The following is a 144179-nucleotide window of genomic DNA, read 5'->3' on the forward strand; positions in this document are numbered from 1 at the left end:
ACACACACAATAGGCAGTGTTGTCAGACATATAACCTATTTTACACCAAATACTATTAATGTTGCCAAAGTATGAAGGTAGTTTTGCAATTTAAAAAATTTCTTATGAATTGATCTTCGTGAAAGATACCCTTGTGGGCAAAGTGGGCATATTTTACGGTAGCGAACGATGCGGTGGTGGCGGAATGGGTAAATCAGTACGATAATGTCTAAACTTTACTTGTTTTTATTTCTAGTTATGAGTCGTTAAGATACTATAGCTGTAAAAGAGATTATTTGGTATTGGTGGTAATTTTAATTGATATTTCTGTTTCTATTGTTTACCCAAAAAAAACCTTTTATACATTTTTATAATACTTACTTTGTGTAGGGGATATGAATAAAGAGTCAATAGGTCAGGTGCGATCCAGACTAGACGCCAAAATAAAGGGTAGCTTTTGGTAACTTGGTAGGAAGTTGCCAAGTAAAGGTAAATTGTTTGCTTACAACATTGTGTAACATTATCAAGATTTGTCCACAATATTAGAGTTACCTACTTACATTTAACATTATATTATTAATTTATGTTCTATTTGATAGTTTTGATTTATTTATTAAGAAAACTCATAACTATAGCCTACTAGATTTCCGCCCATGGCTTCGCCCGCGTTTTCAAAGGAAAACCCGCATAGTTCCCGTTGCCGTGGGATTTCCGGGATAAAACCTATCCTATGTGTTAATCCAAGTTACCCTCTATATGTGTGCTAAATTTCATTGTAATCGGATCAGTAGTTTTTACTTGAAAGAGTAACAAACATCCATACATCCATACTTACAAACTTTCGCCTTAGATAGGTACTAGTAGCCTATAGACGTACCTACCTAGTTACATACAGGGTGTAATCGTTAAGTGTGCACAAGCGATTATTCCGTAACTATTGCAGATACCAAAAAACTTTAAACTGATATCGAAAGTACTTAACCTAATGAGTAAAATGGCCATAATAAATTTTTAAAAATAAAACGAGAAATATCCAAAAATGTTACATTAAACGCTCCCATACATTTTATTTCCCATACATTTTGTATTCATAGCAGATTTTCGAAGTGATGTCCTCATTGTGCAATACAATGAGGAGCTCTATTTACAGTTTCTAAATGAACTTCCCTTCAAATTTGCGAAGTAATTAAAGCAGAAAACCAAAAAAAGAAAGAAAAAGCTAAAATCTTTCATATTAAATGTACTAGGTTGATCCAAAAGTAATGATAATTGGGTATTTCCTGTGCACATAAAAATATAAAATTAATGTTTTTTGCTTGCTCATGTATTCACTTAGTAATCACAAAAAAATCATATCAACAGGCCACGTTTCCAATTATTTACATTAATTTGAATGTGAACCGTGCGTGCCAGAATGTTTCCCGACGAAAAGAAGAAACAACGATTCGACATGTAGAGGGTAAATTTCTAAATTTTTAATGATATCAGGATAATTTTTTGTCACGTTTTGTGATCATGGACGTTACCCGAGTTCACCATGTTTATGCTGAAACCAAAAAAACAATCAATGTCCTGGATGCGAGCTTCCAAAGTGACGATGAAGAAATTCAAAGTGAAAATCAGTAGGTAGGTTATTTATTTATTTATTTATTTATTTATTCATTCATTTATACATCTTTGACTTACAGTACAAAACGTTAGATTAAAGCGGTAGTTTTTTGGGACGCTGAAGGAATAATTATGGTGGAATATTTTAAAAAGGTAGCCACTTTATTGGGCTCTTACTAAACAGATCAAATTAAAAGATTGCGGTAGGTTAGTAAGGAAAAGAGACATGGCAAACTGCGGACCTGAACGCTGTTTCACCAAGACAACGCACCAGATCACAAAGCGTCAGTTGCGATGGCTGCCATTAAAAAATCGGCATTCCAAATGCTTGAACACCTACCCTATTTTTTAGATCTAGCTCCTATTTACTTTTATCTCTTTCCTCGGCACAAGAAACACTTTCTTAGCAATAAATTATTTTAAGACGACAGCGAAGTGAGGGCCGCGTGAAGGGGTTTTTGTGGATGAAGTCAAAGTTTTTTTTTTAAGTTTAGGAAAAAAAATATTGAAGTATATTTTCTAGTTAAAAGACTATCTAGAGAACTACATAATTATTATAACTGTAATGACCTTGTTTAATATTGATTATCATTACTTTTGGATCAACCCATGTACATGGGATATTCGTATCTCATACAAAAAGTATGGGAGGGTTTCAAGTTAATTTTTTAGATATTTCTCATTTTATTTTTAAAAATTTATTATGGCCATTTTACTCATTAGGTTAAATTCTTTCGATATCAGTTTAAAGTTTTTTGATATCTGTAATAGTTACGGAATAATCGCCTGTGCACACTTAACGATTACACCCTGTATATGCTGAATTTACTACCTTTAGTTTAAAAATTGGCTTATTTTCTTAGCTTCATAAAAACGATATAGGAGAGAGTTTCTAGTAGGACTTCGTAAAAAGCCATGATATGGATAGATAGACAGGAAGCATAATAGACGTTGCAAAAGCGAAATGTCGAGCAGGGATGTTGCTAACATTCGCATCCGCATCCGCAAATGCGGAACTTCCGCATAAATTTGGACATCTGCATCTGCATCCGCATCCGCTGCATGCTCCTATTTTTAATTTTACTTACTAATATAAGTACCAGTAGGCGTTTAACATAAAAATAAGTACTTCTGTTTGATTTGATTACAATAAAAAATATAAATAATTAAGTTACCATTGTTTTAATTCTTCATTAATAGACTTTATTTACATAATATCTTGAACATCCGCATCCGCATCCGCGGATGTCAGTCTTCAAAATTCCGCATCCGCATTCGCATCCGCGGATGTGAAAAAATCAGCATCCGCAACATCCCTGATGTCGAGTGTTTATCATACCTACTACCTATAGTACCTACTCCTACCTACCTAATTGGAAGGACAACATTACTGATTGCATAGCAGACCTCAACTACGTCAAGACGAAGTGCGTCATAAAAGCAATGCATCTGAAAATGACTCTGATCTCTGTGAAAAATGAAAAATGTTCCATAGAAATAAATGCCACTTTTACAGAAAATGCGCGATTTACGTTTCAATTAATTGAAAAAGTTTTGGACAGGGCTTTATTTCTATAATAAGGTAGATATTAGGTATTTTTAAGAATTCGTAAAAATTATGTTTCGTATTTTGGTGGTAGGTACCTACCTATTTCGTTGGTTTGTTTTTGCGTAGTTATACAATACAATTTTTCGTTTTCTTCAAACCTCCTGTGATTCCCTTTTCCCAATCACAGTGATTACGTCAAATTAGCCCTAGACTTCCCTTCCCCTTTAGCCCTAGTCCCTTTGCCCCTTAATGACTAATTATAATGCCGTATAGGTATGTAATTGCTTTATGTGTATATGATTGCAAATGTGTGTGACGGGCCTAGGGTACCTAAGTACGTAATGGCTGCACTTAGCGGGTAATACAATCATTTTATAGTAGGTAATTGTTAAGTCTGGGTTTTACTTTTTGGTTCTGGGTATGTCGGATTTTCTCAAAAGGGTTCAAGTCTGAGTGAGGATACTCAAAACGAATGTAATTGTATTCACATTTATTATACTAATGTCTAAGGACCTACCTATAGGTATACATAGTTAGCTACTATTAAGTATTCTGTGCTATAGGACTTACCTATAACTATTTAATAATCCCTGCTGTATGTAGGTACCTATACTGATGTCAAGTTTGGTAGGCTCTCTAGCGACAAAAGCTAAATGGATTTAAGTTGGGGATTTGTGGTTTATGTAATTGATTGTAGGTAAGTAATTGAATACTAAGTAAATAAAAAAAAGGAATGGTGGGCTCCAAGCTCATAACCCCATATTTTTTGTCTCCACTTTTTTTAGGCTAGGTATCAACGGAAAATTTTACTAATAATCATTGAGATAATAACACTACGTATGGAGGAGACACCACGAACAAAATCTGTGCGCCATTTTTTTGCACTAAGTTTTAAAAATTATTATCTAGTTAGGTAAGTAAGTACTTACCGATGAACGTTATTCCTTTGCACTTTTCCGTATTATTTGTATTATAATATGTGCAATATCGTAACACACACGAAGGCTTATTTGATGCGTTTCACTTTAAAACAAATAAAAAATGAGCGTGCAGTTACGCCATATGGCGTATGTTAAATACTTACATAAATAAATGATGTAGGCGGTGTCGTCTCCATATTATGTATATCTCAATGCTAATAATTAAATTTGTTTAAACTGTTAATACACCGTTTTAACATTTTTAAATTGACAGTTAAGTTATCTTTTAACACTTGGTCACAAATATACAGATACAAGCAATCCGACACCCACCCTCATAATATTAAATTTTATCGATCTTCTTGGGTAAGTCTTGGGTAGATGCGAACAAAGGTGCCCCTCAGGATAACAAGATAATTCCAATATAATATAATTTTTATAATTTATCACTAATCTCAAATAGGTATATGATTATTTAGGTATGACCTAGTTAGTTATTTAATTAAAAATACCTATGTATTCATGTTGTATGGTTAGTCACCTTTATATTGAAAAATATGAGATTTGAATTTGAAAAATGATATTTTTTGAATAAACAAACTTTGCTGCAATGCAGGTCTTAAAAAAATAATTTCTGTTGTGAACGTAATCGTATTCGTAAAAAAGTTTCGTATTAATAATTTAAAAAAGCGCCATCTACTGTCAAATTACTATCTGATACTTGGTTAATTCTGTCGAACGATGAAACAGTCGTGGGGTCAACCAATTTAGATAATATAGTATGAAGTTCTTAGTGTAAATTATAGGTGGCGCTGTAGCCAAAAATATTATAATTATAAGAAAATAATATATTTTCTTCTATCGAAATTTTGTATCAAAACTTATTACTGTATACTAGTTGTCCGCCCCGGCTTCGCCCGTGGTACATATTTCGCAATAAAAGGTAGCCTATGTCCTTTCTCGGGTACCTATCAAAACAGTTGTTTAGGCGTGATTGAGTAACAGACAGACAGACAGAGTTACTAAGTTACTTTCGCATTTATAATATTAGTAGATATGGATTATATTACATATATTTTGATAATATTCATAAAAAAAATCATAAAAAAACATAAATCATATTAAAACTATCTATAAATACCTATACTTTTTTAAACATATTCTAATAATAGATAGGGAGGCGAGGTAGCTAAATGGCGTAATTAAACGGCGCCGTCGAGACTTATCAAAATCGATAGATAAAATAATTTCGAAAAGAAAAGCTTCTATGGTAAAAACCATTTTAGCGGTGGATTTGGCGTGTACGGATTTTCAAAAATGTAAAAAAAAATAGTTACTTGGGCATTCTCGAGCGCGTCAGATATTGATACTACGTATGCCCCAAGTGCCTCTGATAACAACGGTATACTAATCTGCCGGTTTGCGTGGTGGGGCTAGGCATATTAATTCGTCAAAAATGCACAAAAAAAAATTTACTCGAGCGCGTCAGATTTTCGGAAGGGGTGTTAAGTAGGCCCCAAGGAAGCTCCCCTTAAAAAAACTGACGATTTCGGCGTGACGATAAGTTACGATGAATTTTTGAAAATGCAGAAAAAAAAAGTCCTTTTGAAATACTCGAGCGCGTCAGATTTTCATAGGGGAGGTTTATCTCGGTCTCCTGAAAGCATATTTTCTTAATCTGACAAAAATGTTGGTGGGTTCTCTTAATCTGACCGAAAAAGGTTTGAGAGTTTCTTTTTTTTAATCATCGTTATTTCATATCAATTTTTCTTAACACCCTCAGTTTTCGAGATATACTCAAAAAACCGGGAGTTTGAGTTTTTATGATGCTTCAAGTCAAAAAGTTTTAACTTTGGACAAAAATGTAAAGAGACCTTTTTTGTGTAAAATAAAATTACCTTTTTTGTTTATTCAAACTTTTTTTTTTGTAAAATGTATCGTTCGCTACTTATATACTGCAACGCGTTTTTCGGAAGACGAAATGGCTCCTCCAGACTTCCGGTCACGCGGAAACCGGCAGATTTTGTAATTTTAGTAAGTTTTAGATTATATTCTTCAAAATAAAAATAAAAACAATCGCGCTCGAGAATGCCGGATTAAAGTTTTTTTTTTACAAGTTCACGACCCTATAACTTGGCGGCGTCAAGGACTTATCGTCAGATTAGTTAAATTTAGTCTTAAAACACTAAAATCAACCCCCAATATCTTAATCTGACGCGCTCGAGTATTTCAGACTATCGATTTTTTTTTACTAATCTGATCGTCTATCGTGGGCGCGCGTCACTACTTAAAGAGCTAAATAGTTAACAAGGTTGTTCTATTAGGTCTAAGGTATCTCACATATCTTAAACTGCCACGCTTGAGTATTGCAGAAAATTCCCCTCTTCGCCTCCCTATCTATAATTATGGATGAGAAATAGATTTACACCCATTTATACATTTTTAATTTGTTTTTACCCCAACAGCGTTAGTCATTTTTAAAGGGTAGGTAGGTAGGTAGGTAACTATACTTTCTGCCGGAAGCAAAAAATTTAAAATGGCGTCTAACCACCGGGTCATTTGTACCCATTTTGTACCTCTCCCTCTTACACATGCGTTTTATTCTATACAAAAAATAGACGAAGGTAGTTTACTACATAATAATACATTAGCCTTTTACCTGGCAAGTTAGTCAATATACATATACATAGATAGTGTTAAATTTATTACCACTTTCTTTTGTCCCTTAAACAGGTAGCTGTGGTCAAATTTATATTGTTTGGCTGTGCATATTTTATTATTTATTAATCGATACATAGACTAGTATAATGGCTATAGGAACATAATATGTGTATTGTGTATCAAGAGTCAAGACTGTTGTACGTTTTGATTTTTGAATAATATAAAAATAACAAGATACTCTTTTGAATAAGCACCTAAGACCAAAACTGCAAAATTGAAAATACTTACTTTAAAGTATTGCAAATAAATTTGGCAATACGATAATAAAAATATAAGAATTTAAAATGAGACCACCTGACGTATATTCCTTACAAGTTACAAGGAGCTTGATTAGGGTACAGAGTACAGACATTGTCACATGTGGTCACATGGGGCAGACCACAGAACATAATATTATAATGTTCTGTGGGGCAGACTAACAAAAACTACCGTCATTCAATTTTCGTACTAATTGTTGCGTAATTTTGTTACTACTTTTACGAAAGTACTTACTTATCACAACATAAAATTACTTAGATAACTTTGTGTAGATAACTAAGTAAAGCAAGAAGTACATATTCAAGTTTTTTATAGTTAATGTAGAAAATGATCTAATCAAAGAAGTAAAGTGATAATCTTTCGCTCAATATTAGGTATCTAGAGTCTAGACCCTGGTGGGAGTGGTGGGTATGGGCAATTGGGCACTGAATTCCAATGAGGTGGTGGAATTAAGGGGCTCTCCTGCAATTGCCCTTTCTAATAAACTACCGTGTTTAGGAAAGGAATCCTAATCAAGTAAGTACTTATAATAATAATATATAGGTACTTACTATTTACCTACCTAGCTATACCCACAATTAAATCCACCATAGTCGACAACGATTTGTGTTTGTACATTTCACGTCATTGAGCAAAAAACACAAACGCTGGCGCCATATTTAAAAATATTTATAAAAACCACAGATAAAAACAGATCAATAAATGACGCTTCTGTACCTACATACCTGAGCTACATACAATAGAATACTGAATATCGAATCCCCGCGCAAAATTCCAGGTAAATGAGAGTTTACCTACTATCGTATTATCTATACCCAACTTCTTTTAAAAAAGCTTGTCGACCGCGAAATTTACAATTATTGTCTTTTTTATTATTAGCTTCAATATTGTAGAAATCTATAAATTGTACTTGTATGTTACATAGTTGCAGATTATAGTACCAATTATCAGATCGAAGAATTTTGAGTTACCCAGGTACTATACCTAAGACATGTATTTTCTGGAATTCAAGTCCACTTTTAAGAGGGTTCTCCATAGATGGCGCTTGTATAAACTATTTATACAATGAAATGTCTACGTTAGTTTTTGTATTAAAATCGAGATGGCATTATGCCTTTGAAGCTTTGACACGCGATTTCGTGATTTCGCCCAGAAAATATTTTTTCTGGGTTTAGTCCTGCTAGCTGTTATGGTATTTCTTTATCTAATAAGGACTTTCATATCATATACATTCGATAATGCCATTTGTAAAAATTACCTGTTTTACCAATTACCGGTTATTTCATTCGGTTATAATATTTCGGTACCGATAATTTTTATGATGTAATCTCATCACTATGTTTAAACCACGTTTAAACCTTAGTTTAGACTGTCACCGTCTCAGTCTAGTCGCTGTAGTGTCAATTAATGCGCTGTAACCTGTAACCACACCTGTAACTGTGCCTGTAACCAAGCTTTTTTTTTTTCTTTTTTTTTTAAGTGGGGAAATCTTGCATAGATACCCACGGCCTCCGGCCGCGGGTTATGTCGGATTCCTACCGACCAAAACCCCACCTGTAACCAAGCCTGTAACCATGCTGTAACTAAACTGCCAGAGAAAATAGTGACAAACAGCACTTAATTCAAATCGATTTCAATAACATTGAAATCGAATATAGTTATATAAACACAAAATATATTATTACTATATCTAGGGAAACATGTAGATATGCATTGCTTCTATAAACGAAAGGGCTGCGCTACGATACATTAGATGATTAGAAGACAACCAATCAGACGCCACTCAATGGTTATAACTTACTGATATATAATATCTATTCATATTACTCCAGGACAAAGTAAACTGGTTTATCCCCTAAATAATATTTAAATATACTTAGCTAAGGGGCGAACAGTGAGGGACATGATGATATAAAATATTTCGCTACAAAGTTTACAGTTACAAAGTAAAAACTTAATACCTAATAACGTTCAAAGTTAACGTTCGTTACTAACTTAAAGAAAGTTTGTCTAACATATTTCATTATTATATTTTGATGATCACAGTTTCAAAATATAAATAGAATAAAGGTGCCGAAAATTAATAATAAGGACCTAATTATTAAAAATAACGTTAATATATTATTACGTCATACCTAGTAGATTATTTCTGTGTGCGAATATATTATTATTTTTATTAATTGTGCATTTATACAGCTTTTTATTTACAATAATATTATGTGTAAACTAAATTTTTTATTACTTAATTACTATTACTACACAAACGGCTGGAGAAAAGTATAAAAAAGGTATGCTGCGGGGCGATGCGAAGCGCTAATATTTTATATCTTCTCTCTCGCTTTAAACATCAAGTGTAAGCAGGATAGAAGCAGAAGTAATAATAATAACGCAGAAACGCTAATTTTGTTCCTCGCGCCCTTTCGTGCCGTTCTTAGCAACCGGTTTTGTTTGTGGAACGGTCATAAAACGAGTCTACCAATGACAGGCGAGCATTGGCAGCGGGCGTACCATTGGCGATGGGTGAGCAGAGCGTTGGTTGCGCGGGGTGAAGAGATTGGGTGCGGGGAGACGGTGGTAGCGCGCGCAGTTACCTCAGTTGTGTTTCGCCATTCGAAAAGGAGGTTATTGTTGCAATGAGACGGGCACCGCACTGTCGATAAAGTGTGTTTGTATGTCGTTTTCGTCGATAATAAGTGTTGTGTTTACTTTCACCCGTGCGAATGTCTCAATCCTTACCTTTTTTGTTTGTTTTTTCTTTAATAACTGCCGCATGGGTCGGCGCTTACGTTTCAGTTAACCCTTTATTTTGAAACGATGGAACGTTGTTCTTATGGTTTTTACACCAAAAGGTATTTTATGTTACTTTTTACTTTATCGCTGCGAATGGATGTGGTTGAGTGCGTCGCGTGTGGCTTAGTGTGGTAAATTAAAAATAATTGTGGTTCTAAATTGTGTTTCTATCGGCATTTTGTCACTTCAAAAGAATATAAATTAAGTAAATGTGAGGTATTTTGTAAATAATTAATTCTACATACCTACCTACATATTTTTTATATTGCCTCTATACATGATAATAAAAGCATCATCTATTATTCGAGGGGAGTTGGTATTATTATTGCAACGCTTCGGGGAAATGCCGACAATGTGGGGCTCTCGTGCCTGAGGGTCGGTTAGTGAGGGGGGAGGGTTCCGTCTGTCTGCACACATGCAGAACCGGTTCGCTCTCCAACTCCCCTAGTGCGCTTTATATACCTCTCTTTTATGCCACACGTGTTCGCATAATGCTCTCTCTTTCGCACATTTCATTATTTTTTGCTTCCCCTTGTGAAATAATGCCAGACGAGCCGTTTTTATTTGGGTTTCTTCCCTAAATAGGTGTATAACCTTATTTTTATTATAGTCATGGTAAGTATGATGAACACTAAAAAAGTACCTATGCGACTTTAGTTTTACTATGTATGATAATTTAACAGAGGGTTAAATACCTTGTTACTAATATTTTAACTGCATGATGTCCATAATCCGCAAGATGGGTGGTTTTTTATTAAAATTTTAAATGTTTATCTGAGAATAAAGATAATAATATCAATTTAAATTAATTTTCAAAAACGAGATATGTTATAATATATTATGATGATTTAAAATTATTAGAACGTGGCTTATTAACACCTTTTGTTTTTGTACGAAACGATAAACGATTTAATTAGGCATCACTACTCGGTATCTACTCTGTAGATTACAAGCTACAAGTGACTTTGACATTGACATTGATGGACAATTTCGCACATAATTTCCTTGTTTCCTATCCGGAAAGTTGTTTGGTATATTTTTATTGATTTTTATTAGTATGTCCATTGTATCTAAAGCACAAGATTAAAGACAAATATTAGTTAATACTACCTATCGGTTTGCTGTTGTCATGTGTAAACATTTTGTTACTAACCTGGGAATGTAATGAAACTAAATGTAAATACATTGTTAAATGTAAGGTTTCCATTTCGTCTTAAAATTCAATGCCGATAAAGTATACTACAGTACAGTAAATTTATAGTGAAATCCGAGCCATGGCTGATACTCACAGGTATAATGGTAACAAATGCACTTGAATGCCTGGAACTTGTTATATAGTTTAATGAAACACTTGTTAATTTTTTACTTTATTCAAATGTATGTTTTTGTTTCTAGATCTGAAATATTAGATAATATCCAAAAAAAGAAAGATCAGGACAAGGAACAGCCACAGAGCCCAAGTTTTCAACAGCAACAATTAACAAAACCACCAGAAAAACAATTACATCCTCCCGAAGCTCCCAGTGCTAATTTGGTCACCCAGCATGTCCCCACACAGCTCCTGTCTCCTACTCATGGCTCGGGGGCCACTGTGCAACCTAAGGAAGACTCAAAAGACAAAACATTAAAAGTCACAAACTCAACAACAATAACATTGATAGAGAATAATAATTTAAACGGGGAAAAGGATAAAGACAACTATCCTAAGAATTATTTTACATTAGAGCCCAAGAATGACAAGAAGGATGACCTCACTAAGAATAGTATAACTATAACGCGGACGGTACCTAAACAGTCGCCTGGAACGCCGACCGACAAGAGTAAGGTTGCAGCGAAGCCGGCGAAACGTCCGCTACAGTACTTGGAGACATTAGCCCAGAAGGCAGGCATCACAACTGAGGATAAATACGAAGCTGCAAACACATTGCTGGCCTTGGACAAACAAAACAGCACATTTAGAAGGCCTGAGATTAAACAGCCCAAGTCTGAGCCTGAAACTCACTCGCAGGCAGAGGATTATAGATACCGAAATCAAAAGGAAGATGATGATAAACTGCAAGTAAGGAATATTTTTTGTCATCTATATATTCATCTAAATATACTTACACTCAATTATTGCTATTCATAATACACCATTATATACACATAGTTGGAAAACCTCTGCAAAAACATTTAAACATAACCTAAGAGCTTATTTTAAAGTAAATAACCTTAGCTATACTCATTCACAATATTTGGAATATGCAAATGTTCCAATTATTTTTCCAGTACTACAAAACATAATGTAGGTTACCTATCAAATAACATGTGAACTACAGTCAATTAATATCAATACTTAACGATAACCCCAGACAATTAAATTAATTACATTGTTCACTCACCATCACATCAAAATATGTTACGATTCCATGTAATGTTTTGTTTTTGTTGTTTACAACAAATATGTTCAGATAAAAGATGTTAACCCCTTACCGCATACAGAGCCATATATGGACGACGAAGTTTATGAATTTTTTATAGGCTAACTATAAACAATATCTAAAAAAACTACCTTACATCTTAAACAGCATTTCATCGAGAATTGGAATGTAATTAATTTATACAGTGTAAATATTATCCATCAGATATATTATAGATTTAGTCTAGCGCGTGCGACGGTTTGGGTGCGCGGAAAAAACCGTGATTTTTAAATTAAGATTTCAATATCAAAAAGGTGAGTAAAGCCATGAAAAAAAATATTTCTTCATTCTTTAGTCTTTCTAAAATAAGGTAAAACATTTGGTTAGGTTGTTTTTTTTGCTTTAATCATGTTTTTTTGTACTTTTCCAAATCTGTCATATTTGGCTTCGTATGCATTCCGTCCAAAATATATTATGTCATATGTGGCTGGGTATGCATTCAAGCACAGCATTCAAGGATACTTTCACTGATTGTTCCAGTATCGATCCTAGACACTTTTATCTCACTATGCTAAGCATGTAAATATTATATCATCATCAATAAATACAGACTCATGCTATATGCCACTGTATGATTTTTAATTAGCCGTTTCAGAGCAAATGCGAAAGTCAGGGAAAGCTCTTATTACCAAAAGACGTGGTCGTCTCTCAAAAACTTAGAAACATCGGCATCTCTGGAGTCTCCTCAGTATTTCTGACTCGCCAATTACCGCAAAAAAGCTACGAAAAACTCCTGCAGGACATCTAGATTTTCACTTTGATTCTGTACGGTCTGATGGGATTAGTCATTACCGAATTTGGAAGAAGAACGCCCGTCAGCTATGCCTATATTGTTCCAATTTCGTTCCTTCACGCTATGTGAAAAATATAACGTGTTTTTATGTTATAATGACAAACGTAATTGTTTTAAGCAATTTCACGAAGTATAAGTTGGCTGTGATTCTGGGTGTTATTTAGGTATCCATATAAAGTACTAACATTTCGCCCGCGGCCTCGCCCGCGTTTTCAAAGAAAACCCCGCATAGTTCCCGTTCCCGTGGGATTTTCGGGATAAAACCTATCCTATGTGTTAGTCCAAGTTACCCTCTATATTATGTGTGCTAAATTTCATAGAAGTCGGTTCAGTAGTATTTGCGTGAAACAGTAACAAACAAACACATACACATACATCCACCCTCACAAACTTTCGAATTTATAATATAAGTAGGATAGGATTTATGTAAAGTATATGTAGCATATCAGTTGAATAAGCATTCAGGATACAAGCTTAAGTTTAGTTTGGGGCTTAGCAACCGTGTGTGTGAAATTAATCCGGAATATGTTTTTATTTTATTAATTAGTTACTTTTTTCTAATTGCATACGAAGCCATATATGACAGAAAAAATACAACAAACACTGCATACGAGTCCATATATGGCGCCGTTATATATTTTCTATAATATAAGTAAATAATTTTTTTTCTCAATTTGATCTCATAATGTAAGGTCTAATAAACACTTTTTTACAAAAAAATAATTTTTATTTCATCTCCTTAATAATTCATGCAATAAGGGGTTAATTGAAAAACACTGCATGTATTGAAAACAAGTGTTTTATTTTATTGTTTTTGTTATTGTGAACAAATATGTTTCAAAGATAAAAGCTTGCTTGCATTAATGTGTGCAAAAAAGTTAATTTGCACAGATAATTTTTAATACTACAACTTCTGAAACCAATTGTTGTTTTATTGCTTTCTTTTATAGTTTCATTGGTTAACACAGTAAAATGTTGTAGATACAGCAACAAATAATCCAGCAACAGCAACAGCAGCAGCAGTTGCAACAGTTGCAGCAACAACAACTGCAGCAGTTGCAGCAACAGCAGATACAGCAGTTGCAGCAGCAGGCGTTGCAGCGGCAGCATCAGGCTATACAACAGCATTTGAAGAATCAACAGGATCAACAAGAATTGGTGAGTTTATTTAAATTTGTTTTTCAATCAATTTCAAAAAAAGAAAGAGATTCTAAATGCAACTGGGTTTTTTTGGTAAATTACCTCAGCACTAGGTGAATGGATTTTGATAATTCTTTTTTTATTTAAAACCTGCCTATCATGTCTTCCCTTTTTATTTTGTTAGGCTCTGTCAATTTAAATGCGGTTCATTTTTTTATAATTATGTGTGAAGATGGTCTGCACCTTTATGGGTACTTGTAGTCATGGTTGTACGTTATACATAGGTTACACGTTCAGTCTGGCGTCAGTTCAGTCCATCAGTCTGCTCAGAATTATCGTCTAACCGGTTGACAGACGGACTGATGGTTCAGAATATACCGTGTTTTTCATCCATCATTCTGGCATCAGTCTAAGCCGGATCAAACTGATGGACTGAACTGACGCCAGACTGAGCGTGTAACCTATGAATTAGAGGTACATAGTTAGTGACTATTATTCAATAATATATTATTTTATTTCAAATACATTATTTTAAGTATAAATTAGGTTTTGTACAATACAAATGGACTTGATAATGCAGAAATACAATTTTGTACTATCTGTATAGATAACATTGATACATAAGAAATAATTAGATACTCAAATACTAAGAAATGATTCATGTATTTAAGATAGTGTTATGTATATAATCTATGTACAAAGAAGAAATATTTACTAGAATTTACTAGTAGTAATGGGATTGACTTAATAAAAATGTCTTTATTAAAAGCCAAGGTATTCTGTTTTCCAAAAGTTGAAATTATTGTAGATATTTAGTACATCCAGTAATTCATGTAGTTAAATCTTGATAATTTATTCAATAAATTTTATTACATAATAACTTTCAGATTTTTCAAATTGTACAACTATAAACTCTTATTTTGATGCTAAAATATATGAATGTAACACCTTTCTTTGTGATCATTGTGTACTCTATACTTGAGTAACAGTTAAATTTTCAATATTATTTGACTTGTTCAATACTCTTAATTAATATAATAAGAGCAGTGGTGGCTCAGTGGTGAGACCTCGGACTTCGAATCGATAAGTCCGTGGTTCGAGACCAGGCGAACGCGCAGGAAATAAATTGATTTTTCAATTTATCTGCGCATGTTGTATTATCACCACTGCTCGAACGGTGAAGGAAAACATCGTGAGGAAACCGACATGTCGAAGAATTAAAAAGTTCGACGACATGTGTCATCCGCCAACCCGCACTTGGCCAGCGTGGTGGATTATGGCCTGTACCCTCATAGGAGGCCCGTGTCCCAGCAGTGGGAACGTATATGGGCTGATGATGATGATGATGATGAATTAATATAATAATAGATACTGTGTTGGTTCCAATTTGAGAGTTATATATCATTGTCATTGAACAAGAAACTGTATTGTTGATTATTAACGAACCTAACTAGTTCTCTCAGAGATAGAATAATATGCCAATGTGTGTAATGAATAATGTAGGATTTGAACGTAACAGCATAAAATTACGGCAAGTTAATGAGACCTACGTCGGAAGCACGCTTAGATTGAGTTCGATTTTATTCGGGTATGCCTGTGGGTTGTGCGTAGGGTGTGACTTGATGAGTGTGAAAAAATATCTATGAGACTTTGTTACCTATACAATGACGTAAACTAGTAATTGATGAGATTCGTCATTTATTTATTTAGCGGGTCGCTCCAGCTTCGCCAGTGGTACATACTACATAGATGCCAATAGCATGGGATGACGTATCTACCTACATAACGAACAGTGAAAGAATTTTTGAAATCTGTGTAGTAGTTCTATAGAAAATCGCGTTCAATTAAACTAACTGTTCAGCTTTTTATTAATCATTATAATAATAATGTAGATAATATGCTATATAGGAATTAAATAAAATTCAAAAATATACAGTTTAAAAATGTTTTGTTCAGATTGAAACGATAGTTAAATGATGGTTTGAGTATCAGTTATCTAATTTCCATAGTACAAACGCGGTTTAGTATTCGTTAACGGTGTGTGAATATGCCTGGGAACATTTTTTTTTATTTCATTATATTTAATTTTTTCATTTATGATTACCGGTTAACAGTTTTTACCAATCGTTCCTCTGTCCCTACTTAATCTTTGCTAGGCCAATAATTTAGAATCCGTGAATTTTATTTTTGTAAGGACATTTCAGAACATTCGAAAATTTTAGGGAAAAATACAATTGTAACTCAGAATTTATTCAATTTATGTTACTAATATAGGTTTATGAAAAGGAGTTTTATAGTACCTATTTTTAACCGACTTCAAAAAAAAGGAGGAGGTTATCAATTCGGCCGGTATATATATTTTTTTTTTGTTATGTATGTACACCGATTACTCCGAGGTTTCTGAACCGATTTACGTGATTCTTTTTTTGTTCGATGCGGGATGGTGTCGAATTGGTCCCATAAAAAATTTATTCGGATAGGCCCAGTAGTTTTTATTTTATGAGCATTTTTGTCTGTAGGTATTTGTAAATTTTGCAAGTGCAAGTTTGAAGTCGGTTGTTTTTAACGCAGTTATCACTTGTTGCAATTCACTTAAAAAATATTCTAAAATAAGGTACACTTTAAAAAATATACAAAAAATTTGCGGGTGAGTGGAGATTTGTTTGCAACAATTCCATCGTGCACGACAGTATGGCTGCGATCACTCGGAATCTTTAGACGGATAAAAAGTAATTAAATGTGATATGAATAAAAATAATTATAGTGAGTTTATAAAAAGAAATGGTCTAAAACGAAGTTATTTATTAGCTTGTTGCTATAGTTGAAGTTCCTTGGTAAATTAACATAGGTAGGTAAGTAATTTGTTTTTTATTTGTTTTTCGTTGGTATATTCTATGGGTTCATATTCTACATTTTGTTGTATATGAAGTTTAATTACTATTTTATAGCGCTAGTGATATTTTATATACTTCGTTTTTTAACACGGCGTTAAATCTTTGCAACGCTATCGTAGTACTTCATCAGTCGGATCGATTACTAGGATGTAAAATCCGCAAACAGTGATACACATAGGTAGGTACCTATATCGCATTGACGATACTGCGTAAGAATATCAGCCCTGACATATAAGCAATAAGTGTCAGAATATTATGGAGTATATAATGCGAATGCGCTTCGTTTATGGGCGGGTGTAATTTGACGAGCGCAACAATGCATGCAAAAGTTTACCTGTATAACGCCAATTTGACAATATAATGAGTTTGGGATAAAGAAGTAGATAAAAGCCAGTGTCTGCGGTAAAAAAATATCTATAGACAGTTATTTCTCATAACTATTAAATTATGATTGTTCTTAGATATTTCTGGGAAAACCATTGGTAGGAATTTCCTAATGTAACTCGTCAATACATCGTCCTAGAAGTGAAGTTAGATTGGTTTATTATATTATGTAAAACGACAACGATTCATTGAATACATTTATTGTAGCTACAATCAATAAAACGTAGGTTGTAAAACAATCTTTTCCACGTAGGTACCTACAATCTACCTACATTCAGTAAAATATTCCGTCAAGTCTTAAACACAACGTTCTATTTGTTCCATAATATGTTTTACAGGCCTAATTATTTTTCAATCGTTTAATCACAGATATACGAATATGAGACTATTTCGTCCCTACGAAATAGCTACGTAATTACAAGCTAATTAGCTACGTATAAGCAATAAAAGGGCTTGTTTAATTTTCAGAAATAACAATTTGTTGTGTGAAATGACGTCTGCGCCGACCGTCTGCCCATCAGGTAGATTCCGCTCGACGGATATTAGTTTTTAGCTTGGGTTCGTTTCCCCTTGCTCATTACGGTAGATTCAGGAGTCTCATTTAGGGTCCTACGTGTATAGTTAGTGGTTAAACGTGAATTTGTATTTTATACAATTCCTTACCTAAATATTAAAAATAAATTATTATATTTATATTTAATATTAATTATTCAATGTATTTTATGGTATGCAGTCTTTAGCGTGAATTGTGGATGTTTTCTATTTCAATGTATGTATCGACTTATTTTGTTGAATACTGATAGGTTTGAAAAATATTATTTTTATAGTAGGGGGGTATATTATTCAAATAGATACTGTTTAAATAATAAGTGGGCGAAAATCTACTTAAGGTTTTTTAAGCTTAATGACTTTCAACGATTATTATTTAATCCTAAATTATTTTTTTAAGTCAGTATTTCATCTTCCACTAACGCATAATATATTTATCTTTTTTTAAGAAATTTTAATAGAAGGTACAAGTTGTATAAATTCGTGAAATGAAATAAATTACACAGAATATATTACAAAAAAAAATCCACCAAAAGATTCATGCAAAATGTACAAGAATTCAAGAAAGATATTATGAAATATGCTGTTACGTGGGATAATAAATATAAATAATAAAAAATGATTTATGTATGCATTATACAGCGTTTGAAAGTACTGTGAGTTAGTACGCGGTGTTTATTATATGAATTCATAGCTTTCTTCACATGATCTCAGTATTCTGTTGAGTATTATTATATATATTTATATATTTTTATATAAAACTCTTCTATAAGTTTTCTAAAGTACTCTCTCGGGTACTGCAGAAAGTTGAATAATATGAAATACCTACGTATAGGTTGATCGACGTTGCCGTTAATGGCATGTTATTGTTGAAGCACTTAGCATCTTTCTTTACATTTCATATTTTGCTTTTGCTGCTGCACCCTAGCACGTTATGTAGGTCGAAGTTTTACAGCACTACAAAGGAGATATCGTATACCTCTTTCGTAACGTGACAAGGTGTTACGGGAAACGGGAGTGACATCGCTTTTAATGTGCTTTTGTAATAGAAGCTCGCAGCAATACCTTTTTACAATCTTAGTGTTGAATTACCAAGGCTAGTCTTTATAAATTATAAGACAAACAACACCTAGTATGTGATACGAGGTGCATTGTGATATTATAGTACCTATGTGATTGACACCATTGTATCCGAACCATTATCGAGTGTACTTGTTTTCCTACCAATCACGTATAAATTGAGTCCATTCCTTTATACTGGAATATATAGCGTGATAATATGCCATAGGAATCCCGTCGCGTGTAATGATCTGCCTTTATAAAGCTCTAAGTTATATTCCACAATCCACCGCGACGTACAATACAAAGTACCTACATGATGCAATACAACTTTCAACTAAACCGCTACTTGTTACTTGATTTATTTGTTGAAAAATAAAACGCCCACGAGCGGATCTAGATAGGTTTTAACCAGTTATGTTTCGATACGAGCGGCGTTTCCACACTTTTTGCTGCCACGTTATCCACTATTGGTTGCGAATAACAGATATTTCACATGTCTGTGTGAGGAATACTTTTTATTTGACTCCCAACAATTGGCGATTCTTAGAATTTTGAATTCTGATTAGCTATTCAAGTTTTGTATGATTTTGGTCTGGAACTAGTAATACTAGTAACTTGCAATGCGCATGATTCATGTTTTTGCAACTTACTAGTATAATTGGAAAGATAAAATATACTATTTGAAATATATTAAAATGCTAAATTCAAATCAGTACCTATTCATCCGCTTGATAAAAACCACGGCTAAAATTTTTTTAGAAGCTTACTTGCCTTCGCACTCGACTTAGCCGGCTTTTGCAATATCGATTTGCAAAAGCGACACCGAGAATTCTTGAAGCTTCTCGCTTGCTCTAAAGATAACGTTTCTTTTATTTTTCGTTGTATAATGAAATCATTCACGTTTGGCAAAATATAATATAATTAGAATTGTATTCCCATACGTTAACTTAAACCATTTCAAGTTGAAAACCTGAAATACAAATACTCTTTAATCAAGTATCGTGTTATCATCAAAGTCATTCCATTATTCATATGTGACGTAAACAAAGCTTTCTTAGGTTATTTGGTAGTCGAAATAACCGGACAATCAATCCCACTATCGTATATTAATATCCCGACGTAAAAGTATGCGTATAGAATTAACACGAAACCCAAAACTTGAGACATCTCTTTCCATCATCCTAAAACGCGAATAAGTAAGACAGAGAGAACACTATTCCGCGACAGAACTCGCCTCATGAGAGATATAAGCGTGACCTTGTCATCACGTTGATTTAAATGTCTAAAACGCTTCGAATGGGATTTGCCTCCATCATAGAAATTATACGTAGCGCTATTTGAGGATGATGATTTATCGAATGGATTTAGCGGTTAGGACGAGGAAACACTCCCCTAAAACGAAGCTGGGTAACCCTCGCCTCCGTTTATAATAAAAAAAGGCGCGACAGCCGACAGCCGTACAAATACTGTATATTAAATGGGGTAGACTTCGAAATAGTCGCACCTTTATATTAAGCTTTTTTCCTTTCCTATAAGGTTTTTTTTGAAATATGGCGTCCAAATTTTATATTTTATGCATTTAATATCCACACGAAGATTTTTTATACATTTTGGTAGTCGAAATGTTTACGTATTTTGTAAAATTGTTCTAGAGAAAGGGGATTTTTCTAAAGCTCTCACTATTATATCTACCAGAAAATTTAACTAAATGTTGATACAAACCTGTTTTCTCTGAAGGCCGTATCGGAAGGTTTTGAGGCGAAACACGAAACGGGATTATTTAACGATGGATTGTGGTTTTATTTTTATATTGTATGTGTTATGCCCAATTGTTTTCTATAATATTAAACTAAAGAACAAAGTTGATGGTACTTTGTTAAACTACCATCAATTTTGTTCTTCTAATGCAACATTGTACGTTAGTAGGTACAAGTTTTTATTTATTTTCATCCTATGGTAAGATATAGTTTCAAAAACATCCTCTGTGCGAAACGAGATCGCCGCTATCAAAAAAACTATATTTAAAACTATGTATGTACCCACAAAGTTGCAACTCAAATAACACATCTCAGCTTACAAATACTAGGAATCGTATTTGTTTTGTCGTCGGGTGTAATGTCGGTTAGTTCAACACCGACCACGGAACGTATTAAAATACGCAGGTTTTAAAATCCATAAAGCATAAAATGCATGTTTGGCGAAGACAGTTCGGTTAATAGTTGAAACAGTGCCTTCCCTTATAGAGCTGTTCTTTACAGCTACAAAAACAGTTTCAACAACAACAGCAGCAACAGCAGCAGCAACAACAGCAGCAACAACAGCAGCAACAGCAGCAGCAACAACAGCAGCAACAGCAGCAGCAACAACAACAGCAGCAACAACAGCAGCAACAACAGCAACAGCAACAACAGTTGCAGCAATCGCAGCCATCTAAGCCAGAAATACAGCAATTACCTCAGTCACAACAAGATTTACAGCAGCAGAAATTTGTTCAGGTATTTATAGAGGTGTTATATTGAAATTTATGAAGACTTACTATTAAACATGTCCATTTAACCACTTAAATTAACCACTTAAATGATAAATAAAATAAATAAATTAATTAATAGATTGAAAGAACTTGTTATATATTTTCATTCTAATTCAATTGAAAAAATACGAGATAATTCCATATGATTTGTAATAGACTTGCACTTAAATGGGTGTATTTTGATGAAATGACGGTTTTTATAGCTTTACAATTTTTTGCTACTTAAAGGAAAACTTCCTGAATACTTCCTGACTTGCAGATTTACTCTTCATAGAATATCATTCAATAAGTATTCGCATTAACGCTGTATTAAAAGCGCTAAAAGGTTTATTTAGTGAAAGAAATAATGAAAATACAACCGTACAGCGTATTCAGTTCAACAAACTTAAAATGTTGAGAATGTTCCATTTTTATTTTTTTATGGATACGATGACTATTTCAAAACATTGCTAATTTTATTTCTTAAAATCTGAACTGGACTGGTACTTATCATAAAAAAAATTGTAATTGATCATAGCAAAACTCGGTTTCAAAGTCGAAGTCGTAAATGTTCAATCATTTACAAAACTTCTTTTCACTTGAAGATCAATCACGAAATGTTTTACGATTAAATTGAAATTTATTATTGCATTTTCATTTTGAGGCTATTTTATAAGCTACTTATTAAAGGAATCAGTAGGTTTCCAATGAAGTTTATTTATAATGTAAAACATAATAATTGGTTTTTATTTTATTCATGAGAGAATTAATTGAATTAACGTTAAGAATGCTGCTTACAATTTAAGCTATAACAAATTTTCCGCCAATTAACTGGCCAATTTCCTATGCAGTTATTTAAAGTTGGTATAAAAACCATTTTCAAAGAAGACGTATAACGTACGTACTATTTTAAAGAGCTGTTCTCTAGTTATGACATGTCAGAGATGCATAATATATCCCTAACTTTTTATCACTCAGTCACCGCATCAACCCGAAGTATCCAATGTAAGTAATTGATGTACCCAAAAACAAAGGCCAAGTAAACATAATTTTCCTACAGGTTGTAAACAATCAATCGCTACACACGCAGCAGTTCAACGTGCCGGGCATAGGCGAGATCAACCTGAGCTTTCTCTCGTCACCACAGAACAACGTGAACCTACTGTTCGACAAGAACCAGAAGGGCGGCATGAGCGGCGAGATTAAGTCGCAAACGGTATGCGATTTTGTACCCTATCTTCATACTTGACAGTTCATTTTTGTATGACAGCCGGGAAGGCTTTGATCTAACATCTAGACTCTAGCATGTAGTTTGGTACTTGACTAGGTGCTCTTCAGCTGAATGCGGTATGAAGAAAGTTTTACGGTGTATCTCGTTTGGTACGGCGTACTTGCTTTGGTCGGTTGAAGTGTCAAGGAAGGAATTGCATTTTTCTTAATTATTGTGTGTGATGATATAACCTCTAAGGTAGCATTTAAGAAAGTTTAAAAAATTAAATAAGTTATTTATGATACATTTTAGAATTCTTATAAAATTGTCACGTTCACGCCTTTATCGCTCGATGAATTTCAATTTTACCTCCCACTTTTACTTGGGAATTTAACATACTAAAAATAAATTCTTTTTTTCTTTTCTTTCCTCAACAGCACCTTGACCTTCTCAAAATACTTCCATTACACGTGTATTATGTCATATACATGTTGCAGTAATTCGCGAATTACAATTGGACAATTTCTTTATATTGCTAGGCCCTTCTTAAATGGGTGAATAGGGATTTTAATTCTTGTGTCTTACTGTCTATTGTGTTTATGGTCCAGTAGTCAAGTGATGCTGGACTGTTATATTGTCAATCATTGTACCTAACTCAATATTATCTCAAATGATATTTCCAATCTTAGATTCCAATATACCGAAAAACAATTCAATTGTTCGTAGTATGTTAAAGATCAAAATTTTTTGATGCAACAATTTCGTGGGACAGATTATAATCTAACGGAGTTTACAATTCAACTGTAACATTTATTGGTCTTAGGATGTGGATATTAAGTAAATACTTAAGTAAGTAAGTACGTAAGTAAGTGAGTAAGTAAGTAAGTGATATATTGTTTGTACAGATATCGGAAGGCCAAAATCAGCAAAATATGAGTATGTCGCAGCACGAGCCGAATCAGCAGCACCACCAAACGGTGACCGTGGTATCTTCGATGCCTAGCTCTATGGGGACCCATCAGGTTAGTTACTGTTTTTGGGTTTTTGAAGGTTCAAATAAACTCACTTATTATATATTATATTTTACAATAAGACATCTTCCAGAGGCACTTTTGAATCATCATTACATATTTTTATCATTTACCACCGATTTGAAAAGCAATATCTATGGAGAAGAACCGGCAAGAAACTCCATAGTTGCCCTTTTAAATCATCTCAGGTTTCTAGTGTAGTTGGACTTGTGGAAATTTCGCGTTTTTGATAGAATTTTATATTTATTTTATAATCATTCAAAACTTGTTGGCTTGACAGAAGTTGACTGTCCTTAAACATATTTTCAAGACATTTCAATATAATACACCCAGCGGTGCAGACGTGGTAACATAACAAACTTAGATTTGAGAAAAATATTTAGAATTTGTTTGGCATTAATAATGGTAGGAAAGATTACTTCATGAAATATATTATCCCACTGTTATTTTCTTTAATATAATGTAGTTAATTTACCCTTTGTTTCTACAAATCAATCATGTGAGAAGTTTGAATACATTAAAATTTATTTTCTTCATATCATTATCCGTATAATTATCCATATAAAGTGCATCTTTTGATGCCGCTAACCTGTTACGTAACTTATTTAAATCGGTTCCAAATTAGGTTTTCATTGTAATAAAACTTGATTGATCAAGTATTTTTTACTAACATTATAATGCCTGCCTGCCCTGCCTTGCGTAATACGTCCAAAGAAGTCCTCATAATAATAATATTAAAAATATGATTTTGCATTAATTGTATTTGGTAGTTATTCGACAAATACAAAGGAAATTTTTATTCAGGAATAAGCCAGAACATTTTCCGTTTTTGTCTTATGATTGATAATGCTGGGCTTATGATTGATAATGCTCACAGTTTGTGCCGGCAGCAACAACACTAGACTATCTTGAGTTATTGTTTTGTGCTTTAATTTCCGCAACAGTAGGCCATATTTTAAGTAATATCGTGTCGTTGAAGTTCAGGAATATAACGGCAGTACAGTAAAGCCTTTAGTATATTTTGTCTTATTACTTTTTGATCAATATTGTTGATAATATAGGTAAATTGAAACTGCAATAAGTGTATTTTTAACCGACTTCAAAAAAAGGAGGAGGTTATCAATTCGGCCGGTATGTTTTTTTTATGTATGAACACCGATTTCTCCGAGGTTTCTGAACCGATTCACGTGATTCTTTTTTTGTTCGATGCGGGATGGTGTCGAATTGGTCCCATAAAAATTTTATTCGGATAGGCCCAGTAGTTTTTATTTTATGAGCATTTTTGTCTGTATTTGTAAATGTTGCAAGTGCAAGTTTGAAGTCGGTGGTTTTTAACGCAGTTATCACTTGTTAATAATATTACTGTAACAAACCAATCAGATACATTTTATTATTATGTTCATATCTTCTTATGATTTATGTTGCTACAGCAAACCAACACCAAATCAGCTGCTATTATATTGTTTTAATGTATAATAATTATTGGTTGATTACTCTATCAATATTGCTGGTCATTCAGGTGCAGCAGTAACATATCCTCATACCATTAATATAAAAGATGATACAGATGTATCTGTACTTTTGTTGCTTCTTTGATACAGAAGATGAAAGATGCAACAACAACATCAAATTACAAAGAAGAACATCAATTCAGCAACATTTTATTCATCATCATCATCAGCCCATATACGTTCCCACTGCTGGGACACGGGCCTCCTATGAGGGTACAGGCCATAATCCACCACGCTGGCCAAGTGCGGGTTGGCGGATGACACATGTCGTCGAACTTTTTAATTCTTCGACATGCCGGTTTCCTCACGATGTTTTCCTTCACCGTTCGAACAGTGGTAATGTTCGACGTGCGCAGATAAATTGAAAAATCAATTTATTTCCTGCGCGCTCGCCTGGTCTCGAACCCCGGACTTATCGATTCGAATTCCGAGGTATCACCACTGCTCTTTACAACATTTTATTAATGCCCCATAATTAACCATGCTGCTTTTCCAGGTGCAGCAACAGCAAGCAGCAGCTGGCGGCATTCAGCAGCAAGCCGGCGCGAGTATATCAACAATGGCGCCGCTTCAAAGCTTACCGCAAAATACACAACACCCACAGCAATTGAGGTTGGTATTTGATATTTTTGAAGTGAAACTAATTTAGTGTAACATTTTTTCGTTACGCGTGACATTTTTCCGTTACGAGCCATCTTTTTCTTGTCCCTACCACGCGTGATTCGACTTATTTCTGTAAAGTTGCATATTGTAATTATTTTTTTTTTAAATAAGGTCATAAAGAAGTTTCACTTCTTACGTGTGTACACGCACACATTTTTTTTGGTTTTTATTTTAAGCGGATATAATACATTTTTAAATTAAAGATTAACGGATTTTAAACGTGACTAAGCATGGTGGCAATGTATGAATTAGGAATGCCACTTTTTCGTAGGACTATTTAGAAAAGTTTTGTTCCAAAATCATTTAATTGGAATAGAAAAAAATGATAATTTCTCATTACAAATGATAAATAGGTTCCAGTTATTTCTCAGACTATTTTACAAGTGTTTATAAATATTACTGTTATTTATAATAATATAAAGTGCTTACTGGAATTTTATACGAGCAAGTTCACCTTAAAATTAAAGATAAAGTATAGAAACCTAAAAGGTTATAAACAAACCAACTCGCAAGTGCTATTTCCCTCTTGAATAAGTCATAGACTTGAGAATCGATTTTGTATGAAAAGTACAAAATTATTAGTAATTTCACTTAATTGGTTTGTTTCTTTTGCTTTGTTAGTCGTTACCGAGCATCCATTATTGGTTATTTGCCTAGCCATATGTTAGTTTCCTATTTGGAATGAACTAATTTTGACAAGTTTAGAAATAATTTTGTATAATTTGTTTACGCTCTAATTCGATTTCTAAAGGGTTGTTTGCAATTTTAATTCTACTTTATAATTACCTTTTTTTTAGTTAACCAAATTCTGTTTTATTATAGGCTTACAAATGAAATAACGATGGATAGGTAAGAAAATCGAATATCTAATAGTTTAGTATGTGTCGTGAATAGTACAATGAAATCCACGATAAAAGTAGACAATGTTGTTTAGATTTGCATTCGCCATGTATTTAAAGCTTTTCATGTATTGTTTTGCGATAGGGTTGTAAACTGACTCATTTATATAGGTGTATATCTATTTATTACAAAAAATTTAAAAATAGCATGTATTCTTTTGCATTTTTTGTTAAAAAGTAAATTTTTGCTAATGTCATGTCATATGAATTATTTAGTTTTATAGCATTCAAATGCTTTATAAATGAGAAATTTAGTTATGTACTTTTTTAAATTTTCTCAATGTTGCTGTTATATGTAATTAGTGTAGGATAAATACAAACAGAACACTATCTATAATAAAACTGTTTGTAAATTGTAATTGTATTTATGTATGTTTAATAATAAATTTGATTTGATTTGATTTGAAATGATTTGTTTTCTGTAGTGCGGACTGGGGCCACGGGCGCGTGCAGGTGATCCAGCAGCCGCTGCAGAACAACACGTACCTGCAGCAGCTGTACAACGCGCAGGGCCCGCTGCTGATGCCGGGCAACATCGCGCTGCACCCCGGCATCAACTCGCAGCAGATACAGGTGTGTGGATGCGGCTTTATATTACCTGGTGGGGAGGAAGTCGGTGTAGACACGGCTTTATGTCACTTGGGAGAAGATTGTGGTCGGTGTGGACGCACTTTTATCTAATGATGCCGGGCAAAATAGTGCTAAACTCCAGAATCAACTCGCAGCAGATACAGGTGTGTGGATGCGGCTTTATATTATCTGGTGGGGAGGAAGTCGGTGTAGACACGGCTTTATGTCACTTGGGAGAAGATTGTGGTCGGTGTGGACGCGCCTTTATCTAATGATGCCGGACAAAATAGTTGCTAAACTCCAGAATCAACTCGCAGCAGATAGAGGTGCGAGTGGTTGTGTAGACACGACTATATGTCATTTGGGAGTAGAATGTAGGGGTGTCGGATGAAATAGTGCTGCACCCCGTCATCAACTCGCAGCCTGCGAGTGAGTCGCAGCAGATACAGGTGCGTGTAGTTGTGTAGACTCGGCTTTATGCAGCTTGGGAGTGGGATGTAGGGGGAGGTCGGCGTGGACGCGCCCTTATCTCGTGTCAACTCGCAGCAGTTATAATTTAAGTGTGTTAAATTTAAGTTTGTTATTATTTATTACACTACTCCATATATTATATTTTCAATTATTTTTACATTTTTTATTATTAAGTCTTATTATGTTGACACACATTTATTTTATATTGTATACTGCATTTAGATCTACAATTCATCCAAAACAACATTCTTGCCTCTCTCATGCCGCATCAGGAAAATGTATTTTTTGTGTATTTTTATAGGTCATAGCTGCAGGGAAACCCTTCCAAGGAAACCAACTGGCTCCGCACATGCTGACAACTCAAGGCAAGCAAGTTTTACAAGGACAGACAAGTAAGAACACTGAACATGCAGGCACACTAAATCAAAAACCACTTTAACACCGTTCTAACACTTTATCACTAATAATTTCTTTAACACTTATAAATTAACACTATAACATTGATATTCTACACTAACTCACCAATGCTTATGAAGAACTGTTTTCGACAAAGTGTTTGATTCAAGTGGTTTATTTACTTGAGATTGTGATGATTTTATCAACTAATTGTTGAACTTGACTCGTTTTTTCATTATAGATACATACATAATATAGATCATTCTCATATACCATTTTCTATAAAATGCCTTTGAATCATTCACTTTCAGCTATACATTTCACAATCACATTACAACCAAATACGACTGGAATTAATACTAAGACTTCTATATAATATAATCATTGTATACCCAGGTAGAGAATTATGCCTGTAACCCTGTTGAAATATTCTTGAATTGATTGAAATATAAATTAAATACCCCTTACATAGATAGCAATAATGTTTAATTGAACCCCGTAAATACCTAGCTTCTCTTATAAACTGAATGCTAGTCTATCATGTATTACCCCATTATCCGATTATATTACTTATATCCATATCCAAAAGGGTCATAGTGGCATTTCTTTACCAAATGTAATAAACCAAACCCAATGGGACCAAAGAACGGCTGCACTATTTAGTTTTATAGTGAATTTTTCAGGTCTAACGACATACCCGGACCAAGGTTTATGAAATTTTCACAAATTGAATAATAATAATTGTATTTGTTGAAAGTCAAGTGATTTTATGTTATTATGTGAATGTCATTGTCTTGAATTTATGAGGGATGAAATTTATTTTTCTTTTCGTTACTACGCGAAGTGCATTCTTTTTCTTATAAAAGTGTCAAATTGTAATTTTTGTGAATAAATACACTTTTTTATTGATATTATACAAATAAAACGTGCTTTATATATTCTTGATATGACCGATATTATTTTCAAACTTTTCAATGAATGCTTTATCGGAAAACCAATGACATCTTTTCTAAGAATGTGAATGCGCTATTTATTATGAATTGGCAATTTTAATTAATTTGGAGCTGTTATTAAATAATTGATGTTTGATAGGCTTCGTCAAAGGCTTCTTTTTACTTTATTTTATTTATTACAACCGCTTCTTTTAAGTTCCACACAATGTATGCGATAATTTTATTTTATTATTACCTGTACTTGTATTTAATTTGGAGTAGATGTAGTTGTGAATCTTGTCGTCACTGTATGTGTAAAATCCTACATATTAGAATAAAAATTTCCTATTTTATTTCTTTAACGTTTAATATTCGATACGTCGTGTCTATTTTTATTCACGACGACACTCGTAGAATGTTCTAGTGCTCTCAAACTATACAGCAATAATTATCTCCACGAGAAATCTGAGTTATGTGCCTGCAAACAATTTATAAATGTATCTCGGCATGTTATTAATTACATACGTCACCGTTATTCTTACTTCACCTATAAAAAAGTTTTAATAAGAGCACTAACATTTCAAATTTAAATTTCGAATATGTCACAAGAAAAAGAAATAAAAATTCAAATTTGGAACACATTGTTAACTTTTTCTTTCCAACCAGCTTCGTTCCCGGGGTACACGACGATACCGACTATACCCACTACGCAGAACCAGACGTTCGTGTTCAGTCCGCTGGGCGTGATCAACTCGCAGCCGAGCATACTGCCTGCGCATTCACAAGCTGCGGCCTCGGGCATGAACCAGCAGCAGAAGGCTGGTGATATGCATAAGGTAATTTTGTTAAAATTTTCTTTTTTTTTTTAAACGTTTCATTATGTAGACATACCTAGCTAAAGTATAGCGAAAAAAAAACATTTAATTTTTAACAAAAAAATTAAAGTTCACGCCTTTTACAGAAACATACAGTTTTGGTGATTTAAGTGTAAAGTTCATGTTTTGAGACATTCATAAAAAATTTTCACCTTAAATTTAATACTTAAAGGAATATACGAAAACAATGCATAATAAAAAAAATCATTATGATACATAGTTATACATCCAAAATCCGCTGAATCCATATTTTAGTAGTTTATCTAAATACCTGCGGTCCGGCTTCGCCCGTGGTACATATTTCGCAATAAAAGGTAGCCTATGTTCTTTCTTAGGGTCTAAAGATTGTCTGTGCCAAATTTCATCAAAATCGGTCCAGTAGTTTATGCGTGAAAAAGATACATACATACAAACTTTTCCTCTTTATAAAATTAGTATAAATTAATACTTGCAACAATGAATCCACTTTGTTGCAATAGTTATGATTTGTAAGGAAGTGATAACGGAGAATCACTTCCTTACAAATCATAACATCCACTCAACCGTCGCGACGACATCCCTAATCATTTCTAAGAAGATGCGGTCTCCAGATCGTGGTACTGTTTAAACATAGAATAAATCAGTTACATACTAACCATCTTATTGTACAGACCTCAATGAAATTCATTTAAATTTAAGTATATTTTTTTTAAAGACATCCCGCGGTCGCTGGAACTTGACTACATTTCGAACGTAAACAACAATAACTTTGCCATTGACTATGCGTTGACACAATTTTTATCTATCATAAATCTTTATGCGGTTTTCTTCCCTAGCCTTAGTGCTCTAGTACTAAATCTAGGTTCCTCAAAATTCATATATTACTAAGCAATAAGCTGTTAAATATTTACAACTGTCGATTTAATACAGTGAATTTTTAGTTCTCCATATGTCATATGATTTAATTATGCATTATGTATTTATGTGATCCAGGTGTCAATTGATAACTGTGTTTTGAGATGTGTGTATATTTTTAAATAAATACAACTATAATACTCAGTTTGGTTGACATTAGAATAATTATATAGAGTGATTATATTCAGAACTTTTATAGTAGTTAAGAGATAATTATGTAAATCATCACATGCAAATCTAGTTTCTCTACCCCTCCTAGTTATGTGATGCAAATTGGAATTCTTATTATATTGAACAGGCTTTTATCTGAAAAAAAAAATGAGTCAAGGAGTGTAATTTATTCGATATTCAATGAATATAAAAAGAAATATCCGTTGGAAATGAGATGCTTCACCACGTTAAAACTTTAGTCAATAACATCACACTAAAAGAATCATACTAAAATCACTTTAATGTAACGGAAAAACAAAGAAATAAACGAACATATTTTCGTATTAAAAAAATTATTGTAAGGATAAGATAGTTGGGAAAATAATATTTAATAATACCTAAAATGCAGTTTTTCTATAACAAAAAAAAAAAAAAAAAATTCCAGGTGATGAGTGGCGGCAAAGTGACAACCGGCAAAGTGAATACAGGCAACGGCAACGTGCCCGTACAGACGCAGTGCGTGCAAGTCTCCCAGCCGGTGCTGGGGCAGCAGCCGCAGGCGCAGATCATCAGCCCGCTGCAGGTGATTGTCGTTCTTATGTGTATGGGAATAGAGTGCAAGTTGCTGTGTACATGTATTGCGGTAGTTAGTGAAATTAAGTAAATTTGGGTTTTGCTTGAAAAAATTTAAGTACATAATTGTCAGTGTGTTATAATGACGTTTCAAAAGTGCTTCTATATAAGAAGTCTAATTAAATAAATAAATGTTTGAGTTTGAGTTTAATAGTGATTACACTATTTAAGGTAAAAATTGGGATGATTCAATTTTTATTTTAGTGTCAGATTCTGATATTCAGATATGTCAGAATAGTTCTTTTAAATAAATTTTAATACATGTTTACAGTTGATTGTGCTTATAAATAATTTAGATAAGTTTTTATTAAGAATGCCGGGAGATCCTTATATTCATATGATGAAGTAATAACCCGCGTTACCTTAATTATAAACGTATTATATATCTATCCTCTACCTTAGGTGACCTGGAAGAAATCGCTTTTAAGCGATAAGGTCACCTTTTGTACTTACATCTTTACAATATATACTGAACATTGTAATGTTAAATGGTGTGGTACAATAAATGGTTAATCAAGGATGGAAGACAGTATTATTCCTAAAGGTTGTGTTGAAAAGGTTCCCAAAAACAGTTTGAAAGGGCACAGAGGACAAAACGCTTACTATATTATTACAGTATTGGGTAGGGAAACCCCATGTTATGTATATGAATATAGTACATTTTCTATTATATTTTTATATTGTTATTCGTTCATTGTGATTTGTTTACTGCATTGCGATTTTATACAAATATGTGTTTTGTATTGCAATTTTGATATTCTTTATTCTTTGGTCTGATCATATAATGCTGCAAATGTGTTTTTGTACAAACTGAAACTTTGCAGATGGTGCATTGCGAAATAATTTTATATTTGTTTATTATAAATTGTGCGAAATGGTTTATGAGTGTGTGAAATTATATAAAATGTCAAGGGCAAACCATATCTGTGGTTTAAAGTTTTTAGGGTTTTCTGTTTACAATAAAACCAAGAATGGAAGACAATATATTTCTCTTTCAGATCTGAGATGGTAAGAAAGCTGATAGATTATTTTAGTACAATACTGTATATGTACTATATTATATATTTGTATGTGTGTAGATTTGTATGTTTAGGAGTTCGATAATTATCGATTAATATGATTGTTTTTGGTACCTATAAATTGAGTGATGTCTTACATTACATGGTGGATATTGTATGAAATACTAAAAGTAAATACCATTTTTTTTAATTAATAAAAGTATTTTTAGAATAGCGTGCTTTCTGTGCCCATAATAGTGATGGGATTAGTTTACTGTACTAATGCTATGTTTAAGCATTACTATAAAATAAAATCTGTCAAGGTGTAATAATCGCACAGTGTTTTATGTAGTATAAGTATTGAATATGGTTAGGACCTCGTCCGCTCTCCTATACTAAAGGTACGCTGTCCTTCCTCCAAGCGACTGATTTTTTTCACATCTGTTTCACTGATTGATGGATTTTAATAACTATGTCCTACAAAATTGAGATTTATAAAGTCTCACTCATAAAACACCCACCAAAAAAATAGTCGGGCCTGCAGCAGCACCCTATAGCGAGTAGTCTATATCTATTGCGCGATTACATAGTGACACATTTGCATAACTTAGTGAAACCGCTGGGTGGTCACATATACACTAGAACTGTATATATGTGACCAGTTAGGATATTAATTAATTTATTTTGTTATTATGTACATAGCGGATAGTGTAGCCGTCCGCACGTACTGCGGTCGGATGGTGACGTATTCAGGCTAGTGTGTTGTGGGGCGCGTTAAAGAGGTTGGTGGTTGCAGGCGGGCGGGCAGATGCAGTTCGCGCCGTGGCAGATCTCGGGCGCGCTGCCGCAGGTGTGGGCCGGCGGGCTGCCGGCGGGCGCGCTGCCGGGCGTGCTCGCGCCGAACCCGATCTTCATCCGGCCCTCGCAGCCGGACGCGCCGCCCTCCATGTTCATACAGCACTCGCCGCAGAGCGTGCAGCACACCGGTTAGTGCCGCACTACCATGTATACACAGCTGGGTGGGGTGGTGTACACTATACATGCCACACGCCGCAGAGCGTGCTGGGCGGTCCAGTGTACATCGGAGCGTGCAACACGCGTGTTAGTGATGCGCTTCAATAATGTAGTGGGGGCTGGACCACAGAACATATAAAAGAGGTTAGAAAGGCATTGTAGGTGGGGCAGACGCGCCAAGGATATGAGCACTGCTCACATCATCATCATGCGTATGATTCGTTCTATTTTAAATCGCGTGATCACGCGGCGCTATGATTGGCTATTGGCTAGATTTGAAATTGCAAAAATGTGCGTAAGCGGACTTGAAAGGACTTGGCGACACCCACAAGCTATACCGGTTCTTATAGGAACGGCGAATTATTGCCATTCTAACATATTTTATATGTTCTGTGGACTGGACGCTCTAGTGTACATGCAACAAGCGCTGAATAGCGTGCAGTAACCAGGTTAGGTAGTCAAGTGCAACCAGGTAGTAGGTGAAGGAGTGGGGAGCTGGGTGAGGTGGTGTACGTACGTACAGCGCTCCCCGCAGAGCGAGCAATGAGCGGGTTAGTAAAGTAATTGCATGTAGTGGGAGCTGGGTGGGATGGTGTACATACTCCGTTCGCCGCACGCGGGTTAGTCACCTGCTTATGTATTCAAGTTAGTGCTACAGAGTGGTGCAGAGGATGGTGTAGTGTACATATAGAGCGTCTAATGATCTGCTACTATTACCTTATGATCAGGAAGTTGGATGGCCTGATGTAAATGAAGTACTGGCCGTGGTGCATATACACAGTGTACAATCCGCCCTTTGGTACTAAGGTCAACGAGCCTTCACATTGACATTTTAACAGCATGCTCAGGTAGTACTGATACGTTTTATATTAGTTAATCTTCATGCAGCAGAACATCCCTGTGTGGGTAAGTCCTGTACTTAGACTTGGAATCTTCATCCCTAAAAAAAACTTAGCTGGCATAAAGTACAAGATATAACTTAATTCATTGCGAAGTTGGAGTACATCAGGAAATTTAAAAATTGCTTAAGTTTGTCATAAACTGATGATGAAACCTATTCTTAGCATACAACAACGGCAATCACAAACAGCGTATGAGTTAGTGTTATAACAATTAATATTCATTTAGAGGGCATGATGGTGGTGGTGGCATCCACAATATGTCGACGCCATGTCTCGGGTAACTATAAAATTTAACATTATACAATATACATATTGTGACTGTATATAACCGTAATACGTGTATATTTCACGAGATATCAAAATAAGTTTATTATAAGGATCTTGAAGAAGATGCAAATGCTGCTACTTTGAAAGTTAACAATCCAACCTAACCTCGATTGACTAACTTCTGATAGAAATGAAATGTCTCTTTAAACAACCTAATGATTAATTTATGCAGAATTAAAACCTATCTGTTGATTTAACATGGCTTATGATATGTGTGTAATGATAAAAATCATAACTTTACCTCTCCATGTTACGTATAATTATTTCGTAAACTATTTCGATCAATACAAATCTTAATTTGCGTTTAATATTTTGTTAATAAACCAATGTAGCATAAATAATGCTTGTGTGTTTCATTAAAAAAAGCTTTGCGAATTAAATTGGCTCAAGCGAACAAGCTACGCTTTTATAACAACGCTCTATTCACCCAACCTCCCTTAAATTTCTTACCTTCTGTATTAGAAAGAGAGTTAACACATTGAATAATATATTTTAAGGCTGTGCGTTTACACTGAAATATGTTAATTAACCACTATCTAATAGTTAATTATTCCTTTTCTAGGTGTAAGTGTAGCCTCATCAACGGTGACCACTGCAAAGCCAAGGGCGTCCACAGACACGATATCAAAGGGCCCCAGACCGTTGTCGAACATTCTGCCCTCTGGCGGGATTCGACCGGCCTCCAGTGTTTCTACGCAGACTAGCGCCAATCAGGCGCAAAATGCGGTAAGGATATGTTATCTATATTAATATTGATCTAGTTATCTATATAACTTTGAATGTGAACACTTGTTAGATCACTATATTATTTAATCCAAACTACAAACTAGAAAACACACACACACACACACCCTTACACACACGCACACACACCATCACACACGCACACTCCCTCTCACACACACACACACACCCTCAATACGTATATCCTTTCTTTTGAATTCTTCTTTTAGATTTTTAGTTCAACTTCTCTTAATTTTTTTGTAAAGAGTTTATTTTTACAGGACATTCAAATATTGCAATTAATTGTACCTACAGCTACTAGTTTATGTTTTACTTATATGTAAGTTAATATTATGACGAGGATTTTTTTTGTTCCTTTGTGGTACATATTTCGCACTCAGGGTCTAAAGATTGTCTGTGCTAAAATTCATCAAAATCGGTACAGTAGTTTTTGAGCCTATTCATTACAATCAATCAAACAAACAAACAAAGTTTTCCTCTTTATAATATTAGTGTAGATAAAATAATAAAAAAACAACAGGCAAAGCAACGCGGCAAGCCAGGCGTGCGCTCACCGGCCCCCGCTTCAAAGCAAGATGCCGCCAACCAGACGAATAAGATGCAACATCAGATACAACAGCCGAAACAACAGTATGTATTCCGTAATTGTCATTGATAAATCAAAATTTTATGTACAATGAAGTATAAAATAATGTTATTAAGAGATGATTTTTTTTTTCATTTTATCTTAGTTTTTTTTTAATAAGAATAAAAGAGTTTTTTTTAATATCAATATAACAGCCTGAAGGACATTATCACATATTAGTACTATTTAACATCTATCCAAAATCAAGATATCTAAAGTGTTTAAGAAGTGCTACTCAACATCTGAAAATATCATACTACGTACTATACGACGTACTATAAACAACTAGACACACAACAACCTCTAAAAATGTCCGAGCGTCATTGTATAAAACATTTATTCCAATCAATACCTTTTGCCAGTAATGTTTAAATTATATTTTGTCACACATTAGAAAAGTCTGCCTAACACGCGTAGGCAGAGTTTTGCCTCAGACAACTTCAGAGCGAAATAGTGAGTCTAGTTGTTTATCATACATTAATGTAATCAACAACAACGGTGAAACAACATTGGTCGGGTTGGAATGGTTTCACCATTGTTGCATTTACTTTACCGCAACATACAATGAATCTCAGGTTACTGGTTATGAACTCTAGCGGGCAGATGTCGCAAATGTCGAGTTTGGACAAGCAGTCGAGCAACAAGAGCATGCAGCAACAGCAGATGTTGCAGCAACAAGCTTTACAGGTAATTATATCATCACTACATAGTATAAAACAAATTCGCTTTCTCTGTCCCTATGTCCCTTTGTATGCTTAAATCTTTAAAACTACGCAACGGATTTTGATGCGGTTTTTTTTAATAGATAGAGTGATTCAAGAGGAATGTTTTAGTATATAATTTATTAGGTTTTAGACAAAGCGGGCGAAGCCGCGGGCGGTAAGCTAGTATTTTATTTATATGTATCACTATTATATGTATCACTTCAGCCGTTCTGCAGTTATAAGTAAAATTAACTTATCTATAGTTAAATACATATAGATTACTATAGAATTTCTTCAGATTAGTCTAAAAATGCCATTATTTTTCTTTCCGAAAGCCTTGTTGTGACACCGTGAGTATATTTCTGTTCAATAGAACTATATTTTGATGTCTTTAATTTATATATGAAGTAATTTAAAGTATTGTAAATGATTAGTTGATGTTTTATTAAAGAACAAAATGAGTCGATATGAATTATACAACTGACTGACAAATTATAATAACTTTATACTTAAAAATAGTTTACATTTAATTACTGAAAACAATAGATATTTGTATACTTTGAATAATATATATTAAAACATGTTTCTGAATTTGTTTCTCACGCTACTCTAATGATGAAGTGCCCGGTGAGTTACAGATAATAAAAATAATACTCATGTATTAACCCATTGAGCCCCAAGCGGCCCGATCAGTCCCAGACACAATAGATTTTCTAGTGTGTCTGTGGTTCCTGGGGCCTGAGTTATTAAATAATACATGAGTAAATCATATCATCACAAATCACAAATAATAGTAAATTCATTCTGGCATCAAAGTACAATCTGGAAAAATCATCATAATTCGTTGTCACATTGGCATTCACGATCATTCAAAAAAAATATTTCAAAATTTATCTAAAAAACATCACGCATTAAGTAAGGCAATAAGATTTAATTTACTGCAGTAAAATTGGTACTCAAGGTATTGTTGTTATTTTAGCAACAACAACAACAGCAACAGCAGCAGCAGCAGCAACAACAGCAGCAATTGCTTCAGCAACAACAAAACCAGCAATTGGTCCAACATTATCAACAACAAGGTATGTATATTTCTAGCATATTTTATGTCTTTATCCTAATAATTTATTTTTGATAGATTTTTTTTTCCATATCACAAATTCATAATGAATATAGTTAGCTTTGGTAAATTTTTGTTAATAGTAATCCTACTAATATTATAAATGCGAAAGTTTGTATGGATGTATGGATGTATGGATGTTTGTTACTCTTTCACGTAAAAACTACTGAACCGATTACAATGAAATTTAGCACACATATAGAGGGTAACTTGGATTAACACATAGGATAGTTTTTATCCCGGAAATCCCACGGGAACGGGAACTATGCGGGTTTTCCTTTGCAAACGTGGGCGAAGCCGCGGGCGGAAATCTAGTTCAGTATAAACCATGCAGACAACCAGAGCCATGAATATTATTTGTAATAGTGAATAATAAATATATAACTTAGTTAGATAAAATAAATAAATATTTTGTTATTAGGAATGCTGGGGATGCAACAAGGCAGTCTGCCGGTGGGTTCCGTGTCTCAAACGTTGCCGATGGCCGGGCTACCACAGATCTCTATGGTGCAACAGATACATCCGGTGAGAATTGTTCAAATAAAGTTATTATTAATTAAAAATCCATATTCCATACTTAATATTATAAATGCGAAAGTAACTCTGTCTGTCTGTTACTCAATCACGCCTAAACTACTGAACCAATTTTCATTAAATTTGGTATGGAGATATTTTGATACCCGAGAAAGGGCATAGGCTACTTTTTATCCCGGGAAAACGACATAATCCCGGAAATCCCACGGGAACGGGAACTAAGCGGGTTTTTCTTTGACTGCGCGGGCGAAACCTAGTAATAATATATTTGTATAAATTTTAATTTTTTTTTTTGTTCTAACGGGGCAGTTACACATGAGTTGCGCTAGCGATGTGAATTTTTGTTAAATTTCCATCGAAATAATGATCTTGATATTATGATTAATGTTTGAAATGAAAAATGTCACAGTATTATCGTAAAACTAATAATAATCTTTTAACATATTATTATCAATTTACTTGTATTCATATTGCACAGTTTTTAACCGACTTCAAAAAAAAGGAGGAGGTTATCAATTCGGCCGGTATATTTTTTTTTTTTTTTATGTATGTACACCGATTACTCCGAGGTTTCTGAACCGATTTACGTGATTCTTTTTTTGTTCGATGCGGGATGGTGTCGAATTGGTCCCATAAAAATTTTATTCGAATAGGCCCAGTAGTTTTTATTTTATGAACATTTTTGTCTGTAGGTATTTGTAAATTTTGCAAGTGCAAGTTTGAAGTCGGTTGTTTCTAACGCAGTTATCACTTGTTCAATCTCACGAAAAATATTCTAATGTTTTAATCATTACTTCAAACGCAAACATTTATTTATCCAATTAGACTTCTTCTAGAAGCACTTTTGAATTGTCATCACATATTTTAACATTTACCACCGATTCGGAAACCTATAGTGTACATATGGAAAAGTGTTGGCAAGAAACTCTATAAAAATTACCTATATTAAATTAGTGTTTTTAATATATTATTTGTAACGTTGTAGCTGGGCGGTATGGGCCAACCGGGCACGCTAGTCAGTCAGATCAACACGAGCCAGCCGCAGAACTCTTTGCAATCGTTGCAACAACCACAGGTAAATTATTGTTGTAAAATATTAAAGTTACTCATAAAAATTTATATTGAGATTAATTTATGGATAATTAACTATATATAAATGAATCTATACTATACTAATATTATAAAGCTGAAGAGTTTGTTTGTTTGAACGCACGAATCTCGGGAACTACTGGTCCGATTTGAAAAATTATTTCGGTGTTAGATAGCCCATTTATCGAGGAAGGTTATAGGCTATATTTCATCACGCTACGGGCAACATGAGTGGAGCCACGGGGGTGAAATCGCGCGGAACAGCTAGTTATATATAAATTTAGTTTGAGTTACTACCTGTTTACTAAAAGATTGGACCTTACTGGTGCATTGTATTGCCTCCAATCGCAATTATGAAATTCTTATTTAAAGTTATATAGTAATATTATATGTAAAGTGATGCACAAAGTTTAACAAATATTCTTAATGATGTTTTTTTCAACACTGTGCCCATGCATTGTAGTGACGTCATGGTCAGGAAGTCCAAGTTAAGCTTAACTGAGGAGAAAATCGATCCCGTTGATACTCTGCTAATATATTTTAACTAGTAAGCTCTTTGTGAACTTTACTTGAAATAAAAGGAGAAAATGGAGCCCTAAAATGAATACACGTGAAATATATTTTATAATTAATAAAATGTCTATTTGCAGACACTAGTCGGCGGTGGACTCGTGCAAACGTCAGTGGGCATGGGAGTGTCTTCATTGAACTCGTCACAGATGCAAACTGTAAGTTGGACTTGTATTTATTTTCAATTTATTAACGAATTCACATTTTGCCTTCACTACACTCTATTATCATTACACTATGTATCTCGCAACAATTCACGGGTACCACCAGATGGCACAACCTAGTTGTTTGGAAGTTCCAACACGCAAGCATACCCTTTAGATAAATTGAATGTGCTTTGGGATACCAGTTTTCAATGTTATTATTAAATACTAGCTGTTCCCCGCGGTTTCACCCGCATTGCTCTACTACTGTTAGTCTTAGCGTGATGATATATAGCCTATAGCCTTCCTCGATAAATGGGCTATCTAACACCGAAAGAATTTTTCAAAGCAGACCAGTAGTTCCCGAGATTAGCGCGTTCAAACAAACAAACAAACCCTTCAGCTTTATAATATTAAGTATAGATATTATGTTAGTTATACAGCTGGAGAAGTTCTTATGTTTTTGCATTGTTGATCTTGTCTCGCATTTGAATAATAACTAAACTAAAAAGAATACAAGTGCTTTATTAAAATTAAAAAAATTTTAACAGGTATCCTCAAACAGTCTAAGCACGCCACAAATAACAATCCAAGCCCCTGGCCTTGGTTTGATAACGGCCCCCGTGCAAGGCTCAGTGCTGCCGCTACAGTCGCAGATGCTGAAACCGGATGATAAAATTACTATTTCCTCTGTAAGTATTCGAAATTGTTCGAAGTATTTAGTGTCAAAGTTGCATTGATAAAAGGAGGCCCGTATTCTTCAACCTTCCAGTACCCTTTATTTATACCCGCATAGTCAATAGTTTTTACCTATTAAAAGCAGGTAACCTTCCTGTATTCAGAAGGCTGATCACTTACTTGCTCGTTTACTAGTGTACACACGTAAGATTTAAAAAATGTTACACAATTTTTTTTTCCAACCCCGATAAAGAAGTTTCACTTCAAAAACTAGTACAGTTAAAATGTATTGCTTTAAAAATTTTAAGAAATTAATATAAATATGTATTGTTTAACAGGGGTCGATGCAAATGTCCACGTCCACGGACACGTCCACAGAAACATCTCACGCTACATCCAGTGATGCAGTCAGTCATAGCTCTACTTCCGGTAAGTTTTATCCATACTTATATTATAAATGCGAAAGTAACTCTGTCTGTCTGTTACTCAATCACGCCATAACTACTGAACCAATTTGCATGAAATTTGGTATAGATATATTTTGATACCCGAGAAAGGACATAGGATAGGTTTTATCCCGGAAATCCTACGGGAACAGGTTTTTCTTTGGAAACGCGGGCGAAGCCGCGGGCGGAAAGATAGTATAAAATAAAATATTGGAACTAGAATATAATTTTAAAGAAAGTAAAGTAACGATTTTGTTTGGAAATATCTTAATATTTTGTCACTATGCTTGTAATAATTGGAACATCAAAGGAGTTGCTTACTTTCATCCCTCATGTTTTGTAATAGATTTCCACAGTAGATAAATAAAATACAATTAAGAATTTCATTGATATTGATTTATATGAATACTTTTATAATACAAACATTTAATTTATACAGCATCAACAGCGCCGGACACATCCCACACGTCTCACACGCCCCACTCATCCCACTCGTCCCATTCATCCCACCCGACACACTCTTCCCACTCCTCCCACTCATCCCACTCAAACCACTCATCCCATACATCCCACTCAACCCACTCATCTCACTCCTCTCACTCGTCCCATTCCAAACGGAGTCCGAGCAAAGCGGACAGTGCTATGTCCATCACGGTCACGGCCACGACCACGACCTCGTCAACGACCAGCAGCGGCCATCATAGCGTGTCCTCGCAGGTATTTACCATACAAAATATATTAAAATTAGAAATTGATTAGTAGTTGAGTAGAATTTGATAATAAAATAAAGTTAGTTAATGATCTGCCTACTGGTGTTTAAAGAAATTTCTAAATTTACGAAAAGTTGTAGAAAACTGGTAACTTTTTTAAAGATACACATAACATGAATATTTTCCTCCGTTTAAAAATGGTGATTTCATTAAGATTTCAACAATTCGGTCGTCTCAAAAAGACTCAATTAAAAAAGGAAAAATATCTTTTCCTGATATTTGAATTTGACTTCTTTCCCACTAACGAATACTCTCACTCTTTTCCCCCAGTCGCTTACGTCAATGGCATCGTCGACGTCATCAACAACGTCATCAACGCTGACGTCATCAGTCTCAACGCCCGTGTCCGCCAGCAGCTCGGGCACCATGTTCAAGAGCTCCCAGTGCACGTCCAGGAATATTAGCTCGCAGCAAGGTAAATAACTGTACACTTATATTATCACGAATGAATAATTTAGTTTTAAATAAAAAATAATGACAGAGAGAGAGTTTATAGTAAATTCAATTGATTTTTTATAACCTTTATAAAAACATAACTAGTATGTAATAGTTTTGTGTTTGTTGTATTTGGTCGTTGACAATAAGGAAAGATTAAATGCAAATAATATAACACTGTGATACACAATGATAAAAGCTTTTCTATCAAATATTTTTCTTATTAGTTAAACACATTTTTATAACGAACCCTCACCATTAAGAGTAGTAGATAAAACTAAAACGATAATCTCTTTAGTTACAGATAAAGGTTTACCAAAAGCGATGGTGAAGCCGAACATACTGACGCACGTGATAGAAGGATACGTGATACAAGAAGCCGCTGAACCCTTCGCAGTGAGTCCCATATTATTGATGTAAAACCCATCATATTAGTATGGAAATTAATAAAAAAAACCCTAATATTTTTTAATCTTGACAATGTTTTTAAGAATAGAAAAAATTCAGTCACGAGACAGGATTCGAACCCGTGTATTTAGCTTTTGGCGTTTATTAATAATTTGAATGGTAAAAAATTCAATATTAAATTTTGAATCTTGTTACTCTAAAATTAATTATATTAAGAACTTATCAGTACTACTTCTTTAGTAGGTCTCTAGTAGTAATACTTCTTTTAAAACTAACTTTTACTTGCAAACTGTGAAATGATAAGTTCATGTTATCAATAAAGAGTACATGAATAAAGATGTATTCTTATAATAACCAAGATAAATTATTTGGCTAAGGTGAACCGGCCGCTCCGCGAGTGGGGCTCCGCGGACAAGGACCAGGATAAAGAGAACAAGATACCCTCGGATGAGCCGTCACGTATGTATTCATATTTAATATAAATTTATACGGATAAATTCATTTATTTTTCATTGTATTTTCATTTATTTAGGTATTATACTGAATCAAGAGAAAATGACAAAGTATCGATTAGTTTAGCATCATTAAATGAACAATAAATATAATAACTGAAAAAAAAAATAACATCTTTGTTTGAATTCGTACATTAATTTGTCACATTTGATTAAGGTTATAATATACTTGCTTGTATTAACAGAATAGTTTATATTTTTTAGAGGGCTGATAGGCGTCTACCATGTGTTTAGTTTCATTTCATTTTATTCATTCATTTATTCAAGTAACCAGGTCTCATTTTGTTAGTAACAATTAATAACTTAAAAATTATGGTAGTTAAAATACAATTTATTATGTCTGCTAGAAATGCACTACATGCTACAAAGCTATCATGGAAGCATACAGTTTGCAGCAGTGGTTAACATACGAGCAGTCGACTGTTTAGTTTCAATTTACAAAGATAAATAATTGGTTATTGTTATTGTCAGAGAATAACACACCAAGAAAATATGAAACTACGTTTAAAATTTGATACAGCACCCTAATTCTGCGCCTCTTCATTCACCCTAAACCACTTCAAAGAATATGTTACTTATTTATAACTATAACAAAACACAGGCAAGAAACAGAAGCTCGACAGCGGTTCGTTGCCGCGCATCAGCTCGAGCAACGAGCCGAGCGCGAGCACGAGCACGAGCACGAGCAAGCCGGAGCCTCCGCCCCCGGACACCGTGGAGCCCCCGGTGGATGACGCGAAGATACCGAACGCGCATAAGTGGACGGTGAGAAGGATCTGTTTTTTAGGAAAATTGTTATTTTGTTGTATAACATATGTTCTAGAGTTTCATCCAAAATACCTTTTTTTATAGTGGGGAAAACTTCCAAAGATACCCACTGCTCCCGGGGAAGGAGCCGTGGGTTATGTGATAATGTGTCGGATTCTTACCGACTAAAACCCCACTGTGTTCCGTCGAGCCGCTTTATTGATGGGGCCGCGGGTATTGGTTGGAATTCTTCCGCGACGTCCAAATTTATACCTACAAAAATCCCATCCTTTCGCGATTATAATATTAGTATGATATAAAGGGTCTGTAAGTCATATATACTAAATAACAAGTACACCCTTACATAGAATACCTGTTATCTACCCATACATCTACCAATATACTCTATTTATTTACACATGGACCAAAATCCATACTAATATTATAAATGCGAAAGTAACTCTGTCTGTCTATCTGTTACTCAATCACGCCTAAACTATTGAACCAATTTTCATGAAATTTGCTATGGAGATATTTTGATACTCGAGAAAGGACATAGGCTACTTTTTATCCCGGAAAAACGACGCAATCCCGGAAATCCCACGGGAATGGGAACTGTGCGAGTTTTTTTTTTGACTAGGTACGCGGGCGAAGCCGCGGGCGGAAACCTAGTAAACCAATAAGGAAACGAAACGGCTGAATAACGCAAAAACTATATGTACTCATAGGTATATAGTATGGGTAACCAAACAGCGCCCCTAGCGGACGTATGGGGAAGCTTTGATTCCCCATACAAATTTCGCTGTGACGCAGACGCGATAGTAACGTTTCGTACTCGAGCAAACTCACACTAGCCACACTGAAATATTTATTGAAGTGAAACTTCTTTATCGGGGTTGGAAAAAAATGTTGTGTAACATTTTTTCGTTACGCACCATCTTTTTCTTATCCCTACCACGAGCGATTCGACGTATTCCTGTAAAGTTGCATATAGTAAATTATTTTTTTCTTTAATTTAGGTAATGAAGAAGTTTCACTTCTTACGTGTGTACACTAGTACACGCACACATTTTTTTAATAAATATTTGGTTGTGCAGGTGAGCGAGGTGTGCGAGTTCATCCGCAACATACCCGGGTGCGCGGGCTACGCGGACGAGTTCCTGATGCAGGAGGTGGACGGCGAAGCGCTGCTGCTGATCAAGCCGGAGCACCTCGTGATGGCGCTCTCCATGAAGCTCGGGCCCGCGCTCAAGATCGTCGCCTGCATCGACTCGCTGCGCCCCGAGACCGAGCAGCCGGCGGCCGACGCGGCCGAATGAGGTGAGCCTCTCGGGGGTCTTCACACACGCGGCCTCGGTTAGGAGGCTGCGTGGGGAATGTTGTTCAGGACGATTTGTCCTCTGCAACAGGTTTCTAGCGCCGCCCGTGAATACGGGCGGGTCATTGTGAGGACGAATCGCCCTGTTTAGGAATTTGGGGCACAGTATAGGAGACTGTGCCCGACTCTGTTAATTTAACCCTTTTCGCTTTTTGCGTTGACTCGACCGACCTTCTTGTTTTACGAGCCTGGCCTAAGATCTGAGGTGAGCCGGCACGAGCGCGCGTATATACATTGAGATAATAATACTACGTATGGAGGAGACACCACGAACAAAATCAGTGCGCCATTTTTTTGCTCAAAGTTTAAAAAATTATTATCTAGTTAGGTACTTACCGATGAAAGTTATTCCTTTTTACTTTTCCGTATTATTTTTAATATTTGTGCAATATCGTAACACACACGAAGGCTTATTTGATGCGTTTCACTTTAAAACAAATAACAAATGAGCGTGCAGTTACGCCATATGGCGTATGTTGAGCGGAACATAAGTGATGTGGGCGGTGTCGTCTCCATATGTATATCTCAATGGTATTTTATTGCCCATACATTTTGTATGCAAAACAGTTTATAGTTTCTGAATAAACTTAAAAAAAACAATAAATATTTTATACAATACAAGCTGACCAGGCAAACGTTGATTAGTTAACGACGTGTGTGGCACTCGGGGACTGCCGCGGTAAAGCTATTGCATGCCTTCAAGCCACACCTCCGCCCGTCGTAGTGGGGAACGTGAGGTTTTTTCGTTACGGAATTTCTGGATTCGGTCCCCGGGCTCAAGGCCCGCGATAGAAGCTATGCAATAGCTTAAAAAAAACTAAAACCTTATTATATTAAATGTACACGTGATATTCATATTTCATACTACATGTATGGGAGTGTTTTAAGTTAATTTTTTTAGATAGTTCTCGTTATGTTTTAAAAAGTTATTATTGTCATTTTATTCATTAGGTTGAGTACTTTCGATATCAGTTTAAAGTTTTTTTGATACCTGCAAGAGTAACGGAATAATCGCATGTGCACACTTTTCGATGACACGCACATTTGACATTCGTACGCTGCTAACTGCGGAATAAACACTCACATGTACACGGTGCTAACTCAGTGCATGGTTATATTATACATTCACAATCACATACATAATATGTTATAACTCAGGCCCCGGAACCACAGACACACTAGAAAATCTATTGTGTCTGGGACTGATCGGGCCGCTTGGGGCTCAATGGGTTAATATATATTATGTACTAGCTGTCCCGACAAATGTTGTTCTATCTCACTCTTATCACTTAGGGGGATTAAATATTGATGTTCTTCTATTCTCAAACCTAACCGACATGCACATTGCACATATTGACACAGTGAAATTCGTTGTAATTGAAGTGCGTGCGTACAACAAAAATAATTTACATTTACTTCATACTTAAAAAATTACACTACACCCTAATCATATTACAAATGCGCAGTACATTTAGTAATCTGCATATTTTTCTTTCCAGATTGGTATTAAGGTCCGCCGGTGTAGCGGGCCTGCCTCAAAGAGGCGAAGCAAAGTGTTCACTATTAGTTATTTTAGTGTTTTCATTTCGAATATTATTATATTTCTCCTTACGCTATTGTTTACGGCGCGGTTATAATTTGAATACACGCTTAGTCCAATCGTTTATAATTATCGATAAACCCCATTGGCGCAGTGGTTGATGGATCTATTGCGTCAGGGGTTCGATAATGTATACGCGATTTACGGATGAATATAATATGTATAAAATAAATAAACAGTACGATAATCTGTTGTCTAGTTCATACTTTAAGTTAAGAGTTGCTTCATTTGAGATCATCGCGTTGTGTAATGTCTGAGAATATTAATTATTTATATATATTTTAATAAATAGTTTAATATATTTACTCATACATAGTTTCATCCAAAAAAACTAAAGTTGTGGATGTTCTAATCGCGCCGTTATATAATATAATATGTTATTACTCGTTTTTGTACATAGTTTAATAATTTAATTATTTATGTTTCGTGTAAGCCGCTGAGGGATATGTTTATATTTAAATTGTATCAGATCATTGTTATTCGATATTTAATGGGCTTTTACTCACGCCAAAATGTCTCAGAAAAATAATTCTATTTTCCCCAATAGATGGCGGACCACGTCGATAAGTTAGGCTAGTTAGATGTTAGTTAGTAGGTAGGGTATAATTAAATTATTAGTGTTTAGGTATATATGTGTTAGGATAAGTGGGAATATAGAAATATTTTATCGATGTCAATATGCAGCCGCACGCACGCTGTCCCGTGTGTCCAATTAATCCTATATTTACCATCTCACGTAAAGCCCCGTGGGTAAAAGCCCAGTGTAAAATTTGTTGTGAATGTTTACACCGCTTGTACATTTTATTTTTTCTACAATTTGATATTATTTTAATGAAACCACTTTCAATTTTTAGTCATAGTTTTTTTTTATCTCCATTTTGTTATAGTCAGAAGCGCGACGTCGAAACGGTTGCTTTTCGTTTATCAAATCATAGAATGTTTGCGAACGAAAAGTGAGTTTTTGTCGAATGTGGACACGAGTCGTTTGTGACCTCGCGCTTCGCCATTAATTCGTCTTCTGCATCAGCACCTTCACTGGACAAATGTCGATAGCTCCGCCTACTTAGAGTTAAGTGTATTTTATTCGCTTTTATAGCATCCTTTAATAATTTCGCTAGCGTTAAGTTAATTTACGCAATGGATTCAATCTCAACGAGTCCATTTGCATTTTTCTGTTTTTTTTTTTTTTACTTTTCATCTCTCTAATATTTAGTTCAAATATCTACTTATAGTTCATTGAAATTACCGTTACGTTGTTCCGTTCCATTCAACTAACACTATTTCAATTTAGGTTTATTTTGTGCTTGTTACTTATTTCTTACTTTCTTTGTTCTGATTTTCTACAAATTTACCCTATTCAGAGTCGCAGTACCTTACTAATAAATGTTTTCTGTCTAATAATTGTTGTCCCTTTATCGTCGATTTGCCACGGAACAATTCAACTTATTACAAACGTTTCTTATGGGTGATATCGGTAAAAACAATCAATAATAAAAAATTCGAGGTATTTGAAGTGTAATTACTCCAAAATGCCGAAACTTATAAAACTGGTTGTAGTACCGCAATAAGCATACTATACCTTTAAATCGTAAATCTTTAGAATAAAACAGTAATTCTGAAATCCCTTAAACAAAAACATCATTTATTATTCGATATAAAGGTTGAAACTCCTAACAAAAAATGCCAATATAAAGGCAAACAGAAATTAGGCAATATGGAGTGATTTCACTTCAAAAGACCCTGAAATTATTATTGATTCTTTTAACCGATGCCAGCCTGAACGCTTCATTTATTATCCGTTTAAGTGTCTGTGTTGTCTCAGTGATGTCGATTTTAGTGTGTAACGCTTGTCATTTCTTCATGTTTAGTGTATAATTGACCATCCAAAACTAGTCTCGTCATTGCACTCGAGTGCCGATTGTGAGATTTGTGTTATTTATGTAATGTCGTGTGTTTGTCAGAAATAAATGTTTCATGTGTGTCCGTCGAGGTGTTGGGTTCGTGTATAGAGTAGCTTTACTTGTAAATAAACGCAAGGCAAGTGCAATTTTAATGTACGTGTCTCTTTTAATCCACTTTTTATAGGTTTTAACATTTTTATAGGTTTAGTATTTAATGTTTATTTTCCAAAATTGAACATAAACTATTGTCTATGGTGCTACTAAGTTTTTATTTACATCGCCTTAATGCGAAATCTTATTAGAATTTAGTTTTTAAGTAAGTTTTAGTTTTTAGTTTTGATTACTTGTACATTTTTTAGTTACGGTTCATTCTAGATTAAATTGTATTTAGATTATTATTTTTAGGTGAAATATAGCGTTGCGTTACATCGTTGTTGTATTCATGTTGTTGATATAACATCTCAGTGAGTGTACATATTATATGAGAGTAAAGGAAGGATATTATTGGATACCAAAACCGGGTCAGTATATGTTAAGCTTTGGGAACCTAAAGTTTTACAAGAGCAAATTAATATTTTACGATGACATTATTGTACGTGAGAGGTTGTATATTTTGGTGTTTCTGCGAAGAGCGTGTCGGACACGCGTCACTTTGTGTTCTGTAGAATTTTACAAGCATTATAACAAGTTGCAGCAATTGCAAACTACTAGTTTACTAATCTACTAGTTTAATAACTGTGTCAAAAATCTTATGAGAAAAGTCCATTAAATTAAATCGATCAAGAGTTGCAATTGCTGCAAGTTGTTAAAATGTTTTTTTTTGTATCGATCTATCTTAGTTGTTAGTAGTGTTCGCGCTTGCGTCGCGAGTTGTGTATACCACGTTAGTGTTAACGAATGAGTTGTTCATGCATTTTGGGCAGAAATACATCGGCTATCGGCCCTAGGTTAATTAGTAAATGTATAAATTAGCCTTGATTTAAGTAATTGAATGTGGCTTATGTATTTCTGGACAATATTTATAGTTAATATATTGGATGTGAGTCCCATTTCGAAAGCCAAGTAACTTATTTTATGATTTCGGTATCGTTGTATTGTGTTCGTACATTGAAAGGACTGCTGTCCACTGTTGCTCAATTTAAACGAAGCTAATCTTTTCTCATCATCTGTATTATTAATCAAATAAATGGAATGAGACTGATTTTTTGTTTTTATTCACATTTATGTTCCTGGTGCATGTGAAATGTAACTACTTAAAGTATCTACGTGGGCCACACTGAAAGTTTTGCGTAACTAATATATAAAACAATTTATTTGTCTTATATTATATTTACTACTTTTTAAAGTATTCTCCGTTACATTTAAAACACTTTTTCATCCGTTCAAACCATTTCTGGGAACATGAGGACCATTGGTCCGAGGGTATGTTTTCTGCGTGCTGTTTGAAAGCAACCACGGTCTCTTCTGGCCACGTAAATGTCGAACCACTCATTGAATCATAGATTTTTGGGAAAAGCAAGAGATCGCAAGGTACTAGGTTGGGACTGCGTGTGGCATGGGTCACGTGCTCTATGTTTTCAGAAGCCAAAAATGACTTTGTTTTGTTCGCGGTGTGCGCCGAAGCACTGTCATGGTGCAACAAGATGCGACTTCTAGGTCGCTTTTCTCTTATTTTTTCTAAGATATTGGGCAAACAAATAGTGGTGTATCACTCGGCTTTGAGTCTTTTATTACTCAAGTGGGATAGTGCAGACAGGATTCGTCTTAGAGAAAAATAATGCAATCATTTGTTTGCCGACCCTTATCGCCTGCCTCAATTTGGTTGGTTTGCTGTTACTTTCAAACACCCATAAAGAATATTGGTGTTTTCTTTCTGGAATATAACCATGTATTCATATTACATATCCTGTCACGATATTATACACGGCAGTAGAATGTCCGTAATTATTGTACCTTAATAGCATTTCTTAACACCAATCTACTCGATGTCGTTTTTGTTCTGGAGTGAGTTTGGGAGCAATCCACCGGCAACCAAGCTTCCTAACTTTCAATGTTCATGTAAAATTTTCTGAATTTGGCTCATACCAATCTCCAAATGTCCTCGAATCTCCTAATAAGTGAAATGGCAATTTTCTTAAATTAGTCGTCCGACGGTAGCCATATTTTCCTCCGTGATCGCAGTTGAGGGTCGACCTTCACGAATTTCATCATGGAGAGAAATACGACCGCGATGAAATTCAGCATATCAATGCCTTACAGTGCTCAAATAAGGTGCTTCCCTCCCAAAAGTATTTTGAAGGCGAGCAGTGCAAGCTTTCGGAGAAAGCGAACTTTTAAAATCATCAAAAATCATCGCCCTAAAATTGTTTCGTGTTAGTTCCGTTTTTGCTACGGACAACGAACTTCAACTTGAGATAAAAAAAAATTTACAAGCGCTTCCCGCCAAATTTTTTTTTCCTCAACTTATGAGACTTCATATGTTAAAAAAATATAACATTCGAAATTCAAACCTTTATGGTTGGCCAGAAACGCAAAACTTTTAGTGTGCGCTAGGTATTATAATCACAATCGAGAAATAAAATCATTCATTGTGGTATTTTAAGTAAAACTTTATTTACGACCAACTTCAACATTCACATAATGATGTTTAAATAAACGTTGAAACATAAGAACTATAAAAGAAACAGAGCTAAAATAATGCATTGAAGACGTCAATTTACAAAAACCCATTATTCAGCGAATGAATTATGTTTATAATACGTCGTTTAAATAGGTACTGTAGTTTATTTTCAAAGCTTGGAGGGTAACATAATATAATCTTATCATCACTTTAGATAATTTTTTTGCTATGAAAATATAAATTATAAATATCGCAAGCATTTCCTACAATAAACAGCTATGTATCTTGTAAATTCTTACTTATCCGTATCAATAACAAGTATGGCTACAATAAGGGTTTTTATATGAGTTAACATTAAATATCTAAGCATAAGTCGGGAAGAATCTTTCTGCGTCTTCATAGCGGTAGGGCGGGCGACGGGCCATGTCGTAGGGCCCTCTCACGTCCTTATGGGGCTTCTGCTTCTCACTTGGCCGGGGTTTTGGGGCGTCTAGAATTTTCTAGAAACATACATTGGTAAGTACAAGAGGACTTAGGTTAACTATATCTTCTACTAACTAGCGTGACATGCAATAAATAAACCACTATTTCTGTTTATATCATAAATTTCCTGACTTAGATAGCTCATAGCACCTATCTACTCAATGTTTCTATGTTATTTCAAGCTCAACTCTGGCGGTACGTATTCCGTTATGGGGTATAGGACTGTGACGTCTCCATCGGGAATCGAACCCAGGAAATAGGGAACATCAAAATATAGTTCTTAAAATTCAAATTATATTTATTTGCAAGAATGTAGTACAAATTTTAAATCTTTAAATTACAATATTATGTGCCTAACACATTCTACCCATTGATTGGGTGTGCAAATATAATAAACAAGGTAATAACTATACAGTACCCTAGATTGTTCGGTATCAGCAGGTCGACTGGCTGGCAAGGGCCGTATCATCATCCTCGTCTTGGCAAGTGGTGAGCTGGGCCCCATGAACGAGATCCAATAGATCGACTGCCCGTGGTGTTCCTCTGGCGTAGTGTACTTGCCGTTCAAATTACTGGAAACATGGAAGAGTTTCACGAAATCTGCCAAGAATATACAATACAGTATGCACATTTTATTATTTTTTGTTATAGATAGATCATAGAATGCTTATTTTTTGTATAATATGATGTGCTTCTCAAATTCGCTAATTTTAGCGTGTTTTACAGTAAATTACTTGATGATTTTCGATTGGTTTTGGTACCTTTTGTCACACTCCTTGTACCACCAAGAGCCACCATGTTCGACGGCACACGCGCCATCTCTCCACTCATCGTTGTCTACGTCAAACGTCGAGAACTTCTGACCCGCGTGGTATGACAATGAATCACCTTAAAACGTATATTTTTTTTAATCTGTAACACCTTATAAAAAGCAGAAGTCAGTCACGGTGAGTCAAATACTTTATTCAGATAAATGAATGAATGAAACATTGATCATCATCATCAAAAAATAAAAATCCCATGACCATCCATAAAACCAAAACTGCTGGCTAACCAAAACTACTTGTAGGAAACTCTTATATTTTATCTTCACCTCGAGGAGGGACCTCCAAACTTCAAACCTATTACAAAATTATTAATTAATTATTATATGGCCATAGTTACCAGCATTTCCCCTATAAGAGCCTAACGTGCTTATTCTGTACCCCTCATACTCCGGCCCGACAGTGAACACGGAGTACGACGCCGACACCTCCTGCCCCGTCTGCGCTTCCATCTCTATCCTCAATTCGTAAAGCTTCTGGTTCGTGAGATAATTCAGTTTTTCCAGCCCAAGCCAGAATTCGCCAGCTAAATTGCCAAACCCATGCTTGTAGTCAGACCAGCTCTTGTAGAAATCTTGGGAACCGTCAAAGCGATTCTGTATGACCTTAAAATGATGATGTTTTTAAAATCGCAAGGTAACACTAACGCTACGTACAAGTGTATTTTAGTGTATTTTATACTACACCTTCGCAATATGAGAATAATTTAAACACCTACAGATACCTATTAATTAGCATACCTATAAAATATGAAATACTAAAATGCTTACAGTCCAACCTCCGCCAACCGTATTAAGATCGCACAGTACATAAAAGGGCTCCATATCATCTGGTCGAATCTTGTAAATACCAGACACATTAAAGCCTTGCAATTGAATTTCTTGACAATCCGTTGGATACCTTTCAACGCGGTCAACTCTTCCAAACCTAAGGAACATGTAGAAATAATTGTTATGTATTGCAGTAATGAGTAATATTAATTGTTATTCATTTTCATTTTTTTAGCACAAATTTTTCAATGCAGTCGTTGGATTTTGTTTTCATTTATTTATTTATTTCTTTAATGTAGGTATATTAAATTAATATACTTTACAAAATATATTCTCTGAAAAAATAGGCTTTATACTAACTTGCAGTCACACTTTTTCATTTTTTGTTCCTGCAGAGCTCGTCTAAACTCTGAAATTAGGCCAATGGCTTCCAAGGATCCTCCGGCATCAGGTCTATGCACAAAAAATATTATAATGATTAATATTATAATAGTTATTATTAGTGTTGTCCGCTAACCGTGAAACTTTCTTATGTTCGATTTCGAATATATTATGTATTTACTAGTGCATAAACTTTAAAAAATATATTCAAAATGCCTTTTTTGTTTGAAAAAATAAATAAAAATTATCGCAATAAAATATTAAACCTAAATTTGTTACTACATAATATATGTATACATTTTGTGTAATTCTTACTTTGAGACTATTCGAGCGCTTTGGCGCGTTTTTACTTCCGAAATCACAGATGCAATGGATTCGATGCTCGTCATTATATTTTTCATGTGGCTCTCCAAATACGCGAGCCGGCTGTCTAGCGACGCGTCTACTTGATACTCTGCTCCTTCCACTGGAAAAAATATTAAATTTACTCCAGCATTTCAATTTCTTCTAACATAATTTGAAACACGGTAAATCTATACTTAATATTATAAAGCTGAAGAGTTTGTTTGTTTGAAAAATTCTTTCGGTGTTAGATAGCCCATTTATCGAAAAAGGCTATAGGCTACACATCATCACGATAAGAAGCAGAACAACGCTGCGCTGGTAAAACCGCGGGGCACAGTTATTAATAAAATTTCTGAAAGAATGGACCTTTTTCCTACCGGTGCATACCTAACTGCATAGTAAAAACTAAGAAGTACCTAGTAGTAGTATCTAGTTGTAGAATTGTCGTAAATTATGTTAATATTTATAGCCTTTCCGGTATTCAGATGGAGATAGGTAATTGGTTGTTTTATAATTTTCCTATTGTTTTTTGTAGACTAATATAAACTACAACAACGTACTATTTGTACAATAATATTTATTGTAGCAACTAGATATAGTAGATAGTACACTATCTAGTATCTTTATATTCAGGACTAGCTTCCGCCCGCGACTCCGTCCGCGCGGATGTCGATCTTCGCGTGGATGGTTATTTCTCCATTTTGAGTACCTCTGTCAATAACATCTTATAAATATCTATTGGACCCAATTCCCAAATACGGCTAGGCCTATAATAATACGCAACGTGTGTTCGCGGTTCTACGGAACAACGTCTATGGATGAAACTGAAAAATTAAGATTAATTTTTTTCTACGTATTTTTCCAGGATAAAAAGTATCCTATTTTACGCCCAGGATAATAAGGTATGTAGGTACCAAGTTTCATCGAAATCGAACCGCTAGTTTTCACGTGATGCCTTCACATACAGACAGACAGACAGACAGACAGACAGACAGACAGACAAAAATTTTTTTAATCACATATTTGGGTTTGGTATCGATCCAGTAACACCCCCTGCTATTTATTTTTTCAATATTTTCAATGTACAGAATTGACCCTTCTACAGATTTATTATATGTATAGATGCTGGTTACACGCATGGATATCAATACCTGGAAGCCATTGATTTTAGCAGAGAGGTGGCGCACGTGACTATATTTTGCCTCCCCTTTAGCCAGCCGGCTGCCTCCCTTATTTTACATTGAAATCTTGTTACGTTCGTTAATACGAGTTGATCAATACTCTACCAAAATTATTTTTCAACAAGGCCAATACTAATTAAATATGAAACTATTTCCAGACGTCCACATATTTTTTTTAGAAATTTAAATTAATTATTACCCTTTCCCGTTGCTCGTGGATTTTTTTCAAAGTAAAGCTTAATTTCGCTAATATCCTTATTAAGTTTTTCTAAAGCTGGTTCTATACTCTCCGAATTACCCATATTTTGAATGGCTTGAATGATCTCCGTTAAGTATTTAAGAATGCTATTGGTTTTCTCGTGTATTTCTATGTCTAATCTGTTTAATCTGAAATCTATGCTTTCCACCTTCTTGAGGTACTGTTCACTGGACGTGATCGATTCGACGAGTTTTTCTATTACCATTTCGTTGTCAGTTGTCGTTGGTGATTGAGCGATTCGCGTGGCATTCTTAAGGCGTTTCGAAGACAACATAGCGTCTGTTAATTCACTCTCGTATTCTTTTTTCCATAATGATTTGTCACCGACATCATTTTTCCGCTTCCCTTGCTTTTCTCTACTACCGTCACAAATTATACCAGTTAGAAATATTAGAATGACAAAATAACGGACCATTTCGAGATGCAACCGACAAGAATGATGTTTAACGACTGTCGCTTAGGACTGTCGCATCTCAATTATGTCCCGATCATCAGATAGTTTACAAATTATAATAAGATATGACCAAACAAAAACACTCTTACAATAAGAATACCTTCCTTGTGACTCTTCAACATACATTTTAAATTAATCAACATAACTACAAGAAATTATAATTTAAGCGCATTAGATCGATAGATTGCTGTAATGTATCTTGCTTCATTTTTAATTTCTAATTAAAATATTGTTTGATGAAGGTAGTAATTATTATCAGTAATTTGATAATAATTAATACCTACAATTAATATGATGAATAATATTTCTGATTAAATCCATTTTTTATGGAATTCGATTTTTATCAGTTTTATGGTTGGCCAAATAAAGTAGATCGCATGTAGATCGTGTACTTAGAGAGCGTGTATAAGTACAGCTTCTTGATGCAATAATTACTACACCTGACTACTATTTACTTGCTTATGTTATTAAGACGTACGTAAATAAAAAAATTAGTTCAAGCTAATTGTTTTGAAATTTGCAGTGGCAGAGCGAAGTTTGGAACTAGATAGCATTTTTGTCTCGAATTAGGTACTTATCTATTTATCGTCAATGATGATGATATATTACATTTAATAAAATAGTAACCATTTCATTTCTGAACATATTATTACAACTAGTTAAAGGTGTATTTTTGTATATATCTTATTCATATTACTTCCAGTACAGGAAGGATAGAAGGATAGGAGGAAACGATAGAAGAAACAAATAAAAATAGTTGAATAAGGGCCGATTTTTCAATGCTTGGATAAAACTTATCCGTCCAATAAAGTATTACACGATAATATTAAAATGTCACGTAAACTGTTAAATACGGGCAATTTAGAATACGTTTTTAAAATGGTAGTTTTATACATTATTCGACAAATAAGTTTTATCCAAGCATTGAAAAATCGGCTCTAAAGCAACTCCAAGAAACAGGTTAACTAGTGTGTTAAACAGGTAAATATAAAAAATATAAAACACTTTAGGTAAGTTTATTATTTATTATCATATAACATTAATGAAAGTTGTTTAAAGTTTAAAGAATTAATCAATTAAGTAAGTTTAAGTTTAATTAAATGAGTTTAAAGAATTAATCAATTATGTAAGTTTAAGTTTAATTAAATGAGTTTAAAGAATTAATCAATTATGTAAGTTTAAGTTTAATTAAATGAGTTTAAAGAAATAATCAATTAAGTAAGTTTAATTAAATGAGTTTAAAGAATTAATCAATTAAGTAAGTTTAAGTTTAATTAAATGAGTTTAAAGAATTAATCAATCTTTTGTTATAACAACAACATGAGGTTCTGAATCATTGCCAAGTTTTTTAAATGTTACATAAAACTCATTTCCAAGCCGTAAAAGTTTATAACATTCAGACTCCCAAATTTGACTTTCAATGGCACAGCAATGTATGGCTATCGGGGGATATAGAAGACTCTCTGATGAGATTCGCTTCAAAGTCATAATTGACAAATTCATTGATTTTCCTAAATCAACAAAGTCAACTAGCGCCTTTCTTCCCGGTTCGGTCACTTTCTTGATTAATCCTCTCTCATAATTCACATAGCCCGGTCCTGCTAGCACCGGCATATTTTCTTTTAACTCTTCGCTTGTTAAAGCTTTTGCCTCTTTAGCAATTCTTGAGATTTCTTTTGCCTGTTTTAAATATTTTGCATAGTCACTCTTTTCAGCAACAAAAAAATCTTGTAAAGTTTTCCCAGATTGAACTCTTACATGAAGTTTATCATTAACCTTCAGACTCTTTTGGGAATAATATATCTTCTTTGGTGTAGGATTTGTTAGTCTACTTGTAGATGGTCCCACATATCCAAATGTGGAATAGCCAGTTATTGCAAGCATTGTTGATATATCATCAGGACATGAATTAATCAGTTCTACGGTCAGCTTATTGTTATTTTTTCCTTTTACTATAATCTTTGCTTTTTCGTTACCTACTATTGATTTCATTGCTTCAATAGTTTCGGTTTTCCATGTAGTGCTTTTGAACGGTTCACAGAGTTCCAACTTACAACAAATCGATAATGGTGGGACTTGCAAACAAGGGTTACTACTTATCCATATATTTTCATATGTAATGTTACTGTCCGTGAAACCATAGTCTATCGCAAATATGCTGTATAAACAAATACCTTCTTGTTCGACTATAGCAATTATTGTACCCCTTAAATAATGTTCACTTTGCCTCTTAGTATCCTTGTATACAACTAAATCTCCCGGGCTTATTTTATCAGGCTTCTTTAGTTCTCCGGTTAGATTAGTGCATATCTTCTCAGTCAAAAATTCACTAAGACGCATCAATCGTACGTAAAAGTTATGCGGGTCAATTATATGGGTTACATGAACCCAATGCATTGATCCTATAGGAAAATTTGTAGGAGATAATTGATGAAAAACATCACTTAGGACTTTATCCATATTTAACTCCAAAATTTAAGGAATTACTATCCTAATCTTAAAGTTTTGAATGAATAAAACGATGGGCAGAAGTGATTTGTTGGTATTGGTAACTTAGACAATCTAAAACACTCGTGGAGATCTAAAAAATTAGGCGCGTGAAACAACGTCAAACTGATAAAAATTAAAATCAAATCACATCACAGATACCTAAAAATTAAAATCAATGTTTAATCACAGACTGACAAACATATTTGACATTCGGTAAAATGACACTTGACAGATAATCAATATCTAATGGTACGGGCACAGGGTACGGGACAAGAAGCTTAAATCCACACTTAAATCCTTGCTTAAATCTAATACACGTACGGGAGCTAGAGTACGCGTCACGTAAAAAGAACGCTGGATGAAAGTGATGGGGTGTGTTTGCACATGGATAGAGTTTTGCACGAAAGCTATGCGCCGATTATTTTATTTTTGAACTAGGCTCGCGAATCGTGACTTCGTAATTACCTATTTGTGATTCTTATAACCACCTCATAACACCAAATAGACCGATAAATCGCCAATGCGCAGCCATCCGTCAGCGTTCTTATTACTTGACGCGACTTGTACCAACGTTTTAAAAAAAGTCATTTTAGTATAATTGGGTTTTGACTGTGGTTTGTGATATGCTGTTTCTCTTGCTATTTCGGTTAGAGTCCGGGCCGTCTGACTGGCGGTAGTGGTTGCGTTTATTAGTGCGCATCCTATCTGCACAGGAAGATATAGGCTGTTTTCCAATTACAGAGCATAATGCGACTCAGTGGCGCATAATGCCGAATTATGCTGATCACAGGAATGTGAAACACACCAGCAGGTTGCGCTAAGTTTAGTGTTGAAAAAAAAATATTCATAGAGTTAGCAATAACCCACAGAACCGAGTGCAATAACCTCATTAATGTGTAAATAAAGTGGTATACATAATAATTGTTTGAAAACTATTTACGGTTACTTTAAGTAATTTGGATTTTGATTATAAGTATATTTGATATATTAACATTTTTTTCAATGTTTGTACCTTCATCCATACTTATATTTATTTTTTAGCACAATTTGAATTAACTTTGATTATTTCGAAAAATCTACAATGAAACGAAAGCTTTAAATTTTTTTCCAACAATTAATAATTACTAACGATAAATCGATTGCACGCATCAATTCACGCGCATTACTTATATGAGTGCTCGATTGTGCGAAGCGTTGCTGTAGTTGGAACATTCAATTATCCTGAAAGTTTAGGCATTTTAGGAACTGAGACGGCTCGCGCCAGCGCGGCGCGGCGTTGCGCAGGAGCCGGCGCGACATGAACTCCGGTGAGACACATAGAAGTGCTATAATGTCATAATTCGTATGAAAACCGCTGTCGCCAAAATCAACACATTTAAACCGACACACAAGTAAACTATGCCTTTTATTGGACAGCTTGATTTTAGTGAAAACTAACTTAAATATTATTAAATTAAGCTTTTGAATATGTATCCTAACGCACGAATTTACGGTTTATTTTAGAATAACACCCCTAACTAAGTATATGAGACGTTTTGTTTCTTTTTGCTTGTCAATTTTCAATAGATATAACTTTGAACATAAACTCATAGAAATAAGGTTGAAATTTGTGTTAAGCGTGATAATAAGAATGGTCGGCTGTGTCATTCATTGTTATTTCGATTACTATGGTGACACTCGTAATACTTGTAAATATTCTTTAATTTTAAGGAAAAACGGCATTATTTCTAAAAAAAAATATTTACCGATGAAATCTTATTCCTTTATTAGTATAATAACAACTTGTGGAAGTATTTCCGCAATGGGAAATGCTGAAACACACCATGTTTACACACGCACGTCTCTAGAGCAACTAAACAGCGACTCTATACATCCTTCCTCTATGACAGCGACGAACGCACTTGTGGTATGGTAACCACTTGAGTGGCGACAATGTCACGCGCGCTTACGACTTCTAGTGTCTTGTTATTTAGATTTCTATGATTACGATACTACATATAGGTAAACCAGAATCTGATGGCAATTAGGGAAATCAAAATTTTGAGTGTGCAACCCTAGGAAAAATGTACTGAACGATCTTGATACTGCTTATTTTTTATTTTGTCCTCAATATCATTAGTCACATTACTTATGTGGACAATAATTATACTGTACTTAATAATGAGATATCCACTTAATATTATGTAGGTACATACTTACATGTGTAATATATAATACATCCCACCAAAAACATAAATGTAAAAATTGGAGCCGAGTTCAATCGTTGACTTAATTTGCCAAAATAAGAAATGAGATCTCAATGTGTGCCAAGTTCTGCAGACAGTCCAGAAATTTATTTACAAAGATGTATTAAGTTCTTAGGTTGACTGAAAACTCAATTGTTTTATTTTCCCTTAGAGAACAATGTTTATTCCAAAATACAACTACTTACTTTTACCCATTTTTACTGCTAAGTTAATTAATTTTCACAAACTGTTGATAGAACGTTTAAAAAACGGTGAAAATATTTTGTAGAAGAAAAAAATGACAAGTTTTGACCCCCCTTGCCCCAAGGACAAGTTTTGACTTTGGAACACCCACAGGAACACCCGAACCGTGATGTTTTTAATTTCTTGTCCAGACTGCCAACACTCGGAAATTATCAGACTTCACTTACAGTTGTATAATTTTGCTAATTTGATTAAAATTATGCAATTTCTTATACCTAAGACTAGATAGACTAGGTGTTCTAGTACTTAAAAAACTGGATATTGTTTATTATCAAACATTATATTTTATCTAAAGTTAAATGTTACTTTTAGTCGTACTTACTTAAGAAAAAAAAAAGACGTGTGGCACTCGGGGACTGCCGCGGTAAAGCTATTGCCTATTGCATAGCATTTCTTCAAGCCACACCTCCGTGCCCGTCAGAGTGGGGAGCGTCAGGTTTTCTTGTTACGGAATTTCTGGATTCGGTCCCCGCGCTCAAGGCCCGCGATAGAAGCTGTGCAATAGCTTAAAAAAAGACGTGTGGCACTCGGGGACTGCCGCGGTAAAGCTATTGCATAGCATGCCTTCAAGCCACACCTCCGAGCCCGTCGGAGAGGGGAGCGTGAGGTTTTTTCGTTACGGAATTTCTCGATTCGCTCCCCGCGCTGAAGGCCCGCGATAGAAGCTATGCAATAGCTTAATAAAACTTGTTGTTCACTTTAAAGTAAAACCTTCTTTTAGCTTGTTTGTTTTTTTTATATCAGAGTGGGCAAATGGGCTTTAGTCCAGTCATTTCGTCCGAAAAAAAGGCAAATAAAAGAAAGTGAATTTGAGCATCTAAATTTTTGATATTATGTTGTACCTAGAAATACTTATACAGGGTTATTTGTAAAACACCGGCAACCTCGCAGGACAAGATAGCTAACATCATAAGTAACAACATTTTGATCTACGACTTTTGGCATAACGCAATAAATTATTTTTAAATGATTTTTTAAGCTTTTATTGTACTCTCCTAACATTTGTAAGTCTATGTTCTATTCATTATCGAAACGTGTCGAAACGACGACGCGACCCCACCTTTCCCCTCCCGTTCGCTTCTTGTTTACGTAATTTTTGGAATGCGCGTACTTACTTAGAGTTTATAATATTCAAACGGAAAATTATATGAATTTTATAAAATTTATAAAATCAATTTATAAAATCTAACAAACTATCAAAAGTCGTAGAACAAATGTTGTTACTTATGATGTTTGCTATCTTGTCCTGCGAGGTTGCTGGTGTTTTACAAGTAACCCTGTATAACATACCTATATACCTAGAAAAGCTTAACTTGAGTTTTTCGACCAAGATTTCATATGAGCTTTCGTCGCCATCTTGAAAAAAGGGGTAAAATTGGTTTTTCGGCAATAACTCGGCTATCCGATGAAATTCGGAAATCACTTATAAGACACTTTTTGTTCCTTTTTAATGCTCTACAATTAAGTCCTGACCATTTTTACCGTATCGTGCATCGTTATCGTAATCCGGTCAAATTAAGCATTTGAAATAACAATAATTCCGACAGATCTAAATTTCGGTGAGGAGCTGGAGTGTACCATAACAAATAAAAATTGAAAAGTCCCCACTTATCCCATGTGTGCTTCAAAAGTTATTCGGGGTCATAATTTGAGGTTTTTTGGATTTTTCTCGAAAACGGTAAATTTTATAAAAAAAGACCTCAGATGAAATTAAAATTAAAATCACGTGACTATAAACGCGCCATGACTGGTCACCATAGATGTGTCGTCAAAATGTTATAGTTGTATACGTTTTTCTATCAACTGCAATGAGTGAAAACTAACATTATGACGTCACACGCGTCCGGGTGACGCTTCGGGAGTTGACGGTGTGTCTTCGGTAACGGATTCAAAGACTAATTTTTATTTTGAAATAACTTTTGAATTATTGCAAAAAAAAAATTAAAAAAATAGGTTTGCTATAAAACTAATATATAATCTTTCCATTTAGCACAAAAAAAATTTTTATTCAAATACCCAATTCTGCGGCAGGTATCAGTTCAAACAACAGACTCATAAGAACACTCTTTCAACATTTTTTATTTAGTGCCAATCCCGGGCATGAATATAATATTGATTTAATAATTAATAAAAAATAAATAGGTAAATCTTTATTTTGCCAAAAACATTAACTTTACAAAAATATGTACGCTGACTCTTGAACTATAGACCGGGGTCGATAATTTTTGAAACAAAAGAAAATAGTAGTACCTAGGTTGAAACCCATTAGAAAAGGAGGGGAATGTGATAAAAATTAAAGGAAAAATAAATTACAGACAATCCGAGTTCGGGAAGTGGGAGGGGGAGAGCTTTTAAGGCTAAAAAAGGTTTCTCTTGAATTCCGACAAAACTACAAGTCCTATGGAAAAAAATTCAACGGCAAAGTTGTAGGTAATAAAAAGTTCTAAAAGTTTTGTATTAACAATTTTTTCATATAACTTCAAAATTTAGGTGAAAAATTCAAAAAACCAAGTTTTTGGTTTTTTATTTTTATCTAGTTACTTCAAAATTTTTTTTTTCTACAAAATTTGGTGAATTTTTTCGCCTTATTTCAACTTTATAAGTACCAAAAAAACAACCTAATTTTCAATCGAAAATTATGACGTCAAAATATCAGCTTTTTTCAAAAATTTTGGGGGCTTACGCTACGCCATATTGCTTACTTGATATAATGTTAATCCTTTCCAAAAATTTTGTAAGATTATTATTTAAGACACGTTTAAGTATTTTAGATAAGCTGGTTAATACTGAAATTGGTCTATACTGGTTAAAATCCTCTCCGTCCCCACCCTTAAACACTGGTTGAACAACTGCCTTTTTAAAAGCATTAGGAAAGATTCCATGTTCAATACTTTTGTTACAAATATGAGTGATAATGGGAGCGAGGGAACGTCGACACATCTTTATAACCTTTGATGAAATACCGTCCCAACCGGTCGCACAATCCTTAAATTTAAAATTATGGATTCAATCTCAGTTTGATCTACATAAGGCAAAAATAAGGAATTAACAGAGGACGGCAGACAAGTGTAAGAGAAACTGTTAAAGGGAGAAACTTTAATAATTGATGCAAGTCTTTGTCCAGTATCAGCAAAGAAATTGTTTATACAATTAAAAAGGTAGGTAAATATTGTTAATAATATTGTTTTTATAAAATTTTTAATTAGTTATATATATTTATTTTTATTTTTTTAAATAAAGTAGATGTTTCCTTTCAGCAAAATTTGCTATTAGAATATTTCTAGTATTTCCCAGGGCCCATACAAAATTTCCATCCTGTAAATATAGATATGTAATAGGTATAATGTATAATATTATATCGTAAATATCTATAGTAAATAACAAATTTTACATACACGTGTGCTCATGATGACAATTGAAAACTATTTAAAAATCCAAGTCTACCTACAGACCTACTGTTAAAGACTTTGGGGTATATCCATGGTATATCCATAGAAATCTAAATAATGGGTATATCCGATGGGTCCAGTATCTGTATAGGTTGTTATATCTATACTAATATTATAAAGCTGAAGAGTTTGTTTGTTTGTTTGAACGCGCTAATCTCGGGAACTACAGGTCTGATTGGAAAAATTCTTTCGGTGTTAGAGATAGGCTATTATATCATCACGCTAAGAGTGCTAAGACCAACAGGAGCGGAGCAATGCGGGTGAAACCGCGGGTTATAAAATCGGTGTACATACATAAAAAAGTGATTACTGTCATGAGACAAATTTACAGGTTTAACAATGATGTTAAAACCTGTAAATTTATCAACGATGTAGTGCATGAGTTTCGAATTCAATTAGCAATCTAGATTGGGGTGATTAAGGGGGTGATTATCGATGTGAAAGGGGTGTAATGGGGTGCACACCACGCCTGCGCACTAACGACGTCGCGTCTGTGACGCATTATATTTTTCCAACTACATAAATATGGGCATAGGTATATAATTAAACAGCCCCATGTCCCAAAGTGGGGTAAGGGGCAGATGCATTATATATACATCAGCTGTTGAGCTGTGAGCAGAAATATTGGAACTGTTGCTCTCTTACTTGCAATTTGCAAACATCGTTTATCTACCTACATATTATTATAAAGAGGAAAGATTTGAATTTTTGTTTGTTTGTTTTAATTGAATAGGCTTCGAAACTACTACACCGTTCAAAAAAAAATATTTCATCACTCGAAAGCTACATTATCCATGAGTAACATAGGCTATATTTTATTTTGGAAAAATAAGGGGTTCCGTTAGATATTTGGGTTTTTCGGACACAAGGTGTAAAAAATCAACCAGATAAGTTACATAATTTGCGTCCGCGGCCTTAACTGCAAAATATAGAAGCATAAAATAATTTAATAAATTGTAGATCTTATAAATATTTGCAAAAAATCCGCGACACGCTATATCTATATAATTATGTCGGCCGTCGGGTGAGCCGTGAGACACAACAATCATTTTGTTTAATTAAAAATATTGTTTTTTTTTACGAAAAAATTTTTATGATGTTTTTATCCCGGGCGCTGGCGGAGCCGCGGCCGGTACCAGTCGTACCGCTTGTGTGATTCTTAATTAAACAATAGTAGGCAGAATATTTAATAAAACCTTACTTAACTACACACTTCCTCTATGAAATAAATGATGTACCTACCTCTCATTTTCGGTAAGGCTTTTACTTTTTCGGAAACAGCTTGTTGCAATTTGTCCAAATCATGTTTCAGACTTCTTAGAGTCTTCTCCATCACGTCTTGTGGCGCCGATGCAGTTTTGGCGATTCTCAAAACCTCTGCCAAATATTTCAATATTGTGTTTGTCCTATCATGGAAGTTTGCATCCAAATGGTTTATTTTTTTTTCTACGGATTCGACCATTTTAAGATATCTTTCGCTAGCCATGAGTGTGTCCACAAATTTTTCCACAACCATTTCACCTTTCAGTGTACGACCTGTGGTCGTCGGTGCGTGAGTCAAATTATACTTTGATCTCACTTGGACGTTACTGCTATCATCATCTTCCTCTTCTCTCAAATACGCTCTTTTTGCGGCAGATGACCAAATTAATGTAACTAAAGAGAAGTATAAAATATAGGTAATCATTGTGCAGTGCCGGCTGTCGGCTACCACGAAATATACACAATGAATGTGCACAGAGAAATGATGTTTAACATGAAGCTCACTTATTTTAAAACATTCGCTTCTTACGGGTATCATTGTTGCGTGATTTTAAAACAAATAATATATCTGTGTGAATGCATACATTAAGCACTTAACTACCTGCTTCCGAGGTCGCTTTGTCAATCGTCATGCCTATATTCAAAACATATTTGACTGATGAATAAAATGATAACATCTCATTTGTTCTCTTTACGATTAATAGTCTGACAGACACATGAGTAAATCTACAACTCAATGAGACTTTTTTTTTTAATTTTCACGACGCTGTAATAGAAGGCCAAGCTACACTTCAATAAAAATATTTGCATGTACCGGGTACATTGTTCCTTGTCGGAGTATTGAGGCGTATATCTATGGTGGGTATATTGAAAGTCTAAAAAGAATCTTCTATAGGTAACGTAACGGCAACAGTCTTGTACAGATTAAGGAAAAAATTGAAGTTTTTTGCAATTTTCTCATAGGTTTTTTAACTTTATTGGATATTGTTTAGTTATATGTAAGAAAAAAGATTGCAATGCATATATCGTGGCCATATCGTAGATTTGCTCATTTCATGAAATGGCCAATTTAGTTTGGCCAGATCGTTAAATCGTCAACGTTTCACAATTTGGTCATCCACGTTTGGCCAGATCGTCGATCTGGCCAAACGTGGATGGCCATTTCACGAAATGCGACCATTTTTGTTTCTTTTTTAAAAAGCGATTCGCTTCTGGCACTCGCCGGCCGCTGCCGCGGCACGCTCGCTCGGCTCGTGCGTTGTTTATTAAAATCTAACCTAACCTAACCTATATTTTATACGATCTGGCCAAATGTCGATGACCAAATCGTGAAACGTTGACGATTTAACGATCTGATCAAACTATGTTGGTCATTTCATGAAATGAGCAAATCTACGATATGATCACGACACATACATAATGAAGTTATTTATTAATTAAAAAAACACTTTTTTGCACCAGTGTTGGACAGTTAAAATCTAATAATGGACACCCAGTTTTGGACAACATCCAGTTATGAACACCCATTTATGGACTGTACCTAATGTTGTTTCTCCAGGTATTTACACTTGGAGAAGACTTATAGTTATCAATAGAATCTTGAAAATGATGATTGGAATACAATAAATCTGGGATGTATTTATAAAAAATTGGATTTATTAATTATTTTGCATACTTAGAATATTTTAATTTCCATTTTCTAGGCAAAAATTGGATAAATGCGTCGTTAAATACGAGTTGTGACCGTTAAGAAAAAACAATAGTGGTTATTTTCGTCAGGGCTGAGAAATATAACTAAAAAAGTACTGCCACACATAATGCCACCATTTTGCGACCTCTCCTTCTTCGTCGTATTACTCTAGACAGAGCGAACGTGGTCAACATGAGGTTTGGGGGGTAGATGTTACCCGCTTCACGATGTACCGCCATATCTCTCTGTTTCCTGGCATTCTGCTACACTCGTGAAGTGAATCGCCTATCTGAATCTGCCAGCAGCCTTAATCTGATCGGTCCATCGATCCACATTTTCCATAGTACTCGTACCTCTTCGTCGTAAATTCTTTGCTATGACTTTCTTCATAATATTGTTATTAAACGAATTCTGAAGTTTTTAACTGTGAATAATTTAATTTTCGCCAGCGGCCGCCATCTTATCACATAAACACAGAGCTTGCAGCGCCTCTACCAACGATTAATGTAACTATTTTACGATATGTTCAAATAATTTTGATCATTTCATGAAAAAACCGTGCGTTAATTGGCCATATCGTGAAACGATTTCTTATATCATTGATCTGCCCAAACCACATCATGATGTGGCCAAACTAAATTGGCCATTTCACGATATGCGACCATTTCGTGAAATGGCCACTCATATCATGAAATGATCAAATCTACGATATGACCACGACACAGATATAGAGAATGAAGTCGAGAAGTCACACAGCACTGCGAATAACTGCGAATAATTTAATTTTCGCCAGCGGCCGCCATCTTATCACATAAACACAGCGCTTGCAGCGCCTCTACCAATAGGTAATTAATGTAACTATTTTACGATATGATCAAATAATTTTGATCATTTCATTAAAAAACCGCGCGTTTAGTTGGCCATATCGAGAAACGATTTCTTATCATTGATCTGCCCAAACGTTGGTTTAATGCTCTAAGGCCCAAACCACATCATGATGTGGCCAATAGACATTCGAGTCGCAGTAACTAAACATAAAGTTATGCCATCTTCAAACATTTTGACCGAATAAGATGAAGTGTCGTCTTTTGATAGCTTATGAATCAAACTTTTATTTTTTTATTTTAAGTATTGCAAAATTACTGACGTTAATTTTGGTCTTATTATTTAAATTTAATATTTATTTTGTTACTGGATGCTTGTCCACCACTGGTGCCGTTACCTTACATTAATTGTTTTATTTATCACTATAGGTGCACATGCGGTTATTCCGTGTTTGTTACTAAAAAGAGATAAAAAAAACTATAAACCGGTATCGAAAGTACTCTGCCTCTCATTAGGCAAAATGACAATAATAATTTTTTTACAATGAAACGAGAAATATGCATTAAAATTACATTAAACACTCCCATACTAACACAGCATTTTTTATGAAAAGCAGATGTTCAAAGTTACGTCAATGATTAAATCTATATTTCTAAATGATTTTTCCTTAAAATCTGCGGAGTAGTTTAACAGCAAAATACAAAAAAAAAACAAAGTTTTTTCGTTACCAGTTTAAAGTCTTTGGATATAATAAATACGGAATAATCGCCTGTGCACACTTATCGAATACATTCGTCATTCTGTATATTATGGCCTATCTATATAGCCTTCCTCCATAAATCGGCTATCTCACACCGAAATAATTTTTCTAATCGGACCAGTAGTTCTGAGATTAGCGCGTTCAAACAAATAAACAAAGACGTTACCTTTTGAATATTATAGTAATAAATAATAGTATATGAAGCCGTTTTCGTGACAAAATGTGTTTTATGTGCAAAAAAGGGTCCGATTAGTAGGTACATAAGTATATGTTTTTTTTTATATGTTTGGGTCTTTCTAAAATGAAAATTAAACAATACACAGTTAGTAATGCTCCTGAGTATCATATATAATATTTTTTTAAAGGTAGTTAATCATACCAACAGTTTCCCCAACAAAATTCATTATCTAGATACATATTATGCGGTGTTTTTCGTAGGTATTTGATCGGGATGATCCCCTTAAAATTGAGAAGTACTTAGTCATGTCTCAGGAAAATTTTACAGCAGAATAAGGTTGGTAATGACAATATCAATAAAAGGCCAAATATATAGATATAGGATAGACGCCAACGTATAGATGGACCTAGAAATAAATAATCGGTAAATAAGGGGGTGACCTGCGCCGGCCTGCGTGCGCAATTGCATTCGGCTACCTTTGCAAGTACATAACATTGATTTTTCCAGGTATGGAGTGGGTAGCTATTCTAGGAAATACATCTACCTATCATACAAAGCTTCATTAACCGACTTCAAAAAAAAGGAGGAGGTTATCAATTCGGCCGGTATATATTTTTTTTTTTTTTTTTTTATGTATGTACACCGATTACTCCGAGGTTTCTGAACCGATTTACGTGATTCTTTTTTTGTTCGATGCAGGATGGTGTCGAATTGGTCCCATAAAAATTTTATTCGGCTAGGCCCAGTAGTTTTTATTTTATGAGCATTTTTGTCTGTACTCGATGACTTAATTGGAATGTAGCAAGTAACTTTGATTCACTTCCCGGTAACCGATTGAGCTGAAATTTTGTATAAGTGTGTAAATTGGATAGCGATGAAACATTATCATGACATAGAGCTGATTTGATGATGGAATCGGAAGGTGGCCATAGGAACTCAGTAATATATTGACTCAACTTTATCGAGTTTGGGCTCGTTTGATTCGTGTTGAAAATTACACTAAAAAGTATTAAATAAAATTAACTGCGTTAAAAACAACCGACTTCAAAAACGGAAAAGTAAAAAATAAAAAAGATTTGATATTATTAATTGCTACATATTATTTAGATGTGCTATTTATTAAATAGGTTTGAAGTCGGTGCCAAACACTAAGCACTTAGTATTAAGCCCGTGCACCGACATCAAACCTATTTAATAAATAGCACATCTAAATAATATGTAGCAATTAATAATATCAAATCTTTTTTATTTTTTACTTTTCCGTTTTTGAAGTCGGTTGTTTTTAACGCAGTTAATTTTATTTTCAATCTCAGCTCGCAGTAATTTTACCTAACTGCTGTAGAAGTTTTTATTTTATTTATTTAATTATAATACTTTATTGTACAAAACAATGTAAGGAAATCTAGTACAATCTAATAAGGTACAAAAATTTTGCACAATAGGCGGCCTTATTGCTACACAGCAATCTCTGCCAGGCAACCTGGTATTAAAGGAAATGTGAGAAGAATACGGATAGCGCAAAAAATAAATAAAAGAAAGAATATAAAAAATGCCTACATACTACGTAATACGTATATACTGTACATAGATACTACATAGTTATATAAATACTAGCTTTCCACCCACGCAGAAGAAAGAAAAACCCGCATAGTTCCCGTTCCCGTGGGATTTCCGGGATAAAACATATTCTATGTCCTTTCTCGGGTATCAAAATATCTCTATACCAAATTTCATGCAAATAGGTTCAGTAGTTAAGGCGTGATTGAGTAACAGACAGACAGACAGAGTTACTTTCGCATTTATAATATTAGTATGGAATATGGATAATACACTACACAAACTACAATATAACAAAGAATATATACAAAAATTATAATTATAGGATAAATTATTTATTAATGCTACTATTGCTGTATTGCATGGCTAGATAATGAGCTTTAGTTAGTTCAATATTTCATTAAATTACATATTTATATGAGCTTATGAAATATTATATTCTAAGATTATTATGTTATGGAACAGTGGTTACCGCGTAACGTAAGCGCAATAAACGAGATCTTAGAATCGATTCCCGGTAGAGACTAACAAAAAAATATTAAGGTCTCAGCACACAATATATGGTATCGGAAAGGGATCGTAACCGTAACGCCTTTCACCTCGCTGTCAACCAGGCGTCAACCTACCGTATGCACGTGACGAAAGCGTATCAGCAGCGCCTGTACGTCAACTCGGCTACGGCTAGGCGACACCGGCGTTACGCCTAAAAACGGCAAGTACGTTAAGTCAATCCCGAACAGAAAATTGATCAGTGAAGTCACTACATAGTATAATAATATACAAATAAGCTCTTTTCTTGCGGCCCCAATGTCGTAGTTGTTCGGGAACACCGCAGGTGGCAAATCGTTCCATAGTTTCACCGTACGCGGATGTAGTTAGGTATAGTAAAAGTGAAGTCCCGTGTCCCCGTAGTGGGGTAAGGGGCAGATGCATTATGCATACATCTGTTTCACTGATCGATTTTCTTTAGGGACAAGTAGGTGATCAGCCTTCTGTGTCCTACCAGACCGAGACATTTTTTTTTTCTTAGTCTCCACCGGGAATCGAACCCAGGACCCCTCGGTTCTACGCTCACGCGTCAACCACTGTACCAAGGAGGCGGTCCTGTCCAGTTAGGTATAGTACCTATGTATTTTTTAACTCTTTAAAACCACGCAACGGATGTTGATGTCTTTTTTAATAAAAATAAAGATGAATTCAAGATGAAGGTTTTCTAGGAAAGCTATAGTCTATCTAAAGGTTTCAGGCCGATAAATGCGAAAATAATATAAGATAGCCATCTGATAAGATTTAGTAGGTGATAGATACTGTTGCGTTATATCTAGTGTCTTGTTATTTAGATTTCTATGGTTACATCTTTCAAGGTACCTGACGGACTTTCCACCGAGATACAGCCAGCAAGCAGCCAGCTATATAGCATTGATTTTCATTTATAGTAGCACATAAACTATCACCAGTTAAATTTTCAGTTGAGAGGAAATAACTGAAAATTATTTTTCATGTTCTAGCAGCCAGCTGCTGATGCACAACTCACCACGTTACGGACAGCTGACTTAGTTTTTCCATGAAATATAATTTGACAAATTTTCAAATGAGGTGAAATGACCGAAAAAAAAATTCTGCATGCTTGGAAGGCAACTACTGCCCGACCCACCAACGGAGTTGCAGCTGACGGTCGCGACTCGCGAGTGTTGTAGTGTGATAGCTCTGATGCATATTGCATTTAACGAAGTTACACTCGAGAGGAAATTGTTCATGAAAATCTGTTCTGGGCTCCCGGGCTATAATACCACTGTAGGTGAAGAGAAAGTAACCCCTCTTATATGTAGTGTGCATAAAAAAATTAGTCAAATAAAGGTGATTTATAAAGGAAATAAATATTTGATTATTTACGTACTTATGTAGTTACATAATATTGTAGTGTCAAGCATAGGTATCACTTAAAACTAAAGATCGGCTGAATAGGTTTTAGGGTTTCAAACCTAACACCCCCTCTACACTACTCGCGAAGTTAAACGAGGTTAGACGAATAGAATAATGTAGAGAGGCACTTCGGCTTACTTCGTCCAACTTTACCTCGCCTCGGCCGACTTCCGTTTGTTGTCGGTTTTTGCGCCCGTGTCAAAGGGCACGAAGTTACCTGAAGTTCGTTCTGAATATGAACGTATGCGCTCCTCGCGAAGTTGAACGAGTGTGTAGTGTAGCACCGCGGACTTCAGTCAACTTCGGCCGAGTACTTCGCCGAGGAACTTCGCGAGTAGTGTGGAGGAGGCATAAAAAAAAGACGTGTGGCACTCGGGGACTGCCGCGGTAAAGCTATTGCGTAGCATGCCTTCAAGCCACACCTCCGTGCCCGTCGGAGTAGGGAACGTGAGGTTTTTCGTTACGCAATTTCTGGATTCGGTCCCCGCGCTCAAGGCCCGCGATAGAAGCTACCTATGCAATAGCTTAAAAACGAGGAAAACAGGAACGCGTGAAGGTAAATTTATATCGAATGCTCAAGTCTACGGCGCCTTGATATTGTAAAAAATATTGGTTGTCTGTAAAGTCGGTTTACTGACGATCGTTAAACGTGACAACGTCCGATTGTGCTTCTTTGTCGCTCGTTCCGCGCTCTCGCTCGCACTTCAAGCCTTACATGGAACGCCTCAGATGAGTCAGAGCGAGGTAACGCCGCATGAGTCATGTTTTTTCGTGCGTGCAGCCGGCTTTATCGAATTATAAGACGTTGTCACGTCAAAAATCAAACTTAACTATAAGCCAACGCAATCAAAAGATACAGGGCCCGTAAATTTCCACATTCGCAAGGGATTCCGGATTAGGGAATCTAAATCTACAGGTACTTCCCATTTACACAGGTTCTTGAAATTTGGTACAAATTAAAGTTCTTATAGCACAGATAAAGGAAAAATTACTAAAAAAATATAAATTTTATAGCAGTTAACAACGTAATAAAAAAAAGGTCTCGCACTTATTCGGTTTTTTTCTACTTAGGTGGTGGGAGTGTTTAATGTATTTTTTTATATTTATCGTTTTATTTAAAAAAGTTATTAATGTAATTTTCCTAATTAGCTACTTAAAGCCTTTTCGATATCAATTTAATGTTTTTTGATATCTGTTATAGGTAGTTACAAAATAATCACCTGTGCACACTTAACGATTACACCCGATATACCTATTTGAAAATTTCAAAATCGATTTTCATTAACGATAAGAACGGTATAATCACAATTTAGAGTTCAAGAAATTTTACTTAAGTAACACACACTGTCTCTAAAAAATAAATAACCTAAGTAGGTACGTTCTCAGTCTGCGTAATTTTTTTGAATAGTTTAATATATACTTAAGTAGGTAATCCATTTGATTGTAGTACCTAACTAACTAGGTAACTACTTTGCAGAGTTACGTTTTTTTCAATAAACCTTGTAAGTCATAAATTATAATGCTCCAAATTCTACTAGGTAGTATGCGACAAGCACGAGGTATGTAGCCAGTAGGTATACTTAGTATTATTTGGAAAGACGATCTTTTTAAACAACGTCATGTTTTTTATTAACCGACTTCAAAAAAAAGGAGGAGGTTATCAATTCGGCCGGTATATATTTTTTTTTTTTTTTTTTTTTTATGTATGTACACCGATTACTCCGAGGTTTCTGAACCGATTTACGTGATTCTTTTTTTGTTCGATGCGGGATGGTGTCGAATTGGTCCCATAAAAATTTTATTCCGCTAGGCCTAGTAGTTTTTCTTTTATGAGCATTTTTGTCTGTACTCGATGACTTAATTTCAATGTAGCAAGTAACTTTGATTCACTTCCCGGTAACCGATTGAGCTGAAATTTTGTATACGAATGTAAATTGGATAGCGATGAAACATTATCATGACATGGAGCTGATCTGATGATGGAATCGGAAGGTGGCCATAGGAACTCAGTAATATATTGACTCAACTTTATCGAGTTTGGGCTCGTTTGATTCGTGTTGAAAAATACACTAAAAAGTATTAAATAAAAATAACTGCGTTAAAAACAACCGACTTCAAAAACGGAAAAGTAAGAAATAAAAAAGATTTGATATTATTAATTACTACATATTATTTTTATGTGCTATTTATTAAATAGGTTTGAAGTCGGTGCCAAACACTAAGCACTTAGTATTAAGCCCATGCACCGACATCAAACCTTTTTAATAAATAGCACATAAAAATAATATGTAGTAATTAATAATATCAAATCTTTTTTATTTCTTACTTTTCCGTTTTTGAAGTCGGTTGTTTTTAACGCAGTTATTTTTATTTTGTATGTTCAATCACATTTTCGGCAATTGGAAATAGATATAATATATATATTTATTTAGTTCGAAAGGGAAACCAGGAAAACCTAACTGTATTATTGTGAAATAAAATATTAGAAGTAAATTTTGACCTAATTTACTAAACATTTTACCTACTTACCCACTTACGTTACCGGTTTGCGATCGAGCAAAACATTGGTTAGGTACTTAGTTACTTAGGTAAGTAAAAATGTTTATCATCTGCTGTTATTATTAAACTGATCTGATGATGGAGTAGGAGGTATATAGTGGAAGTCCTCAAGGGTTAACAACAAATAAACATAATGAGGGTTCCGAACCACAAAAGGAAAAATCGGAACCCATATTAGCACTTTGTTGTCCGTTTTTTCTCAGGAACGCGTGGAGATATCAAGCTGAAATTGTATAATGAATCCTCATACTTAACTACGGTCGTTTGAATCTATACTAATATTATAAAGCTGAAGCGTTTGTTTGTTTGTTTGAACGCGCTAATCTCGGGAACTAGAAAAATTCTTTCTGTGTTAGATAGCTCATTTATCGAGGAAGGGTATATATCATCACTCTACGACCAACAGGAGTGGAGCAGCTAGTCTGTGATAAAATGAAACTTATAGGTATGCCAACGCAATCAATAGATACAGCCGCTTATGCTGCAATTTTTGGCATATTTCGACATTCGCAAATTTGTATTGAATAATCAAGTCAACGGTTTGTAGGAGAGCCCGTGGGAGATCGTCCTTCACAGATCTGATAACCAGATGAGATGAATTTTTGACGTGACAAGTGACAACGTCTTATAATTCGATAGAGCCGCCTGCACGCACGAAAAAACATGACTCATGCGGCGTTACCTCGCTCTGAGGCGTTCCATGTAAGGCTTGAAGTGCGAGAGAGAACGCGGAACGAACGAACAAAGAAGCACAATCGGACCTTGTCACGTTCAACTATCGTCAGTAAACCGACTTTACAGACAACCAATTTTTTTTTTATATTTTTTATTAACAAATATGCTTATAATTGCTTTCCTATCAAAAAGTGGTCATGACTATTTTTAATTAAATTACCATAATATCAATTTTTTTTCATCACCTTCATGCTTTTGATAACCCAATGGAATTTATTTTACTGATAGTTTTTGATACACAGAATATGCATAAAGGTATGCTTGCCTACTCATTTCAGTGTATAACTGGCAAGCAAGTGTAAACAGGTAAGTCATAATAGGTGACTCCATCGATTGAGTGAGATAACTTATCGAAAGTTAAATTTTAGTAAGGACGATCTCCCACGGGCTCTTAGACCAGGTCGCTTGAAGCTATGATAAAATTTAACTTTATAAGACAACACAATTAAAAGATAGGTACAGCCTAAACCAACTACCATTTTTCGCATATTTCAACATTCGCAAATTTGTATTGAACATTCAAGTCTAAGGTTTCTTGAAGCTGTAATAAAATTAAACTTATAAGACAACTGCAATTTCTCGCATATTTCGACATTCGCAAGTTTTCGCAAATTTCGACATTCGCAAGCAAATCAAAACCTACAGGGTATGTGGGGTGCGTGATAATGACAGTTTTTTACAGGTCCTTTTAGTGATGCACAAATAACCACACACTCACAGTTTATTTATCGTTTAAAAAAATTGTTATTTTCATTATGGGATGTATCAATAAAATAATATATATTTTTAATCACATTTATTTTCTTTGACACCAATCTTAATTTTACAGTCTTATAATTTAACATAATCAAAAATACAGAAATCAGCAAGTCTCACTCACATCCAAAACATTATATATGAAAATACAATTTCTTAAAGTATTTAAAAATTAATAATGTAACATTATTTAAAAAGCTTGTAAAAATTGGGCAATAAATAATACTGATTAAGTATACATAGCCTCCAAAAAGTATTGTTTCAATAAAAAAAATATTAAGCTCAAAGTTAAACTCAGTACAGTCCATTAAATATATATTAAGTTTCTACTTTCTACTAGTTTAACATCAACATCAACAAAAACATTCTTAACATTTTTGAGAAGTAGACTTAATAGTGGATATTTTTCCAACCATTTCCAATAAAGAAAGAGATCAAGAGAACCATGGAAAACCAATGGTTTGTTATAATCAATATTGCACTTAAATCTAAGATACTCTTAACTTTGGGATCCTACGACATTCAGTTTAACTTACAAATGTCTCTCTTATATCTAAAATTGAATGTAACTCTGCATCTTCTGCATTAAATAATTGATTGAAATACAATCTTAAATACCTTAATTTCACTAATTACTAAATCTACTGTGTATTCAGTATTACAATAGTGGTTAACATAATTATGATATAACATACATGTTTAGTTTCATGCTCAAAAATGCGAAGTTGTACATAATTGAAACTAAAATCCATAAGTATAAAGAAAAATAATATGTCGTACGGGAATTAACCAAACAGAATGTGAAAGACAAATAAAAAAAATCTAATTCAATTTAGAAACTCAAGTCCATTATGAGTATGTTTTAATAAGGTATAAAAAGTCTGTAATGTGTTTCAGTGTGCAGAGGAAGTTGGGGGAAGTTTTAGCCCAAAAGCTTCTGAGTAACAACATAAGGCAAAAAATCAAAGACCGCACTTTGTTGCATATTTGTATGGAACACTTAAATATTTGTTTTACAAAAAAAAAAAAAAAAAAAATGTGCGAAAATAATTTTTTTATAGATGTGCTTATAATTATAAAATATTTGTAATTCAATTTTTTTTGATCAGTAATTATGAGTTTTAATTAAGAGTTTATTTTTCGAAAAGAATAATCAACTTAATTCTGAAATGTGTTGTTCATAAACCTTTATGACTTCTTTCATTCTGAATGTATATATATGGTTAAGACCCGATTTCACCAATATTTTCTAAATCAGAGATTTATTAATCGAGCTTCAAAATAAACATGTATTTTAACATCGTTGTCAACTCTTCAGGTCCCAAGAAGGAAATCTAACAGCCGTTTATCAAATCGACCTTTAACTGAGCGACTCACGAATCATTCATTCGTATTTTAAACCGCCCGAAACAAAATGTCATAGTTGACAATGCCATAGTTTCGCACATTAGGGCTATTTGTTCTAGTTGTATAATAACTGTCATGTTCGGTAATTCCACTAAATCGAGATGTTCTGATACAGTACAAAATTTAATAATCATGTAGTAACTTTTACGTTTACTGGTTTATATGTCAAACGATTTGGTCGTTACCATGGTTACAAATGTTTGATGTTATTTGGAGATTGTTTTGTTGTGATTTTTCTTGTGTTATTTTAATTTTATTTTGAGTTGAATAAATACAATAATGTTGAAGAAAAATCGCGGTTCAATTTCACTTGGTAGAAGGTAAACTGGATCTGGTTGAAATTACGAAAAAAAATTCGGAGTCCGAAGGAAAGTGGAGAGATATCTCATACTAGAAGAGCAATTAACAAGAAAAATAAAGACAAAGATAAAAGAGCAGTAAATTAATAGTAAATTCTTGTTCGTAATAACCTAGTATCTAGTTGTTATAACCAATTTATTGAATGATGTTGATAGGTACAATCTAAAGGTACAATAAAAATGTTTTATAAAAACACAAGTTTTATTTATTTAGGTAGGTAACTAACATGAAAAATTACATATTTCTATAACAATGTCACATTTAAATTAAATTAGGATCATCATCATCGTCAGCCCATATACGTTCTCACTGCTGGGACATGGGATTGGTAGTGCTAACTTAAACTTAAACACGGTAAGGGATCAGGTCATTCATCACGCTATACAGGGTTACAGGTAAAGTCGATGTAGATCCGTTAAGGGCATGTAGTACACATTATTTCTGAATGATTTCACTATGTAACCTCCCATCCTAAACTTAACCGTTTTCGAGATATTCGAGTTTTAATTTTTTTTATGAAAATGCCCAATTTTTCGGCTATTCAATTGAATATTTTGAATTTTTTTGACTCTTATGATTATTTTTTTGGTTTTTTACATGAAGAATGAGATGCTTAATTACCTCAATGACTAAAATTGCACGTAAGTTAACTAAATAGGTCATAGTAGACGATAAAAACTTAAGAAAATAAGTACAAATTATAAAAATATATTTTTCTTTTCTGGATATCTCAAAAAATTATTATGGCACTTGCTCTGCAGATGTGCTTAAAAACATCTACATTTTATCAGCTATCCAACGAGGTATAACACTCTAGGGTATTTATTAACCTCAAAGGTGAAACTTAGTTTCTAAGGCTACATGGCAGTCAGAATAAATAGCCCTTATTTAATCTTATTAATTTGACTTAAGTTCAGCATCATCATTTCAGCCTACTGGCTTCCACTATTGAACATAGGCCTCCCTCGGCTAGGTACAACCTTCATGCATCCATCGATATCCCGCTATCCTGACCTAAGAGATCATTCAGTTTTATAGCATTTTTTTTGTTCACATCGTCGATCGTACAAATAATGACCGTACGCCAACTATTACTTGAGCGTAAGTGACTAGTTACTGGCTATTGTTTGGAAAATAACGTAATCGGTGCGTTGTTAACGCTAGTTGGCATACAAAGTCACTCACGCTCAACTCATAGTTGGCGTAGATCGTCGGTGATTGTAGTAAGCTAAATGAAACAATAAATCAGTTCAAAATAACATTTATTCACCTAATGTTTTTGAATAAAATTTTATAGTTCATGTTCTACGTGTCCACCTCTATTTCGCACAAATTTTCTCATTCCTTCACGTAGTCCACTTTTCACTACACCATGTGGTTAATGTTCTTCTTATGTCGTTAGCAGCATTTCAACAGCACACAAGCAGCATCCTTTCTTTGAGAACTTCCACTAACGATATGGGGTTGGGCTCACTGTAAACGAGGCTCTTCATGTGCCCCCATACATAAAAATCAATGGGGGTCAGGTGGGGACATCTGGGTGGCCAGTGTAAAGGCCAACCTCGTCCAATCCATTTGTTAGGATAGTTACGTGTCCAACCATTCCCTAATGCTTCTTCTGAAATGAGCAGAGCAGCCATCATGTTGAAACCACATGTCCCGCAGTAATTGTAATGGGAGATCATTAGTAGGTCACCTAAGTCACACACATAAGTCGTGTGGGAATCCGAAAGCACAATAATTCGCATCTACCATGGACGAATCGCATGAGCAGACTAAAATGGATGGCAAGCAAACAAACGACCAAATACAAAACAATGGGCATGTTGTATCCCCAAACTTGTTTTTGCACATTATTTTTCTCACTTTCATCTGCATAAATCGTAAGTTTTCTCGCTCACACGCACCGGATTAACTTGAAGGACAACAGCCGAGGGACCCGTTAGACCTACTACCTTAACCTTTTCAACTGTGTTTTTTTCTATGAGTTTAAATACAACCCTAGGTTGTTATACCTCGTTGGATAGCTGATAAAATGTAGATGTTTTTAAGCACATCTGCAGAGCAAGTGCCATAATATTTTTTTGAGATATCCAGAAAAGAAAAATATATTTTTATAATTTGTACTTATTTTCTTAAGTTTCGATCGTCTACAATGACCTATTTAGTTAACTTACGTGCAATTTTAGTCATTGAGGTAATTAAGCATCTCATTCTTCATGTAAAAAACCAAAAAAATAATCATAAGAGTCAAAAAAAATTCAAAATATTCAATTGAATAGCTGAAAAATTGGGCATTTTCATAAAAAAAATTAAAACTCGAATATCTCGAAAACGGTTAAGTTTAGGTTGGGAGGTTACATAGTGAAATCATTCAGAAATGATGTGTACTACATGCCCTTAACGGATCTACATCGACTTTTCCTGTAACCCTGTATATACCACGCTATCTTATGATATGTCGGTTTCCTCACAATGTTTTTCACCACTGAGCCATCACTGCACTGCACTACAATAAGCAGTTGGTCTGTAGGTGAAACTGATTGATTCCTAAAACAGAATTTAAAATTAAGATAAGTAGGTACATTTCATAATCATGAGGAGGCCTGAGCCTTACCTGAGTAGTGGTGAAGTTTACATTTGAAGTACCTATATTGGTATTCAATACTAGATTTGACATGACTCACAGGATTATTATGGTTTAATTGAAAATAATACAGTATGTAGGAAGGAACCTTTTATGCACATAAATATAAATATTACCTCACGAGATAGTTTTACTTACAGATGCGACGGTTATTCGAGTTTATCTTCAATTAATTGCAATATTTCCAAAACCGATTGTTTTGATCAAGGTTTTGATAAACGAAATCTTGTACTAAAATCAACATCATCATATTCTACGAAACAATGACGACCTCTTCATAAATTCTGGGCCGTCGCGTTCGCACTATATAATCCAAATTATACAAATCATCCAACACATCTTCATTTTCAAAAATAAAATAGTATGCAGAGTCCATCTTGACAGCAAGAAAACATCAAATCATTTTTTCTAATCGCTTGTTAAAAATTTAAAGAGCCTCTATGCCAGTAATTAAATATGATGCCGTGTTAAGGAAACTAAACCTCGATTAGGTCATGGTGGGACACTCTCTTACATTGATGTCCCGTTAAAAGAGTTAACAACGTGTTAAACTAACTAACAGAGCTTGGTGAAACTGGGCCTAAACATTCTTAGAGTTGATATGTGGCTTTTTGAGATCAAACAGTAAATAGATATCAAGACTAGAATAGATAAATAAAAATGTATGCTATACATAAACAAAAATATGAGAAAAGCAACTAAAAAGATCTTTCCGGCATGACAGTGCATCTAATAAAACATGATACAATCCGATACATGTTTCCTGCATTTCCTTTGAAAAGCCTTAAGAATAGAATGTAGTTCCTTTTTGTAATCTGAGCTCTCAGTTAGTTTTGTGGCAAGGTCAAGGATGAGATAAGATCCCAAAGTAGCTTCCTCAAGATTGTCTTTAATATCAATATTTATGATATTGACGGGTTTGTTTTGTTCAGGTTTCTTTAAGACAAACCACTCGACGACCTGATCAAAAACTCGTTTCTCGCAAGTTATAATAATATCAAATCTATCAGTAGAATCTTGGAATCTCTCTGGACAGGGTTTTAGAGTCTTGTTTCTCATGAGCATATTCAAAACGGAGTTCTTCTCATAATATTCTTTATCTTTTTCAAGAAGGTCGTTATATATGTCCTTGTAGGAAACGCCAAATTCGTAGCAATTTGGTTTGTTCCCTCTACCCGGTAGTTTTACCTTGTCTCCAGTCCCAAAAGATTTAACTTGATAACCTCTGCGGCTCAGGACGGCGTGAGCCTCCATACTACGATTCATGTTGGATGAACAAACAACGGCAAACTTCAATTCATCCTGCATGATGGCCTGAAGAAAATTGGGGAGATAGAGTATGCTACATATTTTATAGACTTGCTATGCTTGTGGCATTTATATAGTCTCAGGAAACCTACCAATTACCAAATGGTGAATGAATTTTTAAAATAGGTCCAATATTTATTGAGATTAGCGCTCAGTAGTAGCATTAAAATAAGGAAATAATTAAGTACATAGTATATAACAGAAATGCCTGTGAATAAGTTGTACTTAATTTAGAACCTATATTAAAAATATACTAATAACTACGACAAAGAGCATTTAATGAAGTTATAAACGATGGAATTTTCCATGAAATTTTATCGATTCAGAACCAACGAAGAGTTTTTGGGGTTGACTTTAGAAACTTGCGGCACGAATTTCGGCGTGATTTTAATTTTTTTCGATCGATTATAATGCCCCGAAACATACATTAGCGGCTTTTCGTGCGGAAACGTGTATTTACAGAGAAATCTTAATTTTAATCTTTGAGGTTATGTTCAAAATTGTTTGAGTTACATTAACAAAACTACAAGAATTGTGTTTGAAAGAGATGACAAATGTCAATGTACATTCAAAACCATAGTTCCTTCATAGTTAATTTAAAAGCATGTTGCTGAGGGACAACAATTCATATTGATTATTTACGAGTAGTATATGATTGAGACAACATGGGTATGTTCACAAAAAAGTTAATCACTCAGACCTAGACAACCCATTTGTTGCCCCTGATGGGACTCATACTCAAAGAATTGAGTCCCGGTGGCGTGTTGTAAAAAGATTTTTTAAAAAAGATAACTAGGTATAACACCAAAACTTCGATGGTATTATTAAAGAATATAATATGTGGAGACGCTGGGTGGAAAAAAATAAAATGGATCCATTCATTGCCCTTGTAAACATGATTTGAATAAATAATTATTAAAAAAAAAAATTGTATGTATATTGCACACAAATTGTTAGTACCGTAAAATGCTGCAACTTTGCACGGATTTTGACGTTTTTCTTCGATAAATCTTTAATCGTTAAGAAAGTCGTATGTTTTTTCAATTACTGTCCAATATTGGACTTTAAGCTATAGGAATACATTTGCTATTAGTAAAAAAAACACTTATATAGCACCAAAAAATTGCTTTGAAAACGTAGGCAGAGTTGAGGTAAAAACTACAACATTGCCTGTCATAATATCTTTTTAAATGAATAGGTATTTTGGTAACGGATTTGACACCCATATTGCCATGAAGTTCTTTTCCACATCAGACTTCACTGAATAGCACAAGAAATTTTTTTTTACAATGCTAGGCAAAGTTGTGCATGTTTCTCTAAAACTCCCATACAAAAGTGAGTTTGGTGTAGGGCTGCCCCAAAGGAAATGCAACAATTTTTCTTAATCAATACATATAATAAAATTCTAGAAAAGCGGTGTCTGTACAATGAAAATATGGAAAAAAAAATTAGCAGGTGTTATTACTAAATCGATCCCAAACCCAAAACTGTAGTTAAAAATTTTTTTGTCTGTTTGTCTGTATGTTCGTGCACGCTAATCTCAGAAACGGCTTATCCGATTTAGATGCGGTTTTCACTAATATATTGGAGTAATCTTCATTTAACATTTAGTGTTTATTTCATGTCAATCGGTTCGTAAACAAAAAAGTTATGACCATTTAAGTATTCACGGCGAACATTTGCTAAGGCATTCTATTTATTGTACACTGTACAGTGTAAGATATAAGTTATCTGTTACAGTTATTCCTATAAATGTCCACGAAAGTCCCCAAGGGTGGGGGGAGAATGGGGTAAGCTGAAGTAGTAGGGGGGAAGGGGTCAAATTAGAATTATGTTTTTTTCTAGGTAAATTTTAAACATAAAATGTCCTTTAAATTATGTCGTATTATATTTTTAACTCCCGACGCAAAAAGATGGGTGATGAGTGTTTGACAACTATATGTGTATAATATATGTTTGTGCTACCGTAGCTCGCTAACAGGTAATCCGAATTTGATGCGGTTTTTTTGTTAGGCAGCATATTTTCAGACGCTGGTTCTTAGATAAAGTGTATCAAAATAGGTTCATCCATTTATTATATCTAGGTATATAGGGGTAAAAGTGAAATGAAAGTGAACGACCAAATGAAAGTAACAATAAGTCAAATTTTAGTTCATCCATTTATTTGATATAGGTATAAAAGTGGTAATAAAAAAATGAATTTTGCCAAATATACTCAAGTGACATATCAAATGAAAGGGCATGACGTGTAAAGTATAATTAGACATATTTAATCAAAATCGGTTCATCCATTTATTATACCTATATATGGGTAAAAGTGGGAATGAAAAAAACGAATATTGTCAAATATACCCGTGACATATCAAATGAAAGTGCATAACGGGTGAAGTACAGTTAGTTATATTTTTATCCAATTCGGTTAATCCATTTATTAGATTACAGCGGTAAAAGTGGAAATGAACAATAATCGAATGTGGTCAAATAATATACTCAAGCGGGGCATATGAAAGGGCAAAGTGTGAATTAAAATTAATCATATTTTATCGAAATCGGTTCATCCGTTTATTACATTTAGGGCACTTTAGGGGCGACAGTGGGTATAAATAAACCAAATGGAGCATCAAACGACAGGATATGACGTGTACAATGTACATATAGGTACAATTAGATATGGTTTACATCAAAATCGGTTCTGCCATTTACTAGGGGTGGAAAGGAAAGGGTTGAAAGTCTGTGAAAGAAGAGGAGATATGGGAGCGAGAGGATAGCCACACCCTGGAAATTTTGAACACTACTCAAAGCCACATAGGCCTGGCCCTTGGAATTTTTCTTTCCTAAATATACCACTTCTTTTGCCACTGTGGTCCATTACAATTTGGGCACGGTTACGGCCCAAATCAATATGATGTAGGAATGTAATATGGAGGTACTTACATTTGATAGTTCGGTCTCGCTCACTTGAAAATATTACATGAAAATAAGAAACCGAAGTTTAAAAATTTAAAAATTAAAAAAAAAAATCCCAAAGCAACGAAGATAAAGGAATAAATCATTTTTCAAACTTCCCGACGATCTTAAAAATTAATTACCATTATAAAAAAAATTATAGAGGTATATAATATGATATTATATTATGATAATGTTGGCATGGCAGCCCCGACGACTTTATTTTTTTTTTTTATAAATATTTAAAATGGTATTTATTTTTAAAGATCGTCGGGAAGTTTGTGAAATTATTTATTCCTTTTTCTATGCACTTTTCTTCGTTGCGTTGGGTTTTTTTTTATTTAATTTTTATTGCACGGTCTAAACGGTTTAGTTACTACAGGCGTGAGACAGGAAAGATCTGATTTGGATTTGGTGCTGGATTTGATAAAAACTGAGTATCGATTAAGCTGATCAGTTGCTGCACGATACATTGTTAATAACATCCATACAAGGAAGGAAGAAATTTGCTCGCCTCCCCCCCCCTGGTGCTTAAAAATAATATGACATAATTTAAAAGAAATACATAGAAAATTAATTAGGCATTTATTTTTTTTATTTTTTAGCTCAGTTCGGTAATAAATTTTACTATCAGTTCTTTTAATTATTTATGGTAGTACGTGTTTACTCAATAATTAAGTTAATTAGTAACTACTATGCAGTCACTATTCCACGCGGACGAAGTCGCGGGCACAGCTAGTATTCAAATATATTTTTAATAAATCAAATTGTTGTACTTAAATTTTAATCACATTTTTCATAGGAAAACAAATATGTAATAATATTAGGTAATAACATTATTTTAATGTTGGTACCTATTACGTATAAGTAATAAAAATTACAACAGCAGCCTGCAGTGAGATCAACAAATAGTTTTCCAACATTTTCCATTAAAAACCTGCGATCGGTCATTTTTTTTTTCTAAATAATTGTGCAGAACAATACGCAAGTCAATCATACTCAATTGACAACCGAACTCTGCTGATAAATTAACAACCTCAGCAATATGCTTTTCTTCTTCTGCAAATAATTTTGTAGGATGGCCCACAGATTTTACATGAAGATTCTTACATATTTTGTTAAGAATAGTAGGTACGCCTAGGAATACCGAATTGCTTCTCCGCCTCGTATGAAGATATTTTCTTACATGTGACTAAATCTACCGCCACATTCAGCATCTCCTGCGAATAATCGGAGTACTGTCTAGCCCCTGGTTTTCTTCTACTCTTGGGTGGGTTGCTCATGTAATCATAAGTACTATAAATGACTTAAAGAAAATTAAATTGGACATCCTTAATTTCTGATGATGATAAATAAAGAAACAATAGTTCTAGCTTCTATAAAACGTTGTTAGATCAATTACAAAAAAAAAAACAATTATTACACAAGCAAAACCAGGGTCGATTAAGAGTTTGTTGAAAAAATTAAACGGGGCAGCCCTAACCCTAGATAATGTTGAGTAAAAAGTTGCGAAAATCTGACACAACTTTGCCGACCATGATTTAACGGTTTAAATTAAGATATAATACAGAAAAAACAGTTAAAATACATAAAAGAGCATATTTTCTTTGCTATATAACATAATACGCTAGAAAATAAAGCATAAATATTCACAAAATGAAATTTTCCTGAGAGCCGGTAAAAAGCGAGTATCCGCACTGACAATGAAACGGACTCTGACAGTTTGTTATCTAAAATTTGGAGTGACGTGTGATCGAATGTTGCCATACAGATTGCCGACTTGCTTTTAGTAATACCATAGACAATAAAAAACATTTCCCAGCGGGAATAATTTAACTTTTTTGAATTTAGGCAATGTTGAGCTATAAAGGCAATGTTACAGCATTTTACGGTAACGGAACCGAATCTGTCCACCCTGAATCCACGTGGTACTTGTCTGTCATACACTAGAGTGTATTAAAAAAGTCGGAGGCGCGGAGGAGGCTGAGGCTGGTCGCCAAAGGCGACCAAAAAGCCGAAGCTACGAAGGCGAGTGAAGACTCCTGCTTGCAACAAGGTACACGGGGGCAAGCGCCACGTTCTGCAGCGCCGGAGCAGACAAGAAAGCCCATAATCTTCGATATATTTCTAACAACATCACTACATAGTATAAAACAAAGTTGCTTTCTCTGTCCCTATGTCCCTTTGATGCTTAAATCTTTAAAACTAGTTACGCAACGGATTTTGATGCGATTTTTTTTAATAGATAGAGTGATTCAAGAGGAAGGTTTGAGTATATTATTTATTAGGTTTTAGACAAAGCGGGCGTAGCCGCGAGCGGTAAGCTAGATTATAAATATAATCTCAAAAAAAAATAAAAAAAATAGAAAGGGGAGTCTCCCCCCTCCCCTCCCCCTTAATTCGTGCCGCAAATTTCTAAAGAAATACCAGTTTTTGGCGTAACTATTAACTATCATATAATTTTTACGAAAAATTAAAATATAAACATGATTTTTAAAAGAGCAACTTCAGAGTTTGTTACTGGCTCTTCTCTCTAGAAACTGCTTTCCGAAGCGGTAAATATTAAACTAAAGTATATAAGATACTGCAGCATATTTCTTAAATTAAAAGAAGAAACTAAACCCACCTGAGTCCAATGATCAATTGGAAACACTAAACGGCAAACGTTTCCTTCACAAACGACACTCATGATGATATGGAGTATGGACAGATCAAGTTGAGCTAAATGATATACCAGCGCACGTACCGCAGCAAACAGCGCAACAGGCAATCACAGATTAAGTACCTAGGTACCTAGTTACCACAGCGTACAAGGAATGAAAAAAGATTATGATGCCGGCTGCGCAAATGGCAAACGTCAATTACAGAATCATTGATTAATGCACAGAGCAACTAGCAAGTAACGATTAATGCATAGATGCAAAATTGCATACAAATCAAAATGTGAATCATGAACGTATTTGCCATAGACAAGTATTATGGTGATAAGATACGATCAAATGGCTTGATGTGAGCTTGATCCGCTTCATCAAAAAAGATGAGGGTAACACTAGGCATATGCCTACTGTGTGCCTACATAAAATTAAAATAATTAAACGAATTTCCAATGTGTGGATAAACTCACAAGCGCGATGATGCCAAGCGTACCGCCCACGCCAGCGCATTGGCGAATGCACTTGCCTATGTGATAATGTGTAGAGCACAGGTGTAGAGGCACAGTGTAGAGGCTACATAAAGAATAGACATTGAACGCACGCGCCAGCGACGTCTGAAGATACACCTAGTTATTTATATTATGTAGGTACCAAAAATAAAAAAGTACTTTTGGGTAAAATTGTTTTTTTTTTTTTAATATCATCCAATAAAACCACAAAAATCATATCAAGCCACTGTGCCACATGCTCTGAATAACGAATCATAAAGTATTAATAGACGTTCGAATATGGTACTTACCGCACCGTGACCTTGGTGCGCTCCGGACCATATTCGATTATGTGTACAAATGCAATATTATTGACGGTCCACTCGGTTCGATGGTTTTTTCTTCCGAACTTGGTGCGGACCGTGCCAATTCGCATCGGACCGGACAGCGCTTTAGTCACAGTTCTACCGCCAAACAAAACGGACGTCGGTCGATCGTCATCAATGGCGATGGCGTCGGATGACGTGGCTATTACTGAAAAAAGATTATTAACCCTTAAATTGATTTCGTCCGTTTTAAAGGACATAGTATTTACACACATGCTGGCGCTGTTATGGCAGACCTAAGCTTCGCTAATTGGTATATTGGGAAGGGACTAGCTATGTCCTTCGCGTACATGCAGGTTTTTTTACCAAAACCATGTACAGTCGCGGATGGTGACCATTTGAAAATTGCAAAAAACGGATCTCTTGACTCTTCTGATAAAATTGATAATAACTGTAAGTATTTTGGCTATTTTGCTTATAATGTTATATTATTAGTTAGAATACGATTGTAAGTACAGTATTTTGACATAATTTTTACATATTTTACAATATTTGGTATAAAAATATTAGTTTATATACGATGTCCCATAAAACGGACGTTGACAACTTGGAGTATATACTAGGGTATTCTTCACATGTCCTATGTAACGGACGTTGCCAATAAGGCCCTCCATTTGCAACGGAATCATTTTGATATATTTTTCTCTATTTTTATTATATTTTACAGGAGCATGACTTGGCAATCAATAAAAAATCCCCTAACTACATCTGGCGGAAGTTGAAGAGTCTGGCGTTGAGTTGAGATGTCGATTTCGAAGGAAATGTAGACCTACAGGATATGATAATAGTGTCAATCATTTACCCCCAGCAACATACCTTCGGAATTATACGACATATTGATTTGAGACACAATGAAGACCCAAAAAGTCAGAATTTTTACCACCAACAAAATATTATTGCTGCAGAATTACAGCCTAACATGAGGTGCGAGATGAATCTTCCCTACTTCTCAGTAGTTCTTCAGTCACAGCATCATGTTACTTACCAGAAATACCACCCAATGTTTGAAAATTTAAATAATAACACCTTACAAATTAAAAAAAAACTGGCAGAAAATGGATATATTATATGCCAAAGAATCCAAAAAAAGTGATTTAAATTTCCTGTTCGTTTTGGTACTTCAGGCATGGTATACCACTCCTTTGCATACGATGAAGCAAACACATTTCAATCTGTACAATATAAGAAATGGGAAGAGGGCTATCTTGGTGTATTAGATGAGTTCGCAGGATATGTAATACTATTTCTATTCTAATTCTTAGCATATTCTTAGGCTGTGATTTTTGGTAGTGTCGTTTTTTAAAATCCATTATTTTTAACGATATCGTTAAAGTTTTAAGCAACATTTTAAGACAGATGTTTGAAAAGCTTATTCTAGATCGTCCATAATTATAATTTGATAATAATTTTGAATTACAGAGTTGAAAATGTCCATTGTATTCATGTACCACGGTTGCAGGAATAATGTGCAATGTCCGTTATATGTGACGGTTCGAACATGTACATATAATTGGCAATGTCCGTTTTATGTGACATAGCGAAAACAATAGAAAAAAATTAAAATTTTTAATTTTTTTTTCATTTTCCTCTTTTCTATCCTAATTCCAATACATCCTCCAAATTTGGACATTATAAACACAAGTTATCTAGGGGTGACAATTTAAGGGTTAATAGAAATTTTAGAACTCTACAAAGATTTATGATATGACTGCATATTTCTGAACGAATCCCTGTCTTTTAAATATAATTTTGCCCATTCTTTTCTCTTCGTTTTCTACTTTTCAATGGTTGTACTTGTACTTGCTACGACGATTGCCGCAATTAACGCGATATTAGCTTCTTTGGATAAAGTTGGAGGCGTCAACTCGACGCATTATATGTTTTTAGGCACTTTTAGGCCCGAAAAAGTGACATTCTTGTTTTATTGGAAATATCCAAGAAAATAATATCTAATGAGCTTCTCTTTTTAAATGCACGAGTAGAACACCCAGAGTTTTATTTCAAAAACACTATGTATTTTTTAAAAAAATATTTAAAATATTGGAATTTTCGCGGCCGACTGACCTAAATAAATTCGTATAAAAAAATAGATACACAAATTTATTATGTTTTATATGTAGTAATTACAGGCGAAAATTATCCCTTTTTGAAATTTTTGATATTGTCGATAGAGGCGAAAGTATTGTAATTTTTATTAATATTTGTTTTTATTTTTTTATATTATATGCTGGCGTTAGTAGAAGCTCTGTTTAGTACCAAAAGTAACATTGAACTGAATTTCTTAGAAAATCTATATCTCGTAATAATTTCGTGGTTAGAATGTGGTATTTTTGTCACATGTAGACCTCAGTTCTGGAACTGCTTGAACAGAGCTTCTACTAACGCCTGCATATAATATAAAAAAATAAAAACGAAAATCAGTATAAATTACAATACTTTCGCCTCTATCGACTAAAATTTAAAAAAGGGATAATAATTTTCGCCTGTAATCACTTCATATATTAGCAACATAATAAGTTATCTAGTGTATCTATTTTTTTTATGTATACACATTTGTATACATATATTATGAATTTATTTAGCTCAGTCGGCCGCAAAAATTCCAATATTTTAAATATTAAAAAAAATATCGTGTTTTTGAAATAAAACTCTGGGTGTTCTACTCGTGCATTTAAAAAGAGAAGCTCCTTAGATATTTCCAATATAACAAGAATGTCACTTTTTCGGGCCTAAAAACATATATTGCGACGTCTTCGCTGTCCAGTAGCACGGTGATGGAAAGCACTGGACCGATTGGTGCGGTCCGGTGGTGTGGCGTGTCGATCGCACCGCACGAGTGCGGTGGTCCGGTCGTACCAAGTTCGAATGTCTATTATTACTATTATGTTCTGAGGCCACATGCCATGTCTCAACAATGTGTCTGTCTTTTCATTCTGAGGTCTTTTCAGTGTCAACCAAGTGTCAAAAGGCAGCCAGAGCCAATGACAGAATAATAGGTATCGCACAACACAAGTCACAACAATTTATTTAAATGATATTTATGTACTTAGGCATTTTATTTAAATTTTGATAACACAATTTCAATTTGATTAGCAGTTTTACGAACATAACTCAAAGTTCATTCCGAGGTATTGCGTAATTCGTGATTAACCATTACCTCTTTAATTTTCGCACGTGTTTATCTATTTTGTATCAAAAATGTTTAAGGTTTGTATTAAATAATATGTAATGTACAATACAACAAATAGCATAAGCAATTGAGATAAATTTGTTTCTTCAGTTTTGTTTTTTATTTAATTTACGACTGTGCTTAGGGTTTGGTTGGTCTAGTCACCGGCGGCGCTTCGGGTCTTGGAAAAGCGACAGCGGAACATCTAGTGAAGCAAGGAGGGCGTATTGTAATCTGTGACCTGCCCTCCAGTTCAGGGTCCAATCTCGCTAAACAATTAGGAAATGATGCAGCATTTGTTCCTGTTGATGTAAGATTACCATTTAAATTAATAGCGTATTTTTTTTTTAAATGGAGTACAAATATTTTATTAGATTTTCCATTAAACCAAAGACAAAGTCTCTGAAATGTCTAACAATTTTTATGACATATTTATAATATACTCCATCTTATACTCATCTGAGATTATGTCGGAAACATTTTTTTTGTCCTTGGTGTCTGGAGCAATGTTTGCTGTGGAGGCTAGCTGTTTGCCTGTAAGTTAATAACTTTAATAAAGGTGTAAATACAATACTGTACAATTGTATCAAAAAATATTAAGTAGTCTAAACTGTTACTAGCTAGTGTTATAACTTGCTTTCCAGGTAACATCTGAAGATGATGTTAAGAATGCATTACAAGCAACAGTTGACAAGTTTGGCCGTTTAGATGTAGCTGTGAATTGTGCTGGCATTGCCACTGCCTCCAGAATATACAATTTCAAGAAGAACGAACCATTTGATTTGAAATCTTTCCAAAAGACCATTGAGGTACGGGTTTACAGAAATAAAAATTATGATGCTATTGCATAGCTTTTATCTCAGACTTTGAGCGCGGCAACCGAATGTATAAATTCTGTAACAAAAAACCTAACACCCCCCACTCCAACCCGTACAGCGATGCTGTGCAAAAGCTTTACCGCGGCAGTCCTTGATTTTTATCATTATAATTATAGGAACTTTGACAGAAGACATAATTAACTTAAACTTTACAAATATTATTTTCAGGTGAATTTAATTGGTACATTCAATGTGATTCGCTTTGTGGCTGGTCTCATTGGCAAGAATGCACCAAATGCAGATGGTCAGAGAGGGGTTATAATCAACACTGCCAGTATAGCTGCTTATGATGGCCAAGTAAGTGGGATTCAGTAAAATACTTTTATTTGTACTAGTTAATCTCCCGCGGCTTCGCCCGCTTAGTCTAAAACCTAACACAGAGAAAGCGACTTTGTTTTATACTATGTAGTGATTATTATGGAAAAGTGAGGTTCTGAGTCTAGTGTCTCCTACCGAGCAGATGCAGTAAGTATGCATTTGCTTCACTGATCAATTTATTTGTCATTTGCTGCTTATTGATGCAAGTAGGGACTAATATAAACTATACTAATGTACTTGAAAAATTTGCATATTTTAAGATAGTCTCAACAAAAAACAAAACGTGTGGCACTCGGGGACTGCTGCGGTATAGGTATTGCATGCTATGCCTTCAAGCCACACATCCGCCCGTCGGAGTGAGGAGCGTGAGGTGTTTTCGTTACAGAATTTCTCGATTGGGTCCCCGCGCTCAAGGCCCGAGATAGAAGCTATGCAATAGCTTAAAAAATTCAGTGTGACATATTATGACAGATTGTTACTTTGATCACAATTTCTGAATCTATTTTTAGTGTTTTCATGGTTAAGTCCATACATAAACCCTTTATCATATCAAGGCCTTACATTTTCTTAACTATGCTTAACTTACCTTATGAACTGAACACTTAATTGCCCAGCACATGTATGACACAAACCCCACTATGGGTTAGATACAAAAAATTCTACAAACTAATTTATACCATTAAATATTTTTTCAGATCGGTCAGGCGGCATACTCTGCTTCCAAAGCAGGTGTCGTGGGAATGACTTTGCCAATTGCGAGGGATCTTTCTAAGCAAGGCATAAGAGTGGTTACTATAGCACCAGGTGGGTGACCATTTTATTAAGAACTAGCAGTCCGCCCCGGCTTCGCCCGTGGTACATTTTTACGTTTTCTCTCCATAAGGGGCCATCCATAAAGTATGTCACACTAATTTCATGAGTTTTTGAGCACCCCCCCGTCCTTGTCACAGGTGGTTACATTTCTAAGACCCCCCCCTCCCTAGTGTGACGTCACATGTTTTGCAATATAACATCGAAATTTTTTTAAATTAAAACAGCAGTTCCGAATTTAGTTTTTTTTATGAAATCAACATAATATCAAATATTTGAAACAATAACAAAAAAATAAACTAATGAACAAATATAAATTGTCAACAAAACAATTTAAACCGTATTGCCCTAAACTCTAAAGATAGAGTTGGACATATTTTTTTAGTTTAATTTATATTTCAAATTACGCGATTAGTACCTCTAGATTTTGAAATGTGATGTCACGAAACTTAGGACCCCTCCCACCCCTTGTCACACCATGTCACACTTTGTCGACCCCCTCCCCCCCTCTTTACGTGTGACGTACTTTATGGATGGCCCCTAAGAACCATCATCGTACTTCAAGAAATGTAATAAAAAAATAATTTACCAAATCGGTTCAGTTGTTCTCGAGTTATGCGCTTACCAACACATTTTGCGATTCATTTTTATATTATAGACTAGCGCCACGCGGTTTTACCTGCATTGCTCCTATTGGTCTTAGCGTGATGATAATTATAGCCTATAGCCTTCATCGAAAGATTTTTCAAATCGGACCAGTAGTTCCTGCGATTAGCGCGTTCAAACAAACAAACTCTTCAGCTTTATAATATTAGTATAGATGATGAACTCTAAAGTAGCTATTAGAATAAGGGCTAATATAAATTGTATATTTTTTAACCTATTGAGTGAATATAACTTTGAGCTGGTTTAATTATTATTATTGATATTCCTCCTGTTGTTATCCCTTGTTCAAATAATTGACAAATAATTATAACATTTATACACAAAATATAACATTTATACAATGTTTCTAAAGTGTTTGCATTATTAAAAAAAGAGCGTGTGCCAAGCACACGTGTCAGAAATGACACTTCTTTGGCATTATTCATCCAAAATCGTCGCTTTACGCCGAGGTAGCGCGCACGAGCAACTTTATCTCCGCAACTATTTTGTCTCTCCACCCACCATGGCCTAGTATAAAAGTGCGCGCATGTAGCGACGCAACTCCCCATACAATTGATGGGAGAGACAAAATAGTTGAGGAGACAAAGTTGCTCGCGCGCTCTAACTCTTACGGTGGTTAAGATGGTGACGGTATTGCCATGACGCGACCATGAATTTACTATCAACGCACCTAAAGAAGTTTCACTTCTAAAATCCCTTTTTAAAAATATAAGTCTAAGCATCTATTTTTGTGTAGTTTCATATGTCTAGTTTGGTGCACCATGCGAAATATCACTACTAATTTACTTGCGATTTTTCGCTGCATGAATTTTGTGACGAATATTTTGGTAAATAAATATATTTGTCCATGCATTTTATCATTGTATGCAGTTCTTGATAAAACAATGTTATCATAGGCGTCCCGTTAATTGTGCTGATAATAATTTGCATTGCAATTTTAACCTAAATTTCATTTTTATATACATACTATTATATTAAGAACTTAATTTATTGTATCACTATAACGCAGAATGAATACAAATTTTATTAAAAAAATTCGTTGGATGAATAAATGCCGATTATCAGGAGCTATGTTAGAATAAATCTTTTGAAGCTATGCTCCCTTGGCTTTGCTAGCATTTTTGATTTTCTATAAAACCCCCGCCATAAGTTAAATCCTAAATTCAAATTTATCAAACGAAAACCCAGAATCAGTTCAAACGTTTTTGCGTAAATATAAACACTGTAAAGTTGATATTAACAGTGGCAGATGCTTTAGGTCTTAGGACAAAAATGTTTAATATTTATCTATTTTAATTGCGAATGGCGAGTTATTTTCAATATATAAGTGATGCATAGCTTGTGATTGCTAGAATAAAATATATGAACGTTATCATAATAATATGGATAAATGTAAACAATGTATTATAGAGATTGATCATTGTTTTCCAGGTCTATTCAGAACACCAATGATGGAACTATTACCAGAGCCAGCCATCAAACAGTTGGAGGCGTCTGTACCATTCCCGCCGCGTTTGGGACATCCCAGCGAGTACGCGTTACTTGTACAGAGCATTATACAGAACCCAATGCTTAATGGAGAAACTATAAGATTAGATGGGTCCTTGAGAATGCAACCTTAGACTAAGCGTACTGTTTTTGTTATGAAATCTAAATAGATGTTATTGTTTTAGATATGTTTGTGTTTCATTTATCTTGCGATAAGATATTCTGTTGTGCATGTCAAGGACTTCCATCAATGTATTGAAGATCTCGAAACGTTTCTGCTTTACATCGCACTTTTTGATCATTCAATTCTTATATAACTTAAAATATAAGTAGGTATTTGCGAATTATTATATCAGCTAATAATTCGATGCAGATATCAACACAAAAGAAAAAGCCAATTTAAACGAAAATATTATTTATTTCTACAATAACGGGCGACGACGGGCGCTGTCCTCCGCCGCCGACGCGTCGTGCGTCTCACAATATTTATTAAACACCATGAAAATAAATACACTGAATGCGGGCGACATCTTTACACCGCCACATATATCTATCTAAGTGGACATCTAAAAATAGATCTCGTGTTTGCAGTTTCCAACTTAACACCTCGAAACACAATGAAGACAATAAAGATTTAGCGATAACAATAACTATTTTAAAATGTACAAAAAGACGTTAATATGTGAGGTAATGACACGGTACAACTGCGGCTACTAGATCGCGGTTGCTCATCTTTTAACTGAACCGTTCACAACTTTACCGATATGTATAACTCGACGCGGATTACCTTAGTATATACAATAAATGATCAGCCATTGCGAGTGACGATGGACGCGACGGCGTTGCGAAGGGTGTCAAGGCGTGATGTCTGAAGTGATGTATAGAGTGGATAGACGTTTGTACATTACATCTAAACGTTCAGTTAACAAAGGAGCAGCCTTACAATGCGCCTTACAGGCAGGGCTTAGATGGTGTACTTATTTTACAATTATAGCGGTCCGGGGACCGAGATGCGAGGGGTGTGTTCCTCTCGACGTGAGGGTCGGGTCGACTCACGGAGGCCGTACAGTAACCAATTAGAGAACATCGAGGGACTAAGGTCCACAACAGTTAACACTTACGAGTTACGACGAACAGAAGTACCTAATTATGTGTCTATCGTATCGGTTATTTATAAACAGCGAATGCGACAATGTCACAGTGGTCTTCTGTTAGCGCCTTTATTAAATTTAATAACATTAATTGAATTTTGTGTACCTCGCCCTATCTATATGTACAATGATGATATTATTATATAACTAACACGGCTCGCGAAACAAATTAAGGTGCAACAGAAAAAAATCACTTAGGTTCATAAATTTACAGCTAGGGTGAACCCAGGCTTAGGCCTGTCGATTCGCTCAAATTCACGTCGTCCTCACATTAACTTAATCGAAAATACTATACACAAACTAAAGTAAACAACATCGACTGAGATTAAAACTAACTTATCGTTAATGAACAACAAAGTGGTTAACTTACAAATTGTAACGCGTTTGTTGACGCGCGTTATTATGTTATGATTAGTGTTATTTTGGAATGTGTCTGACGCGTACGACCACTCAGCCATCGATAACTCGTCGCCCAATTGTTTACCGTCCCGTGCAAGTGTGATGGTGACCGACTGCGTCCTCGGTCCCGCACCGAGCGCATTGCGTGCACGGGTTCTCCTCGGCGGCCCCGGGCTTGCCTTCATTGCATATGAATATATGATATAGAGAATGTACAAACTCGAATGTGGATAATCACACCCAGAGAGTGAAGAGATCTCGTACAGATAATGTGCCCGGTGAGGGCCGGCGCCAGCGAACGAATCTGAGCGAACAAACGGCCGCCCTCCGACCGACCGCATCACACCGCGAGTTACCAACGCCTATTTGGTATGCATCCGTATTCCTCACCACCGAAACGAAATGTACATGTACCGAGAAACACTCTTCGTGCCGCTCGACGTTATAAAACACTTATTATAATTCATAAATATAGATATTACTTACAAAAACACTAGTTACAACATACGCCGTATATTACAACCTAACTTACGCGTACATAGTAGTTTAACATTACAAGCATAAACTATTTATAATCTATATCGATCGATTAAATATTAAAATCATAGGTAATCCAAGTATAGTAAAGCGGGTAAAATAAAGTGGCGTTCGGATCGTCTAATTAAAGTTAGAATGAACACTGGCACCCAAATAGCTGTTATTGTCTACTCTCGTTGCGAGCGAACGCAAACCACAAGCGGGCCGGCGGGCCGGGGACCGACGGGCCGGGGACCGGCAGGCCGGCGGGCCGAAGGCCGGTGGCTCGGAAACGCACTCGCGGACCCTGTACCGTGTACGGGCTTAGCTAATGGCACACGACTCCGGTCTGTAGATGACGAGGGGTATCCACGTAATATTCAATACGTACGACTAATTAAAATAGTATTTATAAATCTGCTTTGAAATATATACATAAAGTTATATTTATACATCTATACATTTAAATACTGCGATACATTTAAATATTTTATCTATAAACATCCAAGTTGTTATTTAATATAAATTGTATATAGGATTTACATAGACAATAATTAATTAGTAGTCAATTAGGTATAAGAGAATCGGTCGTTATTCGAATGCGTCCTACGAAAAAGTGATATAAAGCATTAGTGTATAATTAAAAATACTGTAGAAATGGTAACGCGTGCGCGGAGCACAAAACTAATATAACGAAGTAGGAAGAGTGGCCCGAGCGGGGTCGGCTCGGGTTCCTCGCGCGAGACGCGTAACATACTATACTCCAAAGGGTAAACTCGTAGTGGACAGGAAATAACGTGTTCGCCAAAGTTTGGACAGACCCACAGCCTTCAAAGTACCTAACTACGTCATACCATCACAGATCAGCTTTGCCTTCGATAAAGCGTTTAAGAAGCTGTGTTCTCTCGAACAAACCTCTAAGCGTTAACTGAAACTAAATGACTCGCAACATGCCACTCCAGCGGTAACGGTCGCCTGCGCTCGCTATACCACAGCTCCAAGAGTTCCGATATATATACAATGGGGTTTCGCTTCTGTGCGTCGCACCGACATCTATTGATTCCGTTCATTTGTATATTTCAAATAATTATACAAATTTTTGTAAAAAATAATATACACATGTATAAGGGAAATTAAAGTGCAATGTAATATTTAGATTTAATTCAAATATTTCCAAAAACGATACCGATAAAAATTCATACGTAACTATTGATAAAAACGTACCGACAAAATCTCAAGGAACTTTCAATAATTGATTTTGACGAATGATTTGATCCAAATTCCAATAACCGTGTAAAGCCGAACCCGATGTACCGATGATTGTCAACAAATAATACAAATGAATCCGTAAGTGACCGGAATTTCTAAACACGTTTTTGACTAATAAATTTCAGTTGACTGGACGGTATATAGACAAACACGGTACCATAACCTCTCTATATATATAAATATAAAAGCTTAGGTGAGAGCCCCGAGAAAAAATAATGAAAATAATATTAATCGATAACACCTAATATGTACTTTTCGTTGATGCGGTCTACCGTAGATGCGCACTTGGTGCAATAATTATAGGGTAAACTAAAGTTTATAACGACTCTAACACAAACCGTCGATCACATTAACTAAAATCTTATCGTTTCGGGGCCAGGCCTGCCGCTCCCTGTACTCGTTCGCGAAGGCAGGCCGAGACCGTCCACATCTTATCCGACGAACTATTACAAAAATAAAACGTTTTCAAATTAAATTTGCAACGTACATATGTACATAGGAGATATAATATAGATATATATAACACAATGATAACGGTTTATTTATAATTAAATACAATAATCCTTTTCCACTTTACAAGTTGATCATAATTTTCGATTACATTACACTATATGTTAGAAAAATACGAAATAATGTACTTTCAGTTAACATATTATATATGTTAATAAAGAACAATATGCTGTATAAAAATACATTGTCTCCTCGGCCGCAGGCCATTTGACGCTAGTACCCATCTTTTATTTAAAAATCTATGATTTTTAAGGCTTTTGCACGTATGTTCAGAAATATTTTACATAATTACAATAGAAGTAGCGTAAATCACTGTTATGTGCTATTTTATAATATTTACAAAGATTATAATTATATACTCATTTGTACTGGTACGGCCGATAAATTATATATATAATTTATTAAATTTTATACAACATTTAGATTAGATTTAAAACATCGATTGAACAAATGTAAACTTTAAACGCGACCTCAATGCGATCATTTATTAATTAGTCCTTATTAGTATTTTATAGTGATAATACATAGAGATTTTTATTTTAAAATATCAACTCTTAATAAAATCTGAAATATATTCAGCCAAATAACTACTTTAACAATTCATACTTCACCTAGTCACGTGACCGCTCACAATATGCTCCATAGTGCGTTACTTAAGAAGACGAATTAAACGTGTATTTATAATATTATCGTAATGTATAGTAAGTAATAAGGTGAAGGTATGCGGGCTCGCACGTAGTTAGGTAAAGCGTTATTAACACTAACATTTATACATCACACAACTAACATTAAAATGGTTCATCAATTTTCTTCGATAAAAATCACAGACGTTTTCCTAAAATATGTATAGTAATATTTTCCCTTCACTACGCACCGGAATTAAGACGAGCTAATATAAAATCGGTACTTACACAATTTTGATACGACGATATATAAACTGCACAATAAATAAACCGTAGCTACGCGAAACGGATCGTTAAATATTTGCATATGTTACAGAGATTAGGCAGATAAATAATTTGTATTACTGTATGGGACTAGGCGCGCGCGGCGTCGCCGGCGCTCGGCAATAACTTATATGCTTAATCACACACCAAGTTACCAATATAAGTTACCAACTAAATCTAGATTAACAATAAGTAATATTTTGTAGTAGCTATCTCGCTGGATGGGGGAGTCTCGATCACGTGCACGATCTGTTGCTCCCCGTCACTGGTGTTTCAAGATCTGCGAACAGAACATGGCTTTCAGCTCTCCAACAATAATAAACAGGGATTGTATTAGGGCTGTGCTATGTGAATGATGGTTAGAACCTGGTCGAGTGACTCCCTCACCGATATTAGATGTATTGATGGCCTAGAGGTGCGAATTATTGTCAAGCGTATCTGTTAGGTGCAGTGTCGTACGTTTGAGCCGCATTGCTACAATCGTTAATATGTACGAGGTAGTTAGTGCCTTAGTGGTGGTGCTGTATTAAATACGGTGCAAAAGTGGTGCAGTCTCGGAGGTATTGAATGCTTACTATATAGGAGAATGCGGCTCAATCGTGTCGTTTGGCAGGAAACCGCACCTGACACAGACAGAGTCATGAGAATCAAATGTCAATTGCATCCTCATACAGAGGTGACGTCACACTGTCCCACAAGAATCAAAATGGTATATTGTAGTGCCATAATTCATAGCATAGAAATCCCGCAAATCTCCCAACACAAACTCTCATTATATTTGGCCATAAATATCCATTTCAACGGCCAACTAAAACCGTACATGACCGCAATCTTATTTTTAAGGCTTCACGCTATTGTTGGGTCGATGGATCAAGGCCGCACGATTTGGGCCATTTTAAACTTTATTTCTATCGTACTATATTTGGATATCGACAATTTAGAATTGCGATGTTCTATTGTTATTTATATTCTCGCTATATTACCGCATCAGAACAAAGAGCGCTGCAAGCAAAAAGTCTTGTGAACGTGCTCGCTTTATTGTAAATGAAATCAGTTCAAGTCAGCAACTTAAATATAGTACACAATTGGCACATCTATCGTTATTATATTATCGTATATCATGTTAAACTGATAGATTAGGTAACATCTATTGTGTTTTATTCGTGCCGAGTGCCTACAGTAACCATGACTACCGTAACCCGCTTTCGTCATGTAAGAATTGCAACAAATAATTTTCCATCACAAATCTTATGCAAATAGAGCGTTTGAAGATACATCATTGAGGGCGCCTCGGATCGCACTTTATCAGCGCGTTCTATAAATCTATTTTATCGTATTCTTCGCTTTAATCCCAACTGACCCATTTAAAGAATCAACGGCGACTATTGAAACTTGCAAGAGTAGACATTTTTATTAAAATACACCGCTGTATTTGTTTATGTTGTGCTACATTTGTATGAAAGGCTCTTTATTTAATTGATAAATACCACGTGTAAAGTGAGTGTATTATATGCTCATTCGTATTATATATTAACCCATTTTTGTCAAATGTAAAACATTAAATGCCCCATTTAAATTCAATGACCCGATTATAAATTATCTTTTCATGTTGTCGTAAATGAAGTGTATAAGAATAATGTGCGTATACAAGATATATAACTACATAAATCCACGAAATAATAATATAAAAATAGAAAAAAGAGATAAGAGCCAATGATTAATGTCCTTAAATATCACAATATAAGTACATACACAGAATAATGAGTCTGAAAATAGACCTTGCATTTCACGAATATGAAATCATTGTTTATATTTACGATAAAAAATATATTTTTTGTTCCTCGGTGCATGTTTTATGTGGTCAGCGATGAAATATGAATTTCGAATGATAATGAATTTTACTCAATTGTATTTGCAGAAATATGAATAACATCTCATCTCGTATGATTTAATTAATATTTTAATGAAAGCGATGTTTGTGAAATGCAAAACCATTATGTATAGATTGGTTACATCCAATATTGTGGTTTTTAAAGCGAATGAAAATAATAAAGTTGCCAGCGCACTCAAAGAATATTTATCGGAGACATAATATAAATGAGTTTACATGTTCAATATGTATGTAAAAAATTTCATTTATGTTTTTGTTATACGAATCGTATGCGTTAGGTCATCTATTATATACTTAAACGTGAATTTGGCAAATTTATTCATTTATAATATGTACTTATATTATTTATTAAATTCACGTTCATTTTATAATCGGATTATTATTCAAACAGAATTTAAACAACAATGGTGCTTCAGAAAATTGGTTAAAATTTCGTTAAACATTGTAATTATTTTCATTGTGTGGGTTGTGTTTGAAATAGGTTTTTAATCCCTTCAAGGTACTGTAAATTGTCTAATTAACGAATATCCATTAATTAAGTGAATTGTAAACAAGTAAGAACACTGGCAACTCTATAGCGTGTGGTCTTATAATGAGTGAGATATGAATATAATAAATAATAATATAATAATAACAAGTAACGTACAATCGGTCTAAAGTTGATGTGTGCTCAGCACTCCGGTTTACCATCTCGCCTCCATTTGGCCTAGAAAGAGACACATTACTGCATAACTCATCCATACTAATATTATAAATGCGAAAGTAACTCTGTCTGTCTGTCTGTTACTCAATCACGCCTAAACTACTGAACCAATTTGCATGAAATTTGGTATGGAGATATTTTGATACCCGAGAAAGGACATAGGCTACCTTTTATTGCGAAATATGTACCATGAGCGAAGCCGGGGCGGACCGCTAGTACTACATTATATTTGAGTTTGAGTTTGTATACCTTCAATTTTTTAAATACTATCCACCAAATAAATATGACTTATTTAAATTGTAATGTCTCTATTTTGTGTTTATATTCAAATGTTGTGTAGATAGTCTATGTGTGTATTGATGTTAGTATGTCTGATGTTTTTAATTTTTATGTTTCGATAAATATATTTATATATCACTTGTGAATGAATACGTTGTATTGGGATGTAGTTGGAATCTTTTAAATTAATTTGACCTAACATTGTTACTTTTAAAGATGATGATATACATAATATAATTCATAATAGTTCTGTAAAGGTCTTTGGCATTGGTTATATTAAATCAATATACATAATATACATGTTCAGACAATAGTTTGCTATAGTTTGATATTAGGGAGGTAATTGTTTTGACGTGGAAACTGGAATTATAAACACTATAATATTTTACTTTATTTCCAAGATCCATTAAATGAAGACATGTAACAGAAAATTTATTTTCTATCTCAGATCACGTGTTTTTAATTAACAATAATTGGCCGATTCGTACCAAAATTTTCCATCAAGATGAGAACAAAATTGAGATTTCTTTTGTACATAATATGATAAAGTATAGAAGTTCAACGAATCTTACTGAATATATAAGCTGCTTTTACTCCCACAATTTCCTTTTAACTAAATAATTAATCATATTACCAATTATTTTTATATTTCATCAAATTATTGGTATATCAAATACAGGATGTTTTGACATAGGACGCAGATATAAATATATATTTACGAGTTTTATACATAAAATACTTTCAGTTGAAAGTTCTCACTGTTCGACAAAAATTACTGTAATGTAAAGTAGGTTATCGCCTAACAATTTAATTAACGAGTATCGTAACTGTATGACGTCATTATCGCGAAACTATATTGAGACCACAATGAGAACGAAACTTTGCATTTATTATTTTATTTCCCTTTGCTTTATCAAAATTCTAAATTTCCAAATAGAAATTCTATAAAAGTAGGTCATACCGATTCGCCTTTGTGTCACTGTTCGTCAAAAGTTATTACAATGAGGGTCGCTCCTCCATAGAGACAAGCTACACTACCAATTCTGTCCCTTCAACTAATTTAACTAAACCAATGTGTACACCGATTGTCTTCAGAACTCGTTCAAGCGTAACTTAACCCTGCAGAACGTTCCCGAACATTCCAGAACGTTCGGGAACCTTCCAGAACGGCAACTCACTTGCGTTTAGCGTGCAGCATCTCCATGAGCAGCGTCTGTGTGGGGGCCTGCCCGGCGCAGTGCCGCTGATAGAGGTGCTCCTCCCCCCGGGCCGCGAGCGCGTGGATCTCAGGCACCACCATTACCAATTTTCCAAATTTATCCTGGAATAAATCGTGTTTCCTATTAACTATATTGCCAAATTTATCCTGGAAAAAATGTTGATTTCTAGTAGCTATTTGCCAAATTTATATAAACTGCTTTCCGAACCGGTGGTAATACTGTTTTTTTTTTTTGTATTTTGACGATTTAAAATCACTTCTAAACTAAATCTAGTTGAATTTATAAATGTTGAAGATTGAGTTTGATGCTTTTCAGTTCATTTAAATCTAAAATAATATTGCGAAATTTAAACGCATATCGCTCTACAAAACGACTGAGATGTTATTGTGATGTTTTCAAGGATATCAGATTTTGTAACAACGGCATACCTTGAATTCATTTTATCCACAATCTAAAGAAATGCATACAATAGAAATAAGGCATTGAAAATTATCGATCCATATTTTCAAATAAAATGTATAAATGTGCAAACTTCTTAGTTGAAGTGTTTATGAAACTTCAATAATTAATGTTATGATATCAGAAATATCAGACCTTTTAAAGTTAAAAGTTAATACTTTGAAAAATGTTATCCGCCGTGTAAAAGAAATGCATACAAAGGAAATACAGCGTTGAAAACTTTCGCGCTCTATATTTTTCAAGTGCAAGGTTTAGAAGTGTAAGTTTCTTAGTTGAAGTGTTTATGAAACCTCAAGAAATGTTTCGTACCTATTTATGTTTCGTTCCGCTCAGCTAACTGGGAATTCCAGAGCGCATTATGTTAATATTCTATCCCAATATATGTTTTGCTTTGTTCCGGAAACATATCGATTTTTTAACACGCCATCTCTAATGTATGCCACAGAAAACTATCCTGTTAAACTGGGGCTATCTTTCCGCTATTTTAATGTAATTTTACTGGATGAGACAATAAAGAACTTTAGTTATTTATACGAATGCGACTATGTTAATACATTCCACGGGATAACATTCATGTGTCTGTCTTTATCTAACATTGTTGCTGGCAATGAATAGAATATGATTTGTAAATGCATAATGACGTTGAACTCGTTAGGTCTATACAATTTATGCGACGAATTGACACAAAAACTTTAATGTATACTATATTTGTGGTATTTTCGCAAAAGACAAAACGTCTATATAAACTCGCCCGCTGAATACTCTCTCTCGTTCTCAGTGACCCATTTTTCGGATTACAGTTTTAATTTCAAATTCTCCGTTCAATTTAAACGTAAATAAAATACAATTTGAAAGCTTTGTATTGTGTAACACTACATAACAAATCAGTTTAGTGATAGGAGCGGTATCGATATTAACTCAATAAATAATTATGTATGCATGTTGTGCGTATTATTATATTATTATAATAGCAATTGTATTGTGGCTATACATAATTTTTGAATTCGTAAACAATTGTTAACTCTACCTTCATTATGTGTAAGCTAATCGTGCGGTTATGCAATTATTATAATGCAACATAAAATTTAAAATTTTTCCTTCAGCAATTTGAAGCTAAAGTATATAAAGATATTTTGTTACGACTGTCTCAGATTTTTCTCTCGAGATATTGCGTATCATCGTAGAATGTTTGATTTGATCTTTGCAATCAATTGGCCAAGTAAGATAGACGTATTTCGATTAGTGCGGACGTTTTGAATCAAGAAGTTGATTATTCCTATATAAGAAAAACGTTATAGAGCAGCTAGAATAAAATGTATAACCAGATGTTATTTTTAGATGAACATAGTATAAACTATTACAAAGATGCATTTTTTCTCACTTCATCATAGAGATTTAGGTTATTTTTGTACGTCGTTCGTCGTTCTAAACAATACTCCCGATCCAGCCCCCCGAGCAGCTCGTCGGTATAATGAAGTTGAATCGGTTCTCCAATGTTGCATGGCCTTTTCACCGAAGGCAATGGATTACCAATGATCGTTTAAGGACCTGTAAAATAGAGAACTAGAAAAATGTTTACCTGTATCGTAGGATAGCAGGTCAGCGTGTAATCCAAGAGCGCAGCCTGTACCGTCTGGTAGCCGTCGCGCACGCATTTCACGTTTACGATACCCCTCACGTCTGAAACCCCAAGAATACTCTTCAAACAAGTACTACATCAATAACCTGTCCACTTAAAATATGCACACACAAAGAAAAAAAATAAACAAAATAAAAATACAATCAATTCGCATAGGGCCAGGCGTGTAAAACAGAATAACAAAAGTCGGAAGGAGGAATAAAATACTAACCAGGGTTAAGTAGTAGCAAGAATTTGACACAGATGTAGTCAGGTACGTCGAATTTGAGTTCTGCGAGTTTGTTCTGGAGCTCGTTGAAGTGTTCGGCGAGCGAAGGCACGCCGAGGAGGCCCAGACAGAGCAGGTCGAACTTCTGGCCGTTGTGCAGGGTCGTCTCATCCGGGAGCCCGTTGTGCATCCGCTGATGCAGGTGGTCCAGCACGAGCATGTCGGACCACGAGTGCTGCAAGAGCTTCATTTGGTCGTCGACCTGGGGAGAACATTCAGCGTTGCTGTATGCGGCCTACCTTCGACAAATGCACGCACATTTGGGCGAAGAGTTGACAGGAATACGGCGGTTATATACATTCGCGAGCAGACGAGTCAGACACGGCCGCCGTATTCTTTGCTATTTCGACTACCCATGTTCATAGTACCGCGTGTGACTTAGTAAAGTTACATTGCTCATCGTAAATCCCTGTTTCCCTGAATGCGCTGTGAATTAGCTACATTAAATGTAGCGATTTGTATGTTATCTTGAACCGAATGACAGACGCGAGCGGCTCACGGCTCAGCTCTGACCTACATTTTGTCTAGTTGCATTAGTGTACAGGGCTGTACGAACGAGTAAATTTGCCGTTTACGAAACGACATAACTGAATTTTAGAGCTCAAACTTATTGCACCACCGCAGCGCTTACTCAATGTCTATTAAGATCGGGTCATCAAGATCCGGTGTTCCAAAAACGTTGCGTTCGATACCTAAACATGGATTCTGTTAAAATTTTAAAATTGTCACCAACTGCTTAGGTAAAACTGGCAAATATTTTTTCAAAAACATTTATTGCCTAACTTCGACGAAGAAGTTATGAATAAAAAACCGGCCAAGTGCGAGTCGGGCTCGCGCACAAAGGGTTCCGTAGCAGCAAATATAATAAATTACAGTTAAATCAACCTATCTCAAAAACTATAAGAGATACTTTGATCAAACCAAAAATCGTTGAAAGAGTTAATTAGCATGCATCACCTCTATTTTTTTTAGAATTTTATACCCCGTAGTTATAAAAATAGAGGGGGGGGGACATACTTTTTACGACTTTGAGAGCTGATATCTCAAAAACCGTTCACTTTAAGAAAAATGTTTTTTAGAAAACTTTATATCATTTTAAAAGACCTTTCCATTGATACCCCACACGGGTATGTACATCGAAAAAAAAAATTTCATCCCTCAGTTACATGTATGGGGGGCCCCACCCCCAATTCTTTTTTTTACTATTTAGTGTCATATTTTTGTAGCGGTTCATACAACACATATTCCCATCAAATTTCATCACTGTAGTACTTATAGTTTCCGAGTAAATCGGCTGTGACAGACGGACAGACGGACAGACGGACATGACGAAACTATAAGGGTTCCGTTTTTGCCATTTTGGCTACGGAACCCTAAAAACATCACGTTCATGAGTGAAGAAATGAAATATCAACACTTTTGCATGCCGCTTCTGATACGAAACTAATTGCCATTGAATGTTTGAGCTAGCATAGTTAGCTAGCATTCTCTTAGGTCAGCTATCTTGGCTTGAGATGTCCGTAGTCCGTACTCGGCTCATGATCTGGGTCAAAGTCGCGGCGACGAGTAAAGTGCCAGATACCATACAAACACGTCAATTTAATAGAATACGGCTTTGTCAGCCTCTATACATAACTTTATGAATCGCGATCTATTACATAAGATATTGAACAAACGTTTTTGTTTAGTTACGTCCAAATTTTTTGTAACGAAAGACGTTTTTGAAATATTATTATTTGATGGAAAACTTGGATTTTAATGAATTATTTATTTAAGCGGATTTAGATTTTTTTTTTCTCTATAGTCGAGGCTTTAAATGGCCATACGCAATTATGAAATACCTATCTAAAGCATTATATTGTAACAATTTTGTAGAGCGTTAAATTTGCCAGGCTCAACGTTATCATAAGCGGTTTTGAAACTAAGGCTTGGCTAATGTCTTTAACGAATGGGCTATAATGAAATAGAAAGGCGAAAGAGCCAAATTGCACCACCCTATACTTTTCAGCAATAAATTGTATGCCGTATTTTAATTGAACATAAAAAAGGAAGCAAATATTCAAATGTATTTTTTAACTAGCTTATCAGACTGTATAAATAAATTGAGGGAACCCATTAAATAGTCAATTGGTTTCGTAGGTATCCCATACAAAGTCCATGTGTACATTGAACATTGACGTGATAAAAACGTCATTGCGTGTTCGAACTCATTGCGGTATGCGTCTAAACTAATCGTGACTCGTTAAACGTTACGTAAGAGAAAGCAACGAAAGGCCGCATAACTAGTTACGTCTCGGTTACCAGTGGTTACGCGCGCAGTAAAAAGTGCTTTCTCGCGGCAAGTCGGCCACGGGCACTGTGTCAAGTGCGCCGACGAAAGTGCAACGTTGCCGCACCGCACTCCATACCGTTACATCACATCCGTCTGGAGAAAGCATAGGTCATCAACATCGATCTCGCGCGCTCCATGCTTCGCTCGTCCTTTTATTTACGTGCTCACACAGCCCGTTAGAAAGATCTACGGCACGGGCGGTCATTTCTAATGCTTGTGCGACTGCTCGCGTGTAAAGATTAAAGAACATAGCTCATTTCCGTAAACATGTGTAAACGCAGGCGAGATTCATGTACGTACGCCGTCGTCCTAATTCTGAGAATGGGTCGTAAACAAGCCGCGTCATTTAGTACAAATGAAAATTGCTAGTTGCGGAGTTGAGGCCATCTGTGGGAGCGAGAGGAGATGAGGGTCGGTGCGGCAACGTCGCGCGGCCACGTGACCGGCTACGGGTCTTGCGTAAGCGTACGGCGACCACGGAACGCGACCGCTACCGCTTTGCTCGCTCCTCCGTTGGCTTCTCCTGATTGATTGAACTCCGGTACACGCATAATTGATCACTGGACGCACAATCATTTGTATTCATGAACGTTGTTAGACTCTTTGAAATATAAATGCTTAAGCATGGCCGGAAACTACTGCATTTAGTGATGAGTCGCGAGCCACTCGGAAATGAATTGTTAAAATATTATTATTATGTAATGGCAGCGAGTAATGTAATTAGGGACGCTAATGTGGAATCGTAACGCGACGGCAACGATTGGCGGCATGCTTGTCGTGGGAACTTGACCCAGTTGGTGAGGCGCGGCGGGCGGAGGGGTATCGATTGCGAACGGCACCGCACCGCTCTATGCGTCACACGCGCTTCTATTTACACGGCCGGATCCCTTCCTTTACACACAAATCATAAGAAACATCCTTCGCATGGCGAAACAAAACAATTCGCAAAAGCATCACAACAATCGCAAAGATAGGTGTACACCAGGAGGGGGTTGACGGGATTCGGGATGGGATTCTTATACTTATCTGGAAATTCACCTTTAAATACTTAAAGAACACGGTGTTTCTCGCCCAGTCGACTTGGGAGAACAGATTTTGGTCGAGAACTTTGCACATTAACTCGAAGAGATCCACTTCGCACTGGTTGTAGGTTTGGCTCTGCAGAAGGCCGAAAAGGGAGTTCTGCCATTCTCGGTCGTCGATGGTCTGTACGAATTCCCGGATCATGGGCGAGACCCGGAGAGTTTCTGTGCTCGTGGCTTCGGCGGTGCTGGATGGAGTCGCGGCTGCAGTGGCTTGGGTGTCGAAGGCGAAAGCGTCCGGCGAAGCCGAGTGCGGCGAGTGGGTTTCCCATTTGTCGTGCGAGGGCGGCGGCGGCGGCTGTGGGGGCTGTGGCTGGGTTGCCAGCAGCGCCGGCCCGGGGGATGACTCTGGTGATGACGTCAGCGACGACACTTGTGGTATTTGAATCTCCTGTTTCACGGGCACCGAAGCGTAAGGTGAGCTGAATCCCAGGACGAGCCCGCTGTCTCCGAGCGAACCACGAAGGGTCTGCACGGCGATCTGTCTCTGCCTCATCATTTGTAATTTCCGGGCGCGATCGCGTTTGTACATTGGACCGAATTTGTTGCGACCACCTCGCATGCGGTCTGCTCGCACGGCTGTAACAAAGAAACAATTCATTACGATCTTTTTAAACTGACTGAGGCTGATATGGAATGATGAAGTAAATTAAATTAAATTCTGAATGACCTTAGCAAGTTATAGGTCAAGTCTGTCTTTATAAGTCAGTTATCTTAATACTTGTGTGGAAAAAAGCCATACATCATAATATCTGTAATGCAGTCATTTAGTACTAAAAACTTACGTTCTCTAATATACGAAGCGTAAAATCTGTCTTTTAGAGAAGTCGTCGGTATATTCAGAAGTGCAAGATGACTACTGCTTGCGCTTTAATTAAAGCCTTTGATAGTATCTAAGAGAAAGATAATTTGAAGCAAAGCATCCTGTGCAAATAGGATGCGTTGTAAATTAGTGTTCATCTACTGGTTGCTCTAGGTCTGACTTGACTTTGATTTAAAAACAACACATTATCAGAATTCAGATTGATAGTAATAACCTACTAATAAAAACTACGTTAATACCTACAAATTTATTAATAAAAATGAAATAGATACATGAAAGTAATTCAGAATTGTAAGAAATAAACTACGAAGCAAACATTATTGCAGTTGAAATTATTATCTACACTGATACATTACGTTTGCCTGAATAACATAATTCGATCGACACAAAATATTAACCTAAATTCATCAGATCAAGTTGAATGCAATGAATGATATACCACATCAGCTTTGTATACCACAAATTTGATATTTGATATTGACTAATTATTGCTAAAGCTCAAACCCTGATTTTCCATAATGAAGCGTAAATTAGCGTAAATATTTAATCATGAAAGTGAACCGTTATCCGTTAAACAGATTTATAACATTGCACTCATTGATGATTGAGGGGATTTGCGAATTACAAAACAATACATTAGACCTGATATCTGTATTAGAGAATTTAATCCATATTTGCCACCACATGAGAAAATCAACAAAGCACACTATATTTGATTTGAAGGAATATAAGACTTAGTTTAAAATGTTCAACATTTTAACATCATGTTGTTTACTCTATTCGTAAACCCATGTATAAAATTATACGCATATTTGGTACCATTTCTTATCAGTGCCGCTCAGATAAGAATTCCTTCGCCTAATAGCGAATGTTAGTAAAACGAATCTTCGTCAACCTAAAATATTTATATGTCCGTATGGCGTCGCTCATTGGTCTTAATCTTAGATTGCAATTCGATAAAGTTTTAACATTCTTGAAAATTAGGACAGCGGCCCCGTAATGCACGCAGTCTACTGCTCTTTATTGTTTTGGCAATATTCCAAATATCAAGCGGCCGCTTCTCACGATATCAGCAATTTATGTCCGTTCCGATTCTTTGAGAGGTAAAGTCTAAAATGGTGCCTCTAGAATGAGAACAGATATTAGTACTATACATAACTAAACGCATGTATAATATAACGAGCATCTGTTTGAAATTAATACCCTCGACATCGTCGCATTTCCCGGATATGCAGTGCACTCGAGTTTGCGTCGGGACAAAAATTGCATTGTTGAGGTTTGACGACTTCTCGCTTTACTTTTGAATTGCTTTAACGTCGTTTTTGACAAAGCAGAAACTTTCCTACTCAGCATTATATAATAAGTTCCCATAATTACCATAAGAATATTAAAATCGAAGGCACATCATTCAACAATGTCAAAGTAATATAAATGTCAAGGAAAGAAAAAAAAATGTAGTCACGACATGCAATCGACGACGTTCTGATTTTTCACTTCTCCAAATCACTAACTTTTTTGGACGGTCAAGACATATTACAACTCGCAGACGAGTTATCGAAACTGTTACAAACTGTAAATAAATAAGTCTGAACCTGGAACGGAAGGGGGCTTTCAGTCAGTTGCCGAGTCGCCCAACCCACGAGTTAAAAATAACAACCAGTTTTTATTGTAGCCATCGCGCCTCTGTGCGAGAAGGACAAAGTTATAGGGCGCCGCAAAGGATCCAAGAGAGACGTAGAGCGTAACGGATTTGAGCGTTGTTGTGTGCAATTCCACCAGTTTCGTATTGCAGTCTGTTTCATGAAAGAATTTATGTACCTACAACCGCAGAACTCGGTAAAAACTGTTTCAAACTTTGCCTACAAACTTAAATATCACATTTTGACTGTATGTTTAGGAGTTAGTATTTTGTCACATGCTGGCTGCTGGTTTTAATGGGTAGCATGTTTCGTAGTTGTGTTTAGTTGTAGGAACAAGAAAGTCGGTATACTATTTCGATAAACATTCGTCCATTCATTGCAGCAACAAACAACTAAGAGAGCAAACTCGTGAATGCGGTACGTCGATAGAATCCTCTTCTCATTTCACAAAAACTGGTTTACATGGTCGTCCCTTGACACAATTTGATTAAACGGGTTTTTGACTTTTCCTTCTTTTATCATTACGTAAAAATATACTATCAATAGATGGTTGCTAGTCAGCAGTTAAATAGTTTTGACTGAACAATTTATAGACTAACGATTAGCGAAATATCAATGTTATTTTATAACTACTGAAATTAGAAAAAAGAAATTGAACTATAAGCAAATCCTTTGTCGATTATTTTAGTCAAAAAAATCTGAATTCACATCGTGGTTGGAATTGTTGTTTTTTTTTTCAGAATAATAATTTATTTTAACTTTTATGGTGAAAAATATACCTACCACTTATTCATTATTAATTCACAGCTAGCAATATAAAGAAACGAATTTCATCGAAACTGTTTAAAAAACTAATTAAAGAACTAAAACCATTTAAGTACAAAAAAACCATTTACTATCAGCTAAAAGTAAAAAATAACATCCATTATTATTTAAATTTTCAACAACTTTTTAAGATTTTTTAGAGGCTCTACATCAGAGAGATTTTTATACCGAAGATGCCTCATTATAATATAATAATAGCAATTAAAGCAGTTTGAATCATTGTAATCTAAATTTTATTTATTGCCTCAATTCACGTTACAATTATCTGTTGTACTCGTTTCTTAACTAGGACTTATGATAGAGAAACCAGTTCCTTCTCAAACTTGCATATATAATGTCTGTGAAAGAATTATGACATAATACTAAAAGATAAAATGAAATTTATTACGCTAACATTAAAAAATGTTCTAAGTAACCTAGATCTATTTTTCTTTTGGCATTCATAATTTCAATCCAATTTAATGACAGCGTAGGCTTTAATGTTGAAAACTGGAGTGTATATATTCATAGAGATTGGAATAAGCGAAACTAGATTGCGTCATAATACACGAGTAAATGTTATACCTTTCGTGACTCTGTGGAGTTCTTTTGTGTCACGGTGCTATGATGTACTATGCCCTATTACGGTCCACAGCACTTATTTAAATTTAGTGTTGTGTATAAAACGATTTTTAAGTATACTAGGTACTTACAGATCGCAATGCACTATCGCAATGTTTTGTATTCCTTTTATATATGTGTTTATGTTATCGTTAGACAATTCACACGACAACACTTTCAATTATTTTCCATGAAGCTATTCTTTTTATCCGGATATTACGTGAAGCACGACTAATTTACTTTATCATGACTAATGTCACCAGCACATTTGCGGTTTCCATTCACTACTTATATTTATACGAGTATTACATTCATTTCACTCTTCTCGGTATCTATAAATACCTGGGCAAGAATAAAATTAAAATACGTAGCAAAAAATACATAATTATTCGTAGACAGGTACAGCAGCATAAAAATAATAGCTACTTCGTTTAATTCTTGTTGGAAAAAATTACCTCGTTGCATGATTCCGTTTGGAAACTTGAGCATTGTTTAGGTACGAACCTAAATGGGAGCAGTGGATATTTTCTAAGTTCTAATGCATTTAATAATGTATCGTTATTGTAATGAGCACGCGATAGTAGCTGATAATGTTGGAAACGAGGTCAGGCACTTATTACACGACGTAAGTAGATCAAGGTCAAGGTCATTTTTACAAATCAAAAACACACAACTCTGTGACAAACAGCCGGTGTGCAAAAATAGCTACAAACGAGTGTATGTTCACCTCGCATTCTAGAGCTATTTGCGGCTAAGATATGGCCTACTTGTCTAAGATGGGTCAAGGTCTACCTTAGCGATACGCAACAATATATCTAACTGTGGCGACCTTAGCGACGGCGACAATCCAACATCACGAGATTCCGAGCGATTACAGCTATTCGAAACGAAGATACGACCTTGAAGCGCGCATCAGGGTCGTCAAATGAAGTAATCGTGTCAACGAGATAAAAAATTGTGTGTTCCGAAAGGACGGGAAGAGGTGGGGAACGCTCCTTGTACCGACGAGTCGGTGAAACTTGGTCAAGGCTGGCGGCGCCCCCCCGCCTCCTCGCCTCGTTAGCCACGACCGACTCCGAGGCGAACCGAATGCCGCCGAACGCCCGCGCGCTATATCGCGCCTAGATAGCACTGCTGTGATCGTTACACAAGACAACCGAGATAAATCATCACCCGCACTGATCTACACAACTGTGTCAAGATCTCCTCCACTCATTTGAAGATGTCGCTTATAAGATTTTCAAATGCGTGGTAACAAGATAACCGAAGCGATTCTGTAGTGACCTTTAACTTATATCTAAGAAAACGAACACTTAGGTACTAGAGACTAATAGCGCAAAACTATTATTTCTAATAAGATTTCCCAAACAATCATTGACCATTGCCGATTTCGAGTCTGAGACCCATGAAATTATTTTTCATATAAATTATGTGTTCTCGAACACATAAGTTTTACATTGACAATACGATACGACGATGAAGACAAAAATAGTCACACCTGTATGATTTTATACATACAGATATAATATGACGAAACAACCCTTCCAAAAATTACTAATTTTTTTAAAGATGGCGTCAACCGCCCCCTGCAACTTCTGTAATAACAAGACAGGTAATACCTAAAAAATAGAAAGGCCCGGTGTACGAGGCCGCTCTGTCGAAACGTTCGATTCAGGTCAAGGCAGCGCGCCGAAATAGTCGGCTGGCGCGCGCGTTTTTATTGTGATCTAACATCTGTCGCGAGCGCCTGACCCCCGCGCACTCTCAATACGTTTAGTATTTGCATCTATCCTCTCCTTCAATGTATCACGCCTCACTATCTAAAACCCCTTAAGGTAAAGCCAAATGTCTTGTCAGATTCCAATTAGCCCTTGAATTCATACAAGAACACGGCGATCATACCGTAGTCGAGCCTCATCCAAATACTGTATATTTTATTTAATGCTCATGGCGTAATAAAATTGCGTAATTAAATATTGAGAACTATAAAGTCAAACATTGAATAGAGCATCAGTCTGAATACTGATTACATTTTAACTGTCGCTCGAAACAAGCGTGGCGTAGCAACGTCGTTACGTAAGGTGGTGTGAACACAACGCTCAGCAATCCATGTAACAATCATTATTTGACCATCTCCGTCCGCCGATGCGCTTATGTGGTCACGTAGGGGAACTTATAGAGGTACTTAATAAATGTTTATAATTACGAGTTGGAGCATCAAACACAGTTTATGGCAGAATTAATAATCGATAACGCGAAAATTTGTCAATAATTCATCATAATTGTTGTTCTTATGAAGCCTTCCTAATGAAGGTCACCTGCGATATTTCAGTAATATGATCGCTCGAATACAGATATGGAAAGTTCAAAGTACATAGAAAACATTGTGTAGTAATAATTAGACAATGTTAAGCTAATTCAATACGCGTAGTCTTGAAGCTGCAACGTGATACGTGTTCAGGTCACATTTGGGTAGTCCATTGCGACAGGTCGAGCGAGGCGTCTTGTGAAATGGCGCTTGCGCAGCGCACCCCACTGAACGGCCGATTGTGTCGAAATGCACGATACAGTCGCTTGAGCGTACCCAGCTCATAACAACTACCCTCGTTTCATGAACGTTCTCGTTTTTTAATTAGCGTTCATGTCATAATGTCACAGGTCGGTTTCGAAACCAAGCTTTTTTTTATTGGTTTCAATTCACATTTGACACCTTCGCTGCAGCACTTAAATAAATCGAAAGTGGATAAAGCAGTTTTACAGCTTGCCATTTGAAAAAAATCTCAATGAAACCGCTTTCGTGAGACCAATTAAATGTTTGCATTGTATTAGGTACGGCTATGAGAAATAATTAATAATACTGTAAGGGAATCCCTGGTGGAGTCAAAGTCGTTTATAATAAACCAACGGTAGTTATAAAGTTTAGGATACGACGTCAGTAATGGCATTACACAAGGCTCGGTTGCAGGTCGAGCGGGCGGTGCGAACCTCTCGCAACACCCGCTATTCGGGTCAGCAACCGATTTGTGAGAATTGTGTCATCTCACACATGTTTCTATAGTAGTGCACGACTAAATAAAAACTTTCATATATAATCTTTACAGAATTTGATAAACAAGTAGAGACCCGAGCTCATATACTACTATGTAGAGACGATCCATTGTAGGAGAATATGTGAAGATAGTTGAAAGTTTCCCAAATTTTGGAATCAAACTTATTCAAATGTAGCCATTATATGACAGGATGAAAAAACGATTCTGAATAAATAGGGAATAAATGAGTCGTCATGTCAAAAGGGATACTGTTTTATATACATGAGCGTGAGAAATGAATCCACAAAGGCGATTAACGATTCAATAAAATTTATATATGTATTTATTACATTTTACAAAATCGTATACATTTAAGTGTCGATGATTCAGTGACTTATTTAAATTGGAAGAGTCAAGAATTTGCAGGATAATAAACCTGTTGAAGATAGGTAGAGCAAAAAGATCGACCTATTAAAGGTGTTGCATTAGGGAAAGACTATAAAGACTATCCACAACAACATTGATGTAACATATTCCCAAAAAATAAATAAATACTAAACTTGTACCTAGAACTACTCAAAATAAATCTAAAGTTCCATCCTACCCAAGGTTTAATCTCGCAAGTTTTCGAAGATTAATTTGTAGCCGTGTGTAATATTATGTATTATACACGTTTCAATGTAAGTAATAGATGTTGCAAACATCCCAGCATCTGGCGAAACGCGCAATGGCGAGTGGCTCACGCACACAGTCGCAACCTCATGTTGCGTACATAAACTCACAACAGGCAGCGCGCGCGCCGCATCGCGGCCCCGCTTGCAAGTAGGTCAGGGCGCTATGCGGCCGTGCGCGTTTTAAATTTAGAATGATCTGCGCTTCAAACTCCGCCCCATTCGATCACCTAGCTACAAACTTAACATTACCTTAACGGTTAACTCTTATTACTCAAAATGTCATAATACCACATTGATCTCGAGTTGGAATTGAATTTTTGGATGACAAATAATTTCTAATAGGGGGATAATGCTAACCAGATTCCAATAATGAAATTCGAAACAAGTGGTGCACGTCACGTTGAAGAATTGAAGGAAAAGCATTTCTTATTGTATTTCGATACAATGCGATGTCGTAAGCTCTAAACATGAAGGGAGTTCAAAAATGGTTCAAATTGATATTTAACCAACTCATAACAATTATTACACACCGTGAATAAATATCATAGCTCTAGATATTTACTTGCTATGAAGCAATATGACGAACGTGTGACTATTTAAGTGTCAGACAAAGGATTTAATAACGATATTAACGAGAATAGTGTACTTAATACTTATGCTTGCACTAATGAGAGTAATATAGAGTCATATTATATTTAATGGTAAAGATGCTTTAGGTACAAAAAATTGTCACAAAATAGTATTGAGAAAAATATCTTCAAAATTTTGAAGACGAAGACAGTAACACGGATCAAGTGTTAAGAAATTTCTAGATTATGGGCATGGGTAAAAGGCATCAAAATAATAAGACACAGCAGGACTAATATTCAAACTTTTGTACCACATAAATACAAATAAACTACAGCAAATCTGGTGCTCCAATATTAAGCTAGACCGAAATTACATAAAATATAAAGAAATTTCTTTATATTCTGGAATGACTGTCAATTGACAGTCATTCCAACATTTCATAGTTTAAGAGTTTTTGTTTGTGTGTGGATTAGGACCACTGACGAATTAGGCAATAAACTACTTCAGAAATGGCTCGACATGGCTCTGGTGAAACGAGTTAGATTACTCACGATACAGTTATATTTCTTTATTTATTATTGATTTTAAATCCTAGACAACTTCCGTTTAATAATGAGTGTAATATTGTCGTAATAATTTTAGTCCAGATTAGGCAAACAATATTAAGTGAGTTGTTATTAACCTTCCCAATAATACATGACTTATTTACCGAGCAATGATAAAAGTAAATGAAAGTTGAATAAGTGGTTACGCCGATGAAAAAATATAGTTCTTATTTCAACGATCTTATTAGGTAACTTTTAGCAATACTAGACAGGCGTTGACTTATTGCCAAATTGTTTTGAGCAACCTTTAAGTTAAGACAGAGCTTGTAATGAGTCAGATAGTTTATGCAACTTAGTCTTATTACTTTGCTTGCTTAGAATTAATTTAGGTAATGAAACTATTTATATTTTTACGCCTTTACATGCTTTCGAATATTTTTATCTAACTCTTGATAAGATTCAAGTAGATAGTGACAGAACCTGTGTCGAAAAGTAGGTGAAGGTCGCAAACGAGCTGCCTCGACACACAACGAATAAGTCATCAATTTTTGTTTATTCATGTTAAGTCTCATGAAGACGTCGCTGACATCTTCTCCAAATTGGTGATTGATGACATCAGACATAAATACCATTAGTTCTTGCGAAGGATACTTGCACTGCTGACAGAAATGATGTATAGACAGGTCAATTGCTAGAGCTAAAGTAAAAAAAAAAATTCAACTCACCTTCTAATTTCATTCCGACGTCCAGACATTTTTGGAAACGGCAAAAAGGACATCGTTTCCTCTGTGTTTTATCAATGTGACACGCGCGTTCAGCAACGCATGTGTACACCTTTTTGTTCTGCACGGTCCTCTTGAAGAACCCTTTGCATGATTCACAAGTGAGCAGCCCGTAGTGGTATCCACTCACTTTGTCCCCGCAAACGGGACAGAGTTCTTCGATCACATCTTTTGTGTCAGTTTGATCACACACAGTACCAGCTGTGGGTAAGTAGGCCCCGGGTTCTCCTCCGGCACCTGTTGGGAACAGATATGAAGCATCCAGATTAGCGTAGGCAAAAGGCTGCGGGTCTGATGTGCATTGGTATGCGGCGCCCTGTGGCACGTATTGCTGTGAGGCTCCCGAGGGTCCGCTGCCCGAGCCCGAACCTTCTGGTCCCGGACTTAGATCGAATGGGGACATGTTGAGGGACATGAGGCCTGTCTGCTGATCCATCGTCATGCTCGGCCGCACGTAGCGGCTGCTTATTACAAATCCCTACGACGGCGTTCAACCGAAACAACGTTCACACAGTCACTGAGTTCACTGGCGGTCTGACCGCAACACTATCTGCCGCTGGCGGGCTGCACCTGTTCAAGCACTACAGAAAGAGGCACATAAATCCAGCACATTTTGTTCTAAACGAATCGGATGGAGATAAGTTCGGGCGCGAAGCGCCGTGCTCTATGCATACGATCGCAACGAGAAATGTTGTTACAGTTTGTTGACGGCGCGCGTTTTTACGATCGCGACAAGTGTTGGTGTCGCGGCGGCACACGTGCCGTTCAAGAGACGTCCCGCGATCGACTGGCGGCCGGCCGGCGACATCGGCGCGCGTGCCGGCGCCTCCCGCATGCGCGCCCCGCCGCTACCCGCGAGCCCCCGCCCGCTCGCACAATGGAAAACGATTAGGAGCCCATGTAATAAGTGAAAGTGAGTCGGTGACCCACTTTCCCGCGATCCAGGTCTATGTTAGTGCGCGTTCGCGCGGTTGCGCCACCGCGCGGGCGAGAAGCGAAGCGGGGGGCGGCCCACTGACCCAGTTGCGCACAGTGCCGCAGCAGGGCAGGGTTGCCGCGAACAACGAGCTTATGTTTACGTTCGCACAGCATTGCTTGTGTAAAGAGCATTCGCTCTACGTAACATGTCGAAGCGTCATCGTAGACACCGGAGCGGTCACACGCTTACAGATCTCAAAACTTATACTAAACTACAAAACTTACACGATACCCTTCATACTTTTTGCGATTCTTAGTATCGCTTAACTTATGCGCAAGAGTTTCAAATTGTATGAAAATATTTTTTGCCACAAAAATGAATGGAGACTAAAAAAAATTTACATTAAACGTTAAAATAACTAATTGCGCAAAATTAGTACGTACACCTTTTATAAATATGAATTCTTTGCAATAAATAAATATAAGAGATAGTTGAGTAAGGTCAGTGTGAGTAGATCCAACAAAATGAACGCAACACAAACTAAAAAAATATTTATTTAAAACATCATTAGGCTTAAAACATCTTGTTTACAATAAATGCATCCTTTTGTAAAACATACAAGTCTTTAGAAATTTTAAACTTCACCAATAAAAAAACATAAGTTTAAAAGTGTTCATGTGTAATAGAATTATTTTTTGCTACAGAATATGGTGCAAATATGATAAACAGAAAACTTATTATTCATTGCATTAATAAGTTTTACAAAAAACAGAATCTGTTGGCCTTAATTACCTACATGGTAAGTTAAAAAAATCAATTCAAATACAAAATAATTACAATTGATCTTTAATCCTTTAATCAACGAGACTCTACATGAAAAATCGATCAACAATGCCATTACCTACAATGCTTGTTAAAAATTTTAGCTCATTCAATTACAATTTATTTTTCATTTGTGCGTGTAAATAACTTCACAATAGTTGCGGTTCGAGAATCATTCAATATCAAAGCGAAATAAATTAAAGATCTTGACCTGGATTTGCTTAAAATCAGTCAACGGGTCACGAACGAGTGACTGTCTGTGACAGCCTTGTGGCGAGTAACGCGAGCCAGCCTGTCCTAATGCACTAAACATATCATGCATACATACATCAACACGTGGACAGAATAGAGACGCGTCGACGCTAACTATTTACTACACAAGATACACAATACACAAGGTACCTACTCTCGATTCACTTTCATTGAATTTGAAACGCTGAACTTGCAAACTTTGTTGCGTCGGAGATATCACATTATTTAATACGTCAGGTTCCGTTTCTAGACTAAGCGATTAAGTATTGACCTATTGCTCGTTTTGCTTAATCATCTCTTGATTAGTGGGTCTTCGTTTAATTGCAGTCGTGTGATTCGATAAAAATATCAAACGTTTTGACAAAAATATCACATCTTTACAAATTGCCCTGGGTGATCGCATGCGAACGTGCAAAATATCAGTCGCCGTGCAGAATCATCTCGAGCGCACAACAAAGCACCCTCATTACAGAGGAAAGCACATATTGCGTACACGGCAACGTAATGAGTCAATAAGTTTCGATTTCATAATCAAGACCTGAATACCGGATGAAAAAGCGACAGTGTCGGTGGGTACACTAAGTGTGTCATTTCGCTATCGTGCAGACGCCGCGACCTCCTACGAAAGCAAGAGTGGTTCGAGTCTCACGCGCAACTTTGCTTTCTTCGCATGCGCGGCTGCGAGTGACGTCACGCTTTCTCTGTGCGGCCTGCGGTGACGTGCGCTGATGTAACTATCGTAATCCGCAACTGTGTAATAGACGCGTCGTCATCGATTGTATTATCGCGTTCGTTTCAAATACATAACACGGAAACGTGCACATGCGGGCTTAATAAATTAATTATTCATTTAATCTCGAGCGTATGTAGATTGTAGACGTTGTAAGATGTTGTTTTTAATTTAACCGTCGACTCATCACTTGACACTTGGCGGTAAATCATTGAGAATATTGCTTAGTATATGCCAATTTGATTTCGTACAAGTTCCTTAACCCAAATTAAGTAAATTTACATTTGTATTTTGTTGTGTAGTACCTAACTCTATGTTCAAAAAGGCAGATTGAGCCTCATGCATGACTTATAATTCAATGTAATAAATCATTTACGTATACGATATGTACTCGAAATACTCAAATTTATTGTGTAGTTTGGAAAATTGTTGTAAAACGTCTCTGTAGACTTACCTACTCTACATTTCTAAAGAAAATGTAACTTGAATTTAGAACGGGGTCAGTCATATTACTAATTCAAGACTCATTCCTTCCAAGACATTATATTTCGAAATGGACACTTTACAAATTACCTGACTGGGAAATGGTTTTATCAAGGGAAAAACTTACAGGGCGTCAGACATGTAACGCCATTTTCTTTATACCTACATGTTTTATTATGATTTTCCATACGTATGATTCACAGCCAACACATCTATTCATATCCGAAATAAATTACGAACCCTCTTACAGGTGAAACTCGTGGGTAATATTCCATAAATTACATCGCAAGAAAATGCTTTAAGAGTGGGCATAAAGCCAGAGAATTTCTAAAGTTATGGGCCCCGCCCTAGCGCGCCATGCCGCGCGCAATCATTCTTCCATCATACACGGCTCACCGTACTTACGTAAAGTTCATCGGACGCTAAATTAAACACAATATTCTTCGCGCGTTCATCGCGTATTTTCGGTAGTTAGTATACAGTTAAGTTGAAATCATGGCAAATTATGTAATATGATAATTTATTATTATTTTTTAATTTTTATTTATAATTATTGATGATAATCTATACGTATATAATAAAACAGTAAAAAAAGTGTATACGTATGTAATATATTCAAAAAAACGATATCAGGGAAACAGTATAGAGCACGAATCCGTAAAAAATTCTGTCTGTTTGTTTATGTCTGTTTGTTTGTATGATTTGAATGAATGTTAAATTGTTGTGTTTATACTTCATATTATATTTATTATATACTAGCTTTCCGCCCGCGGCATCGCCCGCGCAGTCAAAGAAAAACCCGCATAATTCCCGTTCCCGTGGGATTTCCGGGATAAAACCTATCCTATGTCCTTTCTCGGGTATCAAAATATCTCTATACCAAATTTTATGCAAATTGGTTCAGTAGGCGTGATTGAGAGTTACTTTCACATTTACAATATTAGTACAATATTAGTATAATATTAGTACAAGGTAAATTAGCTTGGAGAAATATTTGCATATCTAGTGGTGTGTATATTACTCAGATCTTAGAGCGCGTTTCCACTATAACGTTCAGGCCTATACAAAAATGTTTCGATATCCTTACATTACTATTTAATTTTATACTTATTCCTAGCAACACTCTGATTTTTGTTTTCAATAAAAACAAGTTTTTATTTGAAAGAAAATGGTTTTGACTTTATAAAAAAAAAATAATTATCATTCAATTTCACGTTCTTGAGCAAACGACAGAACGACTACCGTGAAACAATAAAATATCGTGTCCATAATAATTTGTTTCGTTATTAATATTTGACCATAATAATTACGAAACAAAACAAATAAATAAATCGTCACTTGATAGTTGAAAGTGGAAACACGCACAAAACCAGAATAAACCAGTTTACGCTGTCCGCAGGTACCACGTGCAGTCCATGAGTCGCTTGGTACCGTTAGAACATAAAGCACACATTTCATTCAAAAGTTATAATTATAGGTCTACCAGAAACTGATGGCATATTTTTATTTATGAAATAAAAGATTTTCATGTGGCAACTTATTTGACAACTATCAAATTGGTTGTCAAATTATTTGTCTTTTTTGCAGTTGATGAATAATTTTTAGGATTTTGTCTAAAAAATCTTCGAAAATGTCGAAAAAGCCGCTGCGATCACAAGCAAGAGGTGTTGTTTATAATGTGTATAGAAAAACATTCGATGAAGAAGGGTCAAACACATCACAATTTTCAATTTTGAAGATTTTATTGGTAAATTGGACTTACCCGTTTTGATACTTTAAATTAAAAAGATTATTTTATGTAGGTAACTATAATATTGTTTGTTGATTAGAATATAATTTTATGAAAACTTATTACAGGAGTTTCCAATAAGGCTATTTATTCGTCATGTCCAAGCTGTCCAAGTCATTTTTATAATGTGTGTATCTGTTAATACTTACGAAAATAAACATAGTTTTATTTTTATTTTATTTTATAAAAAATTATAAGCAGTTTTGATCTACATTATCATTATATCGATATTTTCACATGGCATACTGGTAATGAATATACAAATATAGGTATGTGTAAATAATAATATGTATAACCTGTATAAAAGTAATATGTATAATTGTATATTATACATATAAGTATGTACCTACATAATATTATTAAGTGGATATCTCATTATTAAGTACAGACTACAGTATTGTCCACTTATGTAATGTGACTAATGATATTGAGGACAAAATAAAAAATAAGCAGTATCAAGATCGTTCAGTCCATTTTCCCCAGGGTTGCACACTCAAAATTTTGATTTCCCTAATTGCCATCAGATTCTGGTTTACCTATATTACGTAATTGTTAAATTTTGTATTTGTTGATTGTTGTTATTATTTGTTATTATTGTTATAATATTTGTTGAAGTGTTTAATTTGTGTGTAAGTGTTGTAACTTTATATTGTTAATTGTTGTTATTATTTGTTATTATTGTTATAATATTTGTTGAAGTGTTTAATTTGTGTGTAAGTGTTGTAACTTTATATTGTTTATTGTTAATGTAAAAGTTATACGTATGTTAAATGTGCAAATATTAAAATAAAGTTTCATCTTTTTCAGAGGAGAAACACATATTATAGTTTAATTTAAAATCCCATATACAGGGTTATTTGTAAAACACCGGCAACCTCGCAGGACAAGATAGCTAACATCATAAGTAACATTTGTTCTACGACTTTTGGCTGTTGGCATAACGAAATAAATTATTTTTAAATGATTTTTTAAGCTTTTATTGTACTCTCCTAACGTTTGTAAGTCTATGTTCTACTCATCATCGAAAGGACAACCGCGACGCGACGCCCCCTTTCCCCTCCCGTTCGCTTCTTGTTTACGTAATTTTTGTGATGCGCGTAGAGTTTATAATATTCAAACGGAAAATGAAATGAACATTTATTTTTTTATGAAAATACAATCTAACAAAATATCAAAAGTCGTAGAACAATTATTAATGTTGTTACTTATGATGCAAGGTATCTTGTCCTGCGAGGTTGCTGGTGTTTTACAAGTAACCCTGTACATATATAATAAAAACTAAAAATAAAATGTTGTTTTTTTTATTTGCTGACCATACACTACTACAAACGCAAAAATTTAGCAAAATTAGAAAATCCCCGAATTTGCATTCGCGAGTGTATTCATACTTAGGGTTGCCAAACAGTATTCTACTGTTTTTCACTAAATTATACTTTTTACTGTTTAACAAATAAAAAGTATTTATACAAAAGACTGTTTTCAGCATCAAAGTGCAGACACATAATATAGACAGATATAATGTGTTACATTTAGACGCTCACAATTTTTTTTTATTTAGTCAGAGGGCACACACTACAATAAATACTGTTTAATATTTTTTTTTACACGGTCGTAAGAGACGCCATGGACAGAGACCGGTGGAGGCAAATCATCCGCTCCAGATGCAACCCTGATGCTGACCACGATCCTCAGACATGAGGGACCGACAAGAGAGAGAGAGAGACCTGAATAATGAATATACGTACTTTATTTCTTGTAAAAAAAGTTGGCAACCCTATTCATAGTGTATGTTTATAATATAGGAGTGGCAAGGTCGCCGTCGCGTCGCGCGCAATTGCTGCTATCACCGTCCGCGTCGCTTGAAACCGGCGCTCCAAAAATGGATATTCCATCTTTTGATTCACGCGCAGGACTGTCGCGAAATTTCTCTTATTGGATTTCGTATGTAGGCATTGTACTGAATGTTGTTTCATATGAGCGCAATCGAGAGCGCTCCGTTTCGCGTGTTACTTATGAATGATATATGTATTTTATTTGTAACTAGCGGTCCGCCCCGGCTTCGCCCGTACATATTTACGTTTTCTCTACATGAGAACCATCCTTCATCCTTCAAGGGATACAATAAAAAAAGAATTATCGAAATCGGTTCAGCCGTTCACACGTGATACCGTGACAACGCGAAACGGGTTTCATTTTTATATATATATACAAATATTTAGACGAGTAAAGTTACTTATTTTATTTAATTTTACGATAGATTTCAAATAATGAGCAGGTATAACTTTATAATTTACTAGAGGTCCGCCCCGGCTTCGCCCGTGGTACATATGTATTTCGCAATAAAAGGTAGCCTATGTCCTTTCTCGGGTATCAAAATATCTCCATACCAAATTTCATACAAATTGGTTCAGTAGTTTAGGCGTGATTGAGTAACAGACAGACAGACAGAGTTACTTTCACATTTATAATATTATAGTATGGATTATAATTATTTATGGGAGTTCACTGCACCAGTGATTATTATAATACAGATTGTGAATATATTATATTATATAATATATCTACTATTCACAACCTATTTACGTTATTTACTGGAACAACCATAGGAATCTACAAATAGGTAGTAGGTAATCATAGTAGTAATGGTAATAAGTAATCAATAAAAAAATATACTAGGTACATATAAATCTTTCTTGATTTTATTGATGTAACACTATGAATGAAATATTTGTATCCATATAATATATACCTATATATATGTTTGTATGCCTAAGATCGTCGCGTCAATACTCAGCCCACGGAAACGAATTTATGCATTTGCATAAATTCGTGTGAGTGTGATTAGATATTACATATTTATGTAATATCTAAACTCACCTGCATAAAGTTTCTGAAATGAATCGAAAGTCGTATTTTTTATTAATACATATTAATAAATAATAATAATTATTATTTATTATAAATAATAATTAGGTATTTATTAATATGATTACAATACTATACTTATCTTCGAAAATTAGTTAGATATCATTTAAATATGAATCTCTTTTAGTTCTCGTTTCTGAAGTTTCAATGTTCTTTTGTTGTTTACCATTTTCAAAAAAAACAATATTGAAACAATATTATTAAAAAATCGGCGCGCGGCACAGCAATTTAAGCATGGTCTACTCGTCTCAACGGAGCGATAGCGTCTGATGTATGAAATAGAATTATGTTTGAAGCTCCTAGAACGTGCGATGCAAGATGATTTCTTGCGTAATTAAAAATATAGTAAGCGCCAAAAGTGTTTTATCGTGATTAAATCAAAACTAAAAGTAATTAGACAAAAGTGGTATAACAAAGTTCTCACAAATGTTTCAATATAATTGTTTATGAAAAAAATAACATAATAGGCATAACCATGTCAAGTAAAAAACGTCAAAGTGTGAAATTTAGAGGTAACTTCGTGAATTATTTCTATCGAGTCAATTTCAATATTTTATGTTTTTGATCAAACAGGATAATCGAAAATATCATCAAGTTTTACATATATTTTATTTTTTATATTTGGTCTTGAATATTACACGTATCAACTAAATGTTGATTGGTGATTTGACTTTAGTCGCGTTCTTAAATTGAAACATACCACACGACGTGTTTGAGCATTTTATCCCTCTTCAATGGAGTTTTATGTGCTCACGTAATTCGGAAGTGAGGACTCGATGTTAATTAGTTTCGTGGCACAAAAGAGGTCACGACAATCGATAAATGAGTCTAATACCTGCGTGAAGAGGGGTGCGTGAGGGTACTGAATATTTGAGCCAAGTGCACGGGGTCAGTAGGTCAGCGGCGTTAACCCATTAGTTCCCCAACCTACGTTTTATTAAACTCGAACACACAGACCCCGTTTGCTTAGTTATTAAAGAAAAATGTCAAGGTAAGTTCTTATTTAAAATGAAAACCAATTATGCGCCTGGTAATTAGGTCTCAAACGAGCTCGATTTATTATTGTGGACAAATGAAAATAGCCCATGGGAACTAAGAAGGATTACATTTTGGTACATCGATTTTGTATATTTAATATAAATAATCATTTATTTTCACATCATAATTTTACAAATCGAAATGACCCAGGCTCGTAAGATAGTAAAAACTGTTTCTCAGCAGCCTGTGTCTTCCATTTGAAATTACACGGACACGAAGACATCAGTGACAATTTAAAAAAAATCATTCAATAATTTATAAAGATTTATAAATATGTATTTATATGTATATATATATATTTATTTATATAAATATGTATTTATCGTAGTTAATTATTTCGTTTAGATATAGTACACTTGATCACTCATCATTTAAACAGGTGTGCACTTGCTCTTAGTACCTATCGGATCACATTTCTAAACATCTATAATTCTACTAGCTTACCGCCCGCGGCTTCGCCCGCTTTCTCTAAAACGATTTGAAATTTAAACTATCATATCTCTCAAGTTGGATCGAACTGCACATGGTGTGCGAATTTTATTATAATCGGTTAAGTGGTTTAGGAGTCCATTGAAGACAAACATTGTGACACGAGATTTATATATATTAAAAGATATTATGCTGATACACTTTAAACCACATGACAACTGAAAAATATTGCAAAACGCCGATAGACGACCGAGCAAATCAAAATTCAGTTACTATCCGACACCACCTACTTTGACACAAAGGAGCATAATCTGCCCCAGTATAGAGATGCTTGGAATAACAAAGTAGTGTTGCCCAACTCGATAGTTGCAAAGAAACAGCCGACCTGATTCCGAGATACGACGATTTCACTTGTCCTCAAAATGCGTTTCTTAACAGATTAATCATGTACCGAGCGAAACAAAAGATTCAAAACAATTGAAATTGACCTTAGTTGACGCAGATGCATTATTCGGCTGTTAAAGCTCGTTACATTATTTTATTCAATGTTCATAATTAACTTCTATTTTTTGCCGCATTCATGTACTTAATTAACCATGAAGAAATTAATGTCAAACACAATATGAACTAACTTGAAACATTACACAAGAAGTTTGAAATAAAGTTAGAGTTGAATAGGCAGTCAACTCCGACTTTGTTTCATTTATTTGATGTTAAATGGATAATTACGAGATATCAAATTTATTTCTTTGTATACTTTCATAAAATATTTACAAGAGTTACGGTTTCATTTTAATTAAGCCAAAGAAAAACAACTAGGTAAAAAAAAGGCGAACATTTTCTTCGTTATTTAAGTTAATAGGAAGCCATTAGAATCAACTCATTAAAAGGGCAAATTTCTCAAGGCGACCGACTGAAACCAATTAAATTAATTTATATAAAGTAACTTTTAAAGTATAATACAAGAATGGTTGTACGAAGTTAAATCAATAAGGTTTCATGATTCCAAGGAGAAGGCTAGGAATGTAATCAGTAACGTGATGCGACTGCAGGCGGCAGGGAATCGAGACCTTGTGACCGTCCTAGGGGATGAAACTACCCGTTTATTTAATGTTATACTAGCTTGTTACGTCAATGCCACGCTTTTATTGTCTTTAACCTGATAAAGCCGCGATGCAACTAGAATTAATAAAGCATGAATGCCCAAAACGTAGAGTTTTCGTTCAAACGCGAACCACGTGATCTAGGGGGAGTCATGCGTGTTAATACTTTGGATGTCAATTATCTATAGAATTATAAAAAGAAAAAATTAAATAGCTATGAAACCAATTTTGAGGAATAAGGTCGCAAACATTCAGACCAAAAGAAATAAAAAAGATTAATGAAAAGCTTTTCCAAAATCTTCCATTCAGTAGTTAAGAACTCGTTTGGCTATTTTTTACAAACATCGAGACTTGCAAGATTTTCTTTATCTATTGAAACTTCATTTAGACGCAAGTCAATTAAATACGAATTTTCGTATAAGTTTGGATCTTTATGGATAATAACCCAGCTAAATAAAACTGACTACGTGACTTCGTGCCACGGTCCGCTTGGTAAATTAGGTTAACTCATAAATGCTGGAGTGCTAGTTAATAGTTTATAAGTACGGCTCAATTCATTTTTAATAATTATATTTTATGACAGCCTTTCATGACCCGCAGCTTTTTTTCAATCATATTTTTTGCAAATAATCATGAAACTTATTTTCATTTCTTATTTCATTCCACTCTTCTCCATAGATTTACCATCTTGTTACTTTATAGTAATTAAATATTAAAAAATAATCTTCTAACCGCATACAATAAAATAGAAAAATGCCTGAAAGCTCTCTTCACTTCAGGGTATTATTCATATATAGAGAGTATAAATAAGAGAGTATAAATTATAATTAAATACATTGGATAATTTAATGGATACGTAATACGTTTAACCACGCAACCACCGCGCTAATTAACCTATATTCTCCATCGATGATCTCGATCCAATATTGCTCCATTAAAAAGGATCATCTGAGCCCCATTCCCCCCGCGCCCTTAATCCACCCTAAACCTGACCTAGATAGGATGTATGACGTTGAGACCTTCTTGTATATTATCGACGATAGGGAAGCCATTTATAATGAATAAATATTTATAATTCTCATTAAATTCCCTTTGCAGTTTGCGGTAGACACGGCGATTAGTCTGTTCCGAGTTACGTCATCGCGTACCTATGGCCTATCCGGACATGCATGAGCTAATTCTTTTATGAATTCTGTTTCTGGTATACATAGTATTACTTGTATACGTAGTATATTATTATTAGTCTGTGGTATTACTCACAAGTCACAAAGTATACGTAAAATGTAATTGTGCTTTCTTAGTTTATTCATTTCATAATAGCTATCCGTCGTAGATGAAAGAATTCCCACGGGAGTTAAATATTTCACCGCGATAAAGGTAGCCTATGGTCTCTGTAAAAGTAGCCTAACATCTCCAGTCACAAAAATAAAATCGGCTTTCATTGCGACGTGGAAAAAACTACTCGTTTTTAAAAAAAAAAGTTCCTAATAAGCAACTCATTTGTTTAAGTGTATAAGCGTATTGTAATAATAGCGATATAACACAACTAAAATCAATAAAAACTCGACTCAATGCATAATATGTATATGACTTTTTTTAATCAAACTTCTATCCGTTAGTAGCAATCTACCTGTCTGTTTTGTGTTTGAAAAACATGAGCCACCTGTAAGAATTTCTTAAATTTATTCACCCATACAATATGTGTAAATTTGTATCACAAGATTTAAAACATGAATTAAATATCATTGTACATTTAAATATCATCATCAATACATATAATAAAATTCTAGAAAAGTCGTGTCTGTACAATCAAAATATATAAAAAAAAATTAGCAGGTGCTATTATTAAATCGATCCCAAACCCAAAACTGTAGTTAAAATTTTTTTTGTCTGTTTGTCTGTATGTTCGTGCACGCTAATCTCAGAAACGGCTTATCCGATTAAGATGCGGTTTTCACTATTATATTGTGGTAATCTTCATTTAACATTTAGTGTTTATTTCATGTCAATCGGTTGGTAAATAAAAAAGTTATGACCATTTAAGTGTTCACGGCGAACATTTGCTAAGGCATTCTATACGCTGTACGATAAAACGTAATTTATCTGTTACAATTATTATTCCTGTAAATGTCCAAGTGATCATATCGAAAGTGCCCAAGGGGTTGTTGGGGGGTTGGTCAAATTAGAATTATTCTTACTTCTAGGTAAATTTTATACATAAAAAATGTCCTTTAAATTATGTCGTATTATATTTTTAACCCCCGACGCAAAAAGATGGGTGATAAGTGTTTGACCGCTATGTGCGTCTGTGTGTGTGTGTCTGTTTGTGCCACCGTAGCTCGCTAACAGGTAATCCGAATTAGATGCGGTTTTTTTAATTAGGCAGCATATTTTCCGACGCTGGTTCTTAGATAAAGTGTATCAAAATCGATTCATCCATTTATTATACCTAGGTATATTATTATAGGGGTAAATGTGGGAATGAAAAAAACGAAAGTTGTCAAATATAAGTACCTAAGTGATATATTAAATGAAAGTGAACGACCTATCAGTAACAAATCGGTTCATCCATTTATTTAATATAGGTATAAAAGTGGTAATAAAAAATGAATTTGTCAAAAATATACTCAAGTGACATATCAAATGAAAGGGCATCACGAGTAAAGTTTAATTAGACATATTTTATCAAAATCGAATGTTGTCAAATATGTATAAAAAACGAATGTTGTCAAATATACCCAAGTGACATATCAAATAAAAGTGCATAACGGGTGAAGTACACTTAGTTATATTTTTATCCAATTCGGTTTATCCATTTATTAGATTACAGCGGTAAAAGTGGGAATGAATAATGTGGTCAAATAATATACTCAAGCGGCATATCAAAATATGAAAGGGCAACGTGTGAATTACAATTAGTCATATTTTATCGAAATCGGTTCATCCGTTTATTACATTTAGGGCTTTTTAGGGGTGACAGTGGGGATAAATAAACCAAATGGAGCATCAAATTACAGGATATGACGTGTACATATAGGTACAATTAGATATGGTTTACATCAAAATCGGTTCTGCCATTTACTAGGGATGGAAAGGGAAGGGTTGAAAGTCTGTGAAAGAAGAGGGGATACGGGAGCGAGAGGATAGCCACACCCTGGAAATTTTGAACTCTACTCAAAGCTACATAGGCCTGGCCCTTGGCAATATTTTTTCCTAAGTATACCACTTCTTTTGCCAGTGTGGTCCATTACAATTTGTGCACGGTTACGGCCCAACTTAAAAGATGTCAAGGAGCAACAAACTTATAGTTATCAATATGATGTAGGAATGTATTATGGAGGTAGAGGTAGGTCTCGCTCACTTGAAAATATTACAGTAAAATAAGAAACCGAAAGGAAAAAATAATTATTTTACAAACTTCCCGACGATCTTTAAAATTAAGTAGGTACCATGTATATTTTGATAATGAGGTTATATTATGATGATGTTGGCATGGCAGCCCCGACGACTTTGTTTTTTTTTATAAATATTTAAAATGGTATTTATTTTTAAAAATCTTCGGGAAGTTTGTGAAATTATTTATTCCTTTTTCTATGCACTTTTCTTCGTAGCGCTGTTTTTTTTTTAATTTAATTTTTATTGCACGGTCTAAACGGTTTAGTTACTACAGGCGTGAGACAGGATTCAGGAAAGATCTGATTTGGATTTTGTGCTGGATTTGATAAAAACTGAGTGTCGATTAAGCTGATCAGTTGCTGCACGATACAAGGAAGGAAGGAAAAGAAATTTGCTCCCCTCCCCCCTGGTGCCTAAAAATAATATGACATAATTTAAAAGAAATTTTACGTAGAAAATTAATAAGGCATTTTTTTGTATTGTTTAGCTCAGTTTAGTAATAAATTTATTTACAGTTCTTTTAATTATTTATGGTAGTCTGTGTTTACTAAATAATTTAAGATAAGTAGTAACTACTATGCAGTCACTATTCCACGCGGACGAAGTCGCGGGCACAGCTAGTAGCAAATACAAATCAAAACCTACCTGTCCAAAGGTGAAGTTATTTTTAGAAACGGTTCAGTATTTCTTGAGATCAGCGTGTTAAAACAAACAATTCCTTCAAGTATATACAAGTATATATTATTAAGTACCGATGTTAGATTTACAGTGGAAATTTAATGGACTCTTATGGTGTGGACAGCACACAAGGTTTCTCGCAAAATTGAGTTAAGCGAAGCGGGATGGACATTGGACATGTAACGTACGGTGTCACTAACAAATCTAACAATACGAATTGATATTCGCTTGTCACGACTATTTACTATTTTTAGTTGCATTAGGTACGTGAAATGTTAATACATTTAAAAAAAATATACTAATGGACGGCCAATGTTCGAATTCGGGACATAACCATAGACAAACAAGTATAGGCACAATGCATGGTTGGGTTTGCAATTTGTTACAGTACTTTATAGTTTACTAGCTGTACCGCGCGGTTTCACCCGCGTGGCTCCGCTCCTGTTGGTCTTAGCGTGATAATATATACTACATATATAGCCTATATTACTCGTGGATAATGTAGCTTTCGAATGGTGAAAGAATTTTTAAAATCGGTCCAGTAGTTTATGAGCCTATTCATTACAATCAAACAAACAAACAAAGTTTTCCTCTTTATAATATTAGTGTAGATTGATTAAATTCATTTTTATTAAAAAAAAAAAAATTACCATATTGCTATGTGTGCCAAATTTCTACTTCTCTATCTGCGAAATGTTCTTGGACAAAAAAAATATATATTGGACATGGAAATCAAGAGAAATATACAATATCGGCATTTCAGATAAAGCAGGTAGAGCTGTAAACAACAAGTTTATTTAGTCGCTTAATTGCTACACTGTAAAGCATCGTTGGACTCTATTGTCCTTTGAGATGTATACAAATACTACTACGCATTTTTATTACACTTTGTGAGCCGTCAATGTTATGCTTATCCTGTTAATTTTGTTGAATAAGACAATAAAAGAAAGTCGCTGCTGTTTATAATTACGTTGTTATTATTTAAAAGGCGTTGCCGGTACACAATACAAGAACGGCATCGCATATACTTTTCATCGTATATTAATTTTATTATTATGTTAAGACAATTATTGAGATGATATCCTAACGATATGTAGGTACTACCAATAAACCATGCTTAACATTATTAGTGTTGAGTACTCAGGTGGAATAACTATCGTGGAGTTCCTACGATCCTAGTTCCTACGTTTGAAAAGTATCTTTATCCATTTTCCTGCCTTTCGAAGCGTGAAAACATAGAATAACGTGCCACTTATCCAGAGCATTGCTTGCCTGTTTGTTTTATATACGCTTTTATCTTGGTTTACTAAAAAAGCCTATGTCCTAGGTTCTGGAACTTTAGCATCTTAGCATTAGGTATTAAGGCGCATTCTCCCAAAACGTGCGGCAACTTTGTGAGTTGTGACCGAATTGATAGACGATAATGAAGTTCAGATTACGACCAGTCATTAATTTCCCCACACATGCAATATATAGATTCCAATTTAAACAGAAAAGGTAACTGCAATTCGAATGAGTGATTTCTATTTATCAGTTCCCAACACAATCCACGCTTGAAAAGTGGGTCGTTAGCTCTAGCAATCTTTACACATACCGAGTCTGAATAAATAAAGAACACCAACACAACAGTGTCGCGTTTATCATAATTCCTACTGAGTATATTCAATTGTAGTGTGGGAATGAATAGATGTATGTTAGTAATTCATTCGCACTTACACATATAAAAAGTAAATTAGAAAATTTATTTATTATTTATTTTATTCACCTTCTTTATCGACTGCCGCACGAAGACTTTTCTTTACTTTGGCTCATGTGGTTGAATTACATCAGAAGTTACTCATAAAATATTTTGTAAATATCATAAACAACAAATGTAGAGTTCGTAAGTCTGTGCAGAATTTAGAACCAAAACACTCTACATTCGAAGAAAAAGATTATAACAGCGAAAATAATAAAGGCACAAAATATAAAAGAGGTTAATCAAAGAACTAATTTGATTTCCATAATTGTATTATACTGGCAATTTCGAGTCATCAGTCCAATACATTTTCCGACCATAGTGTAGAGCATATCAAAACATACAACTACAAAGGAACAGTACCTCCTTTGATGCTAATTTGATTGAGAGATCTTAACAGCATTGAAATCTAGATTTAATAGAGAATACATGCGGTTAGATCCAGAATACAGAAGCGCAGCATCCTGGAAACGTCTCATTTGTACACATTGTATACGGTTTACCTACTGCCATTCTAATAAGATAATTATGGTCTTTTAAGATTGTCTGAGTAACATTTCTGGTTTGTTTATAGTTTATAGATGGATTTAGACATCTTTCATATAAGTTACCTACATTCCATAAGAAAACGGATAATTTTTTCACCAATGAAACATATAGCGGATCGATTGAAACATAGTCACTATTATAGCCCGTTTTCTTTGTTCCTAAAATTTTTTGTAAAAATAAACACTGATTTATGAATCACGAAAAATGATTAATTTATAAGAACGAATACGGTATCTAAATGGGTTAATCTATGCAAATTTATTTGATTATATTGCTCATGATAAGTACATACCTATTACATTATAATTCATATATAAAGGTTACATTCTATATTCCTATGCAATAAAACAGAAAAAGGTATGCACTATGCAGTCAATATTTTTGAACCCTTACTTTTCTTTTGTTCCCAAAAAACAAGGAACCTAACTGGTATACCTAAAGTTGGAAATTTTGAAAAAACTTCATTTTGGCGGCAAGAGATGAAACATGTGCCAATCGATAGTACATCAAAATACAAATAGGAAATACTCTTTGGTAAAATGTCGTAATTGATACGGTTTCGGAATAAATAAGGGTTAAAAAAAATTTTTTTTCTTCAGTTTTTTGAATTATTTGTTACTTCTTACACTTAAAGGTTAAGTAAAAAAAAAACTTATTTACTCCAATACTCAATACTCAATAATTTATTTGCATCCGAAACTGAAACTAAACTGATCTTCATCGTAACTAACCATATCGATAACGGTTGTCGATAAGTGACGCACCGCACGTGCGTATCCCTAGCCCAAAGTTGGTTTATTACTTTCGTTTTGATAGTAATACAACATTTTGAAACCCTTTTATTACAAATTGGAAGTTGTATATGCTTTGTCTTATCGTTTAAGTGTAAGAAGTAACAAATAATTCAAAAAACTAAAAAAAAAATTTTTTTTAAACTCTTATTTATTCCGAAACCGTATCAATTACGACATTTTACCAAAGAGTATTTCCTATTTGTATTTTGATGTACTATCGATTGGCACATGTTTCATCTCTTGCCGCCAAAATGACTTTTTTTTTTTATCGCAAATTGGTAGGTATACCAGGCTTCATACTAAAATGTCCCATGCTCTTTAAAATTCATTATATTATATATTTTTAAAATTGAATTATTAATTGTATTTTGTAATCTTAAGACAATTCATAAGAAATTGTGCAGGAAACACAATACTTATACTTATTTCATTATGCGCCATTTTAAATAAACTTCAAGTAAAATAAATCAGTACAATCTTACAAAAAATACGAGCGTAAACCTAACCTAACCCAACGATACAAAAATATTCCATGTTTTCGAAACAGCAATACAATTAAGATGTTTCAAAATCCTTGCTCTTATTCGGAGTGGTAATATATTCGTGGGCTTTCAAAATTATGCATACAGCACTCCACTTTTGTGACCCAATTTTTATTGAACAAAGAAAATTTTGAATAATGTTATTGAACATTAAACGCGCTATGAATTCGTATTTTCAAACAAAAAAAAAAAAAACTTTATACGTAGGTAAGTACATATTTTGTTGATATTTGAAACATTTTCAGTGATTCGAATTCGACGAACTAATCACAAAAGCATTTGGCAAGGCCCTTTAGCAAGTCACATTTGCGCATAATTGCTATCTATGTAAGTGTATTATAATATATTATTGTGATAGTGAACGATCAGTGAAGCAAGTATTTCGCCGTGAGCGTACATTCTGGAAACCTCAAGGTCAACAGGCGGTTCACGGAACAACTGTCTCCTCGTCCACTTTTTTTATGTTTTACTTTACTTTTATTTGCACTTGTTTATCGACTACTCGGCTTTGTACGCATAGTGTGCTCTACCCTTTATGTCGATCATGTGAAACCTCTTTGACTCGTGGAACTTCGCGGCACAATCGAAAAATGTAATTTCCTAGTTGAAATCAAAAATGTTTTCTGGCCAATGTTGTACGGTATTCTATTTTTGTGAAGTTTACCTCTAGAAAGTAGTTTATTGGATTTTATTCCACATTGTTATTCGGAGGTCGTCTCTTATTGGACATTTTCAGTATAGAGAATCTTTCTTGTTAGTTAAATTATTTCATAACCATTGAGCAGAGAGTTTGTTCTCTACATACCTACTTTTAATTTTATCGTCCACTATTTTATAGTAGGTATACCTACTTATTTGTTTCTGCTACCTACCTATGTATTAATATTGCGCAAATCCAATATGATTTTTTCTCTAATAGGATTAAAAATAATATGTGTTATTTTAATATCTACTAGGATATCCCTGTGGTCGTAAATTGTTCTTGTCACTCAAAAATCTCTAACATTCGTTCCATTGAACGTGTCGATATGCACCTAGGTACCTATAACAACCGACAAATTTGCATAGTGATACAAAAGTGATAGACCCGAACAACAAAGAAAAAATATGAATATGTATGAATCGCCTATACTGCAAACATGCAGGTACATCCGACGGTAAAAAACTCTGTTCTTAAAACTACAACAAGAATTAGCATATAACGCAAAACCAGGCCTTTGCAGAAGGAAATTAGAATTTGCTCTTATAATTATTTTCCACCCGGTATATTGCTTTATAAGGTTAACATTAATATCTTTCTACCCTCAGTCCATCTTTGTCTGTATCGAGATAAGGGTAGAGAAATACAGTACTTTATGACATCTATATAGGCGCTCGTAAAACCGATTTCTGGAGTGGCGATGCATGCCGTGGCGACGTGATGCGTCGCCACTTTATGATGGTACCTATATAATGTACATAGTCTATATACAGTAGTGTTCTCACTAAATTCGTCGCACAAAATAATGTCGATGTTTCACATCTGCCAGGCGTCCCGTGACGGTATTTTTTCAATAACAATACAGTACAATAATTATATTCTTGCAAAAGACTGCATTCGGTCACATCGCCGACACATAAGTCTCCGTAATATGTCGGTCATGGCGACTGCGAGATACCGCATAAGTGTCAAAATATCAATTCAGATTCTGTTTTGTACCTACGACCTACATGTAATATTTTTGATTTAATTTCTTGTTTATTTTATGGCTTCTGTGATCAGTCAATATTTTTTTAATTTGCATTAATGGATTGAAAGAACCGTACACTTAAAAGTAGGTATGTCTATCGCTCTTTAGTTTTCGTAGAATTTCAGATTGTAATTCTAGTTTTCAAATAACTTAGTAGTTGATACATGATTTCCCATAGGTATCTAGCAAGGCTGGCCTATTGCTGAATAATAAAGAATTTGAATTGAGTTCAATAAATATTAATCATACATAAATACACACCATTTTTCGTTGTAAAGTAAGAAATTCCATTATATAGTAATTTTTTATACAAACGTATTCAACTTATTCCGTAAATTTGACTTCTTTTGCTCCGTAATTCTTATTAAGCTCATATATTTTTCAAAGCTCGGATGATCTTCTTAGCCCTTTAAAGTTCTCGAGAATTTTATTACTTTTTCTTAGAACACTGTAATTTGTAATAGAATTTAATATTCCCAGTAGGTATTACTTTAGACTTTGTGAGCGACACCCGGAGCTGCAGTCGATATCATTCAGTTTTCCATTTTGGAAGTAATTACTTTTGAATGACAATATTTAACTTGTAAGAAATATAAAACTAGGAAATATGTCCAACTATATAAAAAAAAACAATAATTATTTTAGTCCCACAAAGTTATTTTGGTTTAGTAAAGGTACTGACTACTGAGCTTCTATGAAAATAATATAAAAAACTTTATTTTGATAATTTTTGCATCAATTCCAATAACACATTAACATTGCTCTATATCTACTCGAGTTGCAAGAGCCAAAATATGTTTTTATTTTCCTTGTAAATAATTTTACAGAAACTACAACATGTGTATTCAAAGTAACAGCATCAAAAGATCATCATTGTCTTATAACCTACTATTCCATTGAAAAGTTACATTTGGGGTTGCATTTCTTAGAGGACGCAATTTTATTTTTTTGATGTGTAGAGGGGGTTAGTGTGAAGCTATCACCAAGTTTGTGGGGTCGCCACCCTTGTCCCACGGCCGCCATCTTGAAAATAGCGGAACATATGGTTTATACGATATATCTCTTAAACTGTTTATCTGATAAAAAAATTTCTTAACATTATTTGTTGCAAATTAAATTCTCTACAATTTTGGTCCAGTAACTTTTTGTCGTAGAACTATAAATAAAAAAGTTATAAGCGAAAATGTTCAGATAATAGAGATATTTATATTTTTCAATAAAACTTTTTTTTATCATTTTACGAAGTAATGATATCAGACCATTTTTGTAGATTTTTTTTCGAGGAACAACTTTTATATACAACATTTTTTCATAAAGTCAATAGCTAAGGTTTTAAAGCGCTCCGAAATTAGTACTATTTTTCAGTACTCTTAGCTATACATTATACATATAAAATGTGTGTACTAATAATTATTTGTCATCAGTAATTGTTTTTTTTTGTTATTATAATATTTTTAATAATTAATTTTGCAATATTATTAATAATTAATTATTGACTCTTTTCCTCACCACCCAGGAGGTAGAGTCTGGAAGCACGTTTTTTTTTACGTCGAAAAGCAGGGCTGAAATGTTCTGTTCTTGCAGTGCTGCATGGGAAAAGAGCCAATAGCCAATATATGTATAGTTAAGAGTACTGAAAAATAGTACTCACTTCAGAGCGCTGTAAAACCTTAGCTATTGACGTAATGAAAAAATGTTGTATGTAAAAGTTGTTCCTCGAAAAACAATCTACAAAAATGGTCTGATATCATTTCTTCGTAAAATGATAAAAAACAATTTTATCGAAACATTTAAATAGCTCTAATTTCTGAACACTTTCGCTTATAAATTTTTTATTTATAGTTCTACGACAAAAAGTTACTGGACCAAAGTTGTAGAGAATTTAATTTCCAACAAATAATGTTAACAAATTTTTTTATCAGATAAATAGTTTATGAGATATATCGTAAAAACCATTTCAACCACTATTTTCAAGATGGCGGCCGTGGGACAAGGGTGGCGACCCCACAAACTTGGTTTTAGCTTCACATTGAACCCCCCTACACATCCAAAAAATAAAATTGCGTCCTCTAAAAAATGCAAGGTTAGGCCAAAAAAATGTAACATTTCAATGGACTATACGCTATACGAAATGATTTGTGCAACACCGTTGCGTTATGAATTTTTCATTCCCGATCGACATGTGAGTACGTACCTATCATAAACCACAAAAATAAGCGACGAACGCAATCGTGTAGCAGCATGCATTAACATAAATCCATCAGAAACGATACGCATAACTTGGTACTACATTAAGCATAATTAGGCGTTGACCCACTTTTTTATCAATCCTCGAGGTGACTCGCGAGCGACGCGGGCGCATGCACACTAACGCACGACGCGTATGAATACGGAACGCTCGATACACATCATACGAGACGCGTAATGTATACCCACACACTCGATGAATCGAACACTCCGTTCAACTACCGACAATTAGTAACTGCTCATTAATATGTACCTAGTATATATTATATATCGATATGTAATCATCTATTTTTATTACGATACTAGCTGTGCCCGCGACTTCGTCCGCGTGGAATAGCGACTGCATAGTAGTTACTACTTTACATAAAATTATTTAGTAAACACGTACTACCATAAACAATTCATAGAATTGTTAATAGAATTTATTACTAATCTAAGCTAAAAAACTTACGTACTTTCCGGAAATCCGGGGCATTTTCCGGGGATATCCGGAAAATGCCTGTAAAATATCTGGAAAATCCCCCGGAAAATGTGTGAAAATGTCCGGGAAATACCCGGAAAATATCCGGAAAATGCGTGAAAATGTTCGGGAAAAGCGTGGAAAATGCCTGAAAAATCTCCGGAAAATGCCAGGGAAATGTCAGGAAAATGCCTGGGAAATGCCTGGAAAATATCTGGAAAATATCCGGAAAATGCGTGAAATGGTCCGGAAAAGGCGTGGAAAATGCCTGGAAAATCCCCGGAAAATGCGTGAGGAATTGCCCGGAAAATGCCCGGAAAATATCCGGAAAATGCGTGAAAATGTCCGGAAAAAGCGTGGAAAATGCCACTTCAAATTTGCGAAGTAATTAAAG

General features: G+C 34.9%; 6 protein-coding genes across 11 annotated transcripts; 2 read left to right on the forward strand and 4 right to left on the reverse strand.

Moving 5' to 3' along the window:
* Positions 1 to 9632: 9632 nt before the first annotated feature.
* LOC123705442 (polyhomeotic-proximal chromatin protein-like) lies at positions 9633 to 50693 on the forward strand. Its single transcript, XM_045654203.1, has 29 exons — positions 9633 to 9884; positions 11221 to 11884; positions 14059 to 14235; positions 21365 to 21601; positions 22676 to 22831; positions 23731 to 23847; positions 25864 to 25979; positions 26853 to 26879; positions 27355 to 27502; positions 28272 to 28362; positions 29965 to 30134; positions 31663 to 31800; positions 33645 to 33834; positions 35654 to 35817; positions 36356 to 36465; positions 37036 to 37147; positions 38144 to 38243; positions 38703 to 38806; positions 39801 to 39890; positions 40555 to 40632; positions 41169 to 41309; positions 41634 to 41724; positions 42181 to 42458; positions 42782 to 42926; positions 43245 to 43342; positions 43732 to 43813; positions 44468 to 44631; positions 45711 to 45933; positions 47491 to 50693. Exons 1-28 carry the CDS (start codon positions 9850 to 9852, stop codon positions 45930 to 45932), a joined length of 4245 nt encoding a protein of 1414 aa, XP_045510159.1. The 5' UTR covers positions 9633 to 9849; the 3' UTR covers position 45933; positions 47491 to 50693.
* Positions 50694 to 52080: 1387 nt separating this feature from the next.
* Positions 52081 to 66952, reverse strand: LOC123705447 (angiopoietin-related protein 7-like). Of its 3 annotated transcripts, none has more exons than XM_045654219.1 (8): positions 66480 to 66952; positions 54886 to 55036; positions 54550 to 54642; positions 54190 to 54346; positions 53760 to 54024; positions 53357 to 53483; positions 53014 to 53167; positions 52081 to 52612 (listed from the first exon to the last, which is right to left on the reverse strand). In XM_045654219.1, the coding sequence occupies exons 1-8, from the start codon at positions 66922 to 66924 to the stop codon at positions 52475 to 52477; spliced, it is 1530 nt and encodes a 509-aa protein (XP_045510175.1). In that variant the 5' UTR covers positions 66925 to 66952; the 3' UTR covers positions 52081 to 52474. The 3 variants fall into 3 exon arrangements, with proteins under 3 accessions (XP_045510175.1, XP_045510176.1, XP_045510174.1); XM_045654220.1 differs by lacking the exon at positions 66480 to 66952 and adding an exon at positions 56395 to 57597; XM_045654218.1 differs by lacking the exon at positions 66480 to 66952 and adding an exon at positions 56296 to 57597.
* LOC123705452 lies at positions 58056 to 59447 on the reverse strand. The gene has a single exon (XM_045654228.1). The coding sequence runs from the start codon at positions 59267 to 59269 to the stop codon at positions 58106 to 58108; it is 1164 nt and encodes a 387-aa protein (XP_045510184.1). The 5' UTR covers positions 59270 to 59447; the 3' UTR covers positions 58056 to 58105.
* Positions 66953 to 82484: 15532 nt separating the features above from the next.
* LOC123705456 (RNA polymerase II subunit A C-terminal domain phosphatase SSU72-like) lies at positions 82485 to 89052 on the reverse strand. The gene is made up of 2 exons (XM_045654234.1): positions 88778 to 89052; positions 82485 to 83211 (listed from the first exon to the last, which is right to left on the reverse strand). Exons 1-2 carry the CDS (start codon positions 88838 to 88840, stop codon positions 82627 to 82629), a joined length of 648 nt encoding a protein of 215 aa, XP_045510190.1. The 5' UTR covers positions 88841 to 89052; the 3' UTR covers positions 82485 to 82626.
* Positions 89053 to 92646: 3594 nt separating this feature from the next.
* LOC123705454 (3-hydroxyacyl-CoA dehydrogenase type-2-like) lies at positions 92647 to 97196 on the forward strand. The gene is made up of 6 exons (XM_045654231.1): positions 92647 to 92886; positions 92994 to 93158; positions 93493 to 93657; positions 93895 to 94023; positions 94740 to 94848; positions 96952 to 97196. The coding sequence occupies exons 1-6, from the start codon at positions 92878 to 92880 to the stop codon at positions 97140 to 97142; spliced, it is 768 nt and encodes a 255-aa protein (XP_045510187.1). The 5' UTR covers positions 92647 to 92877; the 3' UTR covers positions 97143 to 97196.
* A 210-nt stretch (positions 97197 to 97406) lies between these two features.
* On the reverse strand, positions 97407 to 121941 carry LOC123705446 (nuclear hormone receptor FTZ-F1). Of its 4 annotated transcripts, XM_045654213.1 has the most exons (8): positions 121105 to 121941; positions 111630 to 112252; positions 108203 to 108461; positions 107932 to 108032; positions 105852 to 105994; positions 104338 to 104397; positions 102376 to 102423; positions 97407 to 102080 (listed from the first exon to the last, which is right to left on the reverse strand). In XM_045654213.1, coding segments are annotated over exons 1-8 (1734 nt in total). In that variant the 5' UTR covers positions 121604 to 121941; the 3' UTR covers positions 97407 to 102079. The 4 variants fall into 4 exon arrangements, with proteins under 4 accessions (XP_045510169.1, XP_045510171.1, XP_045510170.1 ...); XM_045654215.1 differs by lacking the exon at positions 104338 to 104397; XM_045654214.1 differs by lacking the exon at positions 102376 to 102423.
* Between the last annotated feature and the right edge of the window lie 22238 nt (positions 121942 to 144179).

This window comes from Colias croceus, chromosome Z (genome assembly GCF_905220415.1).
Source record: "Colias croceus chromosome Z, ilColCroc2.1".
NCBI classification, from domain to species: domain Eukaryota; kingdom Metazoa; phylum Arthropoda; class Insecta; order Lepidoptera; family Pieridae; genus Colias; species Colias croceus.

Bases quoted from the DNA above. Each gene is read 5' to 3' on its own strand.
- LOC123705454 (XM_045654231.1), top strand. The intron at 93,159-93,492 runs GTAAGATTACCA...CTTGCTTTCCAG, and splicing joins CAGCATTTGTTCCTGTTGAT to GTAACATCTGAAGATGATGT. The intron at 94,849-96,951 runs GTGGGTGACCAT...ATTGTTTTCCAG, and splicing joins AGTGGTTACTATAGCACCAG to GTCTATTCAGAACACCAATG.
- LOC123705446 (XM_045654213.1), bottom strand. From the start codon at position 121,603: ATGACGATGGATCAGCAGACAGGCCTCATGTCCCTCAACATGTCCCCA. The intron at 108,462-111,629 runs GTGAATTTCCAG...TGTTCTCCCCAG, and splicing joins TGTTCTTTAAGTATTTAAAG to GTCGACGACCAAATGAAGCT. The intron at 108,033-108,202 runs GTTAGTATTTTA...TTGGGGTTTCAG, and splicing joins CTTGCTACTACTTAACCCTG to ACGTGAGGGGTATCGTAAAC.
- LOC123705452 (XM_045654228.1), bottom strand. From the start codon at position 59,269: ATGGATAAAGTCCTAAGTGATGTTTTTCATCAATTATCTCCTACAAAT.
- LOC123705442 (XM_045654203.1), top strand. From the start codon at position 9,850: ATGGAACGTTGTTCTTATGGTTTTTACACCAAAAG. The intron at 9,885-11,220 runs GTATTTTATGTT...TTTTGTTTCTAG, and splicing joins TATGGTTTTTACACCAAAAG to ATCTGAAATATTAGATAATA. The intron at 37,148-38,143 runs GTAATTATATCA...TTGTTATTTTAG, and splicing joins TGCAGCAACAAGCTTTACAG to CAACAACAACAACAGCAACA.
- LOC123705456 (XM_045654234.1), bottom strand. From the start codon at position 88,840: ATGAGTGTCGTTTGTGAAGGAAACGTTTGCCGTTTAGTGTTTCCAATT. The intron at 83,212-88,777 runs GTGGGTTTAGTT...AATTTTCTTCAG, and splicing joins CAATTGATCATTGGACTCAG to GCCATCATGCAGGATGAATT.
- LOC123705447 (XM_045654218.1), bottom strand. From the start codon at position 56,770: ATGGTCCGTTATTTTGTCATTCTAATATTTCTAACTGGTATAATTTGT. The intron at 55,037-56,295 runs GTAATAATTAAT...TATTTTTTCCAG, and splicing joins TCCACGAGCAACGGGAAAGG to TGGAAGGAGCAGAGTATCAA. The intron at 54,643-54,885 runs GTAAGAATTACA...TTTTGTGCATAG, and splicing joins AGCGCTCGAATAGTCTCAAA to ACCTGATGCCGGAGGATCCT.